General features: G+C 35.9%; 5 protein-coding genes across 6 annotated transcripts; 3 read left to right on the top strand and 2 right to left on the bottom strand.

The window, feature by feature from the left end:
• The first annotated feature begins 48732 nt into the window (after window positions 1-48732).
• LOC140145028 (hydroxysteroid 11-beta-dehydrogenase 1-like protein) lies at window positions 48733-69485 on the top strand. 2 transcript variants are annotated; one of them, XM_072166818.1, is made up of 5 exons: window positions 48733-48910; window positions 56549-56679; window positions 57707-58004; window positions 59776-59904; window positions 60906-63156. In XM_072166818.1, the coding sequence occupies exons 1-5, from the start codon at window positions 48835-48837 to the stop codon at window positions 61154-61156; spliced, it is 885 nt and encodes a 294-aa protein (XP_072022919.1). In that variant the 5' UTR covers window positions 48733-48834; the 3' UTR covers window positions 61157-63156. The 2 variants fall into 2 exon arrangements, with proteins under 2 accessions (XP_072022919.1, XP_072022920.1); XM_072166819.1 differs by lacking the exon at window positions 60906-63156 and adding an exon at window positions 67154-69485 and having other exon boundaries at window positions 48734-48910.
• A 2753-nt stretch (window positions 69486-72238) lies between these two features.
• On the bottom strand, window positions 72239-91882 carry LOC140145034 (TELO2-interacting protein 2-like). Its single transcript, XM_072166825.1, has 12 exons — window positions 91781-91882; window positions 90231-90388; window positions 89275-89443; window positions 85355-85597; window positions 84146-84366; window positions 83613-83681; window positions 83298-83351; window positions 82655-82822; window positions 81067-81207; window positions 80336-80448; window positions 77515-77606; window positions 72239-73025 (listed from the first exon to the last, which is right to left on the bottom strand). Exons 2-12 carry the CDS (start codon window positions 90381-90383, stop codon window positions 72868-72870), a joined length of 1581 nt encoding a protein of 526 aa, XP_072022926.1. The 5' UTR covers window positions 90384-90388; window positions 91781-91882; the 3' UTR covers window positions 72239-72867.
• A 1150-nt stretch (window positions 91883-93032) lies between these two features.
• Window positions 93033-94406, top strand: LOC140145032 (uncharacterized). The gene has a single exon (XM_072166822.1). The coding sequence runs from the start codon at window positions 93033-93035 to the stop codon at window positions 94404-94406; it is 1374 nt and encodes a 457-aa protein (XP_072022923.1).
• Window positions 94407-98192: 3786 nt separating this feature from the next.
• LOC140145031 (uncharacterized) lies at window positions 98193-111975 on the top strand. The gene is made up of 5 exons (XM_072166821.1): window positions 98193-98321; window positions 105860-105957; window positions 108018-108369; window positions 108491-108549; window positions 110106-111975. Exons 1-5 carry the CDS (start codon window positions 98193-98195, stop codon window positions 111724-111726), a joined length of 2259 nt encoding a protein of 752 aa, XP_072022922.1. The 3' UTR covers window positions 111727-111975.
• Window positions 111976-123461: 11486 nt separating this feature from the next.
• On the bottom strand, window positions 123462-125305 carry LOC140145025 (uncharacterized). The gene has a single exon (XM_072166814.1). It carries the CDS (start codon window positions 125296-125298, stop codon window positions 123820-123822), a length of 1479 nt encoding a protein of 492 aa, XP_072022915.1. The 5' UTR covers window positions 125299-125305; the 3' UTR covers window positions 123462-123819.
• Between the last annotated feature and the right edge of the window lie 8686 nt (window positions 125306-133991).

Here is a 133991-nt window from a genome sequence, read left to right as displayed (position 1 = left end):
GAAATGAAGGCAGATGTGCCTATTTTTTGGTGATAGTTGTGCTCTTTGGATGTTTTTCTTATCATCCAAGCATCAAATAATAAAAAATATTACAATTCTGACATTTTAGGAAAATTTTTTAGTTCCATGCACCAAATGACGTCACAGCATAGTTGTGCTCTTTGGATGTTTTTCTTATCATCCGAGCATAAAATTTAAAAAAATATTACAATAATATTCTGACATTTTAGGAAGATTTTTAATTCCATGCACTAAATGACGTCACAGCATAGAGGCGCTGAGATGTAGGCTTTGGTATGGTTTACATCATGTTCAATGCACCACTGCGAAAAATCGAGCCACTCAACTACCAAAATAATGGTGGTTTTAGGGTAGAATATATCACAATCTAGAAAATTTTTGTTTTGAATGCCCTAGCACGTTCTAACCATGAGAAAATGACGATTTCTTAGGTACCTCTTAACACATTTTATTTAATCATCTTTATTAACAAAAGAAGAACATATAACCCCAAGATCAACTGAGATCCATACCGATCTCAGGCAAGGGTAAACCCAATTACAAACAGCAAATATACACATAAACAATGAGGAAATACATCATGGCGGTAAGAAAAAAGTTATATGACTTCTTGGACATTCCACTTTGGCTCATATCTTGAGTTGAAGATTGAGTAAGATGACATGAGAACAGATTTGGTAATTTGGTCTTTCAAAGAATAGGAACTTGATTTAGTGGTGTGACCCTTAAGACCGAGTTCGGTTAGGCCTGGCAGTTGCAGTAACGTCTGATTTCAATTTTGTGTTTTTTCAATTGTGTGATATCATGGTATCATGGATGGAGTAAAAGAAGGCACCCTTCAAGCATTTTTGACTTTTTACAAGCAAGATTAATCAAGAAAACAGCAAACAAGAAAAGCCTTGATACAAAAAATAACAAAATTACAAGTTAAATTGCATATAATGCCGCCAACAAGCTCAACAATTAAATTAATACTGAAAACGCCTATTGAATGACTTGATTATTGATTTTGTGGCTGAAAATCGCAAATCGTTGGTTTTTGGGGTTTGTCACCAAAATCCAAGAAAAAATCTGCCTCATGTATTAAGATGAAATTAATAAACATAATGATAGTATAGCATTACTATTTGTTTGGTATAATTATGTTAATAATGCCCAAATGCTCCAATATAAATATGTATTGCTGACGTCATTTAGTGCATGGAACTAAAAAATCTTCCTAAAATGTCAGAATATTATTGTAATATTTTTTTAAATTTTATGCTCGGATGATAAGAAAAACATCCAAAGAGCACAACTATCACCAAAAAATAGGCACATCAGCCTTCATTTCAAACTTTTTCCACTACATCTCAGCGCCTCTATATGCTGTGACGTCATTTAGTGCATGGAAATAAAAAATCTTCGTAAAATGTCAGAATTGTAATATTTTTTTTATTTTATGCTTGGATGATAAGAAAAACATCCAAAGAGCACAACTATCACCAAAAAATAGGCACATCAGCCTTCATTTCAAACTTTTTTCCACTACATCTCAGCGCCTCTATGCTGTGACGTCATTTAGTGCATGGAAATAAAAAATCTTCCTAAAATGTCAGAATTGTAATATTTTTTATTATTTTATGCTTGGATGATAAGAAAAACATCCAAAGAGCACAACTATCACCAAAAAATAGGCACACCAGCCTTCATTTCAAACTTTTTTTCCATTAAAATGCACCTGGTATGGTCAGCGAATAAAAACACTGGCTGTTATTTCTTCAGTCAGATAGGGTAGGACCTGATTTAGTGGTGTGATCCCATAAGGGAGCAAAAATTGTTTTAAAAGATCATTTTACATGATATTCAGTCTTTCTTAGCATATCTTGACCAATTAAAAGTGAAATAATTTTAAATATAATTCTGAGTCACATTAATGCAGTATGTGCATTGTTAATCATGCGCTATCTACTGAAGATAGCAACATTAAGATATGATAATCAGGCAGGGCCTATGTTTTTGCTTCTCAACCTTTCAGATGTTTTTAATTTAGTCACAGGACACATGTCAAAGTTGAGACAAATGTTTATATATCCAGATCTACTGTCAAGTAGGCAATGCCATGCAGTTGAAATTACTAATGAAACTCAGCATCCCTTTTTAAAGGCCTTTCTTGTTGGCTGTTTTCTTGATTAATCTAGCTTGTTAATAGTCAAAAATGCTTGAAGGGTGCCTTCTTTTACTCCATCCATGATACCATGATGGTCACACAACTGAAAAAACACAAAATTGAAATCAGACGTTACTGCAACTGCCAGGCCTATAACCGAACTCGGTCTTAAGGGGTCACACCACTAAATCAAGTTCCTATTCTTTTATGTGTTAAGAGGTACCTAAGAAATCGTCATTTTCTCATGGTTAGAACCTGCTAGGGCATTCAAAACAAAAAAATTCTAAAAGATTGTGATATATTCTACCCTAACACCATTATTTTGGTAGTTAAGTAGCTCGATTTTTCGCAGTGGTGCATTGAACATGATGTAAACCATACCAAAGCATACATCTCAGCGCCTCTATGCCGTGACGTCATTTAGTGCATGGAACTAAAAAATCTTCCTAAAATGTCAGAATATTATTGTAATATTTTTAAAATTTTATGCTCGGATGATAAGAAAAACATCCAAAGAGCACAACTATCACCAAAAAATAGGCACATCAGCCTTCATTTCAAACTTTTTTCCACTACATCTCAGCGCCTCTATATACTGTGACGTCATTTAGTGCATGGAACTAAAAATCTTCCTAAAATGTCAGAATATTATTGTAATATTTTTTAAATTTTATGCTCGGATGATAAGAAAAACATCCAAAGAGCACAACTATCACCAAAAAATAGGCACATCAGCCTTCATTTCAAACTTTTTTCCACTACATCTCAGCGCCTCTATGCTGTGACGTCATTTAGTGCATGGAACTAAAAAATCTTCCTAAAATGTCAGAATATTATTGTAATATTTTTTTAATTTTATGCTCGGATGATAAGAAAAACATCCAAAGAGCACAACTATCACCAAAAAATAGGCACATCAGCCTTCATTTCAAACTTTTTCCACTACATCTCAGCGCCTCTATATGCTGTGACGTCATTTAGTGCATGGAAATAAAAATCTTCGTAAAATGTCAGAATTGTAATATTTTTTATATTTTATGCTTGGATGATAAGAAAAACATCCAAAGAGCACAACTCTCACCAAAAAATAGGCACATCAGCCTTCATTTCGAACTTTTTTTCCACTACATCTCAGCGCCTCTATACTGTGACGTCATTTAGTGCATGGAAATATAAAATCTTCCTAAAATGTCAGAATTGTAATATTTTTTTATTATTTTATGCTTGGATGATAAGAAAAACATCCAAAGAGCACAACTATCACCAAAAAATAGGTACACCAGCCTTCATTTCAAACTTTTTTCCACTACATCTCAGCGCCTCTATGCTGTGACGTCATTTAGTGCATGGAAATAAAAAATCTTCCTAAAATGTCAGAATTGTAATATTTTTTTAATTTTATGCTTGGATGATAAGAAAAACATCCAAAGAGCACAACTCTCACCAAAAAATAGGCACATCAGCCTTCATTTCAAACTTTTTTTCCACTACATCTCAGCCCCTCTAAGCTGTGACGTCATTTAGTGCATGGAATTAAAAAATCTTCCTAAAATGTCAGAATTGTAATATTTTTTTATTATTTTATGCTTGGATGATAAGAAAAACATCCAAAAGAGCACAACTATCACCAAAAAATAGGCACACCAGCCTTCATTTTAAACTTTTTTTCCTTTAAAATGCACCTGGTATGGTCAGCGAATAAAAACACTGGCTGTTATTTCTTCAGTCAGATAGGGTAGGACCTGATTTAGTGGTGTGATCCCTTAAGGGAGCAAAAATTGTTTTAAAAGATCATTTTACATGATATTCAGCCTTTCTTAGCATATCTTGACCAATCAAAAGTGAAATAATTTTAAAGATAATTCTGAGTCAAATCAATGCAGTATGAACATTGCTAAGAATGCGCAATCTACTGAAGATAGCAACATTAAGATATGATAATCAGGCAGGGCCTATGTTTTTGCTTCTCAACCTTTCAGATGTTTTTAATTTAGTCACAGGACACATGTAAAAGTTGAGACAAATGTTTATATATCCTGATCTACTGTCAAGTAGGCAATGCCATGTAGTTGAAATTACTAATGAAACTCAGCATCCCTTTTTAAAGGCTTTTCTTGTTGGCTGTTTTCTTGATTAATCTTGCTTGTAAATAGCCAAAAATGCTTGAAGGGTGCCTTCTTTTACTCCATCCATGATACCATGATGGTCACACAACTGAAAAAAACACAAAATTGAATTCAGACGTTACTGCAACTGCCAGGCCTATAACCGAACTCGGTCTTAAGGGGTCACACCACTAAATCAAGTTCCTATTCTTTTATGTGTTAAGAGGTACCTAAGAAATCGTCATTTTTTTATGGTTAGAACGTGCTAGGGCATTCAAAACAAAATTTTTTGTGATATATTGTACCCTAAAACCACCATTATTTTGGTAGTTGAGTGGCTCGATTTTTCGCAGTGGTGCATTGAACATGATGTAAACCATACCAAAGCCTACATCTCAGCGCCTCTATGCTGTGACGTCATTTAGTGCATGGAACTAAAAAATCTTCCTAAAATGTCAAAATATTATTGTAACATTTTTTAAAATTTTATGCTCGGATGATAAGAAAAACATCCAAAGACAACAACTATCACTCAAAAATAGGCATATCAGCCTTCATTTCAAACTTTTTTCCACTACATCTCAGCGCCTCTATATGCTGTGACGTCATTTAGTGCATGGAAATAAAAAATCTTCGTAAAATGTCAGAATTGTAATATTTTTTATATTTTATGCTTGGATGATAAGAAAAACATCCAAAGAGCACAACTATCACCAAAAAAATAGGCACATCAGCCTTCATTTCAAACTTTTTTTCCACTACATCTCAGCGCCTCTATACTGTGACGTCATTTAGTGCATGGAAATAAAAAATCTTCCTAAAATGTCAGAATTGTAATATTTTTTTATTATTTTATGCTTGGATGATAAGAAAAACATCCAAAGAGCACAACTCTTACCAAAAAATAGGCACATCAGCCTTCATTTCAAACTTTTTTTCCACTACATCTCAGCCCCTCTAAGCTGTGACGTCATTTAGTGCATGGAACTAAAAAATCTTCCTAAAATGTCAGAATTGTAATATTTTTTGTTGTTTTATGCTTGGATGATAAGAAAAACATCCAAAGAGCACAACTATCACCAAAAAATAGTCACACCAGCCTTCATTTTAAACTTTTTTTCCCATTAAAATGCACCTGGTATGGTCAGCGAATAAAAACACTGGCTGTTATTTCTTCAGTCAGATAGGGTAGGACCTGATTTAGTTGTGTGATCCCTTAAGGGAGCAAAAATTGTTTTAAAAGATCATTTTACATGATATTCAGTCTTTCTTAGCATATCTTGACCAATTAAAAGTGAAATAATTTTAAATATAAATCTGAGTCACATTGATGCAGTACGTGCCTTGCTAATCATGCGCTATCTACTGAAGATAGCAACATTAAGATATGATAATCAGGCAGGGCCTATGTTTTTGCTTCTCAACCTTTCAGATGTTTTTAATTTAGTCACAGGACACATGTAAAAGTTGAGACAAATGTTTATATATCCTGATCTACTGTCAAGTAGGCAATGCCATGTAGTTGAAATTACTAATGAAACTCAGCATCCCTTTTTAAAGGCTTTTCTTGTTGGCTGATTTCTTGATTAATCTTGCTTGTAAGTAGCCAAAAATGCTTGAAGGGTGCCTTCTTTTACTCCATCCATGATACCATGATGGTCACACAACTGAAAAAAACACAAAATTGAATTCAGACGTTACTGCAACTGCCAGGCCTATAACCGAACTCGGTCTTAAGGGGTCACACCACTAAATCAAGTTCCTATTCTTTTATGTGTTAAGAGGTACCTAAGAAATCGTCATTTTCTTATGGTTAGAACGTGCTAGGGCATTCAAAACAAACATTTTTGTGATATATTGTACCCTAAAACCACCATTATTTTGGTAGTTGAGTGGCTCGATTTTTCGCAGTGGTGCATTGAACATGATGTCAACCATACCAAAGCCTACATCTCAGCGCCTCTATGCTGTGACGTCATTTAGTGCATGGAACTAAAAAATCTTCCTAAAATGTCAGAATATTATTGTAACATTTTTTTTAATTTTATGCTCGGATGATAAGAAAAACATCCAAAGACAACAACTATCACCAAAAAATAGGCACATCAGCCTTCATTTCAAACTTTTTTCCACTACATCTCAGCGCCTCTATATGCTGTGACGTCATTTAGTGCATGGAAATAAAAAATCTTCGTAAAATGTCAGAATTGTAATATTTTTTTATATTTTATGCTTGGATGATAAGAAAAACATCCAAAGAGCACAACTCTCACCAAAAAATAGGCACATCAGCCTTCATTTCAAACTTTTTTTCCACTACATCTCAGCCCCTCTAAGCTGTGACGTCATTTAGTGCATGGAATTAAAAAATCTTCCTAAAATGTCAGAATTGTAATATTTTTATTATTTTATGCTTGGATGATAAGAAAAACATCCAAAGAGCACAACTATCACCAAAAATAGGCACACCAGCCTTCATTTTAAACTTTTTTTCCATTAAAATGCACCTGGTATGGTCAGCGAATAAAAACACTGGCTGTTATTTCTTCAGTCAGATAGGGTAGGACCTGATTTAGTTGTGTGATCCCTTAAGGGAGCAAAAATTGTTTTAAAAGATCATTTTACATGATATTCAGTCTTTCTTAGCATATCTTGACCAATTAAAAGTGAAATAATTTTAAATATAATTCTGAGTCACATTAATGCAGTATGTGCATTGCTAATCATGCGCTATCTACTGAAGATAGCAACATTAAGATATGATAATCAGGCAGGGCCTATGTTTTTGCTTCTCAACCTTTCAGATGTTTTTAATTTAGTCACAGGACACATGTAAAAGTTGAGACAAATGTTTATATATCCTGATCTACTGTCAAGTAGGCAATGCCATGTAGTTGAAATTACTAATGAAACTCAGCATCCCTTTTTAAAGGCTTTTCTTGTTGGCTGTTTTCTTGATTAATCTTGCTTGTAAATAGCCAAAAATGCTTGAAGGGTGCCTTCTTTTACTCCATCCATGATACCATGATGGTCACACAACTGAAAAAAAACACAAAATTGAATTCAGACGTTACTGCAACTGCCAGGCCTATAACCGAACTCGGTCTTAAGGGGTCACACCACTAAATCAAGTTCCTATTCTTTTATGTGTTAAGAGGTACCTAAGAAATCGTCATTTTCTTATGGTTAGAACGTGCTAGGGCATTCAAAACAAAAAAATTTGTGATATATTGTACCCTAAAACCACCATTATTTTGGTAGTTGAGTGGCTCTATTTTTCGCAGTGGTGCATTGAACATGATGTAAACCATACCAAAGCCTACATCTCAGCGCCTCTATGCTGTGACGTCATTTAGTGCATGGAACTAAAAATCTTCCTAAAATGTCAGAATATTATTGTAACATTTTTTTTAATTTTATGCTCGGATGATAAGAAAAACATCCAAAGACAACAACTATCACCAAAAATAGGCACATCAGCCTTCATTTCAAACTTTTTTCCACTACATCTCAGCGCCTCTATATGCTGTGACGTCATTTAGTGCATGGAAATAAAAATCTTCGTAAAATGTCAGAATTGTAATATTTTTTATATTTTATGCTTGGATGATAAGAAAAACATCCAAAGAGCACAACTCTCACCAAAAAATAGGCACATCAGCCTTCATTTCAAACTTTTTTTCCACTACATCTCAGCGCCTCTATACTGTGACGTCATTTAGTGCATGGAAATAAAAAATCTTCCTAAAATGTCAGAATTGTAATATTTTTTATTATTTTATGCTTGGATGATAAGAAAAACATCCAAAGAGCACAACTATCACCAAAAAATAGGCACACCAGCCTTCATTTCAAACTTTTTCCACTACATCTCAGCGCCTCTATGCTGTGACGTCATTTAGTGCATGGAAATAAAAAATCTTCCTAAAATGTCAGAATTGTAATATTTTTTATTATTTTATGCTTGGATGATAAGAAAAACATCCAAAGAGCACAACTATCACCAAAAAATAGGCACACCAGCCTTCATTTTAAACTTTTTTCCATTAAAATGCACCTGGTATGGTCAGCGAATAAAAACACTGGCTGTTATTTCTTCAGTCAGATAGGGTAGGACCTGATTTAGTTGTGTGATCCCTTAAGGGAGCAAAAATTGTTTTAAAAGATCATTTTACATGATATTCAGTCTTTCTTAGCATATCTTGACCAATTAAAAGTGAAATAATTTTAAATATAATTCTGAGTCACATTAATGCAGTATGTGCATTGCTAATCATGCGCTATCTACTGAAGATAGCAACATTAAGATATGATAATCAGGCAGGGCCTATGTTTTTGCTTCTCAATTTTTCAGATGTTTTTAATTTAGTCACAGGACACATGTAAAAGTTGAGACAAATGTTTATATATCCTGATCTACTGTCAAGTAGGCAATGCCATGTAGTTGAAATTACTATTGAAACTCAGCATCCCTTTTTAAAGGCTTTTCTTGTTGGCTGTTTTCTTGATTAATCTTGCTTGTAAATAGTCAAAAATGCTTGAAGGTGCCTTCTTTTACTCCATCCATGATACCATGATGGTCACACAACTGAAAAAAAACCCACAAAATTGAATTCAGACGTTACTGCAACTGCCAGGCCTATAACCGAACTCGGTCTTAAGAGGTCAAACCGCTAAATCAAGTTCCTATTCTTTTATGTGTTAAGAGGTACCTAAGAAATCGTCATTTTCTCATGGTTAGAACGTGCTAGGGCATTCAAAACAAAAAATTTCTAAAAGATTGTGATATATTGTACCCTAAAACCACCATTATTTTGGTAGTTGAGTGGCTCGATTTTTCGCAGTGGTGCATTGAACATGATGTAAACCATACCAAAGCCTACATCTCAGCGACTCTATGCTGTAACGCCATTTAGTGCATGGAACTAAAAAATCTTCCTAAAATGTCAGAATATTATTGTAATATTTTGTAAAATTTTATGCTCGGATGATAAGAAAAACATCCAAAGAGCACAACTATCACCAAAAAATAGGCACATCAGCCTTCATTTCAAACTTTTTTTCCACTACATCTCAGCGCCTCTATGCTGTGACGTCATTTAGTGCATGGAAATAAAAAAAAACCTAAAATGTCAGAATTGTAATATTTTTTTAAATTTTATGCTTGGATGATAAGAAAAACATCCAAAGAGCACAACTCTCACCAAAAAATAGGCACATCAGCCTTCATTTTAAACTTTTTTCCACTACATCTCAGCGCCTCTATGCTGTGACATCATTTAGTGCATGGAAATAAAAAATCTTCCTAAAATGTCAGAATTGTAATATTTTTTTATTATTTTATGCTTGGATGATAAGAAAAACATCCAAAGAGCACAACTATCACCAAAAAATAGGCACACCAGCCTTCATTTCAAACTTTTTTTCCATTAAAATGCACCTGGTATATGGTCAGCGAATAAAAACACTGGCTGTTATTTCTTCAGTCAGATAGGGTATGACCTGATTTAGTGGTGTGATCCCTTAAGGGAGCAAACATTGTTTTAAAAGATCATTTTACATCATATTCAGTCTTTCTTAGCATATCTTGACCAATTAAAAGTGAAATAATTTTAGATATAATTCTGATTCACATTTATGTATTATGTTCTTTGTTAATCATGCGCTATCTACTGAAGATAGCAACATTAAGATATGATAATCAGGCAGGGCCTATGTTTTTGCTTCTCAACCTTTCAGATGTTTTTAATTTAGTCACAGGACACATGTAAAAGTTGAGACAAATGTTTATATATCCAGATCTACTGTCAAGTAGGCAATGCCATGTAGTTGAAATTACTAATGAAACTCAGCATCCCTTTTTAAATGCTTTTCTTATTGCCTGTTTTCTTGATTAATCTTGCTTGTAAATAGTCAAAAAGCTTGAAGGTGCCTTCTTTTACTCCATCCATGATACCATGATGGTCACACAACTGAAAAAAAACACAAAATTGAATTCAGACGTTACTGCAACTGCCAGGCCTATAACCGAACTCGGTCTTAAGGGGTCACACCACTAAATCAAGTTCCTATTCTTTTATGTGTTAAGAGGTACCTAAGAAATCGTCATTTTCTCATGGTTAGAACGTGCTAGGGCATCCAAAACAAAAAATTTCTAAAAGATTGTGATATATTGTACCCTAAAACCACCATTATTTTGGTAGTTGAGTGGCTCGATTTTTCGCAGTGGTGCATTGAACATGATGTAAACCATACCAAAGCCTACATCTCAGCGACTCTATGCTGTGACGTCATTTAGTGCATGGAACTAAAAATCTTCCTAAAATGTCAGAATATTATTGTAATATTTTTTTAAATTTTATGCTTGGATGATAAGAAAAACATCCAAAGAGCACAACTCTCACCAAAAAATAGGCACATCAGCCTTCATTTCAAACTTTTTTTCCACTACATCTCAGCGCCTCTATGCTGTGACATCATTTAGTGCATGGAAATAAAAAATCTTCCTAAAATGTCAGAATTGTAATATTTTTTATTATTTTATGCTTGGATGATAAGAAAAACATCCAAAGAGCACAACTATCACCAAAAAATAGGCACACCAGCCTTCATTTCAAACTTTTTTTTTTTTTAAATTCACCTGGTATATGGTCAGCGAATAAAAACACTGGCTGTTATTTCTTCAGTCAGATAGGGTAGGACCTGATTTAGTGGTGTGATCCCTTAAGGGAGCAAAATTGTTTTAAAAGATCATTTTACATCATATTCAGTCTTTCTTAGCATATCTTGACCAATTAAAAGTGAAATAATTTTAGATATAATTCTGAGTCACATTAATGCAGTATGTGCATTGCTAATCATGCGCTATCTACTGAAGATAGCAACATTAAGATATGATAATCAGGCAGGGCCTATGTTTTTGCTTCTCAACCTTTCAGATGTTTTTAATTTAGTCACAGGACACATGTAAAAGTTGAGACAAATGTTTATATATCCAGATCTACTGTCAAGTAGGCAATGCCATGTAGTTGAAATTACTAATGAAACTCAGCATCCCTTTTAAAGGCTTTTCTTGTTGGCTGTTTTCTTGATTAATCTTGCTTGTAAATAGTCAAAAAGCTTGAAGGTGCCTTCTTTTACTCCATCCATGATACCATGATGGTCACACAACTGAAAAAAACACAAAATTGAATTCAGACGTTACTGCAACTGCCAGGCCTATAACCGAACTCGGTCTTAAGGGGTCACACCACTAAATCAAGTTCCTATTCTTTTATGTGTTAAGAGGTACCTAAGAAATCGTCATTTTCTCATGGTTAGAACGTGCTAGGGCATCCAAAACAAAAAAATTTCTAAAAGATTGTGATATATTGTACCCTAAAACCACCATTATTTTGGTAGTTGAGTGGCTCGATTTTTCGCAGTGGTGCATTGAACATGATGTAAACCATACCAAAGCCTACATCTCAGCGACTCTATGCTGTGACGTCATTTAGTGCATGGAACTAAAAAATCTTCCTAAAATGTCAGAATATTATTGTAATATTTTTTTAAATTTTATGCTTGGATGATAAGAAAAACATCCAAAGAGCACAACTCTCACCAAAAAATAGGCACATCAGCCTTCATTTCAAACTTTTTTCCACTACATCTCAGCGCCTCTATGCTGTGACATCATTTAGTGCATGGAAATAAAAAATCTTCCTAAAATGTCAGAATTGTAATATTTTTTTATTATTTTATGCTTGGATGATAAGAAAAACATCCAAAGAGCACAACTATCACCAAAAAATAGACACACCAGCCTTCATTTCAAACTTTTTTTCCATTAAAATGCACCTGGTATATGGTCAGCGAATAAAAACACTGGCTGTTATTTCTTCAGTCAGATAGGGTAGGACCTGATTTAGTGGTGTGATCCCTTAAGGGAGCAAAAATTGTTTTAAAAGATCATTTTACATCATATTCAGTCTTTCTTAGCATATCTTGACCAATTAAAAGTGAAATAATTTTAGATATAATTCTGAGTCACATTAATGCAGTATGTGCATTGTTAATCATGCGCTATCTACTGAAGATAGCAACATTAAGATATGATAATCAGGCAGGGCCTATGTTTTTGCTTCTCAACCTTTCAGATGTTTTTAATTTAGTCACAGGACACATGTAAAAGTTGAGACAAATGTTTATATATCCAGATCTACTGTCAAGTAGGCAATGCCATGTAGTTGAAATTACTAATGAAACTCAGCATCCCTTTTAAAGGCTTTTTCTTGTTGGCTGTTTTCTTGATTAATCTTGCTTGTAAATAGTCAAAAAGCTTGAAGGTGCCTTCTTTTACTCCATCCATGATACCATGATGGTCACACAACTGAAAAAAAAACACAAAATTGAATTCAGACGTTACTGCAACTGCCAGGCCTATAACCGAACTCGGTCTTAAGGGGTCACACCACTAAATCAAGTTCCTATTCTTTTTATGTGTTAAGAGGTACCTAAGAAATCGTCATTTTCTCATGGTTAGAACGTGCTAGGGCATCCAAAACAAAAATTTTCTAAAAGATTGTGATATATTGTACCCTAAAACCACCATTATTTTGTTAGTTGAGTGGCTCGATTTTTCGCAGTGGTGCATTGAACATGATGTAAACCATACCAAAGCCTACATCTCAGCGACTCTATGCTGTGACGTCATTTAGTGCATGGAACTAAAAATCTTCCTAAAATGTCAGAATATTATTGTAATATTTTTTAAAATTTTATGCTCGGATGATAAGAAAAACATCCAAAGAGCACAACTATCACCAAAAATAGGCACATCAGCCTTCATTTCAAACTTTTTTCCACTACATCTCAGCGCCTCTATGCTGTGACGTCATTTAGTGCATGGAAATAAAAAATCTTCCTAAAATGTCAGAATTGTAATATTTTTTTTTATTTTATGCTTGGATGATAAGAAAAACATCCAAAGAGCACAACTATCACCAAAAAATAGGCACATCAGCCTTCATTTCAAACTTTTTTCCACTACATCTCAGCGCCTCTATGCTGTGACGTCATTTAGTGCATGGAAATAAAAATCTTCCTAAAATGTCAGAATTGTAATATTTTTTTATTATTTTATGCTTGGATGATAAGAAAAACATCCAAAGAGCACAACTATCACCAAAAAATAGGCACACCAGCCTTCATTTCAAACTTTTTTCCATTAAAATGCACCTGGTATGGTCAGCGAATAAAAACACTGGCTGTTATTTCTTCAGTCAGATAGGGTAGGACCTGATTTAGTGGTGTGATCCCTTAAGGGAGCAAAATTGTTTTAAAAGATCATTTTACATGATATTCAGTCTTTCTTAGCATATCTTGACCAATTAAAAGTGAAATAATTTTAAATATAATTCTGAGTCACATTAATGCAGTATGTGCATTGTTAATCATGCGCTATCTACTGAAGATAGCAACATTAAGATATGATAATCAGGCAGGGCCTATGTTTTTGCTTCTCAACCTTTCAGATGTTTTTAATTTAGTCACAGGACACATGTAAAAGTTGAGACAAATGTTTATATATCCAGATCTACTGTCAAGTAGGCAATGCCATGTAGTTGAAATTACTAATGAAACTCAGCATCCCTTTTAAAGGCTTTTCTTTGTTGGCTGTTTTCTTGATTAATCTTGCTTGTAAATAGTCAAAAAGCTTGAAGGTGCCTTCTTTTACTCCATCCATGATACCATGATGGTCACACAACTGAAAAAAAAACACAAAATTGAATTCAGATGTTACTGCAACTGCCAGGCCTATAACCGAACTCGGTCTTAAGGGGTCACACCACTAAATCAAGTTCCTATTCTTTTATGTGTTAAGAGGTACCTAAGAAATCGTCATTTTCTCATGGTTAGAACGTGCTAGGGCATCCAAAACAAAAAATTTCTAAAAGATTGTGATATATTGTACCCTAAAACCACCATTATTTTGGTAGTTGAGTGGCTCGATTTTTCGCAGTGGTGCATTGAACATGATGTAAACCATACCAAAGCCTACATCTCAGCGACTCTATGCTGTGACGTCATTTAGTGCATGGAACTAAAAATCTTCCTAAAATGTCAGAATATTATTGTAATATTTTTTAAATTTTATGCTCGGATGATAAGAAAAACATCCAAAGAGCACAACTATCACCAAAAAATAGGCACATCAGCCTTCATTTCAAACTTTTTTCCACTACATCTCAGCGCCTCTATGCTGTGACGTCATTTAGTGCATGGAAATAAAAAATCTTCCTAAAATGTCAGAATTGTAATATTTTTTTATATTTTATGCTTGGATGATAAGAAAAACATCCAAAGAGCACAACTCTCACCAAAAAATAGGCACATCAGCCTTCATTTCAAACTTTTTTTCCACTACATCTCAGCGCCTCTATGCTGTGACATCATTTAGTGCATGGAAATAAAAAATCTTCCTAAAATGTCAGAATTGTAATATTTTTTATTATTTTATGCTTGGATGATAAGAAAAACATCCAAAGAGCACAACTATCACCAAAAATAGGCACACCAGCCTTCATTTCAAACTTTTTTCCATTAAAATGCACCTGGTATATGGTCAGCGAATAAAAACACTGGCTGTTATTTCTTCAGTCAGATAGGGTAGGACCTGATTTAGTGGTGTGATCCCTTAAGGGAGCAAAAATTGTTTTAAAAGATCATTTTACATGATATTCAGTCTTTCTTAGCATATCTTGACCAATTAAAATTGAAATAATTTTAAATATAATTCTGAGTCACATTAATGCAGTATGTGCATTGCTAATCATGCGCTATCTACTGAAGATAGCAACATTAAGATATGATAATCAGGCAGGGCCTATGTTTTTGCTTCTCAACCTTTCAGATGTTTTTAATTTAGTCACAGGACACATGTAAAAGTTGAGACAAATGTTTATATATCCAGATCTACTGTCAAGTAGGCAATGCCATGTAGTTGAAATTACTAATGAAACTCAGCATCCTTTTTAAAGGCTTTTCTTATTGGCTGTTTTCTTGATTAATCTTGCTTGTAAATAGTCAAAAATGCTTGAAGGTGCCTTCTTTTACTCCATCCATGATACCATGATGGTCACACAACTGAAAAAACAAAAACAAAATTGAATTCAGACGTTACTGCAACTGCCAGGCCTATAACCGAACTCGGTCTTAAGGGGTCACACCACTAAATCAAGTTCCTATTCTTTTATGTGTTAAGAGGTACCTAAGAAATTGTCATTTTCTCATGGTTAGAACGTGCTAGGGCATTCAAAACAAAAAATTTCTAAAAGATTGTGATATATTGTACCCTAAAACCACCATTATTTTGGTAGTTGAGTGGCTCGATTTTTCGCAGTGGTGCATTGAACATGATGTAAACCATACCAAAGCCTACATCTCAGCGACTCTATGCTGTGACGTCATTTAGTGCATGGAATTAAAAAATCTTCCTAAAATGTCAGAATATTATTGTAATATTTTTTTAAATTTTATGCTCGGATTATAAGAAAACCATCCAAAGAGCACAACTATCACCAAAAATAGGCACATCAGCCTTCATTTCAAACTTTTTTCCATTAAAATGCACCTGGTATGGTCAGCGAATAAAAACACTGGCTGTTATTTCTTCAGTCAGATAGGGTAGGACCTGATTTAGTGGTGTGATCCCTTAAGGGAGCAAAAATTGTTTTAAAAGATCATTTTACATGATATTCAGTCTTTCTTAGCATATCTTGACCAATTAAAAGTGAAATAATTTTAAATATAATTCTGAGTCACATTAATGCAGTATGTGCATTGTTAATCATGCGCTATCTACTGAAGATAGCAACATTAAGATATGATAATCAGGCAGGGCCTATGTTTTTGCTTCTCAACCTTTCAGATGTTTTTAATTTAGTCACAGGACACATGTAAAAGTTGAGACAAATGTTTATATATCCAGATCTACTGTCAAGTAGGCAATGCCATGTAGTTGAAATTACTAATGAAACTCAGCATCCCTTTTTAAAGGCTTTTCTTGTTGGCTGTTTTCTTGATTAATCTTGCTTGTAAATAGTCAAAAAGCTTGAAGGTGCCTTCTTTTACTCCATCCATGATACCATGATGGTCACAGAACTGAAAAAAACACAAAATTGAATTCAGACGTTACTGCAACTGCCAGGCCTATAACCGAACTCGGTCTTAAGGGGTCACACCACTAAATCAAGTTCCTATTCTTTATGTGTTAAGAGGTACCTAAGAAATCGTCATTTTCTCATGGTTAGAACGTGCTAGGGCATCCAAAACAAAAATTTTCTAAAAGATTGTGATATATTGTACCCTAAAACCACCATTATTTTGGTAGTTGAGTGGCTCGATTTTTCGCAGTGGCGCATTGAACATGATGTAAACCATACCAAAGCCTACATCTCAGCGACTCTATGCTGTGACGTCATTTAGTGCATGGAACTAAAAAATCTTCCTAAAATGTCAGAATATTATTGTAATATTTTTTTAAATTTTATGCTTGGATGATAAGAAAAACATCCAAAGAGCACAACTCTCACCAAAAAAAAATAGGCACATCAGCCTCATTTCAAATTTTTTTCCACTACATCTCAGCGCCTCTATGCTGTGACATCATTTAGTGCATGGAAATAAAAATCTTCCTAAAATGTCAGAATTGTAATATTTTTTATTATTTTATGCTTGGATGATAAGAAAAACATCCAAAGAGCACAACTATTACCAAAAAATAGGCACACCAGCCTTCATTTCAAACTTTTTTTCCATTAAAATGCACCTGGTATATGGTCAGCGAATAAAAACACTGGCTGTTATTTCTTCAGTCAGATAGGGTAGGACCTGATTTAGTGGTGTGATCCCTTAAGGGAGCAAAAATTGTTTTAAAAGATCATTTTACATCATATTCAGTCTTTCTTAGCATATCTTGACCAATTAAAAGTGAAATAATTTTAGATATAATTCTGAGTCACATTAATGCAGTATGTGCATTGTTAATCATGCGCTATCTACTGAAGATAGCAACATTAAGATATGATAATCAGGCAGGGCCTATGTTTTTGCTTCTCAACCTTTCAGATGTTTTTAATTTAGTCACAGGACACATGTAAAAGTTGAGACAAATGTTTATATATCCAGATCTACTGTCAAGTAGGCAATGCCATGTAGTTGAAATTACTAATGAAACTCAGCATCCCTTTTAAAGGCTTTTCTTGTTGGCTGTTTTCTTGATTAATCTTGCTTGTAAATAGTCAAAAATGCTTGAAGGTGCCTTCTTTTACTCCATCCATGATACCATGATGGTCACACAACTGAAAAAAAACCCACAAAATTGAATTCAGACGTTACTGCAACTGCCAGGCCTATAACCGAACTCGGTCTTAAGGGGTCACACCACTAAATCAAGTTCCTATTCTTTTATGTGTTAAGAGGTACCTAAGAAATTGTCATTTTCTCATGGTTAGAACGTGCTAGGGCATTCAAAACAAAAATTTTCTAAAAGATTGTGATATATTGTACCCTAAAACCACCATTATTTTGGTAGTTGAGTGGCTCGATTTTTCGCAGTGGTGCATTGAACATGATGTAAACCATACCAAAGCCTACATCTCAGCGACTCGATGCTGTGACGTCATTTAGTGCATGGAATTAAAAAATCTTCCTAAAATGTCAGAATATTATTGTAATATTTTTTTAAATTTTATGCTCGGATTATAAGAAAAACATCCAAAGAGCACAACTATCACCAAAAAATAGGCACATTAGCCTTCATTTCAAACTTTTTTTTTCCATTAAAATGCACCTGGTATGGTCAGCGAATAAAAACACTGGCTGTTATTTCTTCAGTCAGATAGGGTAGGACCTGATTTAGTGGTGTGATCCCTTAAGGGAGCAAAAATTGTTTTAAAAGATCATTTTACATGATATTCAGTCTTTCTTAGCATATCTTGACCAATTAAAAGTGAAATAATTTTAAATATAATTCTGAGTCACATTAATGCAGTATGTGCATTGCTAATCATGCGCTATCTACTGAAGATAGCAACATTAAGATATGATAATCAGGCAGGGCCTATGTTTTTGCTTCTCAACCTTTCAGATGTTTTTAATTTAGTCACAGGACACATGTAAAAGTTGAGACAAATGTTTATATATCCAGATCTACTGTCAAGTAGGCAATGCCATGTAGTTGAAATTACTAATGAAACTCAGCATCCCTTTTAAAGGCTTTTCTTGTTGGCTGTTTTCTTGATTAATCTTGCTTGTAAATAGTCAAAAAGCTTGAAGGTGCCTTCTTTTACTCCATCCATGATACCATGATGGTCACAGAACTGAAAAAAACACAAAATTGAATTCAGACGTTACTGCAACTGCCAGGCCTATAACCGAACTCGGTCTTAAGGGGTCACACCACTAAATCAAGTTCCTATTCTTTTATGTGTTAAGAGGTACCTAAGAAATCGTCATTTTCTCATGGTTAGAACGTGCTAGGGCATCCAAAACAAAAATTTTCTAAAAGATTGTGATATATTGTACCCTAAAACCACCATTATTTTGGTAGTTGAGTGGCTCGATTTTTCGCAGTGGCGCATTGAACATGATGTAAACCATACCAAAGCCTACATCTCAGCGACTCTATGCTGTGACGTCATTTAGTGCATGGAACTAAAAATCTTCCTAAAATGTCAGAATATTATTGTAATATTTTTTTAAATTTTATGCTTGGATGATAAGAAAAACATCCAAAGAGCACAACTCTCACCAAAAAATAGGCACATCAGCCTTCATTTCAAACTTTTTTTCCACTACATCTCAGCGCCTCTATGCTGTGACATCATTTAGTGCATACTAACAAATCTTCCTAAAATGTCAGAATTGTAATATTTTTTTATTATTTTATGCTTGGATGATAAGAAAAACATCCAAAGAGCACAACTATCACCAAAAAATAGGCACACCAGCCTTCATTTCAAACTTTTTTCCATTAAAATGCACCTGGTATATGGTCAGCGAATAAAAACACTGGCTGTTATTTCTTCAGTCAGATAGGGTAGGACCTGATTTAGTGGTGTGATCCCTTAAGGGAGCAAAAATTGTTTTAAAAGATCATTTTACATCATATTCAGTCTTTCTTAGCATATCTTGACCAATTAAAAGTGAAATAATTTTAGATATAATTCTGAGTCACATTAATGCAGTATGTGCATTGCTAATCATGCGCTATCTACTGAAGATAGCAACATTAAGATATGATAATCAGGCAGGGCCTATGTTTTTGCTTCTCAACCTTTCAGATGTTTTTAATTTACTCACAGGACACATGTAAAAGTTGAGACAAATGTTTATATATCCAGATCTACTGTCAAGTAGGCAATGCCATGTAGTTGAAATTACTAATGAAACTCAGCACCCTTTTTAAAGGCTTTTCTTGTTGGCTGTTTTCTTGATTAATCTTGCTTGTAAATAGTCAAAAAGCTTGAAGGTGCCTTCTTTTACTCCATCCATGATACCATGATGGTCACACAACTGAAAAAAAAAAAAACACAAAATTGAATTCAGACGTTACTGCAACTGCCAGGCCTATAACCGAACTCGGTCTTAAGGGGTCACACCACTAAATCAAGTTCCTATTCTTTTATGTGTTAAGAGGTACCTAAGAAATCGTCATTTTCTCATGGTTAGAACGTGCTAGGGCATCCAAAACAAAAATTTTCTAAAAGATTGTGATATATTGTACCCTAAAACCACCATTATTTTGTTAGTTGAGTGGCTCGATTTTTCGCAGTGGTGCATTGAACATGATGTAAACCATACCAAAGCCTACATCTCAGCGACTCTATGCTGTGACGTCATTTAGTGCATGGAACTAAAAATCTTCCTAAAATGTCAGAATATTATTGTAATATTTTTTTAATTTTATGCTCGGATGATAAGAAAAACATCCAAAGAGCACAACTATCACCAAAAAATAGGCACATCAGCCTTCATTTCAAACTTTTTTTCCACTACATCTCAGCGCCTCTATGCTGTGACGTCATTTAGTGCATGGAAATAAAAAAATCTTCCTAAAATGTCAGAATTGTAATATTTTTTTTTATTTTATGCTTGGATGATAAGAAAAACATCCAAAGAGCACAACTCTCACCAAAAATAGGCACATCAGCCTTCATTTCAAACTTTTTTCCACTACATCTCAGCGCCTCTATGCTGTGACGTCATTTAGTGCATGGAAATAAAAAATCTTCCTAAAATGTCAGAATTGTAATATTTTTTTATTATTTTATGCTTGGATGATAAGAAAAACATCCAAAGAGCACAACTATCACCAAAAAATAGGCACACCAGCCTTCATTTCAAACTTTTTTTTCCATTAAAATGCACCTGGTATGGTCAGCGAATAAAAACACTGGCTGTTATTTCTTCAGTCAGATAGGGTAGGACCTGATTTAGTGGTGTGATCCCTTAAGGGAGCAAAAATTGTTTTAAAAGATCATTTTACATGATATTCAGTCTTTCTTAGCATATCTTGACCAATTAAAAGTGAAATAATTTTAAATATAATTCTGAGTCACATTAATGCAGTATGTGCATTGTTAATCATGCGCTATCTACTGAAGATAGCAACATTAAGATATGATAATCAGGCAGGGCCTATGTTTTTGCTTCTCAACCTTTCAGATGTTTTTAATTTAGTCACAGGACACATGTAAAAGTTGAGACAAATGTTTATATATCCAGATCTACTGTCAAGTAGGCAATGCCATGTAGTTGAAATTACTAATGAAACTCAGCATCCCTTTTTAAAGGCTTTTCTTGTTGGCTGTTTTCTTGATTAATCTTGCTTGTAAATAGTCAAAAAGCTTGAAGGTGCCTTCTTTTACTCCATCCATGATACCATGATGGTCACACAACTGAAAAAAAACACAAAATTGAATTCAGATGTTACTGCAACTGCCAGGCCTATAACCGAACTCGGTCTTAAGGGGTCACACCACTAAATCAAGTTCCTATTCTTTTATGTGTTAAGAGGTACCTAAGAAATCGTCATTTTCTCATGGTTAGAACGTGCTAGGGCATCCAAAACAAAAATTTCTAAAAGATTGTGATATATTGTACCCTAAAACCACCATTATTTTGGTAGTTGAGTGGCTCGATTTTTCGCAGTGGTGCATTGAACATGATGTAAACCATACCAAAGCCTACATCTCAGCGACTCTATGCTGTGACGTCATTTAGTGCATGGAACTAAAAATCTTCCTAAAATGTCAGAATATTATTGTAATATTTTTTTAAATTTTATGCTCGGATGATAAGAAAAACATCCAAAGAGCACAACTATCACCAAAAAATAGGCACATCAGCCTTCATTTCAAACTTTTTTCCACTACATCTCAGCGCCTCTATGCTGTGACGTCATTTAGTGCATGGAAATAAAAAATCTTCCTAAAATGTCAGAATTGTAATATTTTTTTAATATTTTATGCTTGGATGATAAGAAAAACATCCAAAGAGCACAACTCTCACCAAAAAATAGGCACATCAGCCTTCATTTCAAACTTTTTTTCCACTACATCTCAGCGCCTCTATGCTGTGACATCATTTAGTGCATGGAAATAAAAAATCTTCCTAAAATGTCAGAATTGTAATATTTTTTTATTATTTTATGCTTGGATGATAAGAAAAACATCCAAAGAGCACAACTATCACCAAAAAATAGGCACACCAGCCTTCATTTCAAACTTTTTTTCCATTAAAATGCACCTGGTATATGGTCAGCGAATAAAAACACTGGCTGTTATTTCTTCAGTCAGATAGGGTAGGACCTGATTTAGTGGTGTGATCCCTTAAGGGAGCAAAAATTGTTTTAAAAGATCATTTTACATGATATTCAGTCTTTCTTAGCATATCCTGACCAATTAAAAGTGAAATAATTTTAAATATAATTCTGAGTCACATTAATGCAGTATGTGCATTGTTAATCATGCGCTATCTACTGAAGATAGCAACATTAAGATATGATAATCAGGCAGGGCCTATGTTTTTGCTTCTCAACCTTTCAGATGTTTTTAATTTAGTCACAGGACACATGTAAAAGTTGAGACAAATGTTTATATATCCAGATCTACTGTCAAGTAGGCAATGCCATGTAGTTGAAATTACTAATGAAACTCAGCATCCCTTTTTAAAGGCTTTTCTTGTTGGCTGTTTTCTTGATTAATCTTGCTTGTAAATAGTCAAAAAGCTTGAAGGTGCCTTCTTTTACTCCATCCATGATACCATGATGGTTAAACAAAAAAAAAAAAAACACAAAATTGAATTCAGATGTTACTGCAACTGCCAGGCCTATAACCGAACTCGGTCTTAAGGGGTCACACCACTAAATCAAGTTCCTATTCTTTTATGTGTTAAGAGGTACCTAAGAAATCGTCATTTTCTCATGGTTAGAACGTGCTAGGGCATCCAAAACAAAAATTTTCTAAAAGATTGTGATATATTGTACCCTAAAACCACCATTATTTTGGTAGTTGAGTGGCTCGATTTTTCGCAGTGGTGCATTGAACATGATGTAAACCATACCAAAGCCTACATCTCAGCGACTCTATGCTGTGACGTCATTTAGTGCATGGAACTAAAAATCTTCCTAAAATGTCAGAATATTATTGTAATATTTTTTTAAATTTTATGCTCGGATGATAAGAAAAACATCCAAAGAGCACAACTATCACCAAAAAATAGGCACATCAGCCTTCATTTCAAACTTTTTTTCCACTACATCTCAGCGCCTCTATGCTGTGACGTCATTTAGTGCATGGAAATAAAAAAATCTTCCTAAAATGTCAGAATTGTAATATTTTTTTTTATATTTTATGCTTGGATGATAAGAAAAACATCCAAAGAGCACAACTCTCACAAAAAAATAGGCACATCAGCCTTCATTTCAAATTTTTTTCCACTACATCTCAGCGCCTCTATGCTGTGACATCATTTAGTGCATGGAAATAAAAAATCTTCCTAAAATGTCAGAATTGTAATATTTTTTATTATTTTATGCTTGGATGATAAGAAAAACATCCAAAGAGCACAACTATCACCAAAAATAGGCACACCAGCCTTCATTTCAAACTTTTTTTCCATTAAAATGCACCTGGTATATGGTCAGCGAATAAAAACACTGGCTGTTATTTCTTCAGTCAGATAGGGTAGGACCTGATTTAGTGGTGTGATCCCTTAAGGGAGCAAAAATTGTTTTAAAAGATCATTTTACATGATATTCAGTCTTTCTTAGCATATCTTGACCAATTAAAATTGAAATAATTTTAAATATAATTCTGAGTCACATTAATGCAGTATGTGCATTGTTAATCATGCGCTATCTACTGAAGATAGCAACATTAAGATATGATAATCAGGCAGGGCCTATGTTTTTGCTTCTCAACCTTTCAGATGTTTTTAATTTAGTCACAGGACACATGTAAAAGTTGAGACAAATGTTTATATATCCAGATCTACTGTCAAGTAGGCAATGCCATGTAGTTGAAATTACTAATGAAACTCAGCATCCCTTTTAAAGGCTTTTCTTGTTGGCTGTTTTCTTGATTAATCTTGCTTGTAAATAGTCAAAAAGCTTGAAGGTGCCTTCTTTTACTCCATCCATGATACCATGATGGTCACACAACTGAAAAAAAAACACAAAATTGAATTCAGATGTTACTGCAACTGCCAGGCCTATAACCGAACTCGGTCTTAAGGGGTCACACCACTAAATCAAGTTCCTATTCTTTTATGTGTTAAGAGGTACCTAAGAAATCGTCATTTTCTCATGGTTAGAACGTGCTAGGGCATCCAAAACAAAAATTTTCTAAAAGATTGTGATATATTGTACCCTAAAACCACCATTATTTTGGTAGTTGAGTGGCTCGATTTTTCGCAGTGGTGCATTGAACATGATGTAAACCATACCAAAGCCTACATCTCAGCGACTCTATGCTGTGACGTCATTTAGTGCATGGAACTAAAAATCTTCCTAAAATGTCAGAATATTATTGTAATATTTTTTTTTAAATTTTATGCTCGGATGATAAGAAAAACATCCAAAGAGCACAACTATCACCAAAAATAGGCACATCAGCCTTCATTTCAAACTTTTTTCCACTACATCTCAGCGCCTCTATGCTGTGACGTCATTTAGTGCATGGAAATAAAAAATCTTCCTAAAATGTCAGAATTGTAATATTTTTTTTTATATTTTATGCTTGAATGATAAAAAAAACATCCAAAGAGCACAACTCTCACCAAAAATAGGCACATCAGCCTTCATTTCAAACTTTTTTCCACTACATCTCAGCGCCTCTATGCTGTGACATCATTTAGTGCATGGAAATAAAAATCTTCCTAAAATGTCAGAATTGTAATATTTTTTTTATTATTTTATGCTTGGATGATAAGAAAAACATCCAAAGAGCACAACTATCACCAAAAAATAGGCACACCAGCCTTCATTTCAAACTTTTTTTCCATTAAAATGCACCTGGTATATGGTCAGCGAATAAAAACACTGGCTGTTATTTCTTCAGTCAGATAGGGTAGGACCTGATTTAGTGGTGTGATCCCTTAAGGGAGCAAAAATTGTTTTAAAAGATCATTTTACATGATATTCAGTCTTTCTTAGCATATCTTGACCAATTAAAAGTGAAATAATTTTAAATATAATTCTGAGTCACATTAATGCAGTATGTGCATTGCTAATCATGCGCTATCTACTGAAGATAGCAACATTAAGATATGATAATCAGGCAGGGCCTATGTTTTTGCTTCTCAACCTTTCAGATGTTTTTAATTTAGTCACAGGACACATGTAAAAGTTGAGACAAATGTTTATATATCCAGATCTACTGTCAAGTAGGCAATGCCATGTAGTTGAAATTACTAATGAAACTCAGCATCCTTTTTAAAGGCTTTTCTTGTTGGCTGTTTTCTTGATTAATCTTGCTTGTAAATAGTCAAAAAGCTTGAAGGTGCCTTCTTTTACTCCATCCATGATACCATGATGGTCACACAACAACTGAAAAAAAACACAAAATTGAATTCAGATGTTACTGCAACTGCCAGGCCTATAACCGAACTCGGTCTTAAGGGGTCACACCACTAAATCAAGTTCCTATTCTTTTATGTGTTAAGAGGTACCTAAGAAATCGTCATTTTCTCATGGTTAGAACGTGCTAGGGCATCCAAAACAAAAAATTTCTAAAAGATTGTGATATATTGTACCCTAAAACCACCATTATTTTGGTAGTTGAGTGGCTCGATTTTTCGCAGTGGTGCATTGAACATGATGTAAACCATACCAAAGCCTACATCTCAGCGACTCTATGCTGTGACGTCATTTAGTGCATGGAACTAAAAATCTTCCTAAAATGTCAGAATATTATTGTAATATTTTTTTTAATTTTTTGCTCGGATGATAAGAAAAACATCCAAAGAGCACAACTATCACCAAAAAATAGGCACATCAGCCTTCATTTCAAACTTTTTTTTTCCACTACATCTCAGCGCCTCTATGCTGTGACGTCATTTAGTGCATGGAAATAAAAAAATCTTCCTAAAATGTCAGAATTGTAATATTTTTTTTAATTTTATGCTTGGATGATAAGAAAAACATCCAAAGAGCACAACTCTCACCAAAAAATAGGCACATCAGCCTTCATTTCAAACTTTTTTTCCACTACATCTCAGCGCCTCTATGCTGTGACATCATTTAGTGCATGGAAATAAAAAATCTTCCTAAAATGTCAGAATTGTAATATTTTTTTATTATTTTATGCTTGGATGATAAGAAAAACATCCAAAGAGCACAACTATCACCAAAAAATAGGCACACCAGCCTTCATTTCAAACTTTTTTTTCCATTAAAATGCAACTGGTATGGTCAGCGAATAAAAACACTGGCTGTTATTTCTTCAGTCAGAGAGGGTAGGACCTGATTTAGTGGTGTGATCCCTTAAGGGAGTAAAAATTGTTTTAAAAGATCATTTTACATGATATTCAGTCTTTCTTAGCATATCTTGACCAATTAAAAGTGAAATAATTTTAAATATAATTCTGAGTCACATTAATGCAGTATGTGCATTGTTAATCATGCGCTATCTACTGAAGATAGCAACATTAAGATATGATAATCAGGCAGGGCCTATGTTTTTGCTTCTCAACCTTTCAGATGTTTTTAATTTAGTCACAGGACACATGTAAAAGTTGAGACAAATGTTTATATATCCAGATCTACTGTCAAGTAGGCAATGCCATGTAGTTGAAATTACTAATGAAACTCAGCATCCCTTTTTATAGTCTTTTCTTATTGGCTGTTTTCTTGATTAATCTTGCTTGTAAATAGTCAAAAATGCTTGAAGGTGCCTTCTTTTACTCCATCCATGATACCATGATACCATGATGGTCACACAACTGAAAAAACACAAAATTGAATTCAGACGTTACTGCAACTGCCAGGCCTATAACCGAACTCGGTCTTAAGGGGTCACACCACTAAATCAAGTTCCTATTCTTTTATGTGTTAAGAGGTACCTAAGAAATTGTCATTTTCTCATGGTTAGAACGTGCTAGGGCATTCAAAAAAAAAAATTTCTAAAAGATTGTGATATATTGTACCCTAAAACCACCATTATTTTGGTAGTTGAGTGGCTCGATTTTTCGCAGTGGTGCATTGAACATGATGTAAACCATACCAAAGCCTACATCTCAGCGACTCTATGCTGTGACGTCATTTAGTGCATGGAATTAAAAAATCTTCCTAAAATGTCAGAATATTATTGTAATATTTTTTTAAATTTTATGCTCGGATTATAAGAAAAACATCCAAAGAGCACAACTATCACCAAAAAATAGGCACACCAGCCTTCATTTCAAACTTTTTTTCCATTAAAATGCACCTGGTATGGTCAGCGAATAAAAACACTGGCTGTTATTTCTTCAGTCAGATAGGGTAGGACCTGATTTAGTGGTGTGATCCCATAAGAGAGAAAAAATTGTTTTAAAAGATCATTTTACATGATATTCAGTCTTTCTTAGCATATCTTGACCAATTAAAAGTGAAATAATTTTAAATATAATTCTGAGTCACATTAATGCAGTATGTGCATTGTTAATCATGCGCTATCTACTGAAGATAGCAACATTAAGATATGATAATCAGGCAGGGCCTATGTTTTTGCTTCTCAACCTTTCAGATGTTTTTAATTTAGTCACAGGACACATGTAAAAGTTGAGACAAATGTTTATATATCCAGATCTACTGTCAAGTAGGCAATGCCATGTAGTTGAAATTACTAATGAAACTCAGCATCCCTTTTTAAAGGCTTTTCTTGTTGGCTGTTTTCTTGATTAATCTTGCTTGTAAATAGTCAAAAGCTTGAAGGTGCCTTCTTTTACTCCATCCATGATACCATGATGGTCACACAACTGAAAAAAAACACAAAATTGAATTCAGACGTTACTGCAACTGCCAGGCCTATAACCGAACTCGGTCTTAAGGGGTCACACCACTAAATCAAGTTCCTATTCTTTTATGTGTTAAGAGGTACCTAAGAAATCGTCATTTTCTCATGGTTAGAACGTGCTAGGGCATCCAAAACAAAAATTTTCTAAAAGATTGTGATATATTGTACCCTAAAACCACCATTATTTTGGTAGTTGAGTGGCTCGATTTTTCGCAGTGGCGCATTGAACATGATGTAAACCATACCAAAGCCTACATCTCAGCGACTCTATGCTGTGACGTCATTTAGTGCATGGAACTAAAAATCTTCCTAAAATGTCAGAATATTATTGTAATATTTTTTTAAATTTTATGCTTGGATGATAAGAAAAACATCCAAAGAGCACAACTATCACCAAAAAATAGGCACATCAGCCTTCATTTCAAACTTTTTTCCACTACATCTCAGCGCCTCTATGCTGTGACATCATTTAGTGCATGGAAATAAAAATCTTCCTAAAATGTCAGAATTGTAATATTTTTTTATTATTTTATGCTTGGATGATAAGAAAAACATCCAAAGAGCACAACTATCACCAAAAATAGGCACACCAGCCTTCATTTCAAACTTTTTTCCATTAAAATGCACCTGGTATATGGTCAGCGAATAAAAACACTGGCTGTTATTTCTTCAGTCAGATAGGGTAGGACCTGATTTAGTGGTGTGATCCCTTAAGGGAGCAAAAATTGTTTTAAAAGATCATTTTACATCATATTCAGTCTTTCTTAGCATATCTTGACCAATTAAAAGTGAAATAATTTTAGATATAATTCTGAGTCACATTAATGCAGTATGTGCATTGCTAATCATGCGCTATCTACTGAAGATAGCAACATTAAGATATGATAATCAGGCAGGGCCTATGTTTTTGCTTCTCAACCTTTCAGATGTTTTTAATTTAGTCACAGGACACATGTAAAAGTTGAGACAAATGTTTATATATCCAGATCTACTGTCAAGTAGGCAATGCCATGTAGTTGAAATTACTAATGAAACTCAGCATCCTTTTTAAAGGCTTTTCTTGTTGGCTGTTTTCTTGATTAATCTTGCTTGTAAATAGTCAAAAAGCTTGAAGGTGCCTTCTTTTACTCCATCCATGATACCATGATGGTCACACAACTGAAAAAAACACAAAATTGAATTCAGATGTTACTGCAACTGCCAGGCCTATAACCGAACTCGGTCTTAAGGGGTCACACCACTAAATCAAGTTCCTATTCTTTTATGTGTTAAGAGGTACCTAAGAAATCGTCATTTTCTCATGGTTAGAACGTGCTAGGGCATCCAAAACAAAAAATTTCTAAAAGATTGTGATATATTGTACCCTAAAACCACCATTATTTTGGTAGTTGAGTGGCTCGATTTTTCGCAGTGGTGCATTGAACATGATGTAAACCATACCAAAGCCTACATCTCAGCGACTCTATGCTGTGACGTCATTTAGTGCATGGAACTAAAAAATCTTCCTAAAATGTCAGAATATTATTGTAATATTTTTTTTAATTTTATGCTCGGATGATAAGAAAAACATACAAAGAGAACAACTATAACCTAAAAATAGGCACATCAGCCTTCATTTCAAACTTTTTTTCCACTACATCTCAGCGCCTCTATGCTGTGACGTCATTTAGTGCATGGAAATAAAAAAATCTTCCTAAAATGTCAGAATTGTAATATTTTTTTTTATTTTATGCTTGGATGATAAGAAAAACATCCAAAGAGCACAACTCTCACCAAAAAATAGGCACATCAGCCTTCATTTCAAACTTTTTTCCACTACATCTCAGCGCCTCTATGCTGTGACATCATTTAGTGCATGGAAATAAAAAATCTTCCTAAAATGTCAGAATTGTAATATTTTTTTATTATTTTATGCTTGGATGATAAGAAAAACATCCAAAGAGCACAACTATCACCAAAAATAGGCACACCAGCCTTCATTTCAAACTTTTTTCCATTAAAATGCACCTGGTATATGGTCAGCGAATAAAAACACTGGCTGTTATTTCTTATGTCAGATAGGGTAGGACCTGATTTAGTAGTGTGATCCCTTAAGGGAGCAAAAATTGTTTTAAAAGATCATTTTACATGATATTCAGTCTTTCTTAGCATATCTTGACCAATTAAAAGTGAAATAATTTTAAATATAATTCTGAGTCACATTAATGCAGTATGTGCATTGCTAATCATGCGCTATCTACTGAAGATAGCAACATTAAGATATGATAATCAGGCAGGGCCTATGTTTTTGCTTCTCAACCTTTCAGATGTTTTTAATTTAGTCACAGGACACATGTAAAAGTTGAGACAAATGTTTATATATCCAGATCTACTGTCAAGTAGGCAATGCCATGTAGTTGAAATTACTAATGAAACTCAGCATCCCTTTTTAAAGGCTTTTCTTGTTGGCTGTTTTCTTGATTAATCTTGCTTGTAAATAGTCAAAAAGCTTGAAGGTGCCTTCTTTTACTCCATCCATGATACCATGATGGTCACACAACTGAAAAAAGACACAAAATTGAATTCAGATGTTACTGCAACTGCCAGGCCTATAACCGAACTCGGTCTTAAGGGGTCACACCACTAAATCAAGTTCCTATTCTTTTATGTGTTAAGAGGTACCTAAGAAATCGTCATTTTCTCATGGTTAGAACGTGCTAGGGCATCAAAAAAAAAAATTTTCTAAAAGATTGTGATATATTGTACCCTAAAACCACCATTATTTTGGTAGTTGAGTGGCTCGATTTTTCGCAGTGGTGCATTGAACATGATGTAAACCATACCAAAGCCTACATCTCAGCGACTCTATGCTGTGACGTCATTTAGTGCATGGAACTAAAAAATCTTCCTAAAATGTCAGAATTGTAATATTTTTTTATATTTTATGCTTGGATGATAAGAAAAACATCCAAAGAGCACAACTCTCACCAAAAATAGGCACATCAGCCTTCATTTCAAACTTTTTTCCACTACATCTCAGCGCCTCTATGCTGTGACATCATTTAGTGCATGGAAATAAAAAATCTTCCTAAAATGTCAGAATTGTAATATTTTTTTATTATTTTATGCTTGGATGATAAGAAAAACATCCAAAGAGCACAACTATCACCAAAAAATAGGCACACCAGCCTTCATTTCAAACTTTTTTTCCATTAAAATGCACCTGGTATATGGTCAGCGAATAAAAACACTGGCTGTTATTTCTTCAGTCAGATAGGGTAGGACCTGATTTAGTGGTGTGATTCCTTAAGGGAGCAAAAATTGTTTTAAAAGATCATTTTACATGATATTCAGTCTTTCTTAGCATATCTTGACCAATTAAAAGTGAAATAATTTTAAATATAATTCTGAGTCACATTAATGCAGTATGTGCATTGCTAATCATGCGCTATCTACTGAAGATAGCAACATTAAGATATGATAATCAGGCAGGGCCTATGTTTTTGCTTCTCAACCTTTCAGATGTTTTTAATTTAGTCACAGGACACATGTAAAAGTTGAGACAAATGTTTATATATCCAGATCTACTGTCAAGTAGGCAATGCCATGTAGTTGAAATTACTAATGAAACTCAGCATCCCTTTTAAAGGCTTTTCTTGTTGGCTGTTTTCTTGATTAATCTTGCTTGTAAATAGTCAAAAAGCTTGAAGGTGCCTTCTTTTACTCCATCCATGATACCATGATGGTCACACAACTGAAAAAAACACAAAATTGAATTCAGATGTTACTGCAACTGCCAGGCCTATAACCGAACTCGGTCTTAAGGGGTCACACCACTAAATCAAGTTCCTATTCTTTTATGTGTTAAGAGGTACCTAAGAAATCGTCATTTCTCATGGTTAGAACGTGCTAGGGCATCCAAAACAAAAAAATTTTCTAAAAGATTGTGATATATTGTACCCTAAAACCACCATTATTTTGGTAGTTGAGTGGCTCGATTTTTCGCAGTGGTGCATTGAACATGATGTAAACCATACCAAAGCCTACATCTCAGCGACTCTATGCTGTGACGTCATTTAGTGCATGGAACTAAAAATCTTCCTAAAATGTCAGAATATTATTGTAATATTTTTTTTTTTTTTTTTTGCTCGGATGATAAGAAAAACATCCAAAGAGCACAACTATCACCAATAAAAATAGGCACATCAGCCTTCATTTCAAACTTTTTTCCACTACATCTCAGCGCCTCTATGCTGTGACGTCATTTAGTGCATGGAAATAAAAAATCTTCCTAAAATGTCAGAATTGTAATATTTTTTTATATTTTATGCTTGGATGATAAGAAAAACATCCAAAGAGCACAACTCTCACCAAAAAATAGGCACATCAGCCTTCATTTCAAACTTTTTTTCCACTACATCTCAGCGCCTCTATGCTGTGACATCATTTAGTGCATGGAAATAAAAAATCTTCCTAAAATGTCAGAATTGTAATATTTTTTTATTATTTTATGCTTGGATGATAAGAAAAACATCCAAAGAGCACAACTATCACCAAAAAATAGGCACACCAGCCTTCATTTCAAACTTTTTTTCCATTAAAATGCACCTGGTATATGGTCAGCGAATAAAAACACTGGCTGTTATTTCTTCAGTCAGATAGGGTAGGACCTGATTTAGTGGTGTGATCCCTTAAGGGAGCAAAAATTGTTTTAAAAGGTCATTTTACATGATATTCAGTCTTTCTTAGCATATCTTGACCAATTAAAAGTGAAATAATTTTAAATATAATTCTGAGTCACATTAATGCAGTATGTGCATTGCTAATCATGCGCTATCTACTGAAGATAGCAACATTAAGATATGATAATCAGGCAGGGCCTATGTTTTTGCTTCTCAACCTTTCAGATGTTTTTAATTTAGTCACAGGACACATGTAAAAGTTGAGACAAATGTTTATATATCCAGATCTACTGTCAAGTAGGCAATGCCATGTAGTTGAAATTACTAATGAAACTCAGCATCCTTTTTAAAGGCTTTTCTTGTTGGCTGTTTTCTTGATTAATCTTGCTTGTAAATAGTCAAAAATGCTTGAAGGTGCCTTCTTTTACTCCATCCATGATACCATGATGGTCACACAACTGAAAAAAACACAAAATTGAATTCAGATGTTACTGCAACTGCCAGGCCTATAACCGAACTCGGTCTTAAGGGGTCACACCACTAAATCAAGTTCCTATTCTTTTATGTGTTAAGAGGTACCTAAGAAATTGTCATTTTCTCATGGTTAGAACGTGCTAGGGCATCCAAAACAAAAAATTTATAAAAGATTGTGATATATTGTACCCTAAAACCACCATTATTTTGGTAGTTGAGTGGCTCGATTTTTCGCAGTGGTGCATTGAACATGATGTAAACCATACCAAAGCCTACATCTCAGCGACTCTATGCTGTGACGTCATTTAGTGCATGGAACTAAAAATCTTCCTAAAATGTCAGAATATTATTGTAATATTTTTTTTTTTTTTTTGCTCGGATGATAAGAAAAACATCCAAAGAGCACAACTATCACCAAAAAATAGGCACATCAGCCTTCATTTCAAACTTTTTTTCACTACATCTCAGCGCCTCTATGCTGTGACGTCATTTAGTGCATGGAAATAAAAAATCTTCCTAAAATGTCAGAATTGTAATATTTTTTTTTATTTTATGCTTGGATGATAAGAAAAACATCCAAAGAGCACAACTCTCACCAAAAAATAGGCACATCAGCCTTCATTTCAAACTTTTTTCCACTACATCTCAGCGCCTCTATGCTGTGACATCATTTAGTGCAGGGAAATAAAAATCTTCCTAAAATGTCAGAATTGTAATATTTTTTTTTTTTTTTTTCTTGGATGATAAGAAAAACATCCAAAGAGCACAACTATCACCAAAAAATAGGCACACCAGCCTTCATTTCAAACTTTTTTTCCATTAAAATGCACCTGGTATATGGTCAGCGAATAAAAACACTGGCTGTTATTTCTTCAGTCAGATAGGGTAGGACCTGATTTAGTGGTGTGATACCTTAAGGGAGCAAAAATTGTTTTAAAAGATCATTTTACATGATATCTAGTCTTTCTTAGCATATCTTGACCAATCAAAAGTGAAATAATTTTAAATATAATTCTGAGTCACATTAATGCAGTATGTGCATTGCGAATCATGCGCTATCTACTGAAGATAGCAACATTAAGATATGATAATCAGGCAGGGCCTATGTTTTTGCTTCTCAACCTTTCAGATGTTTTTAATTTACTCACAGGACACATGTAAAAGTTGAGACAAATGTTTATATATCCAGATCTACTGTCAAGTAGGCAATGCCATGTAGTTGAAATTACTAATGAAACTCAGCATCCCTTTTAAAGGCTTTTCTTGTTGGCTGTTTTCTTGATTAATCTTGCTTGTAAATAGTCAAAAATGCTTGAAGGTGCCTTCTTTTACTCCATCCATGATACCATGATGGTCACACAACTGAAAAAAAACCCACAAAATTGAATTCAGACGTTACTGCAACTGCCAGGCCTATAACCGAACTCGGTCTTAAGGGGTCACACCACTAAATCAAGTTCCTATTCTTTTATGTGTTAAGAGGTACCTAAGAAATTGTCATTTTCTCATGGTTAGAACGTGCTAGGGCATTCAAAAAAACTAAAAGATTGTGATATATTGTACCCTAAAACCACCATTATTTTGGTAGTTGAGTGGCTCGATTTTTCGCAGTGGTGCATTGAACATGATGTAAACCATACCAAAGCCTACATCTCAGCGACTCTATGCTGTGACGTCATTTAGTGCATGGAATTAAAAATCTTCCTAAAATGTCAGAATATTATTGTAATATTTTTTTAAATTTTATGCTCGGATTATAAGAAAAACATCCAAAGAGCACAACTATCACCAAAAAATAGGCACATCAGCCTTCATTTCAAACTTTTTTTCCACTACATCTCAGCGCCTCTATGCTGTGACGTCATTTAGTGCATGGAAATAAAAAATCTTCCTAAAATGTCAGAATTGTAATATTTTTTTATTATTTTATGCTTGGATGATAAGAAAAACATCCAAAGAGCACAACTATCACCAAAAAATAGGCACACCAGCCTTCATTTCAAACTTTTTTTCCATTAAAATGCACCTGGTATATGCCTTCATTTCAAACTTTTTCCATTAAAATGCACCTGGTATATGGTCAGCGAATAAAAACACTGGCTGTTATTTCTTCAGTCAGATAGGGTAGGACCTGATTTAGTGGTGTGATCCCTTAAGGGAGCAAAAATTGTTTTAAAAGGTCATTTTACATGATATTCAGTCTTTCTTAGCATATCTTGACCAATTAAAAGTGAAATAATTTTAAATATAATTCTGAGTCACATTAATGCAGTATGTGCATTGCTAATCATGCGCTATCTACTGAAGATAGCAACATTAAGATATGATAATCAGGCAGGGCCTATGTTTTTGCTTCTCAACCTTTCAGATGTTTTTAATTTAGTCACAGGACACATGTAAAAGTTGAGACAAATGTTTATATATCCAGATCTACTGTCAAGTAGGCAATGCCATGTAGTTGAAATTACTAATGAAACTCAGCATCCTTTTTAAAGGCTTTTCTTGTTGGCTGTTTTCTTGATTAATCTTGCTTGTAAATAGTCAAAAATGCTTGAAGGTGCCTTCTTTTACTCCATCCATGATACTATGATGGTCACACAACTGAAAAAAAACACAAAATTGAATTCAGATGTTACTGCAACTGCCAGGCCTATAACCGAACTCGGTCTTAAGGGGTCACACCACTAAATCAAGTTCCTATTCTTTTATGTGTTAAGAGGTACCTAAGAAATTGTCATTTTCTCATGGTTAGAACGTGCTAGGGCATCCAAAACAAAAAATTTATAAAAGATTGTGATATATTGTACCCTAAAACCACCATTATTTTGGTAGTTGAGTGGCTCGATTTTTCGCAGTGGTGCATTGAACATGATGTAAACCATACCAAAGCCTACATCTCAGCGACTCTATGCTGTGACGTCATTTAGTGCATGGAACTAAAAAATCTTCCTAAAATGTCAGAATATTATTGTAATATTTTTTTTAATTTTATGCTCGGATGATAAGAAAAACATCCAAAGAGCACAACTATCACCAAAAATAGGCACATCAGCCTTCATTTCAAACTTTTTTCCACTACATCTCAGCGCCTCTATGCTGTGACGTCATTTAGTGCATGGAAATAAAAAATCTTCCTAAAATGTCAGAATTGTAATTTTTTTTTATTTTATGCTTGGATGATAAGAAAAACATCCAAAGAGCACAACTCTCACCAAAAAATAGGCACATCAGCCTTCATTTCAAACTTTTTTCCACTACATCTCAGCGCCTCTATGCTGTGACATCATTTAGTGCAGGGAAATAAAAATCTTCCTAAAATGTCAGAATTGTAATATTTTTTATTATTTTATGCTTGGATGATAAGAAAAACATCCAAAGAGCACAACTATCACCAAAAAATAGGCACACCAGCCTTCATTTCAAACTTTTTTTCCATTAAAATGCACCTGGTATATGGTCAGCGAATAAAAACACTGGCTGTTATTTCTTCAGTCAGATAGGGTAGGACCTGATTTAGTGGTGTGATACCTTAAGGGAGCAAAAATTGTTTTAAAAGATCATTTTACATGATATCTAGTCTTTCTTAGCATATCTTGACCAATCAAAAGTGAAATAATTTTAAATATAATTCTGAGTCACATTAATGCAGTATGTGCATTGAATCATGCGCTATCTACTGAAGATAGCAACATTAAGATATGATAATCAGGCAGGGCCTATGTTTTTGCTTCTCAACCTTTCAGATGTTTTTAATTTAGTCACAGGACACATGTAAAAGTTGAGACAAATGTTTATATATCCAGATCTACTGTCAAGTAGGCAATGCCATGTAGTTGAAATTACTAATGAGACTCAGCATCCTTTCTAAAGGCTTTTCTTGTTGGCTGTTTTCTTGATTAATCTTGCTTGTAAATAGTCAAAAATGCTTGAAGGTGCCTTCTTTTACTCCATCCATGAAACCATGATGGTCACACAACTGAAAAAAAAACCCACAAAATTGAATTCAGACGTTACTGCAACTGCCAGGCCTATAACCGAACTCGGTCTTAAGGGGTCACACCACTAAATCAAGTTCCTATTCTTTTATGTGTTAAGAGGTACCTAAGAAATTGTCATTTTCTCATGGTTAGAACGTGCTAGGGCATTCAAAACAAAATTTTCTAAAAGATTGTGATATATTGTACCCTAAAACCACCATTATTTTGGTAGTTGAGTGGCTCGATTTTTCGCAGTGGTGCATTGAACATGATGTAAACCATACCAAAGCCTACATCTCAGCGACTCTATGCTGTGACGTCATTTAGTGCATGGAATTAAAAAATCTTCCTAATGTCAGAATATTATTGTAATATTTTTTAAATTTTATGCTCGGATTATAAGAAAAACATCCAAAGAGCACAACTATCACCAAAAAATAGGCACATCAGCCTTCATTTCAAACTTTTTTCCACTACATCTCAGCGCCTCTATGCTGTGACGTCATTTAGTGCATGGAAATAAAAAATCTTCCTAAAATGTCAGAATTGTAATATTTTTATATTATTTTATGCTTGGATGATAAGAAAAACATCCAAAGAGCACAACTATCACCAAAAAATAGGCACACCAGCCTTCATTTCAAACTTTTTTTCCATTAAAATGCACCTGGTATATGGTCAGCGAATAAAAACACTGGCTGTTATTTCTTCAGTCAGATAGGGTAGGACCTGATTTAGTGGTGTGATACCAAAAAAAAAAAAAAATTGTTTTAAAAGATCATTTTACATGATATCTAGTCTTTCTTAGCATATCTTGACCAATCAAAAGTGAAATAATTTTAAATATAATTCTGAGTCACATTAATGCAGTATGTGCATTGCGAATCATGCGCTATCTACTGAAGATAGCAACATTAAGATATGATAATCAGGCAGGGCCTATGTTTTTGCTTCTCAACCTTTCAGATGTTTTTAATTTACTCACAGGACACATGTAAAAGTTGAGACAAATGTTTATATATCCAGATCTACTGTCAAGTAGGCAATGCCATGTAGTTGAAATTACTAATGAAACCCAGCATCGCTGTTTAAAGGCTTATCTTGTTGGCTGTTTTCTTGATTAATCTTGCTTGTAAATAGTCAAAAATGCTTGAAGGTGCCTTCTTTTACTCCATCCATGATACCATGATGGTCACACAACTGAAAAAAAACCCACAAAATTGAATTCAGACGTTACTGCAACTGCCAGGCCTATAACCGAACTCGGTCTTAAGGGGTCACACCACTAAATCAAGTTCCTATTCTTTTATGTGTTAAGAGGTACCTAAGAAATTGTCATTTTCTCATGGTTAGAACGTGCTAGGGCATTCAAAACAAAAATTTTCTAAAAGATTGTGATATATTGTACCCTAAAACCACCATTATTTTGGTAGTTGAGTGGCTCGATTTTTCGCAGTGGTGCATTGAACATGATGTAAACCATACCAAAGCCTACATCTCAGCGACTCTATGCTGTGACGTCATTTAGTGCATGGAATTAAAAAATCTTCCTAAAATGTCAGAATATTATTGTAATATTTTTTTAAATTTTATGCTCGGATTATAAGAAAAACATCCAAAGAGCACAACTATCACCAAAAAATAGGCACATCAGCCTTCATTTCAAACTTTTTTCCACTACATCTCAGCGCCTCTATGCTGTGACGTCATTTAGTGCATGGAAATAAAAAATCTTCCTAAAATGTCAGAATTGTAATATTTTTTATTATTTTATGCTTGGATAATAAGAAAAACAACCAAAAAACAAAAAAAACACCAAAAAATAGGCACACCAGCCTTCATTTCAAACTTTTTTCCATTAAAATGCACCTGGTATATGGTCAGCGAATAAAAACACTGGCTGTTATTTCTTCAGTCAGATAGGGTAGGACCTGATTTAGTGGTGTGATCCCTTAAGGGAGCAAAAATTGTTTTAAAAGGTCATTTTACATGATATTCAGTCTTTCTTAGCATATCTTGACCAATTAAAAGTGAAATAATTTTAAATATAATTCTGAGTCACATTAATGCAGTATGTGCATTGTTAATCATGCGCTATCTACTGAAGATAGCAACATTAAGATATGATAATCAGGCAGGGCCTATGTTTTTGCTTCTCAACCTTTCAGATGTTTTTAATTTAGTCACAGGACACATGTAAAAGTTGAGACAAATGTTTATATATCCAGATCTACTGTCAAGTAGGCAATGCCATGTAGTTGAAATTACTAATGAAACTCAGCATCCTTTTTAAAGGCTTTTCTTGTTGGCTGTTTTCTTGATTAATCTTGCTTGTAAATAGTCAAAAATGCTTGAAGGTGCCTTCTTTTACTCCATCCATGATACCATGATGGTCACACAACTGAAAAAAACACAAAATTGAATTCAGATGTTACTGCAACTGCCAGGCCTATAACCGAACTCGGTCTTAAGGGGTCACACCACTAAATCAAGTTCCTATTCTTTTATGTGTTAAGAGGTACCTAAGAAATTGTCATTTTCTCATGGTTAGAACGTGCTAGGGCATCCAAAACAAAAAATTTATAAAAGATTGTGATATATTGTACCCTAAAACCACCACCATTATTTTGGTAGTTGAGTGGCTCGATTTTTCGCAGTGGTGCATTGAACATGATGTAAACCATACCAAAGCCTACATCTCAGCGACTCTATGCTGTGACGTCATTTAGTGCATGGAACTAAAAAATCTTCCTAAAATGTCAGAATATTATTGTAATATTTTTTTAATTTTATGCTCGGATGATAAGAAAAACATTCAAAGAGCATAACTATCACCAAAAAATAGGCACATCAGCCTTCATTTCAAACTTTTTTCCACTACATCTCAGCGCCTCTATGCTGTGACGTCATTTAGTGCATGGAAATAAAAAATCTTCCTAAAATGTCAGAATTGTAATATTTTTTTTTATTTTATGCTTGGATGATAAGAAAAACATCCAAAGAGCACAACTCTCACCAAAAATAGGCACATCAGCCTTCATTTCAAACTTTTTTCCACTACATCTCAGCGCCTCTATGCTGTGACGTCATTTATTGCACGGAAATAAAAAATCTTCTTAAAATGTCAGAATTGTAATATTTTTTTATTATTTTATGCTTGGATGATAAGAAAAACATCCAAAGAGCACAACTATCACAAAAAAATAGGCACACCAGCCTTCATTTCAAACTTTTTTTTCCATTAAAATGCACCTGGTATATGGTCAGCGAATAAAAACACTGGCTGTTATTTCTTCAGTCAGATAGGGTAGGACCTGATTTAGTGGTGTGATACCTTAAGGGAGCAAAAATTGTTTTAAAAGATCATTTTACATGATATCTAGTCTTTCTTAGCATATCTTGACCAATCAAAAGTGAAATAATTTTAAATATAATTCTGAGTCACATTAATGCAGTATGTGCATTGTGAATCATGCGCTATCTACTGAAGATAGCAACATTAAGATATGATAATCAGGCAGGGCCTATGTTTTTGCTTCTCAACCTTTCAGATGTTTTTAATTTAGTCACAGGACACATGTAAAAGTTGAGACAAATGTTTATATATCCAGATCTACTGTCAAGTAGGCAATGCCATGTAGTTGAAATTACTAATGAAACTCAGCATCCCTTTTTAAAGGCTTTTCTTGTTGGCTGTTTTCTTGATTAATCTTGCTTGTAAATAGTCAAAAATGCTTGAAGGTGCCTTCTTTTACTCCATCCATGATACCATGATGGTCACACAACTGAAAAAAACCCCACAAAATTGAATTCAGACGTTACTGCAACTGCCAGGCCTATAACCGAACTCGGTCTTAAGGGGTCACACCACTAAATCAAGTTCCTATTCTTTTATGTGTTAAGAGGTACCTAAGAAATTGTCATTTTCTCATGGTTAGAACGTGCTAGGGCATTCAAAACAAAAATTTTGTACCCTAAAACCACCATTATTTTGGTAGTTGAGTGGCTCGATTTTTCGCAGTGGTGCATTGAACATGATGTAAACCATACCAAAGCCTACATCTCAGCGACTCTATGCTGTGACGTCATTTAGTGCATGGAATTAAAAAATCTTCCTAATGTCAGAATATTATTGTAATATTTTTTTAAATTTTATGCTCGGATTATAAGAAAAACATCCAAAGAGCACAACTATCACCAAAAATAGGCACATCAGCCTTCATTTCAAACTTTTTTCCACTACATCTCAGCGCCTCTATGCTGTGACGTCATTTAGTGCATGGAAATAAAAAATCTTCCTAAAATGTCAGAATTGTAATATTTTTATATTATTTTATGCTTGGATGATAAGAAAAACATCCAAAGAGCACAACTATCACCAAAAAATAGGCACACCAGCCTTCATTTCAAACTTTTTTTCCATTAAAATGCACCTGGTATGGTCAGCGAATAAAAACACTGGCTGTTATTTCTTCAGTCAGATAGGGTAGGACCTGATTTAGTGGTGTGATCCCTTAAGGGAGCAAAAATTGTTTTAAAAGATCATTTTACATGATATTCAGTCTTTCTTAGCATATCTTGACCAATTAAAAGTGAAATAAATTTAAATATAATTCTGAGTCACATTAATGCAGTATGTGCATTGCTAATCATGCGCTATCTACTGAAGATAGCAACATTAAGATATGATAATCAGGCAGGGCCTATGTTTTTGCTTCTCAACCTTTCAGATGTTTTTAATTTAGTCACAGGACACATGTAAAAGTTGAGACAAATGTTTATATATCCAGATCTACTGTCAAGTAGGCAATGCCATGTAGTTGAAATTACTAATGAAACTCAGCATCCCTTTTAAAGGCTTTTCTTGTTGGCTGTTTTCTTGATTAATCTTGCTTGTAAATAGTCAAAAAGCTTGAAGGTGCCTTCTTTTACTCCATCCATGATACCATGATGGTCACACAACTGAAAAAAAAACACAAAATTGAATTCAGACGTTACTGCAACTGCCAGGCCTATAACCGAACTCGGTCTTAAGGGGTCACACCACTAAATCAAGTTCCTATTCTTTTATGTGTTAAGAGGTACCTAAGAAATCGTCATTTTCTCATGGTTAGAACGTGCTAGGGCATCCAAAACAAAAATTTTCTAAAAGATTGTGATATATTGTACCCTAAAACCACCATTATTTTGGTAGTTGAGTGGCTCGATTTTTCGCAGTGGTGCATTGAACATGATGTAAACCATACCAAAGCCTACATCTCAGCGACTCTATGCTGTGACGTCATTTAGTGCATGGAACTAAAAAATCTTCCTAAAATGTCAGAATATTATTGTAATATTTTTTTTAATTTTATGCTCGGATGATAAGAAAAACATCCAAAGAGCACAACTATCACCAAAAAATAGGCACATCAGCCTTCATTTCAAACTTTTTTTCCACTACATCTCAGCGCCTCTATGCTGTGACGTCATTTAGTGCATGGAAATAAAAAATCTTCCTAAAATGTCAGAATTGTAATATTTTTTTTTATTTTATGCTTGGATGATAAGAAAAACATCCAAAGAGCACAACTCTCACAAAAAATAGGCACATCAGCCTTCATTTCAAATTTTTTCCACTACATCTCAGCGCCTCTATGCTGTGACATCATTTAGTGCATGAAAATAATAATTCTTCCTTAAATGTCAGAATTGTAATATTTTTTTATTATTTTATGCTTGGATGATAAGAAAAACATCCAAAGAGCACAACAATCAACAAAAAATAGGCACACCAGCCTTCATTTCAAACTTTTTTTTCCATTAAAATGCACCTGGTATATGGTCAGCGAATAAAAACACTGGCTGTTATTTCTTCAGTCAGATAGGGTAGGACCTGATTTAGTGGTGTGATCCCTTAAGGGAGCAAAAATTGTTTTAAAAGATCATTTTACATCATATTCAGTCTTTCTTAGCATATCTTGACCAATTAAAAGTGAAATAATTTTAGATATAATTCTGAGTCACATTAATGCAGTATGTGCATTGCTAATCATGCGCTATCTACTGAAGATAGCAACATTAAGATATGATAATCAGGCAGGGCCTATGTTTTTGCTTCTCAACCTTTCAGATGTTTTTAATTTAGTCACAGGACACATGTAAAAGTTGAGACAAATGTTTATATATCCAGATCTACTGTCAAGTAGGCAATGCCATGTAGTTGAAATTACTAATGAAACTCAGCATCCCTTTTAAAGGCTTTTCTTGTTGGCTGTTTTCTTGATTAATCTTGCTTGTAAATAGTCAAAAAGCTTGAAGGTGCCTTCTTTTACTCCATCCATGATACCATGATGGTCACACAACTGAAAAAAACACAAAATTGAATTCAGACGTTACTGCAACTGCCAGGCCTATAACCGAACTCGGTCTTAAGGGGTCACACCACTAAATCAAGTTCCTATTCTTTTATGTGTTAAGAGGTACCTAAGAAATCGTCATTTTCTCATGGTTAGAACGTGCTAGGGCATCCAAAACAAAAAATTTCTAAAAGATTGTGATATATTGTACCCTAAAACCACCATTATTTTGGTAGTTGAGTGGCTCGATTTTTCGCAGTGGTGCATTGAACATGATGTAAACCATACCAAAGCCTACATCTCAGCGACTCTATGCTGTGACGTCATTTAGTGCATGGAACTAAAAATCTTCCTAAAATGTCAGAATATTATTGTAATATTTTTTTAATTTTATGCTCGGATGATAAGAAAAACATCCAAAGAGCACAACTATCACCAAAAAATAGGCACATCAGCCTTCATTTCAAACTTTTTTTCCACTACATCTCAGCGCCTCTATGCTGTGACGTCATTTAGTGCATGGAAATAAAAAATCTTCCTAAAATGTTAGAATTGTAATATTTTTTTATTTTATGCTTGGATGATAAGAAAAACATCCAAAGAGCACAACTCTCACCAAAAAATAGGCACATCAGCCTTCATTTCAAACTTTTTTCCACTACATCTCAGCGCCTCTATGCTGTGACGTCATTTAGTGCATGGAAATAAAAAATTTTCCTAAAATGTCAGAATTGTAAAATTTTTTTATTATTTTATGCTTGGATGATAAGAAAAACATCCAAAGAGCACAACTATCACCAAAAAATAGGCACACCAGCCTTCATTTCAAACTTTTTTTCCATTAAAATGCACCTGGTATATGGTCAGCGAATAAAAACACTGGCTGTTATTTCTTCAGTCAGATAGGGTAGGACCTGATTTAGTTGTGTGATCCCTTAAGGAGCAAAAATTGTTTTAAAAGATCATTTTACATGATATTCAGTCTTTCTTAGCATATCTTGACCAATTAAAAGTGAAATAATTTTAAATATATATCTGAGTCACATTGATGCAGTATGTGCATTGCTAATCATGCGCTATCTACTGAAGATAGCAACATTAAGATATGATAATCAGGCAGGGCCTATGTTTTTGCTTCTCAACCTGTCAGATGTTTTTAATTTAGTCACAGGACACATGTAAAAGTTGAGACAAATGTTTATATATCCAGATCTATTGTCAAGTAGGCAATGCCATGTAGTTGAAATTACTAATGAAACCCAGCATCCCTATTTAAAGGCTTTTCTTGTTGGCTGTTTTTTGATTAATCTTGCTTGTAAATAGTCAAAAATGCTTGAAGGTGCCTTCTTTTACTCCATCCATGATACCATGATGGTCACACAACTGAAAAAACACAAAATTGAAATCAGACCGTTACTGCAACTGCCAGGCCTATAACCGAACTCGGTCTTAAGGGGTCACACCACTAAATCAAGTTCCTATTCTTTTATGTGTTAAGAGGTACCTAAGAAATCGTCATTTTCTCATGCGGTTAGAACGTGCTTGAGCATTCAAAACAAAAATTTTCTTAAAGATTGTGTAAGAGACCAGAAATGGGCTGACTATTAATTGGTATCATGATTCCATTGTCTTAGGAATCATGGTACTAATTACCAAATGAAGACCCAAATCATAAACAGATTAAGAGTCATGAATAATTGATAAGCTTGCTAGGTAGCACCAACATGCTAAGTGGACAAACTAAGAAGGCCAGTAGTGCTAACCACTTCATTATCATATGAATGATCACTTAAGATCAGTCTAAACATCCAGTCGTGATCCCTCATGATATGAGCAAAGAGGTAGGAAGACCTCCCAAAGCATCCATAGAAATAGGCTCAGTGATCATGATAATGTGTTTACCAACAATCATCTTAAGTGGCCTCTTATCATATTAATGAGAAAATAATAATATAAACTTAGTTTGGAAACGCCCAGGGAGTTGGGGCTGCTTAGAAGATCTAGTGGGCAGTCGATCTCTGATCTCAGGACTGAACACACTCATACCAATGAGCCTCTCTACTAACAAGAATGGTTTCTTCATTAAAAGATGTATAATATATATCTTGTGTCGGCTATCTTCTTTGCCTGATGAACCCATGCACGTTGATAGGGAACCCCACCCGTCAACAATTGTGATATATTGTACCCTAAAACCACCATTATTTTGGTAGTTGAGTGGCTCGATTTTTCGCAGTGGTGCATTGAACATGATGTAAACCATACCAAAGCCTACATCTCAGCGACTCTATGCTGTGACGTCATTTAGTGCATGGAACTAAAAATCTTCCTAAAATGTCAGAATATTATTGTAATATTTTTTTTAATTTTATGCTCGGATGATAAGAAAAACATCCAAAGAGCACAACTATCACCAAAAAATAGGCACATCAGCCTTCATTTTCAAACTTTTTTTCCACTACATCTCAGCGCCTCTATGCTGTGACGTCATTTAGTGCATGGAAATAAAAAATCCTCGTAAAATGTAAGAATTGTAAGATGTTTTTATATTTAATGCATGGATGATAAGAAAAACATCCAAAGAGCACAACTCTCACCAAAAAATAGGCACATCAGCCTTCATTTCAAACTTTTTTCCACTACATCTCAGCGCCTCTATGCTGTGACGTCATTTAGTGCATGGAAATAAAAATCTTCCTAAAATGTCAGAATTGTAATATTTTTTTATTATATATTTTATGCTTGGATGATAAGAAAAACATCCAAAGAGCACAACTATCACCAAAAAATAGGCACACCAGCCTTCATTTCAAACTTTTTCTCCCATTAAAATGCACCTGGTATGGTCAGCGAATAAAAACACTGGCTGTTATTTCTTCAGTCAGATAGGGTAGGACCTGATTTAGTTGTGTGATCCCTTAAGGGAGCAAAAATTGTTTTAAAAGATCATTTTACATGATATTCAGTCTTTCTTAGCATATCTTGACCAATTAAAAGTGAAATAATTTTAAATATATATCTGAGTCACATTGATGCAGTATGTGCATTGTTAATCATGCGCTATCTACTGAAGATAGCAACATTAAGATATGATAATCAGGCAGGGCCTATGTTTTTGCTTCTCAACCTTTCAGATGTTTTTAATTTAGTCACAGGACACATGTAAAAGTTGAGACAAATGTTTATATATCCAGATCTATTGTCAAGTAGGCAATGCCATGTAGTTGAAATTACTAATGAAACCCAGCATCCCTTTTTAAAGGCTTTTCTTGTTGGCTGTTTTTCTTGATTAATCTTGCTTGTAAATAGTCAAAAATGCTTGAAGGGTGCCTTCTTTTACTCCATCCATGATACCATGATGGTCACACAACTGAAAAAACACAAAATTGAAATCAGACCGTTACTGCAACTGCCAGGCCTATAACCGAACTCGGTCTTAAGGGGTCACACCACTAAATCAAGTTCCTATTCTTTTATGTGTTAAGAGGTACCTAAGAAATCGTCATTTTCTCATGCGGTTAGAACGTGCTTGAGCATTCAAAACAAAATTTTCTTAAAGATTGTGATATATTCTACCCTAAAACCACCATTATTTTGGTAGTTGAGTGGCTCGAATTTTCGTAGTGGTGCATTGAACATGATGTAAACCATACCAAAGCTTAGTACATCTAAGCGCCTCTATGCTGTGACGTCATTTGGTGCATGGAACTAAAAAAATCTACCTAAAATGTCAGAATTGTAATATTTTTTATTATTTTATGCTTGGATGATAAGAAAAACATCCAAAGAGCACAACTATCACCTAAAAATAGGCACATCTGCCTTCATTTCAAACTTTTTTCCATTAAAATGCATCTGGTATGGTCAGCGAATAAAAACACTGGTTGTTATTTCTTCAGTCAGATAGGGTAGGACCTGATTTAGTGGTGTGATCTCTGAATGACCCCATATTTTTGTAATTGTACATTTGACCTGAATGCCCCCTACTTTTAACATGGCCGAGTCACATCCCTCATGATCCCTGCCATTTCAGATAGAGAGTGCCTCACCCGGGCCTCCCACTCGGCGATTTCATAAAGGTAACCACGCTTCCCTAGAATGTGCAATAAATTAGCATTAAAAATTTTCTTATTTTAGCAGCATTCTAGAAACTCTGGCGTACGGCGAGTGCTGCTGTAGGGCAAGTTTTTTTTTTTTTTGTGACATTTGACCCCTTGCAAAATTAATCAAGCACACATCCTTGCTCACAAATATAAATATCGATTTTTATTTTTTTCTGAATAAAATGTAAAAAAATGCTCATTTTTGGTCAAAAATCCTGATTTTTTTCGTAAATTTTTAGGAAATTGTACATGAGCGACTACTATTTCTTCCAAATATATTTCTTAACAAATTTACACAAAATATGACTAAAAACAATATTGCTGTACGAAAATATGACCATTTAAAAAAATATATTTGACCGACCAAAGTTACTCGCTGACCGAAGTTACCCCATTTTCCGGTTGCACATCAACGTTGAATCAACGTTGATGTATGGGGTATCAACGTTGAAATCAGGTTGAGTGAAAGTTGACATGAACCTTTCGTCAACGTTGAATCAACGTTGAATCAACGTTGAAGCTACCTAATTTCAACCGGCGATTTCAACCCTGATATCAACCTAATTTCAACCGGATTTCAAGCCGATTTCAACGGTGAATCAACGTTGAAGCTTCAACCTAACTTCAACCCCGGACTTCAACCCACTTTCAACCCGATTTCAACCTTGCGTTTCATTTCTACCCGATATCAACCTGATATCAACCCAATTTTAACCAGATTTCAACATTACTTTTTAGCTTCAACCTCATGATATCAACCTAATTTTAACTTCATTTCAACTGATTTCAACTTCAGTCTTCATTTCAACCAAAATTTCGTAGGCTTTTTCCTTGGGAAGGGGCAAATTCCTTGAAGAAAAGCCGCGATGTTCCGCGCTTCGTGCACATTTTCAAATTTCTTTCATGAATTTTGAAAGGGCGCACGGCGATTGTAGTTAATTCTGTAGAATTTTACACCAAACTCCATCCTACTTTCAACCAGAATTGACATCTACAGATGATTTAAAGTTAAAATATGCACAAGCTTGAACACGACATTACTAGCATCTAGACCTAGGCTAAGTTTTCCCAGAGTATTTCGCACTTAGGGCCTATAGGCCTATCATTCGAATAGGTAATCATTTTTTCATTTTTGTAGGGAGTGGGACAAAGATCATACGGTATTTGATGTTTTTTAGTAATTTTTGTAAGTTTGTTGTTGTTTGCTGGGTTTTTTTTTTGGCTTATTTTGGCTAAATTGTCATTTTTTAAAACATTTTTTTACGTAGCAGTTATTATGCATCATCAATGTGCGATTTATTATAACGTTGTGCGCCCTGTAATCAATTAAAAGTAACGTTTACTTAACGAATGCCAATACCGCACGTTAGTTCTTTTGTTTACTGTGCATGCAAGGCAAGTAAATGAGTAAGCTTATCTTGATCAAATTTATATCGTGTCAGTGGTCGTTCTGAAATTTCATCACCATGGCCAAGCTGAAGATTATCCTTATTTTACTAGCAGTGTATATTGCTTATCAATACTATGATCCATTTGATCCAGGTAAACATATAAAAAACTTAAAGGGCATTTCGTGATCCACAGCCTCATCCCCCACTTTTCTCAAAAAAGTTGAGATTTTTATATCACTGGAAACCTCTGGCTACATAATGTTTATGTACAAAATATTTCTTGCAGATTAATTCGTTTTGCAAAGATATCGTGAAATTTGAATTTCGACGCATTATTGTCTATGGCTATGCCATATGGAGCAGTGTAATACACATAATCATGCATAACTCGCAAACGCAAAATCGGAATCAACTGAAATTTTGGGAATAGGCTTTTTTTGTGGATATGTACTGAAAAATGTCATAAAAAGAGGATGCTAGGATCACGAAATCCTCCTTTAAATTTAAACTTATCATGTCAAGTTATTAAAAGGAGGATTTCGTGATCCTATACTAAAATGCAGAAAACCTTTGACGCGTATCATACATCAGCGTATTAATTGCGTTGAAACGCATTTTGGCTCTGATTGGCTGCCGAGCCGTTGGCTGTTGTCGAGCCGTGACCTTTGCACTCATACCGCCGTACATTAACACACAGGAACCGTACCGTATAGTACACCGCTGACCTGAACATGACCCGACTGCATCATGTGCATGCTTTCAAATCACAGCACACGTGCGATTTGACAGCTGTAGAAAATGTCACGAAAATGTGTGTTCTATTTCGTTGTTTTTTACGTTGTTTGGAACATAGGCCACTGTTGTAATTTCGTTCTGGTATACCAGAACGAAATTCAAATATGACGATATTTTTGCTAAATGAATTAATCTGCAAGAAATATTTGGTACATAAACATTACGTAGTCAGAGGTTTCAGTAGTATACAAATCTCAACTTTTTTTGAGAAAAGTAGGGGGATGAGGTTGTGGATCAGGCCAAAAAAAAAAGATTGTTTGCTTGTCCTCCAGCGACTGACCGTAATTTACCACCCGAGGATAAAAAAGTTTTTAAAAACTTTTACCGACCGACCGACCCATATTTGTGACTGTGCGAAATTTTTTTTAAATATTTTTTTTAGTACTACTTTTCAACAAAACGGTATTAAAGTTTTATTTGACCGGGTTTGCAGCATTCCAATTAATTCCACACTATTTGAGGTATACAACGGTAATGAGGATAATGTGGAGGTCAAAGGAATAGTTCGTTTGAGGTGTATTAAAGTGGCAGAAAGTAAGACAAGTGTAGGAAATGAGATCGATGATAGAGAGGGACATGGGGTAGGATCTTGGGAGTGCAATCGAAAAAAAAAAAGAAAGAAAAAGAAACGTTTCCCGACCGACCGACCCAACTCTGAAAAAGTTGAGGAGGACAAGCAAACAATCTTTTTTTTTTTGCCTCACGAAATGCCCTTTTAATAAATTATATTTAGGCCTATAACATTTTCATACAAAATAGATTAGTATTTCTTTGCCATAAAAATTTTAGCTTTTACTGTCAGATATATCCCCTATTAATTTTGAGCAGAACAACTAAAGGTCCGTCCGTTCATACTACCACAGCATTTGCGATGCGTTACTTTGTGATACGGTATTCGGTGCGTTGCCGCACTGCATCGTACTGCAAACTAATGCATTGCGATATCGCAATGAAGTTAAATACATTTTTACTTGGAAATGCGACAAGTTGCGGCAAAAAGTAATCAATATATCGGCATCACAAAGCAACGCATCGCAAATTGGCATTAAAGGTGTTAATGTCTGGTAGTACTAGGGAACCTAGTCTAGGTATGCTAGGTGAATTCAAATTTGTCATCAAACTGCATCATTTTATATATCAAAGTAAAGCCCATGACTAAAGAAAGCCAAAACTGAAAACCTTTTTGTCATACATGTAGCACTTTCCGTAGCAAAGTTACATCTTGTCATCAAAAAGATTCTGCTAGCAAAATTCCCCAAAACAGTATTTCGGGGGTGTTTATAGATCTTAGTCTCATGATGATAGCAGCTTTTTTAATGGAACTGCTATCAAAATCCTCTAAAATTCCACGTGTGAGTGTCTCATCTCCATAAAAAATGATATACTGCTCAACTCTCATAATTTTAAATATGACAATCATGATTTAGATATCACAAATGAATATTGTTATTTGGGTATAGTGTTCCATTTGGTTCTTTTACAAAATCTATGAGTAGACTTAAGGGATCTAAAATGAGCGTTTATTTGTGCGTTTCGACAGTATTTTTGTGGGACATGAGAGCACCTCAGACCTATCGAATTGCATTCTGAATCTGAAGCATGTCTTTCTGATATCAAATAATTTTCATTTTTGAAAATCACAATATAATACAAATTTTATGACAAATTATAAAAATTTGATATTTTTCAAATTTTGATATATAACAGTCCTCAAAGTAAATTATATAAATCTAATGATATATTCTTAAAGTGTATGTAGCATTTGAAAAGCCGACGGTCAATTGAAAATTTTGACCTTTCATATTGAAGATATGGATTTTTTCCCAAAAAGACCTAATTTTTTTTGGTGTTTTGGGAAAAAAATCCATATCTTCAATACAAAAGGTCAAAATTTTCAATTGATCGTCGGCTTTTCATCCCACCTACATGTATACACTTTAAGTATAAATCATCAGATTTATAAAGTTTACTTCAAGTACTGTTAAATATCAAAAATATCAATTTTAATGATTTGCCATAAAATGTGTATTAAATTGCTAATTTCAAAAAAATTATTTGATATCAGAAGGACATTCTTCGTATTCAGAATGCATTTCGACATGGCTGATGTGCTCCAATGTCCCACAATAAATACTGTCCAAATGTTCATACCCCAGCCCTTAAAGATAAAACTTTGAAAGCTTATTTTAAATTATAATACTTAATACACTTGTTCTGCCTATTATTACCTATGGTTGCGAAGTCTGGGCCCCATATTTGTTAAATAAATTAAATGATTCAAATTTTCTCACTAAGTGTGATAAACTACCTGGTGAAACTTTACATGTCAAAGTTTGTAAAATTATTTTGGGTGTTTATAAAAAAGCAACCAACAATGCCGTCCGAGGTGAATTAGGTAGTTTTCCTATTCTAATTGTCATGCTTTGTCTTTCTGTTAGATATTGGTGGAAACTTAATATTAAGTGTATGAAAGGTGATCAATCTTTTGTTATTTCAGCACTCACTGATAATAGAAGATTAATATCAAGTAATATCTTCTCATGGTCAACTGGTATAATATTTTAGCACTGATTAACAGACTTGATATTTGGGATAAACCTAATATTATTATGTGTAGTAATTTTAAGGATATTATTGATTCTAGTTTACAGAATGTTTACAGTTCACTTTGGATCACTCAAATTAATACATTTCAGTCTAAACTTAGAACTTACTGTATTTTTAACAAGTCATTCCAAATGGAAAATTACGTTTTAATGTTTAGCCGTTCATCACGAACTCCATTTTGTAAACTCAGAGTTAGTGCACATATGCTGATGATAGAGAAGGGACGATATCTATCTCCCAAGGTAATCCCTGAAGAAAGACTTTGTAAGCTTTGTGATAGAAACGAAGTGGAAGATGAATTTCATTTTGTTATGAAATGTTCATTTTATAGCTTATTTAAGTCATTGAAGGAATTTGTCGATATAGACTCATCTTCTGATTCAGAAATTTTCAAGCTGATTATGAGTGCAAATGAATATGATATCATAAAGCCTGTTATCAATTTTGTTAAATCAGCTTTTGAACATCGTGGAAATGTAGATAATTGATTATGTTTTCCCTGTTAGCTTTGTATCTCTTGCCATATACATGTAAGACAGTATTAATTAGTATTTTGTAGAACTAGATTATTGTTGTATTGTTCTTGACTATACCTGTATGTTGGGTTTAATGTCATTTAATTGATTATTTGGGTCAAGTGAAGTATAGAAAACATATTTCCTTGACCGGCCTGTTCTTGAAAAAGTTTGAAATTTCTATGTAAATATGTATTGTGTTTGGGCCCCGGTCTAGGCAAATTTGGCTGACTAGCAAATGTGTTAACTAAGGTTTGCCTCTCATACCTACCTAGTCCTGCCATCGTCACTGGTTGTAAATTCCAATTTTCTTTGCTTTGCCTTAGTTGCTCGAGAAGTCTAGCCAAGAATTTGCTCACCGATAGCTTCACATTCTAGGCTACATACATGTAGGAGACCATTGCATTCAAAATCTAATCTGATTCGCAGAAGCATGACACTGTAAAGCAATGGAAGCTCAGAAGAAAACACAGAAAGATCACAAAAGGTGATTGCATCAAAAATTTTGCTAAAATTACACTTCAGCAAAATTTTAGACTGTCCAAAATATAGGATGCACAACTTATAAGTTCCCCCTAATGCTTTTTAAAATAAATCGAAAATTATGTAACGAAATGTAAAATTGTAAAAAGTTATGAGTAACCTTATTTGTTTTACAAATCTGGGCCAATTTGTAGTGTCACACATCATTGCGTTTGGTCACAATGGTTCATTATGTAAAAAAAGAGGGAGTTTTAAAAATTGCACCTGAGTTCATAGGAGTCAATTGTCAAACAATACAGTATGTTAGGCCTGTCCATGTGTTTGTAATGGAAATAAAACTTAAAGTCTAGATGTTTAGTCTACAGGGGATGTGTCCTCCTACACTGTTGACAAGTGCATTGTAACGTCACCGCATGCTGTTTATTAAATTCTGGACCTGTTGCTGGTCCATGTTGTTCCATGTTGGATTGCTCGGGTTAGCTCTTGCAGTGTTGTGTTTTCATTGATAAGGTGGTCAACCTCATTTTTAACATCTCAGCCATTTATCATTAAAAAGAAACAAATTAAACATCTGCTTTGCTTTTGAAAAAGAAGAAGAAGAATACCAAAGATTATTAGTTTTCTTTTACAAACACATGAATATCCCTGGCCTACTGTATTGTTTGAGAATTGAGTCCTATGGACTCAGATGCAACTTTTAGCACTGTTTAAAACGGTCTCTTTTTTTTTACATAATGAACCATTGTGACTGCACAAAATGACGTGTGGCGCTGAAATTTGGTCCACATGTGTAAAACAAATAAGGCTATCCATATCTTTTTACAGGTTTGCATTTCGTCAAATATTTTTCGATTTATTTTATAAAGTATTTAGAGGGGAACTTATAAGTTGTGGCCCCTATAGGCAAATCTTGTTCAAAAGATACACCTTGACTCATCGAAATAACTTTCATCCAAATTTCAACATTAACAGAATAAATAACCACCGGTGCAAAAAAAATGCACCGCTGTCCAACAGAAAAATGATAGCAACGCACTCTAGCATCGAATGCATAACTATTGTGTGCAAATTCGAAGCTAGAGTTCTCGAGTAATGCCTTAGTTGTTTGGCTCAAAAATAAAAGGGGATATATCTGGCAGTAAAAGCTAACATTTTATGGCAAAGAAATGCTAATCTTTTTTGTAATAAAATGTTATAATATGAAATAGATTAGAATAAGAATATATCGTATAGATTCTTGGCTTATTTTGTTTTCCACAAAATGTTAGTTTTCATTGATCACATGTCCCCTTTTAATTTCGAGCCAACAAGTAAGGTAAAACAAAGAAAATTGCTATTTCATTCCAGTGCCTATATTTATTATTGTCAATGACAATTGATTGAATGATCACATAGGATGCGTGCAGGGTTCGAATTCAGTCAATTTTTTTTTCAGTCAAATGCGTATCATTTTGCGATGCAATATTTGTATTTGCGTAGCGAATCTACAACTTCTGTCATTGTCATCAAATCTCGGCTATAAAGCCCCCAGACGATCACATGTCACGCTCGAGGGCAGAGTTTGAGGGCAATTTAGCAAATATAATTATATGCACGAAGCAGGATCATAGCATTTGAAAAAAGGGTATAGGCCTATACTTTTACCGCGAGGAATGAGCATGGCCATTGAAAAATAATGTTGCAATTTTGCAAACCTGGTAAAGTCGCTCCACGACCATAAAGAACAGCAAAAATACCACAGATGAAAAAAACCTTCAAAAACGATAAAACCAGATTAGGTCTTCTAACTCTTCACCTAATTTTTGTTCAACATTATCTCAACATTATCTCATCCCCGTAAAAATATTGCAAGCTTCCGAAGGTCGCTGATCTTATGGTTTTGGTAACTCCCTTCACCAGGAACATGTGTTATGATTTTGTGTATAGTTTATAGTGCGTGCAATGGAGACATTCTCTTGCATAATTGGTGGAGTAACGCTAGTAAACATAAGCATGACATAAGCAATCAACCACAACAGATTCCGCAATATGGTACCCAACATTGCTTTGTCTTATTTTTGCAACAGAATACAGCATAAATGGGGTCAACCTTTTCGGGCTGTTGAGGAAGGGGCGGCAAAATTTAATTTTCTTCAGCCCCCCGGGGTAGGAGCGGCCACGGTATGCCACTGTTCCTTGTATTCAAAATGCAATTCGATATGTCTGATGATGTGCCAGAGAAAAAAAAATATGTGAAAACATCACAACTATCTGAGCCCTTAAGGAAACCTACATAAATATTTGTCTAAACTTCACTTGAACCATATATATATAGTTTATTTGTGTGACATGAGAATCACACATGTATTTCCAAAGAGATTTTAATAACAGCTCCATATTTCATGAAAAGCTGCTCTATGAGACTGCTGTTACCATACTTGACGGATCAAGATTTCAGTATCCATTTACTACATGAAATAATTAGTCAGTGGATCAGTAATTGCGAATTATGAATCAAGATTCGGATAGGATTCTTTCAAAACTCATAAAAATCGAGCAGCTGTCATGGTTACTCCTTTTATGATGACAGCTTCATGTGTATGCCCTATGCATTCACTGTGAAAGGGTATATGAGGTATTGTTGGTCGAAGCAGCCAAAAAAAAAAGATTTCCATTATCTGAATCAATATATTATTGAAAAATAACACTTTGGTGTTTGCGAAAGTTAATTCTACAAATCATATAGCCTACTTTGAAAACTTGCTTAATTTATTGTTGTTAATGAGTTATGTACGTTTTACAAAAGTGTTGTTGTGTCAGCCCTCTTTACAACATAACTCAAGAACCACAGGACCTACAAAAGTATGTCTGTGATATTTGAATTCTCCTACACGCTCGCTATGAATTGAGCAATGCAATTTTTGCTAAAGCTCACCATTCGCAAGATGCTGTGAACTACATTTTTTTTTTGCTGCTTCGACCAACAATACATCGTATACCCTTAGTAACTCCTGCAGGAAGGTAATCAATATGATTTGAAACAATTTCCTGACTTTTATAATTTCTTCACTATTTTACCAAACTTCTAAATTTCTCTTCGCAATATTGGCTGAACAGCTTTGATGAAAGTGCTATGACAAAACGGTTTTCAGTTTTGACTTTCTTTTTTCAAGGGCTTTAATTTGATATATAAAATGGCATGGTTTAATGAAAAATTAAAATGCACCTCGTCATACAAGTATTGGAACAAGAATGCAAAGCTGAGGACCGCAGAGAACAATGATACTGCTAAGACATATGTCCAGTCTGTGGACATGATAAGAAGAACTGTTTAATATGCTTGCATCTTGGTTTGCCATCTATAAACAAAATCATATCACCTAAAATGTATATTTGAAATTTTTTTGCAGAGGAGGTACGAGGCAAACGTGTTGTAATAACTGGGGCCAGTGCAGGAATAGGCGAACAACTAGCATACCAGTATTCACAACTTGGTGCTAAAGTGCTAATCACAGCAAGGAGAGAGCATGTACTTCAAAAGGTTTGTACCAAACTGTATTTTATATATTGTAGTCATCAGGGGTGGGGTAGTAGTACTTTATATATGACATTTTAAGGCTGAGGCTTTCAAAGTAAAGGATTTATGTGATAGAAAATGTAAAGAAATGAGGGTTTTGTGTGAGAGATGGACTTATTATGGCCCTGAATCATGGAGCAAGGTCTTTGGGATGAGAAAAAGATGCCCATACAAGCCTAGACTAGTATTGACTTGCTATTATGTAGAGCTCTCTAACTTTCTTCAAATGGCTTCATTATATAAAACAAGTAACCTACTGGTAATGAGAAGTTGTGCAGAATCGAAGTTGACAACTGAGTCTCACTAAAGCTCACTATTAAAACCACTCTGCGTGCATGCATTCCATGTGACTTGATAACGCAATCAGCCTAAGTTGCATATACCCAGGAATTGCTGCCGGGGCAGCAAACCTCGGCAGCTACATGTCGGTGATCATGTGCGTGGCATGCGAGGGGTCCCGGGTTTGAATCATGGGGGTACCAAGTGACTTCTTTCTTCACCTTCTCTCCTTTTTTGTTTCTTCTTTCTCTTCCGATAGCAAAAAACCACTGGTAGAGTTAGGGTTAAAGTTGAAAAAAGAATGGTCTTTTGGTTACCATGGTGACAGGTCCAAAAGATCTTTGGCTAAAGAACAGACAACCCCACATTTGTCAGTCACAAGAATTTTTTTAATTTATTCAGTGTGAAGAGAATTATTTTGTTTGAAGTTGGTAAAAAGTCTCAAACACAAGCTTAATTTACAAAATATGACCATGGTTAAATCATTAACACACCTTAATAGAAAGTTGACTATTTTGTACCCTTCAAAATGGCCAGATTTTACATGTGAGGTTTTAAAATGCTTAAATACAGGAGTTTGTGGGAGACACTGCCCCCTGCCCCAACAGGAGCTCTGCCCCTGCATCCCACCAGGGACCTCCCAGGCCCTTACTACCACTTTGATAAGGGGAAATTTTCTTAATACAACATCTGCCATTATGTGTTATTCTAGGTTGTTGCCAAGTGTAAGGAACTTGGAGCCCAAGATGCACATTACATTCCTTTAGACATGGGCAAGCTAGAAGATACCAAGCGGCTTATAGATGCAGCAAAAACCAAGCTTGGTGGTATAGACCATGTCATTCTTAACCATATCACGTATGACTATTTGGCTCCATGGAATGGGGACATGGAACGTCTCCAACAGGTGATGGATATCAACTTCCATTCCTATGTGAGTCTAGCAACTTATGCAACCCCTATGCTGAATGAGAGCCATGGTAGTATAGCAGTAGTGTCATCATTTGCAGGTAAAGTGTGCTGAGGCTTGTGGATCAACGTCTATTTAAAGGAGGATTTCGTGATCCTAGCATCCTCTTTTTATGACATTTTTCAGCAGATATCCACGAAAAAAGCTTATTCCCAAAATTTGAGTTGATTCCAATTTTGCGTTTGCGAGTTATGCATGATTTAATATGTGTATTACACTGCTCCATAGGCCACTGTTATAATTTCGTTCTGGTATACCAGAACGAAATTCAAATTTGGCGATATTTTTGCGAAACGAATTGATCTGCAAGAAATATTTGGTACATAAACATTATGTAGCCAGAGGTATCCAGTGGTATAAAAATCTCAACTTTTTAAAAAAGTGGAGAGATGAGGCTGTGGATCACGAAATGCCCTTTAGTGCCATTACATTTGTAACGTGAATTTATACTCAATCTTTTGCAGTGCTCTGTGTTTAATACCTCTGCTTTCAGAGTGTTGAGCTGATTGATTGATAAGGCCTAAAAAAATGTTTGGTTGCCCTTTCTTGACCAACCCCAAAAATAACAAATCAGTCACTTTTTTTTCTTGAAACTTGTGGAAAATGTAGCTTTTTAAACATTTTGATGCAGTTCTCAAAGCTAAATATTGGTAAAATTTAGACCCAATTTATTCACCTAAAGATGTCAATGAATGCTATAAAATAAATACTGATCCACCTGCCGTACACAGGCAGTGACGGTGCCACAGGGGGCATGGGGGAGGGAGGCAAATGCCCCCAAGTCAGAACTCTTGCCCCCCAGTCAGAACTCTTTCCCCCTCTGTTGCCCTCCAGTAAAAACCCAAAATTACGGCAATTTTGCTTAAAATGTGTTGATTTTGCCCCCCCCCCCCTGAAATTCACTTTCCCCCCCATGCCCCTTTGAAAAAAAATTCCTGGTTCCGCCACTGTACACAGGTAAAAACCTGGGGGGTACTCAGTACAAATGACCATACGGGGATGTGCCGCAAATATGGGTAGCATTTTCAGCCTCTTGGTATATCAATGACCCCTTTTTCAAAGCCTATTTTGGTATATGAGTGGGTCCTTTTTCAAAATTTTCTCAATTTTTTCGGAAAATAGCCCAATTTTTCCTTAATCTAGCCAAAATTTTCCCAAAATTTTGGGAAAATTTGTAAAAACTAAGACAATTTGGGTTAAATTCGGCCGAAAATTTTGACTTTTGGTATATCAATGGGTCCAAATTTCTTGAAAAATTGGTATATTTATGGGTCCACTTTTAAATTCTCAGCGGCACGTCCCTACCAAAACCAAACTTGAGTACCCCCCCGGGGGTAAAAATGGCAGCTGGATGTATACAGGGATGTTAATGGCAAATGAGTGCTTGTGCGACCGAGCCCCTCACAGCCGGGGTAAAAAGTCAATTTGATGGCCTTGTAGAGGGTGCATTTCGCTTGACCAGCAACATCCAATTTGTGAATGTAGACTGACAGAAAGTATCCAGAGTTGTATATCCTCAAGTCATGTCCACTTAACCCCCTGAGCACTACCTGCCGATCTAACATTGCCTCTGACTGGTCGATGGTCAATTACATGATATCTTCACTTTAATCACCAATCAGAATGGAACTTTGCAAATAATTCACCCCAATTATTTTGTGTGGTGAAACTTTTCTAACAATGTTGCTGATTGGTGTGATTGATAATGAAAACTTCTTTTTGGCCAATCGGCAGGTAGTTCTCATGGGGTTAAACTTATTCTTGATGCTCTTGTCTATAAAGTGATTAATATTTCTGTGTTTGTTTTTTAGGTAAAGTGGCTGCCCCACTTGTAGCACCCTACTGTGCCTGCAAGTTTGCCTTAGATGGATTCTTCAGTTCCTTACGTCAAGAATTTGTTATGCAAAATATGGATATATCTGTGACTCTGTGTGTTATAGGTAAGGGATTTTGGTTGTATTTAAGTCACAAGTAAGTTAAGTCATTTTGCAAAAGCTGCAAGTCACAAGTCCCAAAAATAATGACTCGAGTGAAAGTCACACAGTCACACGACTCGAGTCTACATCTCTGCTGTTTTTTGATGCAATAATTTTCCTCAGCGTTTGCTTTCAGGAAGAGATGACCTAGTATACCACTTCACTAGTTGTCTTGTTCATTGATGCTATTAACCCTAACACTCAAAAATACCACAGAATACCATGATGAAAAATTCTGCGCACGCATGGATCCCAGGGTCTGCGATGACGCTGGCCGGGCAGTGATAACCTGTGTAGGTACCGGTCCGTGATCATGTGGCTGGCATGCGGGGGGTCAAAGGTTCGAATCCCGGGGGTGCCAAGTGAAAAATTCTTCTTCTCTCCTTTTTCGTATCTTTGACTTCCAATATCAAAAAGCAGGGTTCAGTGTTAGGGTTTTAATTGGTATCATTTTAAAGCTTGTTGTGCTTGTCTCATGCTTACATTTTTATTCAAATCATGAAATGTCAAAAATGTAACTTGTTCCTGGTTTTGTTAGAGCAGGTCACATACTTGGAACACAGAAAATCTGAACATTTTAATTTTGGGGCACTCTAATGGTAAAGCTTGCATATTAGGCAGCAACTTTCAATATGGGGTTTTTTTTGGAGAAATTTTGTTTGAAAAATAGGGGTCTCGCTGGATCTGCACCTGGTGTCATTCTTACATTTACATTTTCTTTGTTATCCACCTGGCTTTAGCCATGGAGGAGATATTGCGATAGTGTATTCCTTCTGTATGTGTATATATGTATTCCATTTTGGGTAGGTTTTGCTTTCCGCCTGTTTTCTCAGAGACTAGAGGTCGCACATTCCTCAAACTAGGTATTATGGGTACAAACTAGGTATTATGGGTACTTATTGGTTACATTTTACTGGGGATTGTGTGGTTTGCGAACCGCTATTTTTTCTTTTATCTTTTGACAGGAAAAGTTGACACAGCAAGTTCTCATAAAAACACCAAGAATGTTATGAGTGCAGACAGATATTCCACACCTGCCCCGGACACTGCAAATAGGATCATGAAAGGCGCCACCTTGAGGGAGCGGGAAATTTACTTTCCATGGATCATGACAAGACCTACGATGATGGTCAGAGATTTACTTCCCAATGTCCTGGAGTGGTTGATCATGTCAGGGATGGATGAAAGAAGGAAAGGGAAGGCCAAGACTTCCTAGCAGGGAGAGAACATAGTGTAGTTGTCAACGATATGCAATCCCTGTGGAGTTCTGGCCTGTCTGGAGTCCCCAAGGCTCAGTCCTAGGACCTACCCTTTTTTTAATATACATAAATGACATTGTGAGTTGTGACTGATGTGAAATGTACCCTACGTCTATTCACTGATGACTCAGTTTTGTACACTGAGGTCAAAAACATAGCCAACCAAATCAAGCTTCAAGATGACTTGCACATGGTTTTCAAGTGGGCCGAAAAATGGCAAATGTCTTTCAACGCTACTAAATGTCAAAAACTCACAATACCTCACAAGACCAAACCTCTCAATTTCACTAACAAAGTTGATGACCACCATATTGAATCCACTACAAACCACAAATACTTGGGTGTAAATATCAACAACAACTTGGACTGGAAAAAACACATACAAAATACCACCTCCAGTACTCAGAGTACTCTAGCCATCCTCTTCCTGCCTGATGTAAAATCATGTGCCTACCAAGACCTAGTTTGGCCAAAGCTTGGATACTCTTCAGCAGCTTGGAACCGGCCAACAAGATCAGGTGAACAGGATTGAAGCTATCCAGAGACAAGTGCCGAGATTTGTCAGTAACAACTACGAGAGAACAACCAGTGTCACTGATATGCTAAAAAACCTGGAGTGGGAATCCCTTGCCACATGGAAGCTGCTCAACCAGCGCTTGATGTTTTATACGATTCATTTTAGCCTGGTGAACATACCATTTCCATCCTGTGTCTTACCAGCCACCCATCAAGGAAGAGCAAACAACATCTTAAGCTATCAGAAAATCCAATCTCGTTTGAACGCCTATAAGTATTCGTTCTTTACCCGAACCATACCCATCTGGAACTGGCTACCAACCACAGTGGTCAAAGCATCTTCTATCAGGCAGTTTCTCCCCCTCCAGTGCTGAGGGAGATGCTGCCCACCTCTACCCACCATAACCTGTAGGCAGCCATGTTTTTTTTACTTAGATAAAAGGGAAATTTTTGAGCACCCGAGGCACTTTTGTGCAGCACACCCTCCAATGACAAGCTCAGCTTATTTAGGGCTCATATTGAAATTCCCTTACACAGGAAGGTGTGCGCCATCCTGCAGCTTTCCTTTGCTAGCCTTCTATTGTTAAAATCCTGTGTGATTATAACACTGCAATTAGCCACTTAAATTAGGAGCGCGCTTTCCTGGGTTGTGCGATGAGCCATAGTCAGTTTGTTTTCTTCCCATTCGTCATGGACCACTTCAAAGGCAGGGTATCACTGATGCATATAATCCATCCGTTTTATGACCGAGCTTTATAGCGAGGGGAATCCTGCCTTCTTTCTGTGTGAAAGCGTGGTAGGGTATTTCAATATGAGCCCTTATGACTCAAGGCTATGATATGAATATAATGTAATATTATTATTAATGCATATTAATTAGGAGTTTAATCAGCTTATGCCGAGTCATATACAGTATCTTGGATACACTATTTTTTCCATTGAAAAGACATCAAGGTTTTATCACATGGCTTAGCAATGCATTTATCATATACATTAATTTACCATTACAGCGAGGGTTATGGGTTCAAGTCCCTCTAGCAGCAAAGTTCTTTTTGCAGTTATAAAATGCTATGCACACCCATCTGTTCCAATTTCCTCTGTTCATTAATTTACTATATAGTTAAATTTGTAAACTTTCTTGCACCTCAAGTTTGGTAGTGACGTAAGTGCTTTAAAAAAGTTACCTACAAATGTGCCAACAAATTCCCTTGTATATGTATGCACATGATCTCAGAGATGCCTGATTTACTTGAATTGTAGGATTTGTTATGTTATGTTACTCCAAATTTCCACACTTTTTTCAGCCCTTTTGAGACTTTATAGCCCAAAGATGCACACTTTATCAAGCTTTTTTTGCAGGTCACTTCCAAACTCAAGGTCTAACAAAGTAGAGGTACGTTATGCTGTGGCAAGTCATATGTTCTACGTCCTGAAATATTTGTATAATCATGTTTTACTATTTATAGACGATGTAAATTGTTATTTTTTTTTACAATTTGTATACGAAATGAACTTTTATAAAACAATATCTATATTTGTACAAAATGTAATATTTTATATTTTATTATGCAATAAACTGTGAACAAGGATTGTGTATAATACTATTTGTATTTGAAACTAGATCTCATTTTGAGTTTTGTGTTAGGGCTGGGAAAGTTGATTCTGAGTTTCATGTCACACTTAATTTTTAGGCATGCACTTGGATTTATTATTGAGATTATTCAATTTGAAGAAAAAACAAACTTTTTGTTTTTCTTGTCTTTTTTCCTTCTGAAACTAATAGAAATTTGACTATTAAAAATCATATCTAGAAGTTACAAAATTAGTGATCAATGAAAAAGTTGCCTTGCTTGTTTTTGCTATATAATATGTGACAGAGAAAATCAGATCGACTCACACAGATCTTAAATATACTGCGCCAATAAAGTATCCTTAAAATTTGCTTTTCTAACCCTAACTTCCGATATCAAAAAGCATGGGTCAGTGTTAGGGTTAGGTAAGATGTATTTTTTCAGATTAGAGTGTCTTCTAACCCTAACACCTGTAAATACCACAAAATACCACGATGAAAAATTCTGCGCATGCATGAATCCCAGGGTCTGCGTTGACGCAATCACCCTAAGTGTGATATGCTCACGGAATTGCTGGCCGGGCAGCAATAACCCATGCAGCTACCGGTCCGCGATCGTGTGGTTGGCATGCAGGGGGTCAAAGGTTCGAATCCCGGGGTGCCAAGTCAAAAATTCTTCTTCTTGAAAAATTCGGATCTTCTTTGACTTCCGTTATCAAAAAGCATGGGTCAGTGTTGGGGTTAATAAATGCACTATCTAATCCTGCACATTATGACACCACATTGAATCCAATGTGACCTCAAGAAGCAAAGTTACAGGCATTTGATTAGACAAAGGTCCAGTTTTAAAAGTGACAAACTGGCCTATTCAAAACTCCACAGACTAGACATCTGGTTTGAGAGTGGTGAATGGCTAGTTTATGCGTTAGGCTATAATTTAAAACAAAAGGAACAAAAGAAAACTGAAACAAAAAACTGACAAATAAAATGAAAGTTATGAAAAGTACAGAGAAGCAAAAACTGAAATAAAAACTGCTTTAAATAATGCTTCATTGAAGAAACTGTTTTATCTCTTTTTTTCGCTTGTTGGAATCTTTTTGCGCCTTGTATAGGACAGATAGTTGACTAAATTATAATTCTATTCAACTGGACTTACTATTTATGATGGCTACGGTATCACGTCATATCCATGACGCATCATCAGGCCGACTGGTCTTGAATTGGCTCTGTATTCTTGACCTGTGACGTCACGATGGTAGAAGTGACGTCACACACGAGTCGTCGAGGCCTGATGATGCGTCATGGATATGACGTGATACCGTAGCCATCATAAATAGTAAGTCCAGTTGAATAGAATTTTAATTTAGTCAACTATTTGATCTACCTAGATGATTGATAATATTCATAAATACTTGTATAGGACAGTTTGTCACTTTTAAAACTGGACCTTCGTCTATTCAATTGCTTGTAACTTTACTTCTTGAGGTCACATTTGATTCAATATGGTGTCATAATGTGCAGGATTAGATAGTGCATCCATTAAAAAAACAAATTAACCCCAATACTGTTCAGTTTTGAAATTGTGATTATTTTTCCAAGTGTAAGGATACTTTATTGGCGCAGTATATATTTTTACACTACATAAACAAGAAATTGTACATTACAGAGAGTGTGTATCCAAGTGGAACTGAGTACAATAGTCTTTGTAATATGATTCACACCCTCCACAATCTGCATTCTATTGAGTTTGGCGCATGACCTCAAATTGGTGGTATGAACTGTATTAGTTTTCTGAAAATCTGATCGCTGGTACGGTGATAGGATATGATAGCCTGATGTGCTGTATAGTTTTGTGTCATGTTATCTGCATATTTATGCATATTAATGAGCTTATTTGCATATTTTGCCTAAATTTTCATTAATCCACTCTGCAGCTTGAACACAATAACCGATCAACTTCATTATTATGTTTTCAGGGTTATTAGGAGTTAAGAAAACCTAATAATGATAATATTGGATGGCTTATTTCGCATGATACCATAACATATCGGATTCGTCATACAAATATCGAACTCGCCGTTGGCTCGTCCGATATTTTTATGACTCATCCGATATGTTATGGTATCATGCTCAGCCATCCAATATTATATCATTATTGTCTTCAGAATCTTGCATCCTATACCTTTGTACATAACCTAGCTGTCCGATAAATTTGTGTATCGGTCGCCTGGAGCTTCAGGGTTTTTTTCATATCTGTAGCCTCTTCATAGAGTGCATAGTTCATATACTTCAGGCACCATGTATGTCTCTTTTGGTGTGATTAAAATTTTTGTTGTTGTAAATATGACATGCGCATTTTTGACCAAAAATCTCATTTTTGACCAAAAATCACAATTTCACATTTTTTACAAAAAAATCCCATTTGACCAAAATCAAATTTTGAGCAGAAATAACAATTTTAAGCAAAGTCATGTTTTTTACCAAAAATCATGTTTTCTACTAAAAATCATGTTTTTTTAAACTAAAAATCATGTTTTTGACCAAAAAAAGATTCTGAAGACATAATAATGATAAAATTGGACGGATACTTTCGCATGATACCTGAATTTATCGATCTTGCTAGAGTTTTCAAATATCACGCGAGACGAAGTCGAGCGTGATATTTGAAAACTCTAGCGAGACCGATAAATTCAGGTATCACACTCAATCCGTCCAATTTTATATCAAACTTGGTTTGGTGATTGGTCATGGTAGCTTGATGTGCTATATAGTTTTGTGTCATGTTATTTGCCTATTTATGAATATTAATGAGCCTATTTGCATATTTGGTCTACATTTTCATTAATCCACTCTGCAGCTTAATCATATTAACCGATCAACTTCAGGGTTATTAGGAGTTAAGAAAGCCTAATAATGATAATATTGGATGGCTTATTTTGCATGATACCATAACATATCGGATTCGTCATACAAATATCGAAATCGCCGTTGACTCGTCCGATATTTTTATGACTCATCTGATATGTTATGGTATCATGCTCAGCCATCCAATATTATATCAAACTTAGTATGGTGATAGGATATGTTGGCCTGATGTGCTGTATAGTGTTGTGTTATGTTATTTGCATATTTATGAATATTAATGAGCTTATTTGCATATTTTGCCTACATTTTCATTAATCCACTCTGCAGCTGAAACGCAATAACTGATTAACTTCAAATTTGGTTTGGTGACTGGATATGGTAGCCTGATGTGCTGTATAGTTTTGTGTGATGTTATTTGCATATTTATGAATGTTAATGAGCAAATTTGCATATTTTGCATACATTTTCATTAATCCACTCTGCAGTTTAATCGCAAAGGTCGATCAACTTCATTATGTTTTCAGGGTTATTAGAAGTTAAGAAAACCTAATAATGATAATATTGGATGGCTTATTTTGCATGATACCATAACATATCGGATTCGTCATACAAATATCGAACTCGCCGTTGGCTCGTCTGATATTTTTATGACTCATCCGATATGTTATGGTATCATGCTCAGCCATCCAATATTATATCAAACTTGTATGTGGATTGGAAATGGTGGCCTGATATGCTGTATAGTTTTGTGCATATTATTTGCAAATTTCTGAATATTAATGAGCTTATTTGCATATTCCATATTATTTGTATTTATAAACACCCTATGTGTGGGGGCCACCTTAATTAAGAACCGCGTAATTCTAGTTGCTAATTAATTTATCTTTTTCGATTATTAAGTTTTGGTGATGAATTGTTTGGAAAATAGGGGTCATGCTGGATCTGCGCCTGGTGTCATTGTTACATTTACTTTTTCTTTGTTTCTTTTATCTTTTGACCACAGGAAGTATTGACACAGCAAGTTCTCATAAATACACCAAGAATGTGTATAGTGTAGACCTATTTACCACACCTGCCTCGGACACCGCAAATAGGATCATGAAAGGCGCCACCTTGAGGGAGCGTGAAATTTACTTTCCATGGATCATGACAAGACCTACGATGATGGTCCGAGATTTACTTCCCAATGTCCTGGAGTGGATGATGGAGTCAACTATGAAAGATGATGCTGTAGAAAAGGGAAGGCTATGATAAGAATGTAATGTAACATTGATGCACATTATTTAGGTGTTTGATTAACTTGGCAGAATCATATTCAGTGTCGGTACACTTTTTTTCCTGTGAAAAGTCACCAAGGTCTTATCTCATGGTTAAATTCATTCTCAACATCAGGGGCATAGCCAGGGTGAGCTAGGGGAAAATCCCCCTGGAAATTTTAAAGGGATAAAATGGGGACAACAAAGAGGAAAGTGCCCTTAAAATGACTCAAAATGGGACAAAAAATTGGCAAATGGGGACGAAAAATTGGCTTTGCCCCCTCACACTAACATCCTGGCTATGTTACTGCTCAACACACTGTATAATGATCAGTTACGTATAGTGGAATTTATGTTGTTATTTTCAGTACTTATAAATAAATTTATTTTAATATTTATTTTTATATAATTATTATATAAATTAATTCCCTTGGTGTAGTCGGCTAATCATAATACACCGAATTGGTAATTGCAGAAAGCCTTTGCAAAAGAAACAGATTACGTTGTCATTGATGCACACATCGCCACTGCTTGAGCAGACAATCATGTGCACTGACATTTTGTGCATAGACAGTGACATACATATGTGACCATCCTCCACAACTGAGCCCGGATGTCGCCAGTGCCACTATTGAGATCCCGGGATTGAGATATGCTCCATTGAACTTAACAATAAACAATAGGAAACAAAGGATATATTGACTGTTTTATTGATTTTTCACTACTTAAATGTCAAGTACTATAGACATGATATACATCATTTTAAAGCTAATTTCAAGCAGAATATTTTGGTTGAATATCTCAAAAATGATGATTGGCGACTTCAGGGCTCAGTTGTGCTGGATGGTCACATATGTGATGCGATCAAGCAAAATCAGTCGGAACTCGGAAATATTATATTTTCAGTTTCTTATAAGATAGTAAGAGGCATTTACAAAGCTGCATTTTGCAGAAAACTCCATTGAAATTGAACAACCTGTTCCGAAGATATCAGCAATTAAAGAGTTTCCAAAACAATAGGAAACAAGGAAATATATTGATATTTTGTTTGATCGCATCACATATATATTTTTTTCATCTTCAGAGTTAGTGACGTCAATGTGTTGAAGCAGCTGTATTGTGCATGCATATGCCTGGGACTGCCTTTTGAAGAGAGCAAGAGCAATCATTCTCGACTGCTCTCCTTTAATCTTCTATGTTGACCATTCTCTCCTTACAGTCTATTGTAAATGCTCTAAATAGCTCTCCTTGAAGGCTCCAGAAGAGTTATTTAATGCTCTCCTGAAAAAATCCAAGACAGTCCCTGATATGCTTGTAGCAAACACTCGCTATTTGAAGCTATACCAAATATAATGTAGCCAAAATAAAGAGGAGATAAAATCCTGAAAAATTATCCCCACTCACACTTTATAATGAAAGACAAAGATAAAAAGACTAGTTTGCGTCTGACGTCACTGTCAATCAAATTCTCTACGATCCTTGATTGGCTAATAGCGGCGTATAAGGAAGGTCGATTCATCTGGCTGGTGCCGATCAGAGAAAAGGAATAGCAGTGAATGGCGAAAAATTACGACTCTTACAAGGCAAAAAGCAACTTTTCTAGGCATTGTGGACATGGTGCTTTCGCCAAAAAAAGTTTCCTACTATTAAGACCTAACTTTTGAGATGGTTTGTATGTTAAAAGGTGCAAAATTAACAATAAGGCGTCCGGTTTTACCGCCATGTTCAGCAACTCATATCATGACACTTGTAAAGAAACCGTGCTTGGAGTTTGATTGACAGATGACGTCAGACGCAAACTAGTCTTTTTATCTTTGTCTATCATTATAGCTGAATATATACTCCATCGCTGAGCGATGAACAATTGGTATTAGACCAATGAGATAGCCCACTTTTCCTGACGCAACAAAAAGCACGTTAACTCAATGTCTAGAAACCAATCGCTTGTTGTTCAGCGATGGAGTATAAATTCAGCTTTACTATAGAGGGTACCACACCCCTGCTCAATTTTGTGCCTATTTTTGCACTTTTCTCAAAAATTATAGTGCATTGGTGACAAGTAAGACATGTATATTATATATAGGGGCAAGGACTACAACTACTGCACTAGAAATTTTATTTCAACACAGACAACAGTTGTGGAGTTACAGTCAAAAATGAGGGAAAACCAATATTTGATCAATAAATCCAATAACTACTTGCCTTGTGTTGCTGAATTTTCAGTGCAGTAGTTGTAGTCTTTGCCCCTATAATATACATATCTTACTTGTCACCAATGCGCTATAATTTTTGAGAAAAATGCAAAAATAAGCACAACATTGGCTAGGGGTGTAGTACCACCTTAACTATACAGACAACCAAAACATAAACACCTGTAGACCTTGTATTTACTTGTGCTAAGTAATTTATTTCTGGAGCAATAAGGCACAATACAGTTGAATTAGCAATGCATTAATCATTTACATTAAATATCAGTGTTCAAAATTTTGGTTGTCCGTTCACCCGGGACAACCTAAACATGCACCGGACAACCAAAAATAATGCTCTAGTTGTACGGCGGACAACCAAAGATCTACAGCCAAAGGTCACTTTTTCAGCATGTTACGTTTGCTCAAACCTGACATAACTGATGAATTGTTAAATATTTAAGAGTAATTGTTCATAAATTGACTACACTCACTCAACTTTATTAGTCACATGTAGTTGTTTCAGATTGTGGCAGCTTACGGACAACCAAAAACATTGGTGGACAACCAGAAATTACAACCTAGTTGTCCGTGGGACAACCCCTTTTATTTTCTTAATTCGGACAATGGTTACTATTACAGCGAAGGCTATGGGTTTGAGTTCCTCTAGCAGCAAAGTTCTCTTTGCAATTACAAAATGATTCGTGCACCCCATCTGTTCCAATTTTATCAAAACCTACCCAAGTCTATGGAAAGTGATTTTGAGAAAACTAAAAAACAAATGTGTATCATACATGCTTGGTATACATACATGCTGGATTTCACATGCTCAATAGATGCACATAGAGGGTGGATTTGGGTTCAACTTTTGTACATATGATCATAGATTTTAAATATGGGCCAACGTATGGACTTGGGTGGGTTTTGTATTCATGTATTCAATTTACTATTATAGTTTAATCTGTAAACTTGGTTTCACCTCAAGTTTGGTAGTGAGGTCAGTGCTTCAACAAGTTGTGCTACAATGTGCCAACAAATTCCCTTGTATGCACATAATCTCAGGGATGCTAGATTTCTTTCAATTGTAGGATTTCCTACTTTTTGTTACTCCAAATTTCCACACTTTAATTTTTTTCAGCCCGTTTTGAGACTATATAGCCCAATGTCACACACTTTTTCAGCCTTTTCCTGCAACGTCACTTCAGGCCACTGGCATCCTTGAACATATGTCACTTCCAAACTCAAGGTCTAACAAAGTAGAGGCACATGTTGTGGCTTGATCAAGTCATATGTTTTTTGTACTGAAATATTTGTGAAATATTTGTATAAACTTGCCCATCATGTTTTACTATTTATAGAAGACGTAAATTGTTTAAGAGATTTTTTTACAATTTGTATACAAAATGAACTTTTATAAAACAAAATATCTATATTTATACAAAATGTACTTTTGTATATTTTATTATGCAATAAACTGTGAACAAGGATTGCATATAATACTATTTGTATTTGAAATTAGATCTTATTTTGAGTTTTGTGTTAGGGCAGGGAAAGTTGATTCTGAGTTTCATGTCACACTTAATTTTTAGGCATTCACTTAGATTTGTTATTGAGATTCTTCAATTTGAAGAAAAAAACTTGTTTTTCTTGTCTTTTTCCCTTCCAAAATTAATAGAACTTTGACTATTAAGAAGTTACAAAATTAGTGATTTAAATTATGAAAAAGTTGCCTTGCTTGTTTTCTCTATATACAGTGGCAACTCATTAACACAAACCCTCTTAACATGAAGTTCCTGATAACAAGAAGTATGTTTTACATTCCCAAGCATACATTTCACATGTTATTAGAACTGGATAACACGATCTAAAACAAGAAGTAAAATTTGGATTCCGCACAACTTTGTGTTAGTGAGTTTCCACAGTAATATGTGACAGGGAAAATCAGAATCGACTCCCACAGACCTTACATAAACAAGAAATTGTACATTATAGAGAGTGTCTGTGTATCCAAGTGGAACTGAGTATACAATAGTATTTGTAATGTGATAGAGGTTATCCATGTTCTACAAGTTACATATCCTATTAACAACTGCTATACCTTGTTTAGGACTTTCAAAAGAAGTACCTGCATATGCAACCATGACTTTCAAAATAGCCCGCCAAAGTCATGCAGGTAACTCCGAGGTCGTACATCGAATTGGTTTGAATGAGGAATACTACGGGAATCAGCGCCTTTTGTAAGAAGTCACACATGAGTAACGTGGATAACCTCTATTCACACCCTCCACAATCTGCATTCTATTGAGTTTGGTGCATGACCTCAAATTCTGAGACGAAAATTTTAGTCTTGGCTCAAATTGGTGGTATGAACTGTACTACGTATTAGTTTTCTGAAAATCTGATTGCTGCTTATCCAAAATACAGACACTCTCTGTTCCTTAAAAATATGCAAACCATTTGCTAAGCAGATCAATTCAAAAGGATGATGGCTCCATTTGCATTTTTTCCTGTAGCACCACATCAAAGCAACTATCCCGCCTACCTACAAGTGTCGACTTCGCAAAATGAAAGAGAACATCATTAAAAACATGTGCCAAATTTCAAAAAAAATTACCAAAAATCACTATCCGCGATGGAATGAAGCCGGCGTACTGCCAAATTTTCACATGTTCTGCTAAAAACAATAAAAAATTTGCACTTTTTCTAGATTTTTTGACAAAATTTTGGGAAAAAATCACCCTTCTCTAAAGCATTTTTCCAGAGCCTGAAAATACACCTTGAATCTGCTGCACATCTTTGTCTCCACCTCTCCATCCACTAAGAAGCTCCTCTACCTAGTACCAAGTCAAACGCTTATTGTTTACCCTGCTATATATGCAGAAAATTGCCTCCCAAGCAAGGCTCAAATTTCAGGGAGGCCACCAAGGCCATTGCCTGCCCTTTTTCAGTTTTGGCCTTGGTTTTGAGGCCTGCTCCCAAGGTAAATCTCCTCAAGTAGAAGACTTCGGGACTTTTCACAAACACTTGTTGGGGGGCCTGATGCAAACAAATTTCATCAGGGCCTCCTTTCCAGATCTCAAAAATTTCAGGATCCCCCTTTTAGACATGAAAATCATGGTTCAACCCCATAGAAAAGCATATAAACTCAATTTTCCCATGATAATTGTGGTCATTTTTTCAGCCCCCCCCTTAGGAGGGTCAAAATTTTTAAGGGCCCCCTTTTGCATCAGGTCCCCTAACAAGTGACTGTGAACAGTCCCTTATTAAGTTCTGCATCAAGTACCAGACATGACTCTCTGTAAGCATTCATCTATAACATGGTTAGAGGCTTCACATCCACATAGACTTTGTAAACTTTGGTCCATTTCAGTTCCACAACATCTCTTTAGAAGCAGCAGACATTCTTCTGTTCCACTGATAATATCACTTTGAACTGCAAGAAAATGTGAAAAACAGTGTAAGTGGACATTTTCATAGACCACAATGTTCACACCAGAAAATAAATATTGATCTTCATTAGTTTATTACTGTGCGTTCCATGTTGGCTTTCCTCAATGCAAACTTTTAAGCGCGCTTCAGACTCCGTATTGCATGTACAATATTTTTCGTGACGTCAGAAAGTATTGCACGTACAATAAAAAGTATGTACCGGGAAAATATATATTTTGCCACAATCATTGGTTGCTTAATTGATACAGTGTTGCCAAGAGTGGTAAATTTAGTGCAGTGTTCGTGCACGGAATGATGAACATCTTTTTATGTCTTCTTATATTCATCTGTACTTGAATTATTATATAATCAATGGGCACCTTTAAAGTTAACAATATTAATACTGATATTAATATAAAAAATATTAAAATTGTAATAATAATATAAATGGCACATTCAGTTCTTATTTATTTATTTATTTAGGCCTATTTGTTTGTTTATTTATTTATTGATTGATTGATAATTGATTGATTACTGATTGATTAATTGATTTAGAGATTCATTTATAATTAGTCATATGTTGATTTAGTCAGTTTCTTAAGTATTATTTGTAGGCCTATTTATTTATTAAGTTTTGGCATAGCATTTGTTGCATATAACACGTTGTGTTATGAATTTGCAACACCTTTTTACATGTTGATATCGGTGAGGCATGTTATGATGGTGTATGTCATAGGCATACCTATGATCATCACAATATATCCATAAACGTGTTAATGCAGTAACCGTAGCTTTATAGGGCACGGAGCCCCCCCAATTGATCTGAATTTTAGAAAATCCATAGGAAAACTGCCAAAAACGGCTTGTGCCCCTTCCCCCTCATAAGACCCGGATGCAACGCCTTCTATACTTTTTAATTAATTATAGGCCTATTAATAGTAATGCGTTGAGATTTAAAAAAGTAATATCCGCCTTTGTTTCTTTCTTTTTGAAATGATATACTCGTTACAAAAACAAATCAGCATGGAAAACATTTTTTTTCGTCAGAGGCAGATATTTGGTCTAATCAGTATAAGCTACAAAATAGACGATCTTTTAAAATCATTTTTAAATGGCTTTTTTTTTCAACCTTATTGTTTGTATTTGTAATGTTCACACAATCTGACAATGTCCCAACTTATACCTAATGTGAATCGAGCCATTTAACACGTGCTTGTAGGACAACGATTTTGAATTAAATATGTTAATTGTGATATTTTAATTCCCCTAGAACACCACAGTTAAGCGTCCAAAATTGTAAGTGGGCTTTCTTTTATTTTACCTCATTATTTCGTTAAAATTACTCGAAAACCCTCCTAAGAGTTGTTACTAATAAACATTTCATAATTTTGGGCAAAGAATAGCCAAATAGTTGACCGAAATCGTATATTTGCACCAATATTTGACTGAAATCGTATATTAGCATTACCGTCCCTTCGTGGCTTTATTGCAAGCCAAAGTGCTGCTAAATGTGAAGCGAGATTACTTGAAATATATATTTCAGAGTTGAAAGAGTTTCAACTATACGAACATATTTCTGAAATATGTCTCTCTGATTGGTTGATTGTCAAGAGGATTACGGCATCCTCAAAGCCTCCTGCTGTAATTCTCTATTCGATATCTATTACAGGACCGATCTTTTGAAATCCATACAACCGTGTCAAATGAAATAGTCTTGAATCATAATTTGTGCACGATACAACGTTGATATAGGCCTACCGTCGTCAGATTTGAATTTGATTAAAAATAGGCATAAATTACATTGAACAGGTTGAATGCGTGCAAAAGTAGACAAAATAACTATGGGTCGAATTTACATTAATCAGTGTCCTGGGCCACTACTAACAATACTTCACCAAATGTCCTTGCTTTCATTTTCTCATTTAATTTGTTTTAATTTTAATTAATTTCTTTATCCACTGGCTCTGTAGTAAATCCGGTATTGCCAAATATTTCTCGTCCGTTACCCGTGTTAATCTATTTATTTATTAAAATGCACCATCTATTAAATTCCTGTAATACAATGTATAGGCCTAGTGTATTTGATAACAAAGTTGTTTTTATTTGTGATTGGAATTTGGTGTTCCATAGATTTACAAGTGGTCTGTTTTTACACGATTTCATATATAAAATATGTTTGGGCATGGCGGAATTAGTATATGATTAAAAATAGACATACTCTTAGGCCCCTTTTTTAATGTTTGTACATTATTAATATTAATATTAATGTACAAAATGCAAACGAATGTATATATGTGACACGATCAAGGGAAATGAGTCGAATGTCGCTAATATTGATTTTGAGATATTGGCAAAGAAAGTGTTAAAATTCTTTTGTTCTTTGTTGTTTTCAGCGATTGATAAATTGATGTAACTTTGCAAAGAAAAGTCGTATCAACATGGTGTTTTCAGTTTCAGAAAGCTCTGAATGTCCTCTTCAGAAACATGTGTAAAACTCATTTTCGACCAGGGTCGACATGTGACTCATTCCCCTTGATCATGTCACATATATATTTGATGTTTTGTAAACATTAAATTTGATGTTTACTCATAATTATGTCTGGAAAGTCAGGGAAAAAACTAAGGAGTATCGGTATTTAGTTTCCTGGGAAAGTGGATCAGATGAGCAGTGAGTAAAAACATTCCCTCTAAATGTTTATTTTATTTTTATTTTTTAATGAATTTATTAGGCCTACTGGTAAAGTGCAGCAGTAGAAATTTCTCTTGCATAGATTTTCGGGTGACCTCGCTCGGATATACCAAACAATGAACCATCAGGGTTATAGCGCGTTATTTAATCTGATTCAACTCGTCGTGGCCCCAGATCAAAATAAGCATAATACGTGCAGTTGCCCAGCAAAGAAGTACTACTCCAACTGGATATACATACAGAACATCACTTCATCAAATGAAGCATGCTTTCACATTACAAAATTGTCTTCATTCAATGGGCTATTCTAGTTGAAATCCATACACCCCCTATGAAAGATATGACTTTTATCTCTCACATAGGGGGTGTAAGTTTCAAATGGAGTCATCCATTCAGTTTAACCACATTTGAAATTCATGTTTGAAACTGATTCCCTATGTAGAAGATAACAGTCATGTCAGGGGGTGTGTGAATTTCAACTGTAAGAGCCCAATGAAGCAATCCAATGAAGTTCTTTAGCTTCAATGAAGATGTAACAACTTCATTGAATGAAGGCATTTCATTCACATATGGAATATCCCATTTTAAATCTTCTTCGAATGAAGCAATTTCCTTGGTGTGAACTGAGTCTAACCTGCAATTTGCTAATGCGAATTCATGAATCAATTCGTGCAAAGATTCTCATAAAACATCAATAGGGAGAATCCATATGTATTCGCGTAATGCATTGGCAGTTTACAGAAAGACAAAAATATGTACTAAGTTTGACTCCTGGTTTAACTATTTATACTTTTATACTTCATTTTTTAAGCAACTGCACCCCAAAAATAGCAAATTATGGTATAATTTACTAAAATCATTACTAATTTGTATAATAATACTGATTTGAGAAGGCATTTTACCGTAACCACTCGGGTATAAGCCCACCCCCCCCCTAGATGGCAGATTTCACTTCAAAAATAGGGGTGGGCTTATAACCGGAGAAGGGCTAGTGCTTGAATTTAAAAATAAGAACAATCATCCCCCATTTGTATGTCCCCAATGTACCAGTAATTTCTATCATCTATGTCAATTTCTTAAAATTATAAGTGTGGAATGTAAATTATCAACTGATTTTTTCTTATATTTGTTCTTAAATATGAGAGCAAAGCATTGATTTGATCAGGAAAGTTTTGATTTGATTTAAGAACTTGGCCAAAATTTAGTACTGGGCTTATACCTGAGTGCACCCTTGTTCCCAGTATGTTATGAAAAATAGGGGGTGGGCTTATAGCCGAAGGTGGGCTTATTCTCGGGTGGTTACGGTAATAGCAAAAACAGCCATCGGTTACATGCCGATCTTTCATTCGCCAAAGCCGACATCTTAGATGACTAAATCAGACTGTATGAGGACAGTATTTTTTCAATCATTGTGCAGTGGGAGCCGGAGGTAGATTTGTGCAAATCAAGGATTCTTGCAAAATTCTCTTGCCAGAATCCAAATGGATTCACCCGCAATGCCATGGATTTCTTGGCCCGAGTATGACTAAGCTACGTTTTGTCATAGTGGCAAAAATATACTGGTATAAACTGGCCTTAAGACAGGCTGTATAAATTTAAAAACATCCATTTTTTGACCGAAGTGAATTGATTTTGACTGAAATTTCAAGAAATAAATTTACAAAATATATTGCCAAAAATTCTCAAATTTTTCAAGCAAATGTTTTAGGATAATTTAAGCTCTTTAACCCTACTTAGCGCAGTGTGTCCACCTGAAGAATGTATTTTTTCTTTGCCTAAGCCAGCCAATTATCATCCATCTTACCTTGGTGACTAATGTCCTGTGCATCACATGTAGTGACATCATAGAGCAGCTTCAACAGAGATTTAAAGATGACATCATAATAATGAGGAATCCTAGTTACAGAAATCACACATATAAAAGTAAAGCATTAATCCCCATTCCAGAAAAATACAGCACTAACTTTTTAGGATTAAAAAAAAATATTATCAACTTCTGCCAAATGAAACATAAGCTCAATCCTAATCATTCAGTTAGTTCTAATTAAATTTCACTATTTGGCCAAATTTATGAATTAAGGGCCAAAAATATGCTTTTTTAGGGTGCTTTTCATATGATGTGACAATCCAGTCTAAAGACTTGTACAAAGTCTTATTTCAATTTATGCATTAGAAAAGACATGTTTCATTCTTATTAACAATCATTTAATTAAAGTAACACAAAAAAGTACAAATTAGAGCAAAATTTTGGCATAAACACAGGATTTTGAATGCTTCGACTTATTCCACATGATGTCAAAAAACATGCCATAAATGCATATTTTTGGCTCTTTTTTCAAGAAATTGGTATAATAGTGAACTTTTTCTTTTATCTCCAGTTAGTACTAAATGAATGATTATGATTGAGCTATGTTTCATTTGGCAAACAAGGTGATATTTTTTAATCCAAAAAATTAGTGCTGTATTTTTCTGGGATAGGAAGTAGTCAGTGTTATTCTAAGTGAACACCAGAAAACATTCCTGCAGAACATTCATGTTTTATTCTACTCTTTTTCATATAAATACTGATCCAAGAGTTTTTTAAATGGTTTATACTTTCTTGGAGCTGAGTGCCACAAGACTAGAGCCTCTAAAGTTGAATACACTTTTCATTGGCCTCTGCTTATTCCCAAAATTTCAGTTGATTCTGATTTTGCGTTTCCGAGTTATGCATGATTTATGTGTATTACACTGCTCTATATACATTGTAATTTCGTTCTGGTGTACCAGAACGTAATTCAAATTCTACAATATTTTTGCTAAACGAATGAATCTGCAAGAAATATTTGTACACAAGCATTATGTAGGCTGAGGTTTCCTGTGGTAGGAAAATCTCAACTTTTTTTTGACAAAAGTGCATTATGCAGACTTGGAAAAGGTTAACTCAACATCTATTGTAATTATTAATGAAAAACAAACCTGACCAAACATGCATTCTGAAAATAAAAGGCAGTCATCCCAAACACTGTGCTATTCCAGTTAAATCCACATACCCCCTATGGAATACATAACATACAGGGGGTGTGAATTTTAATTTTAAATTCCCTGAATGTGTGACTCCATTTGAAATCTACATCCCATACATGAGTGTGAGATTAAGATCATGTCTTTTATACGGGGTGTATGGATTTCCACTGGAATAGCCCATTGAATGGGCTGTACTTCTTAGTATTACCCCCCTGGACATAATAAATAAAAAAATAAAAAAAAAATAAAAAAATGAAATGAAATGAAATGAAATGAAATGAAATAAATAAAAATAAATAAATAAATAAATAAATAAATAAATAAATAAATAAATAAATAAATAAATAAATAAATAAATAAATAAATAAATAAATAAATAAATAAATAAATAAATAAATAAATAAATAAAAAATAAATAAATAAATAAATAAATAAATAAATAAATAAATAAATAAATAAATAAATAAATAAATAAATAAATAAATAAATAAATAAATAAATAAATAAATAAATAAATAAATAAAAATAAAATAAATAAAAAAATAAATAAATAAATAAATAAATAAATAAAATAAATAAAAATAAATAAATAAATAAAATAAAAATAAATAAATAAATAAATAAATTAATTAATTAATTAATTAATTAAATTAGTCCATTGAATTAAAATAGCCCATTCACTGGAATAGCCCATTGAATGGGCTGTACTTCTTAGTATTACCCCCTGGACACTACTGGTCATCTAATAGCATTTCTGATTGGTTGATAACTTGAAATGCTCATTTCAATTGCCAATTTTAACTAGGCTTTAAATACTTTTTGGTCAAACTTGCATATGCAGATGGTCTTATTAATACCCTCCTTGATTGGTTCAAAATTGGACACAATATTGATTTTGGCCAATCAGCAGGTAGTTCTCATAGGGTTAACACATTGGATCTTATATGAAATTGGTCAATGAAGCCAATAATCATATTCATATTCCATAGGTCTTGTGATTCTTGACTTAAGGCTGACAATATACCAAAACAAAAATTTTGGGCATTTCCTTCCTCGCTCCCAAGAAAAATCAGAGACATGGGGCAGAAATGACACCTCGATACCGCTGGTGCAATTTCTCTAAACACTTGGAATTGGATTATTGTGGTGACATGCTACAATGTGAGGTATGAAACATATTTATAAAAAATCACCCACCTTTAAATTTCACAAAAGCATTGGGCTATTCCAGTTGAAATCCATACACCACCCTTGAAAGTCATGACCTTAATCTCCCACACAGGGAGTGTAGATTTCAAATAAAGTCACCCATTCAGATATGCCCATTTGGAATTCTCACTCTCTGTGTAGAATATTAAGGTCATGTCTTCCATGGGGGTGTATGGATTTCAACTGGAATAGTCCATTTATAGACCACTTGACATGTGACTTCCTTGCCCGGCAGTATGCGCGCGAATTATGGCAATTTCCATAGTTCTTTGCATCGTAGTTTGCTCAGGGCATGTGCATTTTAAATTGCCCACCACATTTCATATGGTACTACTACAAGAAAGCCATTGAACAGTGTAGCGGTTCGTTCAAGCATATTAATAGACCAGTCAAGTGGTCTATACACATACCTTGGCCATGCTTGAGTTATAAGAGCCTTCATTGCACATATTACATCAAGTCTAGCTGTCTGCTCTGCGCCATCATATACTTCCAGATAGTTGACAAGAACTCGAAGTAATCTCTGTATAAAGGAAGTAAATGCACAATACACATCATTTTTTTTAATTTTTAAATGAATGCAGGCATTCAGGGGGCTGTGACTTTCTTTGGAATGGGGGATCATGAATATACTGGGGGTGATAGAATTTTTATACCCAAAATAAGGGGTCATAATTGTTTTACACTAAAAATAGGGAGGTTATAAATTATTAAGACCTGGTGACTCAAAACTTTCAAGTGCTACTCTTTTGACAAAATGTGTGTACAATCTTTAGTTATATCAAAGATCCTAATAGGATGGGTGGGGTCCACTACAGAATTCTGCATACTTGATATACATGGATAAGGCATGACTTTCGTGATTTACGGGGATGGGAAGCAACATTTTAACAGGAAATGCATTACTCTGAACTTGTAAAATAGCGTGATGATGTTCCCAGAAAATTGTCAGAGCCGCAGAAATATGGCAAGATCTTGGGATATATTTATTTTTCCACCCCCCCCCCCATCTTGATTTTTTTTCTGCAACCCTGAATTTCTTTCTGGCACCAGCCGCATCAGGTACCACGGTACTGTGGATTTTGTAGCCCTGCTAAGCTAACTCTGTTAAATATTTCTGGGACACACTTAAGTTTCCTACCTTCATATGACGAAGTACAGTTATACCCATTTTGTCAATAAACTCAGCAAGACATTTGGCATGAACTCTCCGTAATACAAGCTTCTGTTCATGTTCCATGTTGCTAAGAATAGTTTGGAATGCTGTATCATAACGAGTTGGCTGTAAAACAATGTGTTATTTCAAGGATTAAAAATGCTTGTATCAAAAGTCACAATACATGGTAACACCCCCCCCACACACACACACAACAGGCACTCTGATAAATGAGGCGCTATCTCAAATTGTGTTTGAAAGAGAGATTTGTTTACATAGTGTATTGAAATATCTTTTGGCTATTGCTAGCAAAAGACAGGAGTTTGAAGACAGAATTTTGCAAGAAAATTGTGTTGCAAGTGGCTGAAATATGCCCCAAATAAGCTGCTTTTAAGTGATTTTGCAGAACTGGGTGTTAAGCCCCAAAGCCATCCTGCAGACAGTTGGAACTTTATTCATGAATGCATGTAACAAAAACCGGATAATTGTCACCAATTATAAGCTGAACAAACTTAGATATGAGAAAAATGAGTAATTCTACATTCATGTTATATTCTTGGGACATCAATAAAATATTGAGGAGTTGGAATTAGACCCAATGTACTGCCATAAAGATTTACCTAATGCGACACACAGGCTCCTTTTGCCTTAGGGAAAAGGTCGCATACAAATAGAAAGCACCCTCGTCTGAAAATACCAACAAGAATTAAGGGTCCATGTCCTTATTAGCTGGTGGGGGTTTTACAGGAGGGCAGTTTTAATTAGTGCATAAAATTTCAGTTATACAAGGGAGCCCATATGTGCCATTAAGCAAATCTTTGCAGTATTAAGGGCTCAGATAGCAATGTTTGCATAGTATTTTCTATGACATGAGAGCACATCAGGCATATCGAATTGCATTTTGAATACAATGTCCTTCTCATATCAGATCATTTTGATTTTTGTGATATGTGACATGATCTGGTCCATGGGGGCCAAAGGCGGCAAATTTGAAATTGAGATAATGGGCAAAATATGGAGTAAAAAACAATAAAATTCATAAGAAAATACACATCACAAAACCTCATAACTTCAGAACCAAGTATGCTAGAACTTTGGTGTTTTCAGTATATATGATAGCCTAATGTTACTACTGTATATGCAAATATTTTCGCGTACAGATATTTTCGCGGTTTCAAGTATCACTGACAATTTTGCGAGATGTTAAATTCACGGTTTTCGACAACTTAATAAAATACATTTTCTTCATTTTAACATATTAGCGGGTTATTTTTTGGCGGGCACATATTAATCTGCGTAAATTAAGTGTGAAAATAGTAACTCAATTTTCAAAAATGCCTCCTTTGGCCCCCATGGAGCAGATCGTGTCACATTATGATGTGCTCTCACATCCCATGTGCAAACCTTGCTATCTGAACCCTTAATGATTTAAAATAATGCCTTTAAATGCATTTAACCATACAAATAAAGTGATAAACTCTTAAAGCATGCTTTCTTTAGAATATTATTCAGCATGATACAGAGATATCCAAATAAAAGAGGTCTGTAAAGAAGGATTGAGTTGGATTCCTACCTTCCTGAATTCATTGGCTTTCTGTGGGCATCGTTCTACAACTCCAAGTATTGCTACAAGACATGGATAAAGCGCCTCTAGTACTGATGGATCCTGGTTGTATATATGACGTTGTAAGGCTTCATAAATAACAAGGCTACGGCTATACCAGCTTAATTCTGTCGGATCCTGAATAAAGGTAAGAATACAAAAATATCTGATGCACTGCATGAGATGCAAAATGATCACTGGTATAATGGTACTGTATTTTGGACTTTTTTCGATATAAGACGGAGGTCCACTATTTTGGTCTCCCAGGGTTAGAAATTCAGCTAGAATCCGAGAATCCATTCTCGCAAAGATTCTCGTCAACAAAATTGCATGCAAGAATCTGAATGGATTCTTGTAACTATTTCATTTTATCATACAAAGTTTTATGGAGAGAATCCATGGATTCTTGCAAAATTCCACTGGGAGAATCCAAAAGGATTCTCACACTTGGTTGCAAATTTCTGACCCTGGTCTCCATGGTGATAAACCATTCATAATGTCTTTTGTTGGGATACATATTGCCATGAATGATAATTACATTTTTAGCCAAATTTGTAGGTTTTTTTTAGTTTTAGTCATTGTGTCTATAAATGTATGCCTATTACAAACTCACCACATTGTTGATGATATGATGTAAGCATCTCATACCTAGAATCTTGTTCTCAACCTGTAGAAACAAAGAACGTAATTCTATGATTTGTTATGATACATGTTATACCAAAATGGGCTATTGCAGTTGAAATCCATACACCCCATATGGAAGACATGACCTTAATCTCTCACACAAGGGTGTGAATTTCAAATAGAGTCACTCACTCAATTTGTAATACATACTCCCTGTGTGAAAGGCCATGTCTTCCATTAATATTTGAAGCACCCACATTTTGCAAAAAGCATGCACAACAATTGAGCATTACACTTATATTACCTTGTAATCATCCACAAAGAGAAGAGCTGGAGGCAAGACTAATTCAAGGTGATCTCCTAGATGAGGATGCTGAAAGAAAAGAAATAGTAATAAGTAGTTGGGACCATATGTCATAATTACGCCTCCTGTGTCCATTTCATGTTCATTTTGTTTTTTGAACTGAAATCACCAAGTTGTCATTTTTTTCTGATGCGGTTAAGAGAGTCAAGTCAAAAGATTAAAATTTACTTTAATTTAAAGACATATTGAGCTCAAAATGTTTAGGAAAGGATAGTCTGATCAACAACATCATCCTCACTTTTTCTTCATCAAACTTGAGATTTTAGTATCAATGGAAAGCCCATATTTTTTATTACAGACCCTGTGAAAATACAGGATGTCTCAGTCTCTGAAACATGTTTCTTTCATCAAATTAAAAAAAAACCAATCGTTTGTTCATGCAATACGAAAAATATCACTGGGTTGATCTTATGTGTTTCATACATTCAATTTCTTTCAATATTTTTTCACCTCTAATTAATTTTATCACCTACCTTAACCTGTACCAAGCAGCAGTAGAATGCATGTCTGCTACAAGGTTCTTGTTTCCATGTCTCACGTGTCAATGAAGGTCTTAAGAGATTCAACACATCAACAAAGCATCCTGACCCTATCAATCTATCTTCTGATTTACACCCTGATGAGTACACACTTCTGCATAGTATTTCTGGGACATCATTAGCAGATGTTATATTGCACAAACTTTTAATCAAATCTGGAAGATAGATAATGATAACTACATGTATGATAATCCAAATGAAAGAATTTAGAATTTGTATAAGAAATAAACAGGTTATTAGATGTATAAACCATAGAATGAGGCAGATTGAGGCTACAAAACTAGTGGGATCTCATCAATGGTTTAATTCAAGGGTCTAAAGATTTTTTTGTTTTTATTTTTCTTTTTCGTGAGAGCACCCATTTCAAGACTATTATAGTTTGTTGGGCTTGTAATTGGTAAAAATTATTCGGTTCTTGTTGCTGCGCGCATCAATGAAGTTCCAACTTGCGCTTAAGATATGTTGTGTAACTTCACATACACACTGTGTACGCCATTCTACATGCCAATACACGATGTTGTAAGTCTCATTTTATTCGCCAATTATAGAGGAACAAACTTTAAATCAGGGTAGGGAAACAAGGCAATCACATACAAAAGAATGTGATGAAAGTTACACATTTGAATGGGCACCGAGGCAATGTATGGGGCATCCAAGACAAATTACCTCAAGAGCCTAGGGTTATTTTGGTCCCTGGGTTAACTATCAAGTTCAAAGGGCATTTCCTTGCAGTGGTGTAGATTTTTTTTTTTTTTGAATGGGGGATGGGGTTGGAAAAAATTCTTGAAGTATAGTGAATCCAGCACCTTTTGGCGAAAGAATAAGTTTATGGAATAAATTCGCGCAAAGCGCACAAAAATTTGCACTTTCGGGGCTAAAATGGCCAAATATGAGCTTAATTTGGTCAGAAACCCACATACAGGCATCAACATTGGGGGGGTGGAGGGATTTATCCCCCCATCCCCCGGGATCTACGCCTATGTTTCCCTGTCAGTCCGAAACACCGTCAATTTGAACTCCCATCAGTCCGAAAACTTGTTAACCCTAACAGGCGGACGGACGGGGGGTTCGGATTGATGGTATTTCGGACTGACGGGGTGTCCCCGTTCAAAGTGCCATCTGGGCCCTAATTTGCATACATACCTTGAGTAGCCTGCCTACATAGTGTGTCAGTCCATGGGTGGTCATCTTGATGTGATGCCCACAGTACTACACATGATGGAATACAGCCCTTTAGAATCTTCCTCTCTATCCTATTCGCAATAAGTTCTTCATTGGAATATCTCTCTCTGATACAGTCCCATATATGAGTGAGGAGGACGTTGATGACACAAGCTGATATATAACAGATCTTTCTTGTTGTTTCAAAATGCTTTTCTGGGTACTCTAAGAGAGAAAATGAAATGAAATATAAACTCTTTAATTAGTAAAACCACCAAAGAATATGCTCAATGCCAATTAATACTATAATCAGAGTTTTAAATAAAATGACTAGTCTGAGGATCAACTCCCCACAGCCTGTGATTTAGAGTTGCTTCATCTGGTGCCTTTATCAGAGAAAAGGAATCACAGAAAATGACGAAAAATCATGGCATTTTTACAATGTAATATTTTCTTGGAATTGTTGACATGGTGCCCTCAGGAAAGAAAGCAAGTTCCAATTACTAAGATCTAACTTTTGAGACAGTTTGTATGTTTGACGGTGCAAAATTACCCAGGGGCGTAGCCAGGGGAAACTGATCCCCCAGAAACTTTTCTGGGAGAAAATGAGGACGCCAAAGAGTAAAGTGTCCTGCTTAAAAATAGGACAAAAAATTGACAAAAGGGGACGAAAATTGAGCTTTGCCCGTCATGCTAAAATCCTGGCTACGCTACTGGGGATCACCTATCATAATACTAATCATGGCGTGTCCGTCCGTCCGTCTCTCTGTCCATGGCGCTTATCGCGTTCAGGCGTGTTCGCAGCAGTGCACAATCGCGTGCTTTCATGGGTGCTATATCGCGTAGTATCAAGCGGGGAGTGCCGACAGGCGCAATGCGTGCATCGGAAAGCATTAGGCCACCTCATCGGACCAATAGGCCTACTTTCAACACATATTTCAATACGAAACGCGTGCATTGGCCTATTTCAGCAGAACATGACTATTCCCGAGGTCCTCCAGAATGGTTAAAGTCATAATGTACGATATCTTATAATATGAATTTGGTTAATTTTTTTCAAACCTGATTTTTTGGCATATTTGTAATGTTTACACATGTCACAACTTGCACCTAAATGGAATCAGCCAAATTTGTTGTGTTTCTGCAATTTTTCTATGGTATTTTTTTTCATTTTTTTAAATATTATCCTTAGATGATATCTGTCGTGAAATAAATCAATGCCGCTATAGACTAGTAATAGGCCTAGTAGGCCTACCCTGATTATGCAATATATACAACAATAACTACAACAACAATAATAATAAACCAACAACCAATATCTAATTTGTAAAAAATATTCATAGGCTTATAATAGGCCACGCCTATTTAGATTAGTCGGCCTATTACTGAATTATACAATAATATAAAAAAAACCGGCAAAAACAATCAATCAATGCAGTCAGAAAGAAATAAACGAAAAAGAAAGAAAACAGAAAAAGAGAACAGTAAGAAAAAAAAGAAAAAAAATAGAATTGGACCACACAGGGACTCGAACCCGTACTACTGTCTGTTCAATTAGCTTAGATTCTTGTATTTTTAAGATATTTGAAAAACTAAAACACTGTGGTCAAAGTCATCAAAGAAAAGTGTTAGCTCAGCCTTAGACCCAACGTGATTTATACTTTTCAAATTCCAAAGTTCAATTTGAAACCCCATTTCTTTTCAATTTTGGTCTTTTCGCGATATTTTTATAAAAAGCCGTAGAACGTCAGGTACCATAAACTTTTTTTAATCAATCCATTTAGTGCAATGGGGACGAATGTCATAATAATTAGATGCGCTGAGATATAGTATTCGACCATCCGCATCAGTAAGTATTGTCCAGCTAAATAGATATATTTGCCAGTAGGCCTAACTTTTTTATGTTGAAACCGTTGAATCATTACGTTATTATAAAAATGTGAATATGAACTAAGGTTTTCCAGAATAGGCCCAGCTTATATAAATACATTCCTTGCGTATTTATATTTATTATTGGAAAGAAATGATGGTGTTAAACAAAACTCAATTTACATTGTAAACCAGTTGAAATAAGAACGAAATCCATAATTTTAATGTCATTGTTTAGGAAAAAGATAATGCTCAACATAATGTTATGCATAAAAGCGTATTCGGCGCATATAATTTCGTGCAACAAAAACATGTGGACAATCGTCACCTATAGACCCTATCCAATAACCGAACGACATAACAATTGAAATGGCAGGACAGATTGTTTTGCTGAATTGGATAGGATCTATGCCCTAAGTTGAGAATGGACCATCCCACTCGATTTGTGAAAAGGTCGCGAACCCTTTTGGTGGACCCAAGTAACTGCCTAAAATGAGGCAAAATTGAAAAGAAATGGGGTTTTAAATTGAACTTTGGAATTTGAAAAGTTAAAATCACATTGGGTCTAAGGCTGTGCTAACACTTTTCTTTGATGACTTAGACCAAAATTTGTTATTTTTTCAAATATCTTAAAAATACAAGAATCTAAGCTAATTGAACAGACAGTAGTTGACCAGCTCAAAACAATTACATATAGTCGAGGAGATTATCAGTCAAGCGCGCTAGTCGCTTGCGCCACAGAGACAGCTTACGAAATCTATTGGTCTCAAACTGACTACATGATCAATAGTGCATGCAGGCTGTTATGCTAAACAAGTGCATTCCTCCGCAAACTCGGACGCATCGATGACGAAAAAACTTGTTTTTTGCAAAAGTAGCTTCAATTAGGAATGAAAATCAAGTGGTAGAGTAATCGACAGACAGTTGAGAAATAATGTTGGTAGTTAGATGTCAAAATTAACGTTCCACAATCAAGATATCGATAATGTAAAAAAGCAGTGTTTTCTCAAGCAAGATTCTCGAAAATGTTCCCTAAAAACGGGCTTTTAAGATTTAATCGGTACTGTATTTGGTTCTTCCCCATGGCAACATTATTTCTTTGATCGATTTGTAGTACAATACAAAAAAGAAGAAAACAATCACTCGGCGTGGTTTTATACGGGCGCACATTTGAAAAAAGCGTCATGGAGCGCGTTTTTGATCTTGTGAACATGGTGCGAAAAAAAGGCTTTAAGCGAATGATTTTCAAATTTATTCTAAAAATTTGTATAAACACACAAAGAAAATGTTAAGCTACATCCAATGCACCAACATTTCACTCGCTGCGATATCTGGTTACTGAGAAAACTCTGTTTTACTTTATACGTCTTTTGTACGTTTTTTATACGTTTCTTAGTGTAACCTTAAACGGCCAAAATAACAAGCAGTGTTTCTTTCACGTTACCTCGTTATTTCAGCTCAAAATGGACAGAAACCATTCCCGATCATTATTACTAGTATTATTTCAGCATTTTGAGTATATAATGACAAATTTAAAATTTGAAGGAAATAGTACATTAAGCCTTTAACATTGTGATAAAAAATAATCCCGTCGATCATGCCACTGTTTTTCCGCGAAAAATAATCTGATAATAAAATAATCAGGTAAGGCCTATAACCCGTAATATTAGGCCTTATTGGGTTGACATTTCTCCCGATTGATTTCATTACTTTAGTAACGGCCTACATCCAATCTAGATACTAATTTCGGGGTATTTTCGGGGTCCTCCAACGTAGTAGCAGGACACTCAGAACTTGAAAGAGCTAGAGGCGAACGATGGGTTTCCACATTATGGTACCAGCGTCACAGCTTCAAAACAGAGTTGTGTCAAGTTGGATCTTGATCATTGAGAGACGGCAAGTGAGGCCTATAGTAGTTTAATAGGTCAGGGCAACTTTATGGGTAACGGGTGTTGGGCAATTAGAGATAGGCCTATTACGAGAACCGCACAACCCGAGAACCGCGAAATCTAGTGATATATAAAGATACAAACCTTGATCATCACTGCTTGGAATTGACGGAAGCATATCATGTTGAATAAGGCTGGTGACCGTTCTGATGTAAGCTGATGCAATGGTATCTGAATGTTCATCCAAAGATGACATAATTCTTTGCCTACATTCCACATGGTTCAGTGTTTCTTGGATTTTCTGAAGTGAGTCCTGGAAATTAAAGTCAAACCATAAAAAGTTTCAAATGATCAACTCTTGTTACAATACAAAACATTTTTTTCTTAATGTCATTAGGCATATGTGACCAGCTCCAACAAAACACGGAACAGGTCGCCAGGCATGTTTTTGAGTTATAGGTCTTTAAAGATGACATTCCCATAAAAAAAAAAAACTTTGGAATTTTTAATTTCATTGTATTTGGGACTGAGTGGACTTTCAAGTCCCTTGAAAGTACTTATAAAAAGAGGTTTATTTGACAGTTGAACTATGAATCCTGTGTAAACTAATTAAGCACATTTCTCAGAATAGTAGTTGGCCAAAAATATCAAGGTATCATTTACAAAAATATCCATATCTTGAAAAGTATTGATGCTATGCAAGCATATAATGTTAGTATCATTTTGAAGCTTATTGTCACGTGCTTACATTTTTATTCAAATCATGAAATGTCAAAGATGCGACTTGTTCCTTGTTTCTGGTAAAAATTGACAGGTCTTGGCATTAACTCTGCTAGAGGTCATTGTACTTGTATGGATATCGGTCTGGGTCAGACAAATACAGCTGAAGCTGTACTAACTTTTCAACAACAAAAGTGTTATAATCAAGGTAAATGAAAATCACCACAATGATACCAATTTGGTGGCGGATTTGTTTTAGCCTTTCACTTCATAATGTTACACTTGTGCCTAGACATTAAAAGTGTTTGTTATAACTATGGGCACAGGGCCAGACATCCCATGAACATCAGACATCACATGGACATCTTTACTTGACTCACTTTATGGAACTGTGTTCTGTTCTTGTCTAGAAGAACGGTTGACTGTAAAGTCTCAAGAAACTTGACAATCATCTCACATGATGTTGACTCTTCACTGGATTTTCCCATCAAAGCCTCCAAACATTCCCTCAACTCCATCAACCTCTCAGTCATTGTACCTGTTATTAATAAAAGTATGGGTTCAGAATATTGCCATGTTGGTATTTAATATATTTGAAGAGTTCAAATGTAAAAAGCGATATATCCATTTTTCTCGATTTTGAGATACAGGCAAATAACTCGTCAAATGTAAAGAACATAATCGGGCGGTTGCACGGAAGGTCATTAGTTCAAATCGTCCTCCAAAAGACATGCAAATCCATGGAGTACAATACCAATCACCTGTTAAAGTGGTAATGATTCTTTTGTACTCCATGCAATGATGCATTTGCATGTCTTCTGGAGGACGATTTGAACTTATGACCTTTCATAGTTTCAAAAATGTACATTTAATTTTTGTAAGAATAGGGTGTCAATTTAATGCTAGCATTATGGCAGATATTGGTGGCCATATCACAAAAACTTTGAAAATGGCGTATATCGCGTTTTGCTTCTGAACTATTCGGTCCGTATGCACAAAACAAGTTAGACCTGAGACAACAAGTTAGACCTGAGACCAGGCCTAACATTAGACCGGTTCTAACTATAGAGATTATTACTGTGGAGAAGGATACCTCATTCCATATTATAACTGTAGATCCTGTTAAGGGCAAATACCTGGGGCAAATACATGCAGTTCCAATAATTGAAACTCCCTGTTCTGACTGGGAGTTCTAAGAAGTGCTGTGTCACCACGGTTTAGTGTGAATTCACATATGTCACATGGTTAGCCATCGGAACGAAGAAATCTTTGCTCTACAAATGGTTGCAAATTATACACATTTGTAATCATTTTCACCACATTGAAAGATGATATGAAAACACAGGTATTAAAAGGGCATTTCGTGATCCACAGCCTCATCCCCCACTTTTCTCAAAAAAGTTGAGATTTTTATATCACTGGAATACTCTGGCTACATAATGTTTATGTACAAAATATTTCTTGCAGATTAATTTGTTTAGCAAAGATATCGCGAAATTTGAATTTCGTTCTGGTGCACCAGAACGAAATTACAACGTATTGTCTATGGAGCAGTGTAATATGCATAACTCGCAAACGCAAATTCGGAATCAACTGAAATTTTGGGAATATGGGTTTTTCGTGGATATCTACTGAAAAATGTCATAAAAAGAGGATGCTAGGATCACGAAATACTCCTTTAAAGTATGTATGAATATGTGACCAGCTCCAACAAAACCCGGAATAAGTCCCCAGACATGTTTTGAGCTAAAAGCAATGATCACTGAAAAACTGCTATGCAAAATTGCTAATAAAAATGCTACACAAAACAAGAAGTGCATAGCAGTTTTTGCGATGCAAAAGAAATGCTGGAAATCGAACGCTGTGCATAATAATAATGCATTTGGACTCGGAGAGCTAAGAATGACTCTCCGTCAATATCTAATCTTACCCTTTTTGCAAGTATACAAGTCAAGAAGTTAACAATAAATAGGTAGTAAATTTGTAAGCTTACTCGGAAATTTATTTTTGTACGAAATTGTTGAATGGCTACGAGCTTCTTATATCGTCTAAATACAGCATGTAACCTTAAGGGCGCATATCACCAAACATAACAAGCACGATTTGAGGTTAAGGGGGTAATTTTTTCTGTTGCCGCGGCAACACAGCAGACGTAGGAAACAAAAAAAAGCAAATAAACAAATTGCACCTCTATCAAGGCAACACGGCAACAGGGCAACAAACACTAAATTCGCTAATGGGGTATGAACGTTTGGACAGTATTTATTGTGGGACATTAGAGTACATCAGACATATCGAATTGCATTCTGAATACGAAGAATGTCCTGATATCAAATAATTTTGATTTTTTGAAATTCGCAATGTAATACACATTTTATGGCAAATGATTAAAAATTGATATTTTGATATTGAACATAAGGATGAAAAGCTGACGATCAATTGAAAATTTTGACCTTTCGTATTGAAGATATGGATTTTTTCCCTAAAACACCAAAAAAATTAGGTCTTTTTGGGAAAAAAAATCCATATCTTCAATATGAAAGGTCAACATTTTTAATTGATCGTCGGCATCTCCTCCCAGCTACATACACTTTAAAAATATATCATTAGATTTATAAAATTTACTTCGAGGACTGTTAGGCTATAATCAAAAATGTGAAAAATATCAAATGTTAATAATTTTTCATAAAATTTGTATTATATCGTGAATTTCAAAAAATGAAAATTATTTGATATCAGAAAGACATTCTTCGTATTCAGAACATGTGCTCTCATGTCCCACAAAAAATACTGTCGAAACGCTCAAAACGCTCATTCCAGATCCCTTAATTGAGTAGAAAATGGATCTCAGTCAAAGCAACACGGCAACAGGGCAACAAGGCAACAAACACTATAAGGCCAAGTTGGCCAACGCAAAAAAAAAATTGTACCTCTATCAACTTACACGGCAACAGGGCAACAAACGTGAAATTCGCTAAGCATTGCGTAGAAAATGGATCTCATTCAAAGCAACACGGCAACAAGGCAACAAACACTAACGCCAACACACTAGTTACCACAATGGAGTGGAGTGTGATAGCTGTAAGAAATGGGTGCATGCATCTTGTGGTGATATTGACAACGAAACCTACAGTGAGTTATCTGGTGAATCATGCCTTTGGGTTTGTCCGATTTGTGACGTCATGAACTTTTCAGACACAATCTTCAATGGATCTGGATGTAATACCAGTAACCAATTTTCAGTTTTAGAAGACCAAGATGGAAATGAAGAGGAAACTCAAGAAGGTTTTGAGACCCAAGACCCGGTGGACGTTGATCGATCCAGAAAACAAAACAAAACGCAGAAGAAGAAAAACAGCAGAGACTCTTTGCGCATCATGTTAATCAATTTTCAAAGTATTACAAACAAGACTTGTGAAACAAAAATCCTTATTGAACAATATAACCCTGACATTATCCAAGGTACGGAAACATGGCTAACAGCTGACATCAACACTTCTGAAATATTTCCAGACTCCTATGATGTCTTCAGAAGAGACAGAAAGGGACGTGGTCATGGAGGCATACTTATTGCCTGTAAAAAAGATCTGATCATGACTCAGAAATCAGAATTCGAGGTGGACAGTGAAATAATGTGGAATCAACTCGAGCTACAGGGCCGACGCTCACTTCTTCTGGGAACATGTTACAAACCAAGACACGACGATAGAGAGACAGTTATTGACTTAGGTGAATCCCTTGGGAAGATAAATAGCAAGGCTAAAGGGTACAACATAATTTTGACTGGGGATTTCAATCAGCCAAACATGGATTGGAAAGAGGGTACTGTCATCAAAAACCATCCTGCTTCCAAAGAAACAGCTGAACTTTTGCTAGAGACCATAACAGAATTTGGGCTGGAGCAACATGTCAAGGAACCAACTAGGAAGAAAAGTATTCTGGATCTGGTGTTTACAAACAATGCAAGTCTGATAAAGGAGACTACTGTGGTACCAGGGATTAGCGACCACGATATTGTTCTCGCCGATTTCGACCTGAGGGCTAAGTGGAAAAGACAACCCAGGCGCAGATATTATGTCCGTCGTAAAGCTGACACAGAGTCCATCAGTAAAGAATTTCTGACCTTCAAAGACGAGTACTTCAGCCTAGGTAATGCCTCTGTGCAAGATAAATGGGATGCACTGGAAAACAAGATCAAAGTGGTTATGGAAAGACATATCCCGAAAAAGACTGCAGCTAAACAGAATAGTTTACCATGGTTCAATAGAACCCACCACAGACTCCGGCGTAAGAAACAACGAGCTTTCAATAAAGCTAAAGAGACCCAGAAGACAGAGGACTGGAACAAGTTTGTTGTAAGTCAGAAAGAGCTTAAGAAAGCCCTGGAAGTCTCCGAACGGGAGTTTGTGTCAAACAATCTCACTACTGCCATGAAAGAAAATGTTAAACAATTCTGGTCATATATAAAGAGACTTGGTAACAATGAAACAGGGTTTCAGACCTGGAAGTCGATAATAAAATTATCAGCGATGGAGAGGGGAAAGCTGAAGCATTAAACAACCAATTTTCGAGTGTGTTCACATCGGAGGACGACACAGATATTCCAACACTGAGCGGGGAAAACATCCCTGATGTACCCGAGCTTGTCATCTTTGAAAAGGGCGTGCTTAAACAACTGCAAGACCTTTTACCAAACAAAGCGCCAGGCCCCGATGAAATACCACCGTGGTTTCTTAAGATGTTTGCAGCAGAACTAGCACCCATTCTCACAGACCTATTCCAAACTTCTGTAAACCAGGGAGTATTACCAAGGCAGTGGAGAGAAGCGAATATCTGCGGTGTATTTAAGAAAGGGACAAAGCTGCTCCTGAAAACTACCGTCCTGTCTCCCTAACCAGTGTTGTTTGTAAAATAATGGAACACATCATCCATTCCCATGTTATGAAGCATTTGGAAAAATTCAACATACTTGTGGATTCACAACATGGTTTTAGAAGCAAACGATCTACTGAAACTCAGCTGATATTGACAGTGGATGACATTGCCAGAACCTTGGAGAAAGGTGAGACTATCCACATGGCTATCTTAGATTTCTCCAAGGCGTTTGACAAGGTGCCGCACGAACGACTACTGGGCAAACTAAATCATTATGGCATAAGAGGAAATTTGCTGGACTGGATGAAGAATTTTCTTACCATACGCACCCAGAGAGTAGCATGCGAGGGAAATTTGTCAACTCCGAAACCAGTCCTGTCAGGGGTACCGCAGGGGACAGTTTTGGGCCCGCTGCTCTTTCTTCTGTTCATAAATGATCTCCCAGATAATATACAAAATAATGTCCGTCTCTTCGCTGACGACTGTTTGGTGTACTCAAATATCTCCTCAGAGGAAGACATGGATTCCTTGCAAGATGACCTTAAACAGCTTGAGAAATGGCAGTCAACATGGAAGATGAGTTTCAATCCCACCAAGTGTTCCATTATGGAGATATCGCATAAAAAGCAACCTCCACACAGAGACTACATCTTCTGTGGCCAAAAACTCCAGGTTCCTAACTCTCATCCATACTTAGGAGTACAGCTTGATGACAAGCTAAATTGGGCTGAACAAGTAGACAACACAGTGAAAAAGGCAAATCGTACTATGGGCATGATTAGAAGAAATCTGTGGTTCTGCCCAAAGGAGGTAAAGACAACTGCTTATATCACCTTAGTTCGACCCAAACTTGAATATGCAAGCTGTGCATGGGATCCCTACAAAGCGGGACAAATCAAGAAAATAGAAGGGGTTCAGAGAAAAGCAGCTCGCTTCTGCATGAGGAACTACAAGAGGGAAGCAAGCGTCACCAAGATGATAGCGGAGCTTGGTTGGGAAACACTCGAGCAGCGGAGGGAAAGGGCACGACTAAATATGTTACACAAAATTCAAGACAACTTGGTTGGTATAAACAAGGAGACGTATATTAAGCCTTCGCAAATAACTGCCACTAGGACTAGGAAGCAGAAAGCAGAAGTGCCGTTTGCAAGAAAAGATGTTTTTAAATATTCATTTTTTTTATGTTTATTGAAGAAATGGAACTCCATGGGAGAAGACACGGTAAACTTAAAGCAGAATGATGACACTGTAAATTTAAAGCAAAATGATGACACTGTAAACTTCCAGCAAAATGGGGACACTGTAGACTTCAAACAGAAAGACACTGTGGACTTCAAGCAGAAAGACACTGTGGACTTCAAGCAGAAAGACACTGTAGACTTCAAGCAGAAAGACACTGTAGACTTCAAGCAGAAAGACACTGTGGATTTCAAGCAGAAAGACACTGTGGACTTCAAGCAGAAAGACACTGTAGACTTCAAGCAGAAGACACTGTGGTTTTCAAGCAGAATGACACGGTAGACTCCAGGCAGGAAGACACTGTGGACTTCAAGCAGAAAGACACTGTAGATTTCAAGCAGAAAGACACCGTGGGCTTCAAGCAGAAAGACACCGTGGGCTTCAAGCAGAAAGACACCGTAGACTTCAAGCAGAAAGACACTGTGGTTTTCAAACAGAAAGGCACCGTGGTTTTCAAGCAGAAAGACACTGTAGATCTCAAGCAGAAAGACACCGTGGATTTCAAGCAGAAAGACACCGTGGATTTCAAGCAGAAAGACACCGTGGATTTCAAGCAGAAAGCAACTGCAGATTTCAAACAGAAAGACACTGACTTCAAACAGAAAGACACTGTGGACTTCAAGCAGAAAAACACTGTAGACTTCATAAACAAAGACACAATAGACTTCAAGCAGAATGATGACACTGACGCAGACTTACAACAAAACGATGGCACACCTGCAATTTAAATGCGCGCAACCCACACAAGTTAGCGACTTGCGGAAAACCGCCCTGCTGACTAAACATTCAGAAGGTTCAGAAGGTTCACAAAAAATATTGTACCTCTATCAATGCAACACGGTATCAGGGCAACAAACACTAAATTCGCCAAGCATTGAGTATAGTAGCAAATGGATCTCAGTCAAAGCAACAAGGCAACAAGACAACAAATACTAAGGCCAATGCAAAAAAAAAAAATTATCGCTCAATCACGGCAACACGGCAATAAACACGAAATTCACTAAATCAAAAATCAACGCTCAATCAAAGCAACAGGGCAACAAGGCAACAAACAACAAACAAAATTAAAAATTAATAAAAACTATATTTCAATCGCAGCAACACGGCAACAACTTCAACAAGGCAACAAACACTACAATCAACGCAAAAAGAAAGAAAAAAAAATCGCTCAATCTCGGCAACACGGCAACAAACACGAAATTCACTAAAGAAAAAGTTTATGCTTCCTTGTTGCCCTGTTAATGTTAACTTTTGCTCGATATTTTACCTTCTTGTTGCCGACGGTATTGCCATGTTGCTGGTCAGTTTAATTTTTAAAAATTTAATGTAATGCCAGCCAACTTATTGGTTTTTGTTGAAACCTAAAGTGTTCCCTTCATCCAATCCGATTTTTTTTTATATCAAACAAAAACTAACACTTCCCCCTAAAAACAATTTTCGTCATAACGCAATTCAATGTTAGAGCAAGGCGAATGTGGAAAATCTGTTAAAAACTACCTATCCAAGCACATGTTTTGACCAAAATGTAGGTTTTAAAAGTCAAAACCTCAAGTGTTGCTTATAATATTTTTCAAATTTTATGTCATTAAATGAAAAAGCACAAATGTGTCCATATACTAGCGTCACAAGAATGAGCAATGGCCAATTCTCTTTACATTGCAAATCTTGTGCAAAAAGTTACTATTTTCGCCTGTTTTGTCATACGGTTGTAAATTCAATGAACTATGACTTTGCAAAAGAGCATATGATATGAATTTATAAGCCAGACAAAGCAAAGTGTGTATTTTTTTAGAAATAAGAATAGCAAGAAATTGGAGGAGGATATTAAAGAATTTAATCTAGAATTTCAGATAAATGTTTTCATTTATTTTCTGTAATAAAAAAAAAAGTAGGACATACAAAAGAAAATAATGAAGTTCTCGCGTAGCGCAGAGATTTTTTCCTGTGGTAAACAATTACTTTGATCACGGTATAATTCTTTTATGAAAATTTATACGCTTTTGAAATTGATACTTTGGACGCTAGTATTAATCGGCAGTTTGTGTGGCATGCCGATACCGCGGTTTGGAACTTGACGGGAGTATCGGGCACAATTATTTAGTGATGTGCGCCCTTTCATGCGCCAAATTTAAATAGACATCATAAGACATGTGCAGTGTCATAGGTGAACTTCGTACATGTAGATTTAAATGTGCTGATAACGTGTTAAGGGTGCATGGTTTCTCATGATGTCCACGAGTACAAAACGTTGCGGTATTCCGTGCTACAATGACTTATCACATTTGTATGAGTTTCTCGCAGAACGACAGAGGCAGAGAACTGAACTGATGTATCACCGTAACCACGATATTATACAGGTAAGCTTGCTATTATACTCCCGGATTATACTACCTCTACGTGTGGCACCACACACCGTCATCATCCCTATATCTTCGTGTTAAAAATTGCCGTGATAGTACGATGAATCCTCACGTTTTTCAACAACTACGCATAATGATTTTGTTCGAGATAGGCCGTGCGACTCAGGCTAAGCATACAATTTGAGATTTTGAGAGCCTACCACACTGTTTCTATTCTATGTTTTACGATTTTCGCATGATCAAAATATGGCTGGCCGTAACCGCCACAACGTGGAACTGCTACGCGTAGCTTACTTTTCGCTTCGCGGAGCTAAATTGACCAATCATGTTAGATCTTTTCATTACGCGGAGCCAGTGGATGCATCCTCGTCAGAGAGAGAAAACTCTTGCCAAAATTAATGTTTACTATGGGGATTTTAAATGAATCGATTGTAAATGAACCACGACCAGTTGTACAGGATCAATACCATTGTTTGATTAGTGTATAGTCAATGTTACCTTGCATGCATGTGTCATGTGTGTGGCGTGTTTGTTTGTTTGTTTGTTTGTCTACTGTGTCAGGCCAGGATCACTGACACCCACGGTACTGATACTCTCATACTATCACGGTGATCATATTGTTGAATGTTGTTGACTTTAAAATAATCATGATGCAGTCATGTCTACAGTATAACTCACCACGACCTTTGAAGGACTTAAACCCTATTAAAAGCTATTAAACCAAGATAACACTCAATGAAAACAGCTCAACTATGTTACATCAGATCTTCTCTGGTTAAATACACACTGCACTTGTGTCTGTTTTACCTGTGCAATGAGCAATGAGCTGGTATTATAGTTTCAGTTGGGTGAACGATTATAAAGCGAACGCAAGGTAACAATACTGTGGGCTTTTACGAAATGAGACAATAGTCTGCTTATTGTTAACCAGCGTTCTTGAAAATGAGAAGCTTAATGACTTAACACGGTTTAGAAATAATTTCTTCATATTTTTTGGTGTTATCTGTCGTTTACATATCCTTCCTAAAACACTAAAGTACCAATATTTCCAAACACCTAAATTAGCTAAAAATTTAGGACATGTTACAAAACTATATTTTCTAGAATTTCAGAGAATACTTTAAATATTGGCCGGTCATTTTTTACACAGTGACGTCAACTAGGCAATGGCCTATACTTCTAACATACACTATTTGTAAAGGTCACGCGTCAATGGTGAGCGCACTGAGTATTGTGTATAGGAAAACGGACAGTATGTATGGCCTACTACTAGTATATAAAGTAAATCCGAACTGGTTTGCAGTTTGCTGAAGGTCGAATTCCGCAGGGACACCGCGCAAGTTATACAAATTAGCTCCCGGCGATACACTGCAGATCGCAGAACTGTGTGCATAGTTTACCACCACTCTGTCTAGCTATATATATAGTTATGTACAATACTGTATGAGTTTCTTATGAGTGCATATAAGTCAGTTCGTACTTTTCATAAACTACTTTTTGAATCATAACTTTCGTGACCGAGGATATCTTGCAACTACGTGACGCTCGTCTGGCAAATTCTTAATGAATAAATTCGCTTCACGTAATGAGTAAGTCGTACTTAATTAGTCAGTTTTACCTCCGAGTAATGAAAAACTCTAACATGATCATGATTGGTCAATTTGGCTCCACGGAGCAAAAAGTCAGCTACGCGTAGCAGCTCCACGTTGTGGCGGTTGCGGCCTACCATATCAGTATCCCATATGATATTTCTATTGCAAGAAAATTTTATTTGTTGTCAGATGTTATCTTAAATACACTAACTGGAAATTAAATACACTAATTAGTGAGGACCGGTATTTTGCTGTGGATATGTTTAACTGCAATTTGCGGGTAAACAATTTGAAATCCTGAGTAAAAATTTTGATCATATTCAACTCTTTGAGAAAAAATTTATATAAAAGAATGCATGTAAAATCCAGCTGCAATACAATGTACATTATTGACACACTATCACTCTCTTTATCTACGGCAATAATAGAATATCGATTTCAATCGAATTGAACACATTGCTCAGTTTTGAGTTTGTAGTTGACTACTAAGCGACCTAAGCGATCGATTGCTAGCCAATCAGATAGAACTCCTTTTCTTGCGTTCGGTGAAATACCAGTCGCCCGTCGCTCACCAACGGAGTATTAAATTTATATTTATCGTATAGGAAGTCGACACTGTGCACCATGCTGTATATTGGATACGTATAGCTATATGTTCGGACAACAGCATAAACAGGTGCATCCTCACCTAGTAAATATCCCTATATCCTAGCATGAGAGGTTATTTGGTTTTTGAACTGTGTCAAAAATACAAGAACGACAGGTTGACAAAATAAATAATAAATCAATAACAGAACTGGCAAGGTGTAATACGCTGTCAAAGTGACGTAATAATCGGATTAACTACTATGGCAATAGGTTAAAACAATTTTTGAATATATCGCGCTGCACTAGTACGTTCACGCGGTACCTCTGCATTGAACTATATATGTCAAAGAGCAGGGTTAAAGACCTGGATCTAATTCTATAGAATATTCATATATGTTGATCACTCGCACCTGTAAAAATCTTTAAAATAGCGGGATTGTATTCAATCTATGATTGCAGACATACACAGGTGATGAGTGCAACATGCTTGTAGTGCAGCGCAATACATTCAATTGTTTGAACCTACTGAGATGGTAGTTAATCCAATTATTACATCACTTCGACAGCGAATAGGTCATCAACTAGACCACCTGTGCTTCAAGAAGCAAAAAATTATATCAAAATCAAATTTAATTGGTCTACTATAGGGTTAGACTTCTCCGTAGTCCACTTGCCCATTTTGCATACTCTGGCTATTACATTTAAGCATAAAACTCTGATTTATATTGATTTGTGTGCAACTGGTAGATTTTCACATCTGTATCTGATCTTTTCAGTCACCGCACTCCCTCTATTTGTTAGCTTCCCAAGTGGACTACTGACTTTGCCTTGCGGTTAAGATTTTTAACACGGGACTTTATGGAGAGTTTAATTGGATCTGCCTTGTGATTGGTCGCCCATATCTCACTATGGTTTAAATCTTCCGGGCCCGCGCCATTTACCATTAACTACACCGTACGCAACTATCTGTGGTATTTGCGGCGCTTTTGTGTTGACGCGAAAGTTAATCTCTCATCAAACATCTAGCGCGTCTTGTACTATACCATGCTTAGTACTTGTGGTAAATGGACTGATAAACAAGTGTGCTTGACAGTGTGTTTTTAAAGAGCAAAGTCCCGGGGTAAAGTTCTGCTTAAAATTCAAAGTCTATAGTCGGATTTTTGGGGTTCGCTATCAATAAACTGGTAGATTCCATAATCAGAATTGTTCAGTATTGAAGTGAGCCATTATAATTATGCAAGATAATGTTGCATTTAATTACTTTTATTGTCACTAATCATCTGATATTTTTAACTCTTTATGATCATTTTACTATTGAATACTTTAATTTTAATAAACATCAGTATAATTTTGAGTTCAACGAAATGGGTTCATCATGACTAATAATAACATATTTTTAATAAAATTCGACTATGGCACAGTCTACTATAGGGTCCACAACTTATAAGTTTCCCCTAAATACATTTTTTTAAATAAATCGACAAATATTTGACAGAATGCAAACGTGTAAAAAGGTATGGGTAGCGGTATTGATTTGTTTTATGTGCCAGATTATAGCGTCACACGTCATTGCGTTCAGTCACATGGTTCATTATGTAAAAAAAGAGACCGTTTTAAACTGTGTTAAAAGTTGCATCTGAGTCCATAGGAGTCAGCTCTCAAACAATACAGTAGGTCAGGTCTATTCATGTGTTTGTTAAAGAAAACCTAACTGCTATGGCCTCTTTTCTTACACAATAACCATTGTGACTGAACGCAATGACGCGTGACTATAAATTGGTCCACATGATGTGTAAAACAAATAGGGCTATACATATCTTTTTACATTTTGTAAAATATTTTTTGACTTATACTAAAAAGTATTGCAGACATACACAGGTGATGAGTGCAACGTGCTTGTAGTGCAACGCAATACATTCAATTGTTTGAACCTACTGAGATGGTAGTTAATCCAATTATTACATCACTTCGACAGCGAATAGGTCATCAACTAGACCACCTGTGCTTCAAGAAGCAAAAAATTATATCAAAATCAAATTTAATTGGTCTACTATAGGGTTAGACTTCTCCGTAGTCCACTTGCCCATTTTGCATACTCTGGCTATTACATTTAAGCATAAAACTCTGATTTATATTGATTTGTGTGCAACTGATAGATTTTCACATCTGTATCTGATCTTTTCAGTCACCGCACTCCCTCTATTTGTTAGCTTCCCAAGTGGACTACTGACTTTGCCTTGCGGTTAAGATTTTTAACACGGGACTTTATGGAGAGTTAGGCCAATTTCTGGCCTAACTAAAATTGGCCATGATGTAATGCATCTTTAATTGGATCTGCCTTGTGATTGGTCGCCCATATCTCACTATGGTTTAAATCTCCCGGGCCCGCGCCATTTACCATTAACTACACCGTACGCAACTATCTGTGGTATTTGCGGCGCTTTTGTGTTGACGCGAAAGTTAATCTCTCATCAAACATCTAGCGCGTCTTGTACTATACCATGCTTAGTACTTGTGGTAAATGGACTGATAAACAAGTGTGCTTGACAGTGTGTTTTTAGAGAGCAAAGTCCCGGGGTAAAGTTCTGCTTAAAATTCAAAGTCCATAGTCGGATTTTCGGGGTTCGCTATCAATAAACTGGTAGATTCCATAATCAGAATTGTTCAGTATTGAAGTGAGCCATTATAATTATGCAAGATAATGTTGCATTTAATTACTTTTATTGTCACTAATCATCTGATATTTTTAACTCTTTATGATCATTTTACTATTGAATACTTTAATTTTAATAAACATCAGTATAATTTTGAGTTCAACGAAATGGGTTCATCATGACTAATAATAACATATTTTTAATAAAATTCGACTATGGCATAGTCTACTATAGGGTCCACAACTTATAAGTTTCCCCTAAATACATTTTTTTTAATAAATCGACAAATATTTGACAGAATGCAAACGTGTAAAAAGGTATGGGTAGCCGTATTGATTTGTTTTATGTGCCAGATTATAGCGTCACACGTCATTGCGTTCAGTCACATGGTTCATTATGTAAAAAAAAGAGACCGTTTTAAACTGTGTTAAAAGTTGCATCTGAGTCCATAGGAGTCAGCTCTCAAATAATTCAGTAGGCCAGGTCTATTCATGTGTTTGTTAAAGAAAACCTAACTGCTATGGCCTCTTTTCTTACACAATTAACCATTGTGACTGAACGCAATGACGCGTGACTATAAATTGGTCCACATGATGTGTAAAACAAATAGGGCTATACATATCTTTTTACATTTTGTAAAATATTTTTTGACTTATACTAAAAAGTATTAGCATAGATGAACTCCTGGATGGGGCAGCTTTAATTAGCATGAGGCCGCATTCATATGTAAATAGCGTATTGTTATTTAAATTTGCGCCCAGACGTATTGAGGGCGACAGTCATGTTATCCAGACGGAGAATGGCTGCATATGCCGGGCATGTCAATTTGCTGAGTGAAGGCTGATAATTACCTTTCTGTATAGGTAATAAGCTAGTATATTTCGTGTACCAGTTGGTTATAACAAAAAATTAGTATCATATTAAATATATTAAATGTATAAACTTTGAAATTTACATGAATTTGAAGAGCAGAGCTTCGAAATGTAGCTAAGTCAGGTGATGTGAAATTCTGCTGCGTGACCCCCTCTGCGTGGTAGAATTATATTCATAAAATATTGAATTTAACAGATATCGTGGGTAGCCAACCACGATTTATCAGCATTTAAAATATATGTTAATTAACAAAGATAAATAGTAAAGAGTACAAATGGCAATTAACTAGTAAACAAGCCTGAAATCTTAAAATGTTGCCACGTGATTTCCCGAACACATGATATGTTAACATGTGACCACTATTCAGATTTACCGTAAATATTTGGAGTATGCTTGCACATCATGCACATACACTGTGCATTTCTTTACTTCCGTATACAATCAATAATTCATGCTGGGAGCCAAGTAACATTGTCTGCTCAGAGCAGATTGGTATTTTATTTTACTTGAGAGCATAATAGAAATACATAAAAACGAATAAGGCGCCATGATGGAAGGTCAGGTCGGGTATCAAAGGTTATTCATAACTTAAATACTACTTGTATTTCCCACCTTGCCTCTGTCACATGTTTCCTTCATATTATTGACAGCAAGTCCTAATTTTGACTTTGCTATTGCAAAATGTCATTTCATATCAAATTAGTAGACTTTCTTTGAAAAAACATATCACTGGTGCCTGATGGGAATACCCGTCCGCCATTTCATTAAACTGGATCGTTTTCGCCTGTTTTGCGCCCAGATGTATTGGGGCGCGCTATACTCTCATTGAACAGGCAAAGTTCGCAAAACTAACAACGTTGTTATTTGCCAAACTCAATTAACATGATCCAAGGGTCGAACATGAATTATTCATAACGAGCTATAACGGATCGATAACTGGCCTCACTTTCTAGCTAGTAAACCAGCTGAATTTTTCATAGATTTTGCGTTGCTAATAGAACAACCGTGAATTTAGTGTCACCCCCTTGGTATTAGGGGGGACTTATAAGACTTATATTACGGCAGGTCGGACGGGACAAATAAAGCTGCCACACAAGATGACTGGATGCAAGAGGTCCTAGTTTGCACCCCTTTGGGATTTAATGACACCTATAATTGCCAAGGCTGTCTTTTAGCCTCTACAGCCCGACTCCAGTCCAACCGAGTCCAGCCCGAGGAAACGGGTTGTATTGAGGCGCCTGACTTTTGGATTCTTGGAACGGAACTACCTACAATCAGGGATATGTCCCTGCTACAATTCAGGAAAAAAAGGTTGGCACACTTTGCCTGTCTTTTGGTATATCTCTACCTCGCTCCCCCAGTGGCGTGACTATGGTAGGTCAATAGCGCCCGGGGCAAGAAACAAAATTGGCGCCCCTACCCCCCCATTTGAACAAATAAGGCCTATACAATAATTAATTTTGGTTACTAGAAAATTTTGACTTTCATCGCTTGGAGGGGCGCAGAATCGATGCTGAATTGATCAATTTGGGGCATGTTGCCCCCCCCTCTACCCCCCCCCGTAGTTACGCCACTGCGCTCCCCCCAATTCAATGTTGGACCAAGGCATGTTGTCAACAGGTCCGTGAGACCCTCCAACATGGGAAGTGGGGAAGGGTGGGATATAGAAGTCTGTACTTCACATAATTACATGCATGTTTCACTCACCCCTCCAATTTTGATAGGGCAAGGATTTTCATTGTTTAGTGCAGGTGTGTCAACTTTTTTTTGTGTGGATTGTAGATTCGCTGTCTGACGTTCTGAATAAATTGCTTTTGTATTCTTCCAGACTGGTGTTGAAGAATCTGGTGCAGGTGTCAATTGTCCTGAAGCCGATAAAGAGATTAGGACTACACTTGATGCCACTGAGAGTGCTGAGTCACCTGAGTGAGTATAAGTAGATGACGTCATGATTACGAAGGGGGGATTGTACCAACCCCCACCAAAGGATCAGCCTGTTTCTACTGAGCAAACGAATGCGGGTGAATGCGAGTGAATTCGGGGTGATGCGAGCCTTTGCGAGGGAATACGAGGTAACGGCCCCAGCAGAAACAGTACGGGTGAAGGCGAATGCGCGGTGATGCGAGTGAATCCGTCAACCACCTTTTGAGGTGGTTAATAGCGGGTAATACGAGGTAACGTTTGCAGTGGAAACAGATCGGGTGACGATTTGCGAGTGATACCGGAAGTCTCGTAAGCAAGGTCATACCAGATCGAATATTTCGCGCGGAGTTCATGTGGTGTGTGTGGTTCATTCTCACGATCTGACACCGATAATATATTTTAAATTGCTATAATTTCATCTTTCTATAATTGCTATAATTTCTACTTGACCGTGGTAGCTCCTAAATCATGTCTGAAAAGGAAAAGGGTCTGATACAGCGTCTATTATTTGGTCGAACGATATGGTTGTGTTTCTAATTTTATTAGTGGCAAGACATGGTCGTGAGGAAGGTTAGATGGGAAGACTAGACGCAATGCTGATGCTAATAAAAATATGACGGAAGCTGTAATGCAACAATTCAGCTCAGAAGCCACCACACCATGCAGCAACTGCAAAAATCCCTAAAGAACAACATGAAATATCTCCGCGAGTGACCTGAAGAGCTCTGAAGGTTACGAAAAGTTTTTCGAGACTTCCGCCTTCCCTCGTATTAACGTGCGTAGAGAATCGTTACCCTGCATTTTCAGCCCAGTAGAAACGACCCGGTGAATGCGAGAGGATTGAAATGCGGGTGAAGGTGAATTCGCGGTAATGCGAGGTGCTCAGTATAAACACGCACAGAGTTTATCCATCATTAAAAAAAAACCGTACGCGTTTACGCCCAAATGACCTAAGCTAATCGTAGATACATCCTTTGCGCTCATTTTGGTGATAAAATGTCCACCCAGCACCTTACCCGCGGGTAGGACCGGCCATCAAAGATGACCATAGAGGGGGGAGGGAGGTTGGTGAGGCCCCAATGATTTTTATTACGCTCTTGTGAAATTATTTCAAGAGCTACCGAATTTTTACTTGTTAGTTGGCTGAAAATAGTCGCATTTTTGGAAAAAAATTTACCGAAAATCAATTTTGCCTATACTTTTGTACATAGCCAATGTTCCAAATTTGCATGGGCGCTTTCACATTATGACCCATAGCTATACATTAGTACCAAATATAATGGTATTGGTAGGCCTATATGACGTTTATAATTGACGTTCACAACAACCCCCCTCTTCGTAGTTCGTGTTACAAAATATGGCTCAGTAGTTCTAGGGTTAAGACAGACCATCACCATATGCTAATTAGGTCAGGGGTTACGGGGGTTAGGGTAAGGGTTAGTAACCCCTGACACTAATTACCATATGGTGATAATTTGTGTTAAATGAGACATTACCGATTTCACCATGTTTAATTTCAGACTGCTTTAGCCCAATTTTGTTATTTGATGGGCCAGTGCGCGTGAAGCACGCAAAACTGTGCAATTTTACTCTATTTTAGCCCCAAACTATGTGTTTCTGAACAAAAATGAAGTTGCACAGTACATTGCTTTATTTTTTGTTCTATTAGGATTTAAAGGCCGCCTTTGATTCCGCTGCCACTGAGCTGCATCAACAATCAATTCACTTCTATAAGGGCGCAACCGTAGTGCAGCTTCTCTCAGCATTTTGAATGTAATTTTGATTATAATTAGGCTAGCAACTGCCTATGACAACTGGGTGGGGTGAAGCAAAATGAGGTAAAACACCTTGCTCAAGTATACAACATGATAGCACCTATACGGGGTTCGAACCCGCAATTCTCCTATTGTGAGCAACAGCCCCATACTACTGCACCACCTTGCCTTTACCTATGCTTTCCGAGGATAGTTGCTGATTTTCTGGTTGGATTATATTTGTTTGCATTTGCCCGTTTCTTGTGTTAGTGCTAGTTTTGATTCCCTGTTTATTTTGTTTGTTTGTAGGAATGAAGCGACGGACCAAGAGCCCAAAGTAAGCGCCGTTTTTCAAGATCACACATACGCCAGTTTACCAGATTTCAGCTACGCATTATCTGAAGAGGATACAGAGACGGCGACAGAGTCAGACCACAATGCATTCTATGAAACACACGAAGACTGCAAGATGGATCGCTCAAGTGATGAGGAGGAGGAGTCTAAGGAGATAACAGGTGATCAAGAGGAAGATGTGCAAAAAGATGATGATATTAAAGATGAACTGGAGATTAAAAGAGAACCTGATATAGATGACGAGTGGTCGGCAAGGCTGGAACAATATAAAAACTCAAACTTCATTAGGGACACATGGGACTATCGTGTGAGTATTCCTGACAATTATAACAAACAACAAGAGTCAAGTGTAAAGATAATCTTCTTTTTAAGTTTTTATCACTAACGTGACTAATTGGTGGATCTTTGTTTATTTCCTTCCTATACAGCTCTATCCTAAGAGAAGACCTTTACGAAAATGTCGGCTTAAAGAGAAAACTGAAGATATGTAAGCGTATCACTTTTGCACTACTAACTTGGTGACCCATCACATCAAAACAGACCTCCTTTTGGCAGAAATGAAAATGGAAAAACACTAGGATAAACTGCTGTTTTTTAGCTTTAAAATGACACCTTACTTGTTGAAATCAGATACAGTAAAAATGTTTTATGAGGCAAAACAAGCTCAGAATTGTTTTTATTTTCTTTATATTTTCTCATCTTCTTTCATCGTTATCTGCCAAGGAAGCCATCCGCGAAGTGGTTGGTTTTGATGTGACGGGTCGCTAAAATAAAATAAAAGTATTTCGTTTTTAAAACTCATTTATTTACGCATGATCTCATCTTCAATTTCTTCACCATTGGCTTTTGACTTTATCTATTCGTGTTTTCGATATTCATTCATAAATGTATTCATTCAGTCTTGTATTCATTCATCAATTCCTGCATTCATTGATTCAACAATTAATTAATTCATTCATTCATTCATTCATTCATTCATTCATTCATTCATTCATTCATTCATTCATTCAATCCTCAATTCCTTACAAAAGATTAAGTATGCAGCTCAGTATGGTGCTGGATTCACAATCCACAGGTCACCGGTTGGAATCTCGCCGAGCCAAATTTTCTTTGCTGCCCTATCATGCTATTATATTAAAGTAAAACAAGAAGAGGCAACAACGCAACATACTAGAAATATGTCCTTAGAAGATTATGTTAAAGCCTTAATGTACGATCTTTTTAAATTTGTAGATTTTTCTTTTTTCTTCCAAAATGATATTTAATATGCAATCATTATGAAAGTTCCCAATACATTTGGACGCGAAAAACATTGGAAATTTGCAAAGAAACAACATCATGAACTTCACCTCTATCACTCGAAATATCTCGCACTTTCTGGATTAGGACGCCGAGTTTGGCCTCAGAGTTTAGGGAGCGTAACCGAACTGGCTTCGTAGGAGACTAAGATTTGCGATCGTTCCGACATATTAGCATAATCTGAAAATTATGATAATATGTAGGACCAACAGAAAATCATCCCGTTTTACCACAAATAGGGCGAATTTGACAGTTTGCTCATAGATGCAAGTTGAAACATGTGTCAAAAAAAAAAAAAAGGTATATTCTTAAAAAAGATCGTACATTAAGGCTTTAAGTTGCATAAAAAATAATGTGGTAACTCGGTCTATTTTCAAAATTCACCAACTCTAATATCTTTGCTGAATCTTGTACCTCAAAATAATTGTCAAAATAATCATGATAATAGGCTTCTTAACGTGCATCATGATTGTCACCGTAAAAGTCAATTGTAAATTCCTCTTGACTTTGTTCATTAGCACATCTTTGCATATCTTCATTATGTTGTACTTTTAAGTTCCAGTCACGTCACAAATTTAGCTTAGTTTATTTTACTATTGGCCAAGTTGATTGGTCGAATTACATGAATTATGTATGTGTCGTTTATATTAAAGCAATCTGTACTCTATAAGATCAAGGATAGGTGATTGATAAATGAATCGTTATAAATCTAACCATATTCCATCAATATAATCATTATTTCAGATGCTCATGCATGTCATGCTTGGACATACCAAAACATAAAAGGAAGAGAGGGAGACGAAAGAAGAAAGTTACTGAAGACAAAACGAAACATGGCAGAAAGGCAGGAAGAGCGAAACATACATTGTCTGAGCAGCGAAGTAAAGCGGGAAGACAAGTTATTGAAAACGTAACGAAGCAGAGAAGAAAGGCTGGAATTTTAAAGAAAACAGCTGTTGAAGCTGTATCAAAGCAGAGAAACACGGTAGGAAGAGCAAAAACGAAAAGTAATGAAAGCATGTCTGAGCAGGTAAAGCAAGCGGGAAGACAAAAGAAAGTCGTTGAAAAGCAGGGAATCTCAAAGGCAGAGATAGCGAAGAAAACAGCTGTTAAAGATGTAACGAAGCAAAGAAAAGCGACAGGAAGAGCAAAAACGAAAGGTAAAGCAAGCATGTCTATGCAGGAAAAACAAGCGGGAAGACAAAAGAAAGTGGCTGGAAAGCAAGGAATCTCAAAGGCAGAGAAGGCGGAGAAAACAGCTGTTAAAGAAGTAACGAGGCAAAGAAAAACAGGAAGAGGTGCAAGAAAACTGGGAAGCCCAAAGAAGCATGTTTGTGAAAACATTACAGAGCAAGGAAGAGCGTTAAGAAGAGCAAAGGCGAAAGCAACCGAAATGACAGAAAGAGCAATGGAGAGAGTTGAAGAAAAATCTACGAGAGAGATTTCGAATATTCAAACGACACACGACACACCATGCACACAAAAGGAAACAAAACCATTTATTAGTAAAGTTGCTCAGTATCAGATGCTTCCTTTGAAGCTGAAATGTCGAATTTGTGGTACAATACTGAATGGTTTAGAAGATATGAAGCAACATGTCATACAAAATCACAGTGATCAGAAAGCACCTGTACCAACGAAACATAAAGACAAAGTCGTCAAAGCGAAGCTGATGGGTAAGATTGACGTTGCCGATGCTATTAGTGACTTCGAAGTCTCAGCCTTATCGATTCATATGAGACAATGTGAAACTTGCAAGGAATACGTAGAAGAAAGACTTCTAAGGAAGCACATTGATTCTCACGTATACACTCCAATGAATATAATATGTGAGAAGTGTGGCCGCGTGTATGAGAATCAATACCGATTCCGTCAGCATCGTGTTCGTAAACGTTGTATTCCTGGTTTCAGGTGCGGACGATGTAGGACGACATTTCCGACTCGTACAAAGCTAATTAAACATACACTTACTAAACATACGGATGGTAAAGATAGCAAGAAGAAGGAATTCCAATGTGAGGTGTGTGGGAAGAATTTTAGACTGAATGCTCAACTGACCGACCATCGAGCCATTCATATGACGGTGAAACCATGGCAATGCCCTGAATGTGGAAAGGGATTTGCTAAACAAAGCAACTTGAAAACGCATAGAAGGATTCATTCCGGAGAAAAACCGTATGTGTGTAATATATGCAAGGAAGCCTATACACATAATGTGAGTTTGAAAACGCACAAGAAAAAGGTTCATGGAATTGATTTGTGGAAGCGCGAGAAAGGAAAGAAGAAACGGTGTACAACCGATTCTGTGATTGTGACACGTGATTTAAGGAGTAATCACGTCTTACGAAAAGATACCAACTTTTAAATGTTTGATTTTTAGCTGCTAAAGGAACTGATACAAGTAAGATTATTACCGTTTTATTGAAGAAATGGAATGTGCACAAAACCACAACACACACACAATGTGTTTCGCTATTGTTTTTGTTTTGTTTTTGGTTTGTTGATAAAGAAAGTTTGTATACAAAAATGTATACTAAACTTGGCAAGATAATTTGGTTTGGATTGTGGTAAACACATATAGGATTGATCCTGGAGAAAAAAAACCGTAGGCCTATGTGTTTAATATATGCAGCGAAGTATACTGATACACACAATGTGAGTTTGAAAACGCACAAGAAAACGGTGCATGGGTTTGATTTACGGAAGCGCGGGAAAAGAAAGAAGAAGATATGTACAAAAGATTCTGTGATTGTGACACGTGCTTTAAGGAGTAAACACGTCTTACAAAAAGATACAAACTTTTAAATGTTTGAATTTTAACTAAAAGGAACTGATGCAAGTAAGATTATGAACGTTTTATTGAAGAAATGCAATGTGCATAAAACCACAACGCACATTGTGTTTCGCTATTTTTTTGTTTTTGTTTTGTTTTTGGTTTGTTGATAAAGAAAGTTTGTATACAAAAATGTATACTAAACTTGGCAATTTGGCAAGATAATTTGGTTTGGATTGTGGTAAACACATATGTGACTCCTCGCCACAACTGAGCCCGGATGTCGCCAGTGCCACTATTGAGATATGCTCCATCGAACTTAACAATAAACAATAGGAAAGAAAGGATTTATTGACTGTTTTATTGATTTTTCACTACTTAAATGTCAAGTACTATAGACATGATATACATCATTTTAAAGCTAATTTCAAGCAGAATATTTTGGTTGAATATCTCAAAAATGATGATTGGCGACATCCGGGCTCAGTTGTGGCGAGGAGTCACATATAGGATTGATCCTGGAGAAAAAAAAACGTAGGCCTATGTGTTTAATATATGCAGCGAAGTATACTGATGCACACAATGTGAGTTTGAAAACGCACAAGAAAACGGTGCATGGGTTTGATTTACGGAAGCGCGGGAAAAGAAAGAAGAAGATATGTACAAAAGATTCTGTGATTGTGACACGTGCTTTAAGGAGTAAACACGTCTTACAAAAAGATACAAACTTTTAAATGTTTGAATTTTAACTAAAAGGAACTGATGCAAGTAAGATTATGAACGTTTTATTGAAGAAATGCAATGTGCATAAAACCACAACGCACATTGTGTTTCGCTATTTTTTTGTTATTGTTTTGTATTTGGTTTGTTGATAAAGAAAGTTTGTATACAAAAATGTATACTAAACTTGGCAATTTGGCAAGATAATTTTTTGGATTGTGGTAAACACATATATAGGATTGATCCTGGAGAGAAAAAAGCTTATGTGTGTAATACCGGGTGTCCCAAAAAAAGGTTACATGTAGGTTTTAGAAAATAATCTAAGTTAATGTTAACAAATATAAATATCCTTTTCATGACATAATCTATGTACCCTCTACTAGAACCACTGTGAATGTCAAGTTCACAACTTACGTACTTAGCCCGCATTCCAGACATTCCTGACCAAGCTCTTTACGTGCCATAATGCAACACGAGGTTCAATGTCTCACCGTCACAGCCACCGTGCATTTGGCGGGGCACTTGAGTAGGCACAGCCATATCATGGCAGATGCAGTATTTCAATTTGATAAACAAAGAATAAAACTTGTTCAGTTTTATTTCAAGAGTTCAGTCAGAAATGTAAAAACAAACAGCAGCGATTTCAAGTCAAGAACAAGACCTAAATGTTGATGGCAGGAAATACAGCGTGCAGAAATGCTTTCACCAAAAACGTGTTCTTCTCTAATGACCATCTTCCTTTATTTGTTACCACCATGAGTCAAGAAGCTCTAAAACTGATTTATTTTTAGTGTACAATATCTAATTTTTCAATATGTTTCTTTTGTGCAATAACTGAATAAGTTCAACAATGAAAAAATAAGAGAAACATTAAAAGTACCAAAGAAACATTTTTCAAAACAAAGGTGTGCTTGTTTTTAACATGCGTTGTGCGATATTTTGATGATTAGCCACTCTTGACACCCCTGTTATCTTGCCCTTGTAAGTTAAATTGCTTTTAAGATACAGAATTGAAACTTAACGAACAGTTACAAGAAGGATGAATAAATAATATCCGAAAAAATGACCTTGTTTTGTTGTACCATTACAAAATGCGGTTCATTTTCTACATGTAACCTTTTTATGGGACACCTTGTATATGCAGCGAAGTATACTGATACACACAATGTGAGTTTGAAAACGCACAAGAAAACGGTACATGGGTTTGATTTATGGAAGCGCGGGAAAAGAAAGAAGAAACGATGTACAAAAGATTCTGTGATTGTGACACGTGATTTAAGGAGTAAACACGTCTTATAACAAGAGTTTGTCTTTAAAAAGACAAAGTTCACGGATCAGGTGTATAGTAGGCCTACTCTACTTTGGTCTAACTTTCAATATTATTATACTAACCCACAGATACTAACCTACACTGCACTGATTTAACAATAGTAAGTGATTTGAGGCATAAATGATACTTGCATCTTGACTCTGGAAAATAATTTTAAAAAAACCTCATTTTGCATAAATTAGGTTTTTAAGCCACATACAGGAAACAAACTTACATCAAAATGGCCACTGTATCAGCCCATCATATGCTATTTCCCATTCGACACCCCATTCCTTTTTAAAGGAAATTTTATTTGGAAGCAAATCGCCTAATGTGTTTCAGGAACACTGCATGTTTAATTGGTATACATCTCAAATTATTTTGTTGAATAGTTTTCTATTATCACTAAAGTAAACACATTACACTACATGGTCTTGCTAGTTTTTGTCAGCATATGAGCTTTTATGAACACCAATTATTATTTTGTATCAGAAAATATAACATTGGATATGTTTATACACACATTGCTTGGTTATTACAAGAGTCAATAAACAATCAATTAACTAACAGTGTTCAATTAACTATAGAGAATGAACTTAATTTTGTGCGCTGTAGTTATATTCTGAAGTAAATCGCCTATTGCAGGTTTCTATGCCTTATCACTAAATAAATAAAATTATAGCTAATTATACTTACCATGGTGACATGCTTAACCAATCAGTTACTAGTAAGTATGTGTATTGTCAGCATGTGATTGCTATTAGCCAATTGTAAACATGTTTAATAAAAAGGCTAAAAATTCCCTACTCTGAGCAGTCTCTCTGAAGATTAAATGTGCTAAATTGTCCTTGTCATGGGGAACAGGATTAGATAAAGGCATATCAACGAGGGTATGAGATATTAGTAATTATTTCCTAGCCTCTTTACCATAGATTTGGTATGTTACATACCATACCATGTGTCTTGAATAGCTATTGTAAGGGATAAACTGCATATGAGATGTGGGTTCAAATTCTGAAGTAAATCGCCTATTGCAGGTTTCTATGCCTTATCACTAAAAAATAAAATTATAGCTAATTATACTTACCATGATGACCTGCTTAACCAATCAGTTACTAGTAAGTATGTGTATTGTCAGCATGTGATTGCTATAAGCCAATTGTAAACATGTTTAATAAAAGGCTAAAATTCCCTACTCTGAGCAGTCTCTCTGAAGATTAAATGTGCTAAATTGTCCTTGTCATGGGGAACAGGATTAGATAAAGGCATGCAAACGAGGGTATGAGATATTAGTAATTATTTCCTAGCCTCTTTACCATAGATTTGGTATGTTACATACCATACCATGTGTCTTGAATAGCTATTGTAAGGGATAAACTGCATATGAGATGTGGGTTCAAATGGTTTTAATGTTCACTGGCGTGAACAAAAAGATACCAACTTTTTTAAAAGTTAAAAATGTTTGAATTTTAACTAAAAGGAACTGATGCAAGTAAGATTATTAACGTTTTATTGAAGAAATGAAATGTGCACAAAACCACAACACACAGTGTGTTTCGCTATTGTTTTTGTTTTTGATTTGTCGGTAAAAAGTTTGTATACAAAAAATGTATCCTACACTTGGCAACTTGACAAGATCATTTGGTTTATATTGTGGTAAAAACATTATAGGATTCATTCTGGAGAAAAACCTTATGTGCGTAATATATGCATCGAAGCATACACAAAATATGAGTTTCAAAACGCACAAAAAAAGGCTGCATGGGATTGATTTATAGAAGCGCGAGAGAAGAAAGAAGAAGCGATGTACCATAGATTTTGTGATTGTGACACGTGATTTGAGGAGTAAACACGTCTTACGAAAAGATACCAACTTTTAAATGTTTGAATTTAAACTAAAACGAACTGATGCAAGTAAGATTATTAACGTTTTATTGAAGAAATTGAATGTGCACAAAACCGCAACACACACACGTCCCCACATTGTGTTTCGCTATTGTTTTTGTTTTGTTGATAAAGAAAGTTTGTATGCAAAAATGTATACTAAACTTGGCAATTTGGCAAGATAATTTGGTTTGGATTGTGGTAAAACATATAGGATTGATCCTGGAGAAAAAAATTTTGTGTGTAATATATTCATTGATGTATATACACACAATTGGAATTTGAAAACGCACAAGAGAAAGGTGCATGAGATTGATTTATAAAAGCGCGGGAAAAGAAAGAAGAAGCGATGTACAATAGATTCTGTGATTGTGACACGTGATTTGAGGAGTAACTGTAACCACGTCTTACGAAAAGAAACCAACTTTTAAATGTTTGGTTTTTCCAGCCATGGCTTAATTCCGAATTGTCACCTAATTTGTGTGTACTTTGTCTTGGGTCCAATCTCTATCATGGAAAGTTTGCTATATCTTTCTAAATATAATGATTGTTTGTTCTAGATTTGTGTTTTAGCGTTTCATATTTGAAAGAACTAATGTTTAATTGCAACATTTCGAAACTACAAACCCAAACTGGGTGCTATGATGTACAAGATTGGGCTACGAGTATGCATTTTACCAAGTTAGCAATAGGTATTTCCTTCATGTTGCCAATGCATGACTTTCTTTATTATACTCAAAAACGGATTTTATTATACATGTACTAGAAAGTTGTTTACGTGCATATAGGCTCCTTCACAGTCAGTTTGTGTTGTGTATGTTTACAACTGAGCCACATATAGACTGGGTTGCCGGGACTACCAGACAAAGAATCTGTTTTTTGACTATAATTTGGCCTCCTATCAGTTTTACTGATAAGATGGCTAATTGATTTGACTATAATTTGGCCTCCTATCAGTTTTACTGATAAGATGGCTAATTGAAAATAAACACTTATTTTGTAAACAGATAATGCTCTGTGGTTATTTATGGATGGAAATTTAGGAAATTGCTATTAATGAAATAATTAATATATTAAACATACATTTTGCTTTGTTAACAATTAAAATCCGTTCAAAAATGAGGTTTTTAGAACATTTTGAACAATTTTGCTCTATGAAAAAGGATACTGCACCCCTGCTGATCTGACTACTGATAATCTGTCAACAAGCATTGACAAGTAAAGTGTGACCACTAATTAAATAATAATAATGAGCATTATCTGACCATTCCCTGATCTGACCAGAGCTGGGTATAAATAGTGCACTACTACCAACACTAATTGATGTTGGGAGTGACACTAGTCGTCGAGGGGGGGATACCAGTAATTGGGGTAGATAGTGGCTTTGGTTTTATACATTTTTGGTACGTGTAGAGCAACCGGGAATCCCTGGGATTGAGTAATCAGTCTTTTGATTAGGCCAATGAAAGTCGATTTTGAGTTTCCGTCACCGCCCTCACTTCATTTTCTGACCCTCACTTGAATTCATTATTGTGACTATTTTTAATATACTTTTGAATCTCATTAGGGCTAAACATCCATCTTCAAGTGAATGAGTGGCAAATAACAACACATTTTACATTCGTGTTAGTCATATAACGAAAGGCAGAAAAATAATGAATAATGAAAAAGTTACCTCACTTGTTTTCAGAAATTATGTGACGGGAAACTCAAAATTGACTGTTAGTGGCCTTATGATGTGATTGTAACTACCAGTAAACTATACATTGCGAGTAAATATATCTAAAATTAATTACCATGCTTCAATATCAAGGTTAACAGTTACTGATAATAGATAATTGGATTGTCATGAAATGTGGTTGATATGAAATCCCTTAATTAAGCAGCAAACATTCTTAAGGTTATCTGAATATAGATTGTTGGATTGTTGTAAAATCAGAGGATGTGATTTCAATTGAGCCGTTTGTTACAAGTATGAATTAAATGTAGACCAATTTAGCACACATTTTCCAATTCAGCTTTCGACATGAAAATTTTGAGTATTTCCTAGTATGTCATTGGTGGTATTTACCAATAAATGCCAATATTTCGCACCCGGTTAGTTGTGCCAAACATTCAAATTTACTAGCTTTCCAAGTACTTGCAATGCAAAATTATGAAACATGATCTTCATCCATGGCGTTGTCTTTTTAAAGACATTTCTTGTTAACTATAACTTAAAGGAACTGACTGGTACAAATAAGGTTATTACCGTTTTATTGAAGAAATGCAATGTGCATAAAATCGAAACACGTTGTGTTTCTCTATTGGTCTTTTTTGTTTGTTTTGTTTTGGTTTTTGGGTTTTTATAGAAACTTTGTATAAAGAAATGTATACTAATCTTGTCAATTTGGCAAGATGATTTGGTTTGGATTTGTAAAATAATATAGTATTCATTCTGGAGAAAACCCTTACATTTGTAATATGCAAAGAAGCATATACACAATGAGTTTGAAAACGCACAAGAAAAAGGTTCATGGAATTTATTTATGGAAGCGCGGGAAAGGAAAGAACCGATTCTGTGATTGTGACACGTGATTTGAGTAAGCATTTAAGGTACGTCTTAATTTTGTGTTGAGATCATAGGTTTAAATCATAAATTATGAAGTCTACCAACACAGATGAACTTCAATGTTAAAATACCATAAGTTTAAATCATTATTTATAATATTTTGACAAGTTGATTTTGCTTTGGACTGTGGATAATCGTTTTGTATTAAAATTAGAAAACTTCATATTGTCCTATAGTTGTGTGCTAGCCTTTGGATACTGGCTACTGGAACACCAAACAAAACGTTATTGAAACATAAAGAAGAAAATGTGGTAAGGCCAACGAAACACGTTATTGTAAACATAGCAAAGCAAGGAACAATATTAATTAAGGCGCTATGCAATAATAATGAGCACCCGCTGGTAAAATATCCAAACGACGCGCCGCGGCGTGCCAAAACTTGCCCCCCTCCAGCTTGCCAAAAATTGCCCGCCCCTCCAGCTTGCCAAAAATCGCCCCTTCTCAGCCTGCTTATTTTGCCCCCCCCCCCCCCTGCACATGTCAAATTGTTGTGATCCTAATTTGCAAACCTTGAATGGTCGAGATATATCGAGGGAAAAGAAAATGTACATAAGTTTAAATGTTTCCGTACTGTTTTCTTAAGCCTTTGTATTGAGTTTTATTTGGCTCACTGTGCCAAAAATCGACCCCCCATTTTACCCTCATCCCAGGGCTCACAATTATTGCACAGCCCCTAAGAAGAGCAAATGCGAAAGCAACTGAAAAAGGATCCAAGGCCCGATCCAAGGTTGAGAGAGTTGAGGAAAAACTCGAGAGATAGGCCAAACGACACATGATAGACTACGTATACAAAAGGAAACGAAACAATTTACTAATAATAGTATAGAGTTGCTCGGTATAAGATGCTTCCTTTAAAGTTGAAATGTCGAGTTTGTACAATACGAATGGTTTAGAAGATATGAAGCAACGTGTCATACAAAATCGCAGTTCAAAGCAAGCATCGTACCAAAGAAACCAAAGTCGTTTAATGTTCGAAAGATATTTCGAAAATTGACAGTTTTATTTTTCAATGCTATTGTTGCAATGATGATCTGTCTACTGCTGATGTTAACTGCTACTAAGCGAGTTGCCAGAATAAATTACCATAAGGAAACGGGGCAAAACCATGAACAGAGACGAAGGGTAATACATTTTGAGTCACCTCTTTGGCGATCTGATAACTAAGAGAAAATCAACTGGCAACTCGGTTAAGGGTTGCTAAGCAGCAGTGAAAATCAGCTGCAGACAGATCGTCATTGCAATTTAAATAGCACCGAAAAGAAAACTGTCAGGTTTTGAAACGCCTGCATGTATTTATTGAATTAGTCGTAGGAACTTATCATTAATACAGTTCACTTTAGATCAAACACGCCAAATTAAAATTTAAGAGATAAATTTAATTTAATATAATATGGAGACATATTTTAATTAAAAGTATTTACAATAACAAACACATTTGACAAATAAGCAGAACGGATAAGCAAAACTAAATGTCAGAGGATGATATAAGGAAGCCCCATCATGCACTGTAAAAGTGTTATCACTAGAGTTTCAATTGCCACTTTACTTTTCAAATCCCATTGAACTCTGTGCAAAAGATGTTGTTTTAGAATTGCCCGTGTGTCATTATTACTTGGTCGATTTCAGATCTAAAGTGATGTATGCATGAAGGATAATTCACACCTTCTGTAGATAACATAAAATCGTGAAATCGACCAACCTTTTGAAGGTGTTTTTATTGTAAATATATCTGTCAAAATTCAAATTTCACCATGCACGTGTGTATGCAGTGGGCGGGCAGTGGTGTCATGTTCACTCACTAAATAGGGAGTAGTATACAACCGGAGTCAAAAAGAGGTTTACAGAGAGTTGCGATTTTGTTGTTGTGATGGATCCAACGCTGATGTCTGCAAAAATGGACTGCATGTATTGTTTATAAGTTGTTATCAGCCCAAGTGTGTGCTTGAGATGCCTCAATTTGGTTGCATGCACACAAACCTTCTATGCACACTCCTCCCTATGCCATACATAAATTCTCCCAGCCACAATTTCCAGATATATGAAATTTAAAAAAGAAAAGTAAATTGAGTTCGGCAGAGGTGGGGCTCGAACCCACGCCGATATCATGGATACAGAATACTTCCAGCGTCTTATAGACCACTCGCTTTACCTGACCTATGGGTAGCCATCTTGAAATATAAACATATAATCGCAACTTCAACATACCACGTGACAAGCAAAGACAGAAAACGTACCATATTTTGGAATTTTATCTGCTTAAAAACATTAATGTGTATTATAGCGCTAAATTGTTGATAATTGCGTGTTCTACATACGACAATAATGGGCCTATATACATGCGAAATACATTATAGATTTCGCCGGACTGCATGTGGCTATAGAGCAGTATGGAGCCAACCATATTTCTTGTATAGACGTTCTTGATGTTTATCATTTATATAGGTCTACATAGAAAAGCAAAGCTGATTGGGAGGCAGCTAATAGGGAGCTGCTTAATTTTCAATTCAATGAATATGATGATGTTGACCAAGCTTGGACAAGTTTCCATGGAGCCTTTATGCAGACCATGTGTACTTATATTCCTCAAAAGTCTGTTAAATGTAAGACCAATGACTCTCCGTGGCTGAATTCAGAGCTTCGTAAACTCATTAGAAAGAAGCACAGATTGTTCAATCAGTGGAAAAAGTCCAAGAAGACTAATGATTATAAGAAGTATAAAGAGGTTAGAAACAAACTTTCTAATCAGCTTAAGTATGCCAAACAAGATTATTTTTCCAACCTGCTTGATAACAACTCTCCTGGCAAACGCTTCTGGGGTTATGTTAAATCAAAGTCCTCTCAGTCTTCCATTCCGGACAGTATCCACTACAAAGATGTCACTGCCAACACCCCATGTGACATTGCCAATGTCTTTAGTTGCTTCTTCTCTGAATGTTTCAACCAAGATGAAGTGTCTGATTCCTTTATTTCTAACTATGATACAGTTTCTTCTATTTCTCATTTCAGCTGCTACGCTGGTGAAATCCATAAGCTTATCCGCAAACTGAAAAACAACTCTGCTGCCGGTGTAGATGGGATCACCAGTGTGATGCTGAAGAACACAGCCTTTTCTGTCTCTCCTCTCCTTGCTCAACTGTTCAATCTATCCCTTCATACTGGCTGCGTCCCCAGCGCGTGGAAGCTTTCCCGTGTGATTCCGATCTTTAAATCTGGTGACCGCCAGTCTGCCTCCAACTACCGTCCTATATCGCTTCAGCCGATCATCAGTAAACTCATGGAAAGAGTCATTCACCAGCACATCCTCCAACATCTCAATCAGAACAACATTCTCACTCCCCGGCAATTTGGTTTTCTCCCCAAGTCCTCAACCTCTGATGCCTTAACAACAGCCCTTCATGACTGGCATAATGCTCTGGAGAACCGGCACGATGTTGCTGTGGCCCTCTTCGATCTTACAAAGGCTTTCGACAGAGTACCCCATGGTCCTTTGCTGCTAAAACTCAGATCTGTTGGCATCACTGGTCCACTCATGTCCTGGTTACGTTCGTATCTTTCCAACAGAACGCAGGTAATAGCGGTTCATGGCGTTACTTCTGATCCGGCCCCTGTCATCTCTGGAGTACCTCAAGGCTCTGTCCTGGGCCCTCCTCTTTTTCTTATCTATGCTAACGATCTTTGCCTTTCTAATTTCTCCCAGGACAGTGCCTTTGTGCTCTATGCAGATGACACCACACTTTATAAGCCTCTTACTTGCAATTCTGATTTGACGGGCTTCCAAGAGGACATTAATACGATCCATAACTGGTTCCGTTCCAACCATCTCTCAGCCAATGCCAGCAAAACCAAGACCATGATAATATCAACAAAAAAGGAACCTTACATACAGATGCAGCTCTATATGAATCAACAGCCCATTGAAAGAGTTAGCTCTGTTAAATTCCTAGGCATATGGATCAGTAACAATCTCTCCTGGAAAGTCCATGTTGATAGCATTTGCAAGAAAGCTCGTAGAACAATAGGCTTCCTTCACATATCTTTCCACAATGCCCCACTTCATATCCGCCGTTCTCTATATCTGGCTCTTGTTCGTCCAACCCTTGAATATGGCTCAATCACATACCACCCTTTAAACCAGACGCTCACAAACCGGTTAGAATCCACCCAGCGCTTTGCCTTCCGTGTGATCTTGCAGGAATGGAAGCTTTCCCATGAGGATCTACTTTCAAAAGTAGGCCTCCCCCTCCTCTCCAAACGTCGCGATCTGGCCACACTCTGCCACTTGTACAAAATCCTTCACAAGCTATGCTCTTCGCCAAACCCATTTAAACTGCACCCGCGCCCTGGCCTTCGCAATCTCAACAGCTGCGCCCTTGTTATTCCGTTTTCCCGTCTCTCCCTGTCTCAAAAATCTTTTTTCCCATATGCACCTACCCTATGGAATTACCTTCCTGACACTGTAGTCAAATCTCCATCCCTGGCTGCCTTCAAATCTGCCATTAATGACCAGGTGTGCTAGCCATCTCCTTCTCCACCTCATTTGTTTTGTCTTGATTTATTTGCTCATCCATTTTTGTCTGTCCCTTTTATTTTGTGTTTGGTGTAATTAGGCCACCCTTTAATTTAGTGCATAGGCACTATTGGGTTCTCGCCTGGTCTCTGACCGAATTGTTATAAATAAAATAAAAGAACCCCAAAGTTTATTTAATAAAAGATTAGATTACCATAAAAATGGAACCTTTGGCGGGGTTCTATGTAATGTTTACGTTTTTTGCCATTATAAATTATTCAGTCTTAATTTTCACTAAGTTCAAAAAATATTTTGGCGTATATAAAATTGTAATAAAATTTGTCCACTTAAACGGCATCAACTGTACCACAATTGGGTATCACGATTCGTTGTATATGATGTGTAGTTAATATTCATATATTCTTTTATACATAGAATGCTTCAGTTTTCACAGCTTTGAGACACGGGATTTAATTAACATGGCCAATATGTGTACAATTTTAAAATTTGAGTTCGAGCCCGTAAAAATTGACCCGGGTCTCTTATATATTAATGTAAATTCAATCCAGAGCTCCATCAACTTAGGAAAAATGAGGGACCGACGCGTCGTGACGTGCTTGGTTCAAAACCTGGACCCAGTCAAACTTCGAGATCCTATATTTGTGCAATTGTTTTACATTCCCTTGCAAATGTCTTACAGTTATAAGTAGCCAGATTGTACCTCGTGTGTCCTAACTTTGACCTGGCGTTTTCAATGACCTGCTCTGGGTCCAAACATGCGCCCTTCTTGTATTCTACTCTGAACAATGGTTGCTCGAACGTCAGCCATTCTTCTACGACACCGCGTTCGTGAGTATTACGTATGACCAAGAGTTTCCCTTCCGTTTCATCATCAGCTTTATAATCAACTACAATAGCGTGACACCTTGGGTGAAAGAACCACCCTTTAAGTACGATGTGATCTCCTGGCTTCAATTCACTGATTTTCATCATCTTTCCTGTAACACTACCACCCCATGTACCAATAGCTCTTCCAACAGCCCCTCCTGCAATTCCACCAATAAGACCACCGACTATCCCTCCAACGACAGCCCCGACTGGTCCAAATAGAAGGCCAAATAGGGCACCTATTCCAATTTCCAGGCCGATGGAACAACCGATAGCGAAACCAGCAGATACAATACCTTCGAAGATTCTACGAACAGACGCTTCCACAAAGTCATTCTTTGATATCTTACTATCCTTTCTTTCCGCGTACGCTTGGCTTAAGTCCCAAATGACAAATCCCGTTTCAATGACAAGCAATATTCCTGCTCCAACCGCTTGCGAGCCATTCAAAGCTTCTTCAATAACTTCGGCCGGAATAATCTCTCCTGCTGCTTGTGGTATATTATTAGTTACTTTTGAAATAAACCGCACTCCATGCTTCGCTATTGTCCTGATGTTGCCAAGACCACAGCTTTCTTTGATCTTCTCAACCAACCAAATCACTTGGTGAGATTTCGCGATTCCAGTTTTGCAATATGTTGCAAATGCCTCACAGTTATCAGTCAACAATCCATATCCGGTATCACCGACCCGGGAACGAGCTCTCGCTAAAACCAATTCAGGTGCATTGGCCGCTTTGATTTCTTCGGGGTAGTCAATTCGGTACATCTGGTTGAACAAAGAGTCGCCAGTTGGATTCATTGTCAGCGTCTCCTCATAAATTTGTAAATCACTTCCTTTCTTGTTCCAATGAATGACAATAATCTCATTCTTGTCCTGATTGACCTCTGACACGATGGAATGATGCCAGATGCCTTTGACTCTATGCCAGGTAATATGATCTGTCGGTTTCAAGATCTCTGCAGCATACTTGGTATCTATCTTAGTTCTTGCACTTTGAACTTGAAACGCCTTGTTAACTTCCGGTTTTATTGGCGTGTTTTCATATAAAACTTCTGAAACCGAATCCTGAATGTCACAGCAGTTTCTTGATGCCGGTGAAAGATAATCCGCTTTCAGCCATTCTATTCCACATTTCTTGCAACATTTTCCTATGAAGACATTATCTTTGGTTCTGTATTGTCTAAAATTGACAGCGTCGTTGTTGCCACAATGGCCGCATGGGTCTTTCGGTGTCAGTGGCATTGTGGAATACCTGAAATAAAGACAAAATAAATGACATCAGTAAATACGTATTATAATGATACTGCTGCAGATTGAAGTGAATCAATCGAACCCAACGTGACACAGCGTCATCATCCCTATATCTTCGTGTCAAAAATTGCCGTGATAGTACGGCGAATTCCCTCCGAGTCATTCTTCAACAGCTACGCATGGCGATTTTGTTCGAGATAGGCCGAGCGACTCAGGCTAAGCATATCACTTACACGATATGAGATACCGCAGCGTTTCCATTCATACACGTTTTTGGGGCGCCCGCCTTAAGCGGGCGCACCTTATTGGCATGACTTAGTGAAAAGCTTCTAATTTCACTCTTGCTAGATTTACTTCGCAATTGTTTTGCTAAAATTATGCCCAGCTTAGAAATAAAACCACAATTTGCTTGGATTTGATTTTATTATTGTTTTCTGATATGCACGGGATAAAATCTTGTGCGTATATTCTTTGTTTAAAATACAAAATTAATGGACTTATAAAAACACCAAATAAACCGTGACCTTTGTACCGGGCTTAACCAGTTTACCGCCTCTTAGAACCCGATAGACGGTGACCAACACTATGGACCACAATAGCCTAATGTCAATGGCATAGTCCAATAACCTCAAATAAACAATCATAGTGCAAAATTTGACCTAACTTGCAGACTATGAGTTTTTGTACCCAAAGTTTGAAAGTCATTCAATGAATGTACAAATGTATGTTGTATAGTTGTCCTTGTTTAATACGCTGGAGCATGGTACAGTGTATGAATAGGCATCTTATCAAGATCAAGATAGTGACAGTGACATAACAATTAACATGCTTATCTTACCAAGGTCTTATCTATTTGCATGGTGTAATTGAAAATTATGGTGTATTATTGTTTTAAGGATGAAACAACTGGCCAAGTTCTTTTGCATGGAAATTAGAACAAATTACTATACAAGCAGTATCAAAAGTTTGGTACCCAGCAGTTTTGATAGTCTCGTTCTTCCAAATGCAATGCCGGGTACCCCTTAAAATGATAAAATGATCAGACCATAAATCTTTTGTGACTGTTTATGACATTAATCAACAAATTATGCGGATCCGAGATGTGTCGAGGATGTTACGTTTATGAACAAAACGTTACGTTTGAATTTTCAACAATGTTAATCATTGCTACGTGTATGTTAACAAATGAAAGTTCTGTAATTTTTTTAAATTCTTCAATGCTAAGTATTCTTTTGGATATCATCAAATTGTAAATCTCTAGTCAGATTTTCAGTGTGTTAACAACTATGTATCAAAGACGTTACGTTCACGTACAAAACATTAACGTTCTTATCTTGTAAACATTGTATACCCATAGCTACTTTTATGAAGAATGAATGTTCTGTAATTGTTTTTTTTATCCTTCATCTCTATTAGATTTTCAGTGTATTAGCAAGTAGAAGCAATATCATCACTACAATATGCCCCAAAAACAGAACTCCCCACCCCCACATAATCGCAAATTGACACGACAGCTTCATTCCAATTCAATTTATTTCATCCAAAACGGTCCTGTTATACACCTTCCCCAATCAAACACATTTGCATTTGATCATCTTCTACTCTTCCCTGAGTAGATCATTATAATATCAAATCTAAACACCATGCCATGGAATTCACCATATCACGTCCAAGCTCACATTGGGCGCCCCATTCCTTTTTTAAAGGAATTTTTATTACGATCTGCGAATGCTCAGCACTCTACGCTGCGACATCAATATTGCGACAAATGAGGTGTCATTAAGGGATCCAAAATGAGCGTTTATTGCGTTTCGACAGTATTTTTGTGGGACATGAGAGCACCTCAGACCTATCGAATTGCATTCTGAATACGAAGCATGTCTTTCTGATATCAAATAATTTTCATTTTTTAAAATCACAATATAATACAAATTTTATGATAAATTATAAAAATTTGATATTTTTCAAATTTTGATATATAACAGTCCTCGAAGTAAATTATATAAATCTAATGATATATTCTTAAAGTGTATGTAGCAGGGAGGAAAAGCCGACGGTCAATTGAAAATTTTGACCTTTCATATTGAAGATATGGATTTTTTTCCCAAAAAGACCTAATTTTTTTTGGTGTTTTGGGAAGAAAAATCCATATCTTCAATATGTAAAGTTAAAATTTTCAATTGTTCGTCGGCTTTTCATCCTACCTACATACACTTTAAGTATAAATCATTAGATTTATAAAGTTTACTTCAAGTACTGTTAAATATCAAAAATATCAATTTTAATGATTTGCCATAAAATGTGTTTTTGGCCTTGATTCATTCGAACACGACTCCTAACAACATCGACAGCTAGCAATACCTGCTTTATAAAAGCAATGGTACCACTTTTATCCTGTCGGTAAATCAATTTGGAACAAAGAAACAACGCGTTACGTAATATATTTCTATCCATGTTTTTAGGACCGTCATCCTTGTTCTTCCAATGTTATTATACAGGTTGTAACAAAAATACTTGCCACCTCCCTCATTTTGGCTTGCCAAAAATATTTGCCCCCCCCCCTTGCACATGCAAATTTTTGGTTTTGCAAACCATAAATAGTATATATTGTGAGTGTATAACAAGCAGAAAAATTGGCATATTTAAGCGTTTCTGTACTGTTTCCCTAAGCCTTTTTAGAGCGTTTTATTTTAAAGGCGCCCCATGAATGTGTGCAAAAAATTGCTTGCCCCCCTTTTTTTTTTTTTTTTTTTGGCTGGCCATAAATTTCTTGCCACCCCAATTTTACCCTCCCAGACTTCGTAATTATTGCACATCCCTTAACACAATGATTTTTTATATTTCTTATTCTGTATTTTTATTGAGACACGCTGTATAGTCTACACGTAGAAGTGGAAAGTCCAGTGTTGACACGCAAGTACACAAACTTAAGGTGAAAATGCGCAACGGTTCATGTGATCGCATGCTTGACAGCTTGCTTATTTGCTTTTTTTTTTTGTTCATTTGTTTGTTCTCAATTTTTTTTTATTCAACTTTGGTCAAATGATTGATCAGGTCACGTATAGGACACCATAATATGAACGTAATTTTTCACTCAGCTTGCTTATTGTGTCACTCTTTTTGACTGCCTCGACTCGAGTGATTTCAAAATAAACACGGTAGGCTTACCCCAAAATATAGTATACTAGATTTCGCGGTTCTCGGGTCGGGCAGTTCTTGTAATAGGCCTATCTCTAATTGCCCAACACCCGTTACCAATATACCTGCCCTGACCTTTTAACTACCATGACTACTATGATATAGGCCTAGCGCCTAGGCCTACATCTTCCAAGGAGGATCTCGAAAATACCCCGTAGTAGTAAACGCAATAACGCCGATATAACGGGTTATAATGCCTTACCATAACTGATTATTTTAATGTTAACCATTCTGGATGACCCCGGAAATAGTCATGTTCTACTGAAATAGGCCTATGCACGCGTTCCGTATTGAAATATGTGTTTAAAATAGGCCTATTGGTCCGATGAGATGCACCTGGTAGTCACACTGTTAGGCCTAATGCTTACAAAAAAAAATTTGTTCATTTGTTTGTTCTCAATTTTTTTTTATTCAACTTTGGTCAAATGATTGATCAGGTCACGTATAGGACACCATAATATGAACGTAATTTTTCACTCAGCTTGCTTATTGTGTCACTCTTTTTGACTGCCTCGACTCGGGTGATTTCAAAATAAAATGTAGGCATAACTGATTATTTTAATGTTAACCATTCTGGATGACCCCGGAAATAGTCATGTTCTACTGAAATAGGCCTATGCACGCGTTCCGTATTGAAATATGTGTTTAAAATAGGCCTATTGGTCCGATGAGATGCACCTGGTAGTCACACTGTTAGGCCTAATGCTTTCAGTTGCACACACTGCGCCCGTTGGTACTCAGCGAAAGCGATCCGCGCGCACGCGATAGCGCGCGGACTCAACGCAAGCGATCCGCGCGACGCAATAGCGCGCGGACTCAGCGAAAGCGATCCGCGCGACGCGATAGCGCGCGGACGGACGGACGGACGGACGGACACTCTGTAAATATAGTATAATGATATCAGTAGGCCTATTGTATCACAGATACTGAACAGTATCCGTGATTGAATATATTTTGACATAGGCCTATATATGCTACCACTAAATCTTGCGTCCTTTAATTAAGGTGGTACTACACCCCCTAGTAAATTTTGTGACTAATTTGCGCATTTTTCTCAAAAAATAACTACACACTGGTAACAAAAGTTATAGGGGCAAAGATTCCAATTACTTCAATGAAATTTCAGTGATTCAAGGCAAGTGGTTCAGAACATTCTAGCGGCACCTCTTTTCTTATCATAAATAAAGTACCGTTTGTCTTGAGTCACTGAAATTCCAGTGTAGTAACTGGATTCCTTGCCCCATAATATACATAACTTTTGTTACCAGTGTGTTATTATTTTTTGAGAAAAATGCAAAACTTTTAAGTAGTGGTCAATATTATTCGTTGATTATTTTATAATACCTTCATAACTGCACCTTTTGAAGTTAAGAAATTATATAGGCATTCACACCAATACGGTAATGATCGATGCATTCTGGTACTAATATTAAAGGTGATCCACCACTTTACCATGTTTACCCCATCAAAATGCTGGTTTTGGTATCGGGTGAAAGCTTGTATTTTTCTCATTAACATATTGAAATTAGGCACTCCAAATCGGTATCCGGAGAAATCATCAAAAAACTGTCGAATTAGTCTCGACTGTGGTATACCACGTTTTAATAAGACTAATCCAACAGTTTTTTGATGATATCTTCGGAAATACATCGGAACTCCTAATTTTAATATGTTAATGAGAAAAATAGGATCTCTTTCAATTTATTACATGATCATGATATTACATGATTATCATTAATAAAACACTGTAGAATACCAGTATAATGTTGTATAAATGTCAGTAATTCCATAAGGAATTCCGAATTAGTCACATTTACACGGAACATTTAGGCCTACGTGTTCTTTTTGCACGAAGAAGTACACTACCGTTTTTAGTAAGATGACTACCCGGGGATGGCTAAAATCGGGAAAAACTAGCTCCTGCGTGATATTAGACCCTCCCTCGGGTCCATGGAGAACGACTGGTGATGTAGATTACATAGCATTAAAAATCAACCCAATATGAATCAGCGCTCAATGGACTTTCGCGTTCACTTATAATACGAGTATATTTCTATATTGCTGCATGGTTGACTGTGGTGGGTGTAATTAGTCATACTGCAGTTACTGTCCGTTTTCCTATACACAATACACAGTGCTCTTTCCCATTGACGCGTGACCCTACAAATAGCCCTACGTTAACAGTATGGGGATATGACTAGTTAACGTCGCTGTGTGAAAAATAACCGGCCAATATTAAAAGTACTCTTCTAAAGTTCTAGAAAATATAGTTTTTAACATGTCCTAAATTTTAGCTAATTCAGATGTTTGGAAATATTCGTACTTTGGTGTTTTAGTTAATGTTATAGGTAATAGTACATTGCCTAGTTAACGTCGCTGTGTGAAAAATAACCGGCCAATATTAAAAGTACTCTTCTAAAATTCTAGCCAATATAGTTTTGTAACATGTCCTAAATTTTAGCTAATTTAGGTGTTTGGAGAGGGTCGTACTTTTGTGTTTTAGGAAGGACATGTAAACGACAGATAACACCAAAAATATGAAGAAATTATTTCCAAACCGTGTTAAGTCAAAAATCATTATGTTGCTCATTTTCAAGAATGCTGGTTTACAAAAAGCACGCCATTGTCTGATTTCGTGAACAAAGCCACACATAACATTGTTTCCTTTCGTTTCCTTTATAATCGGTTACCCAACTGAAGCTATGAATACCAGCTTTATTGCGATATCGCACATGAAAACAGTCACTTGTGCACAACCAGAGAAGATCCGATTTAATCAGTTGAGCTGTTTCAATGAGTGTTATCTTGGTTTAATAGCTTTTAATGGGGTTAAGTCCTGCAAAGGTCGAGATGAATTCTACTGTAGACATGACTGCATCATGTGGCGTCGATTTGTGGATGAAGAGGAATGGGTTTTTGGCATTGAAGAAAATAAGGGGGGGAGTTGGCATTTTTTTTCATAGGGCATTACGTAATTATTTATTGTTACATTATCCAGAGATGGAACCGAACCGAGACTGGGGGCCAGTCTAGCATGATATGAGTCTTGTCGTCATGCATAGGCCTAATTGCGAAACGAACACTCTAGAGGCATTCGATCAATGCGTTTACTCATAACGGAAAACTAACAGAGAACGAAACATGAATTTCACCCACGTTGCAGTACGAGTATTATCAGTCTGATGCGGATGTATTGTTCTGTAATTAAAGAAAAGATTAACTATCATTAATTATTTCAAAAAGGTTAAGCAGGCCTACACAAATGTAAACTTAAAAAGATTATATTTTTGTTAATAATTAAGGGATCTAAAATGAGCGTTTATTGCGTTTCGACAGTATTTTTTTTGGGGGGGGGGACATGAGAGCACCTCAGACCTATCGAATTGCATTCTGAATACGAAGCATGTCTTTCTGATATCAAATTATTTTCATTTTTGAAAATCACAATATAATACAAATTTTATGACAAATTATAAAAATTTGATATTTTTCTAATTTTTGATATATAACAGTCCTGAAGTAATTATATAAATCTAATGACATATTCTTAAAGTGTATGTAGCAGGGAGGAAAAGCCGACGGTCAATTGAAAATTTTGACCTTTCATATTGAAGATATGGATTTTTTCCAAAAAGACCTAATTTTTTTTGGTGTTTTGGGAAAAAAATCCATATCTTCAATACGAAAGGTCAAAATTTTCAATTGATCGTCGGCTTTTCATCCCACCTACATACACTTTAAGTATAAATCATTAGATTTATAAAGTTTACTTCAAGTACTGTTAAATATCAAAAATATCAATTTTTAATGATTTGCCATAAAATGTGTATTGAATTGCGAATTTCAAAAATCAAAATTATTTGATATCAGAATGACATTCTTCGTATTCAGAATGCAATTCGATATGTCTGATGTGCTCTAATGTCCCACAATAAATACTGTCCAAACGTTCATACCCCAGCCCTTAAATAAATCAAATACCACATAAACGACGTCAGTTTGATAATTTTTTTTATGTATAATTATATTTTTAATCATTAATGAGAATAGAGTGCGAATGAGTTGCAGCCCGCTCATCAAACATGTTCCAGCCCAAATACAAATGTTTACAACTCTAATGACCATTCTGTGCGGAGACTTGGGGAAACCCCTCTGAGTCAGAGAATTGGTCAAAAATGGGAGATCAAAATCTTCTGTTTTTTGTTCACGGAGTGAACATTTCCCCCACTTGAACCCACATCTCATATGCACAGTTTATACCTTACATACACTGTGGCTTCAATAGCTATTGTAGCCCATCAACCCTGTGATTAAGAGGCTAGGAAATAATTCCTAATGTCTCATACCCAGGTTTGTATCCGTTTATCTAATCCTGCCCCACATGACAAGGAATTTTTAGCACATCTTATCTTGCATTGAGACAATGGCAGCCAGGATTATTTTTTTTGCCTTTTTTTCTAAACATGTTTACTATTGGATTGAGCCATCACATGACTATAATAGGCTTTACTGATTGGTGGGTAAGGTCAATGCTATTGTTTATTTTGTGATAAGGCTGTGCATATTACTGCATATATGAAAAATACACTGCATATTTTGATACAGGCGATTTACTCAATTACTTCCAACTGACGAAATTTAGTTCCTGTTATCTACCCAGTAAATGTTTGCTTATCTTAATTGGAACCCTTACAATTATTGAGCATAGGTTATTATCTGCATGGTATAATTGAATTTCAATAGGCCTATGATAGTGTATTGAAAGTTTGTATTTCAATGAGTCGTTTCTTGCTGGAGAGTTATATAAGCCAGAGTCAGGATGTAGGTATCATGCCTCAAATCACTAATTTATTGTAAGATCATCAGTGCAGAGTAGGTTTGATATGAAAATGGAAAGTTGGAACAAATTACTATACACCTGATCCGTGAACTGATGTGTCTTTTTGAAAGACTCTTCTTGTTTCGTTTTATTTAGAGGAGGAGCCCTCTGGATCGTTGTAGGGATAGCTGTAATACCTATCGTAAACAACTCAATAGGGCAAAGACTGGCATCATGAATGAACTGGCCAACTGTGTCACTGTACTCCAATCTGCTTTTCCATACTGTTCAGGTTATGTGACACCATCTGGAGAATCGCAGATTGTGTGACACCATCTGGAGAGCTTCAGGTTGTGTGACACGATCTGGAGGATGGTGACCTCAGGTTATGTGATACCATCTGAAAAACTTCAATTTACGTGACACCATCTGGAGAGCTTCAGGTTGTGTGACACTATCTGGAGAGTTTCAGGTTATGTGACACCATCTGGAGAGCTTCAGGTTGTGTGACACTATCTGGAGAGTTTCAGGTTATGTGACACCATCTGAAAAACCTCAATTTACGTAACACCATCTGGAGAGCTGCAGGTTGTGTGACACTATCTGGAGAGCTTCAGGTTGTGTGACACCATCTGGAGAGTTTCAGGTTGTGTGACACCATCTGGAG

Source organism: Amphiura filiformis, unplaced genomic scaffold (assembly GCF_039555335.1).
Source record: "Amphiura filiformis unplaced genomic scaffold, Afil_fr2py scaffold_118, whole genome shotgun sequence".
NCBI classification, from domain to species: Eukaryota; Metazoa; Echinodermata; class Ophiuroidea; order Amphilepidida; family Amphiuridae; genus Amphiura; species Amphiura filiformis.
The sequence above is the reverse complement of the archived record's forward strand: the minus strand, read 5'-3'. Positions and strand labels throughout refer to the sequence as shown.

Coding starts and splice junctions, on each gene's coding strand:
- LOC140145032 (XM_072166822.1), top strand. CDS start 93,033: ATGAACTTTTCAGACACAATCTTCAATGGATCTGGATGTAATACCAGT.
- LOC140145028 (XM_072166818.1), top strand. CDS start 48,835: ATGGCCAAGCTGAAGATTATCCTTATTTTACTAGCAGTGTATATTGCT. Junction 48,911..56,548: donor CTATGATCCATTTGATCCAG/GTAAACATATAA, acceptor ATTTTTTTGCAG/AGGAGGTACGAGGCAAACGT. Junction 59,905..60,905: donor TGTGACTCTGTGTGTTATAG/GTAAGGGATTTT, acceptor ATCTTTTGACAG/GAAAAGTTGACACAGCAAGT.
- LOC140145034 (XM_072166825.1), bottom strand. CDS start 90,383: ATGACTGAGAGGTTGATGGAGTTGAGGGAATGTTTGGAGGCTTTGATG. Junction 77,607..80,335: donor ATAACTCAAGCATGGCCAAG/GTATGTGTATAG, acceptor TTCTGTAACTAG/GATTCCTCATTATTATGATG. Junction 73,026..77,514: donor ACAGGACATTAGTCACCAAG/GTAAGATGGATG, acceptor ATTTTCTTGCAG/TTCAAAGTGATATTATCAGT.
- LOC140145031 (XM_072166821.1), top strand. CDS start 98,193: ATGTCCACGAGTACAAAACGTTGCGGTATTCCGTGCTACAATGACTTA. Junction 105,958..108,017: donor GAGAGTGCTGAGTCACCTGA/GTGAGTATAAGT, acceptor GTTTGTTTGTAG/GAATGAAGCGACGGACCAAG. Junction 108,550..110,105: donor AAAGAGAAAACTGAAGATAT/GTAAGCGTATCA, acceptor TCATTATTTCAG/ATGCTCATGCATGTCATGCT.
- LOC140145025 (XM_072166814.1), bottom strand. CDS start 125,298: ATGCCACTGACACCGAAAGACCCATGCGGCCATTGTGGCAACAACGAC.